General features: G+C 39.4%; 10 protein-coding genes, 2 long non-coding RNA genes and 1 other non-coding gene across 20 annotated transcripts; 7 read left to right on the top strand and 6 right to left on the bottom strand.

The window, feature by feature from the left end:
* The first annotated feature begins 51,850 nt into the window (after positions 1-51,850).
* On the top strand, positions 51,851-65,586 carry LOC124190360 (serine/threonine-protein kinase SMG1-like). 3 transcript variants are annotated; one of them, XM_046582984.1, is made up of 48 exons: positions 51,851-51,976; positions 52,086-52,176; positions 52,237-52,382; positions 52,442-52,757; positions 52,819-52,985; positions 53,044-53,125; positions 53,201-53,248; positions 53,310-53,435; positions 53,514-53,684; positions 53,753-53,838; positions 53,896-54,077; positions 54,145-54,478; positions 54,538-54,662; positions 54,731-54,855; positions 54,923-55,321; positions 55,385-55,616; positions 55,680-55,865; positions 55,932-56,101; positions 56,170-56,335; positions 56,398-56,572; positions 56,643-56,709; positions 56,771-57,552; positions 57,612-58,522; positions 58,581-58,930; positions 58,993-59,077; positions 59,143-59,316; positions 59,382-59,523; positions 59,585-59,835; positions 59,908-60,085; positions 60,147-60,300; positions 60,364-60,481; positions 60,545-60,911; positions 60,973-61,177; positions 61,247-61,417; positions 61,486-61,598; positions 61,660-61,912; positions 61,990-62,200; positions 62,261-62,439; positions 62,509-62,724; positions 62,778-63,449; positions 63,515-63,679; positions 63,747-63,900; positions 63,993-64,153; positions 64,217-64,376; positions 64,445-64,522; positions 64,593-64,687; positions 64,755-64,871; positions 64,930-65,586. In XM_046582984.1, the coding sequence occupies exons 2-47, from the start codon at positions 52,156-52,158 to the stop codon at positions 64,830-64,832; spliced, it is 9,747 nt and encodes a 3,248-aa protein (XP_046438940.1). In that variant the 5' UTR covers positions 51,851-51,976; positions 52,086-52,155; the 3' UTR covers positions 64,833-64,871; positions 64,930-65,586. The 3 variants fall into 3 exon arrangements, with proteins under 3 accessions (XP_046438940.1, XP_046438941.1, XP_046438939.1); XM_046582985.1 differs by having other exon boundaries at positions 51,853-51,952; positions 52,025-52,176; XM_046582983.1 differs by having other exon boundaries at positions 51,878-52,176.
* LOC124190362 (BTB/POZ domain-containing protein 6-B-like) lies at positions 65,512-70,213 on the bottom strand. Of its 4 annotated transcripts, none has more exons than XM_046582988.1 (8): positions 69,903-70,213; positions 67,955-68,109; positions 67,466-67,756; positions 67,233-67,380; positions 66,854-67,163; positions 66,553-66,794; positions 66,196-66,487; positions 65,574-66,129 (listed from the first exon to the last, which is right to left on the bottom strand). In XM_046582988.1, exons 2-8 carry the CDS (start codon positions 68,034-68,036, stop codon positions 65,884-65,886), a joined length of 1,611 nt encoding a protein of 536 aa, XP_046438944.1. In that variant the 5' UTR covers positions 68,037-68,109; positions 69,903-70,213; the 3' UTR covers positions 65,574-65,883. The 4 variants fall into 4 exon arrangements, with proteins under 4 accessions (XP_046438942.1, XP_046438944.1, XP_046438945.1 ...); XM_046582989.1 differs by having other exon boundaries at positions 67,955-68,106; positions 69,903-70,146; XM_046582986.1 differs by lacking the exon at positions 69,903-70,213 and having other exon boundaries at positions 65,512-66,129; positions 68,034-68,517.
* On the top strand, positions 68,435-69,402 carry LOC124190367. The gene is made up of 2 exons (XR_006872948.1): positions 68,435-68,919; positions 68,980-69,402. It is a non-coding gene; the product is annotated as an uncharacterized LOC124190367 (long non-coding RNA).
* A 139-nt stretch (positions 70,214-70,352) lies between the features above and the next one.
* On the bottom strand, positions 70,353-71,311 carry LOC124190366 (uncharacterized protein C1orf198 homolog). The gene is made up of 2 exons (XM_046582994.1): positions 70,636-71,311; positions 70,353-70,566 (listed from the first exon to the last, which is right to left on the bottom strand). Exons 1-2 carry the CDS (start codon positions 71,206-71,208, stop codon positions 70,522-70,524), a joined length of 618 nt encoding a protein of 205 aa, XP_046438950.1. The 5' UTR covers positions 71,209-71,311; the 3' UTR covers positions 70,353-70,521.
* A 185-nt stretch (positions 71,312-71,496) lies between these two features.
* Positions 71,497-74,187, bottom strand: LOC124190364 (60S ribosomal protein L3-like). The gene is made up of 8 exons (XM_046582993.1): positions 74,047-74,187; positions 73,583-73,775; positions 73,350-73,518; positions 72,947-73,082; positions 72,700-72,886; positions 72,329-72,531; positions 71,955-72,110; positions 71,497-71,776 (listed from the first exon to the last, which is right to left on the bottom strand). The coding sequence occupies exons 1-8, from the start codon at positions 74,047-74,049 to the stop codon at positions 71,570-71,572; spliced, it is 1,254 nt and encodes a 417-aa protein (XP_046438949.1). The 5' UTR covers positions 74,050-74,187; the 3' UTR covers positions 71,497-71,569.
* Positions 74,188-74,316: 129 nt separating this feature from the next.
* LOC124190363 (small conductance calcium-activated potassium channel protein-like) lies at positions 74,317-77,067 on the top strand. Of its 3 annotated transcripts, XM_046582992.1 has the most exons (9): positions 74,805-74,896; positions 74,949-75,222; positions 75,293-75,388; positions 75,455-75,741; positions 75,855-76,025; positions 76,088-76,223; positions 76,289-76,399; positions 76,468-76,680; positions 76,753-77,067. In XM_046582992.1, exons 2-9 carry the CDS (start codon positions 75,010-75,012, stop codon positions 76,945-76,947), a joined length of 1,422 nt encoding a protein of 473 aa, XP_046438948.1. In that variant the 5' UTR covers positions 74,805-74,896; positions 74,949-75,009; the 3' UTR covers positions 76,948-77,067. The 3 variants fall into 3 exon arrangements, with proteins under 3 accessions (XP_046438946.1, XP_046438947.1, XP_046438948.1); XM_046582990.1 differs by having other exon boundaries at positions 74,317-75,222; XM_046582991.1 differs by having other exon boundaries at positions 74,320-75,222; positions 75,455-75,669.
* A 234-nt stretch (positions 77,068-77,301) lies between these two features.
* Positions 77,302-77,374, bottom strand: Trnav-cac. The gene has a single exon. It is a non-coding gene; the product is annotated as a tRNA-Val (tRNA).
* A 151-nt stretch (positions 77,375-77,525) lies between these two features.
* On the top strand, positions 77,526-78,869 carry LOC124190358 (small conductance calcium-activated potassium channel protein-like). Its single transcript, XM_046582982.1, has 3 exons — positions 77,526-78,235; positions 78,352-78,446; positions 78,557-78,869. Exons 1-3 carry the CDS (start codon positions 77,840-77,842, stop codon positions 78,867-78,869), a joined length of 804 nt encoding a protein of 267 aa, XP_046438938.1. The 5' UTR covers positions 77,526-77,839.
* LOC124190359 lies at positions 78,692-79,296 on the bottom strand. Its single transcript, XR_006872946.1, has 3 exons — positions 79,191-79,296; positions 78,976-79,050; positions 78,692-78,880 (listed from the first exon to the last, which is right to left on the bottom strand). It is a non-coding gene; the product is annotated as an uncharacterized LOC124190359 (long non-coding RNA).
* A 6,061-nt stretch (positions 79,297-85,357) lies between these two features.
* LOC124190356 lies at positions 85,358-86,842 on the top strand. The gene is made up of 3 exons (XM_046582981.1): positions 85,358-85,454; positions 85,561-85,880; positions 85,977-86,842. The coding sequence occupies exons 2-3, from the start codon at positions 85,568-85,570 to the stop codon at positions 86,606-86,608; spliced, it is 945 nt and encodes a 314-aa protein (XP_046438937.1). The 5' UTR covers positions 85,358-85,454; positions 85,561-85,567; the 3' UTR covers positions 86,609-86,842.
* A 4,715-nt stretch (positions 86,843-91,557) lies between these two features.
* On the top strand, positions 91,558-98,511 carry LOC124190355 (caseinolytic peptidase B protein homolog). The gene is made up of 15 exons (XM_046582980.1): positions 91,558-91,925; positions 93,366-93,444; positions 94,053-94,128; positions 94,201-94,297; positions 94,364-94,470; positions 94,554-94,668; positions 94,740-94,840; positions 94,909-94,986; positions 96,316-96,402; positions 96,469-96,543; positions 96,614-96,773; positions 96,869-96,939; positions 97,016-97,083; positions 97,919-97,970; positions 98,031-98,511. The coding sequence occupies exons 1-15, from the start codon at positions 91,664-91,666 to the stop codon at positions 98,328-98,330; spliced, it is 1,728 nt and encodes a 575-aa protein (XP_046438936.1). The 5' UTR covers positions 91,558-91,663; the 3' UTR covers positions 98,331-98,511.
* An 18,162-nt stretch (positions 98,512-116,673) lies between these two features.
* Positions 116,674-117,252, top strand: LOC124190309 (uncharacterized mitochondrial protein AtMg00860-like). Its single transcript, XM_046582934.1, has one exon. The coding sequence runs from the start codon at positions 116,674-116,676 to the stop codon at positions 117,250-117,252; it is 579 nt and encodes a 192-aa protein (XP_046438890.1).
* A 13,706-nt stretch (positions 117,253-130,958) lies between these two features.
* LOC124190308 (DNA-directed RNA polymerase I subunit RPA1-like) lies at positions 130,959-131,707 on the bottom strand. Its single transcript, XM_046582933.1, has 3 exons — positions 131,670-131,707; positions 131,229-131,606; positions 130,959-131,160 (listed from the first exon to the last, which is right to left on the bottom strand). Exons 1-3 carry the CDS (start codon positions 131,705-131,707, stop codon positions 131,121-131,123), a joined length of 456 nt encoding a protein of 151 aa, XP_046438889.1. The 3' UTR covers positions 130,959-131,120.
* Between the last annotated feature and the right edge of the window lie 9,689 nt (positions 131,708-141,396).

The raw sequence follows: 141,396 nt of genomic DNA, 5'->3' as shown, positions 1-141,396 counted from the left end.
GGGCAATAAAATAAAAACCATTTTCAATTCACAATTGACTACATTTAATATGATGCAACTGAAAATGAAGACTTCTCTTGAGCTTGCAAAGCTCTTCATTTCAGAGTTTTCCGCGTCTTCCTAGCTCTACCCGTTCATTAGTTATTCCCCTTCAAAGAACCCTAATTTGCATGGAGCACTATAGCGTGTTCCCAAACTTTGGAATACATTTTAAACCTACCCTCCCCTTGATAAGAAAAATCTGAAAAAAATCAGCTTATTGCTACCTTTAATACTCACTCTTCAAACTTGTCTATCAATTGCTTGCAGATCTTCAAAAATTGCTAATCATAAGCCGTTTTTGGAAGCACGATTCAAGAAAACACGATTCATTAATGCAACGCTTGGTGGCAGAACCATACATCGTTGCAAAGGACTTTCAAAAAACTGAAAAACCGAGAATCTAGCCTTCTGGGAAATTTCTAGTACGTGAACATACCATCCCCTCTTCTACCATGGCACAACGGTCAACAACAGATTCCGATCGATTATTGTTTTAGCACAGATAAAGATCATCTAGCTGGTTTATTATCTCCATAAGAGAATTAACATGGGCAACTGTCGACAACATTCTTGATTCTTCTGATTTCTCCAATCTTAGACTACTTGTCCTGTCCTCTAGTGTACGGTTTCATCTCTACTTCTTAATTCTATTCAATTGCAATGATTCAATTGATTTCTCTGCTTTTGCAATTAGCAAACGTCAAAATTACATATAATATGACTTCTTAATAAAAATTGTTAAGGCAAAATTACCTAAGACTAATAAACACCAGCAAAGAATTTTACCAAGACAGAAGGAAAACAATCTTCGTCTGCAAATCCATTCGTAGCTTCGGTGCAGTACAATACTTTATCCGCTAGAGGCACTACAAGCACTCCAAGAACTCGGGGTTGGTAGGGATAGGGCTAAAAGGATAGCACATGCGAAACCACTCTTCTTTATCTATCGTTTTAGTTTCACCAGAGCCATTAATTATGGTTACCCGTCTCAACGTTAAAGGCTTCCATTACCTTCTGGTGTCATCTTGAATTCCTATCGACAATTGCCACCTGGTGGGTGTGTAACAACACTACGTGCCAGGCGCCACCTTACTACCATTTGAAATTTCTAAGTTCTAACAACACTGATACGTTTTGGGAAACTATTGCTTTACTACTTAGTCTTTATAGGTTTGGAAGGAATAGAGAGTTAATAGAGTTTGAAGGAGGCATGTCCGTAGAGGATTCATCAAGACGACGCCGTCTCCGAGAGAATATTCCGCCATAAGAGACGGGTGACCATAGTTAATGGCTCTGGTTTCACTACACTTTGCGTCGTGCTATTTCCGTAATTTGCTTTCTTTCGCTATTGCATGGTGGTTTATTTTGTCTCTTATTACTTTTTCACATATTCTATCATATTCTATCTCTAGAAGATGGATGAATTTTTGGAAAAAGGTATTAATATTGAAAGTTTCAAAGCGAGAAGTCTACAGAACATAGTTGTGATTTTAGATCCAACTCGAACGTTTGTATTTGAGTCGTTATAGGAATAATTTCCTGACCGTTTGTATTTTTGTTAAAACTCCGTGATGTGTAGAGGTGTCGAAAAATGATTTGAAAAATGGTATCGTTTACATAGAAGTTGTGGTGCAGTGGAAATAGTGTTCGGAAACTATCCGGTGGTTCTTTGGTTCAAATCTCGAAAATTCTTTCGTTACCCATTAACACCTCGGTTTCATCTAGTTACTGCCTATTAAACTTCTGCTTATCTGTTTTTATTTGTAGAGGTCATCTGTGGATGTGCACTAAAAGCACAAATAGTCGCAACGACGGCAGTTGTATGGTGTTGTAACTCATGATATACAGTACTTACCAGAAGTTTGGAAACGCGCGAGAGAAGCTTATGTAAAAAGCCGATTTTCGCCGCGTTTCCAAAAATTGGGTTTTTGACGGAGGATTTTGAATTTTTTTTTTAAGTAGCCATAATGGTTGGCTACTTCCTGAATTTTTTTCAGATTTTTATATCTAAGGGGAGGGCAGCTACAAATGGATGTAGAACTTTGGAAACACGCTGTAGAAGCGTATTAAAAAGTGGCTACTTTGCCGCTCTCTAAATTGGGGAAAAATAACCCAATAAAGACGCCAAAAAATGCAAAATAAAGAACTTCGTTAGCTCTATGACGTGTATCATTTTCAAATTTTTTGAGATTCATTTAATAGAATGAATTTCAAATTGAAAATGAGATTGGTCATTTTGGACCCTTTTCTCCCCTCTATCCCATCCCGCAGTGTTGTCGCGATTTCTCCTTTGTTTCATTTTCGTAGAAAGGGTAATATCGCCTACTAGAGCAAAGGCGAAAATTTACCACCTCCGAAAATGGGCATTTGCAGAGGGGGCTTTTATTTGAATAAATAAATGTTCAAAAAAATTTCTCAAGACAATTTTTTCACCATAGAATTTTCAATTTAAAGTGATTGATCAAGTCATGCGTTATAAAAGTTAGGATCGTATCAATGGCTTCACGCTTCACCATGCTCTTTTTTTATTTTCATGGTTATAAAAAGCAGCATCAATGGCGTTCAGTCTTACACTTATCTAATGTCACACATAGTTGGTCCAAATTATACTATTTTAAAATAGAGCCTATACACATCTATTTGATCGATAATATCAAAAATATTTAAAAAAATCAAATTGCGATAAAAAGTTTTTAAATTAATTTCAAAAATATTTTGATATTACTGATCAAAAAGATGTCAGCCTAATATTATGTCATAACTCATTAGTCCTCTAATTAAAATTCTCTTTAATAAAAAATTAATATTCCCAAAATAAATGAAGCTTGTGCTAAAAAAAATAGGAGGAAAAAAATTAAAACATTTCTAGTTCTAGAATGTCAATCAAAATTGAAGATAGCTAACACAATTGATCAAAAGGGTTCACTCTTTTTTTTCGTTCAATGGACTCATCAGCAGTGCCAGCACGATGATCAACCAAGTTATTTTTTTTTCTAATTAGTTGCATCAATATTTAATGTTAAATGTAATAAATTGTAAACACAATTTAAAAAGAGGCTTTACTTTCTTAACTTGTGGCATTGCAAAGGATTCTTAGATTAAGATATCTCAAGTAGAAAAATACGAATGTTCAACGAATTTTACTACAATAAATATGGGGGCGTCACTGAATCTCGGGGTTCTTGCTTAGCGAAATGGACGAGGGGTCACCATTTCCCCCGAGCATTATTGTACAAACATATTAAATGGTTTATTTAAAATTAAACTTCAGCACCACCTACATTTTTTCCCTATCTTAAAGTTGCAATTATTTTTCTACAAGAGTTCTTTTTCAGTTTTAAAGATGACATTTCCAAATTTTTTGGGGGGTTTTAACTACATTAAGATCTACATTTCCTTATTTTTTCATAATTTTCATTCATCCTATCCCTCTTTTTATACCCTGTCTAACATGGTAGGGGAGACCGGGGCTGTGTGGGACAAGAGGCTTTAATGTACAGGGCAGTTTGATATGTACAATTGGTTTAAAAATTATGAAATAAATACAGCGCATTTTAAATGATGTCTTATTTATCCTATAAACTATTTTTACTGAATTTCTGATTAATTTGGCGAGTTTTATGAGAAAAACCAAAAAAACGGAAATCGGAAAAATTTTTGGACGTTTAGTTTTCAATTTTTTTATAAGTTTAAATTTTTTTTTTTTAAATCCAGATAGCTATTTGATAGGGTTTTCTTTCTAGTTCAAGGTGGGTTTTTTATTTTATAACAAATGTGTTTCTAAGTATGTGATAACTTAGTTTCTTTGATGCTGTTGGGGTCCGGATTAAATGGTACAGCCATCTGTTGCCAGGTAAACGATAAAAAACGACCGAAAGAAAGACATCTTTACTTTTTTTTATTGTATCTCAACTTATACTCAATAAAATGAATAAAATTACAGTACTTCTGAAAGAGAAATGAATTTACTTTTCACTGAAGCGTCTTTTAATAAATGTAATCCCTCCGTTGCAGAGAAAAATTGTGTTCCATTTTGCCCCTGGCTCTGTTCCGTTTAACCATACATTTTTTCTTCATTTTTTCCTCTTTACATTTTATTTAAAAAAGATGAAAAAATAACCTAATGTAGAGAAATGCATGAGAATCAGTCCTATACTTTCATTTTTTCTTAATTCTTCTATTTAAAAAATTGGCAGCGTAAAATAAAAATGTGTCCCATATAGCCCCGGTCTCCCATACAGGCGTCTGTCCAGTTTTACCCCGCTCTGAACAAAAAAACACCAAAAATTGAAATCTCTATAACTTCTACAATTTTAAAGGTACATCATTGAAAAAAATCAAGTTTGTGTGGAAAAGGTTTCCGCAAGTTTTTGCAAAAAATTTCTTATTTTCGCGTAAGGGGATGGGAGATATGGGGGGAAATCCCTTTTTTGTCCCATGTGGGTCCGGTCTCCCCTACTGGAAATTGAGCGATCAAGACAACTTGAATTTGAACTTTTTTGGTGCGGAAGTTATTGTTATCAAAGAGTCGTTTTACAACGACATCTTCTGCATGGGATGTTCCTTGTTTTGTTTTTTTAAACACATCCATCCCTTCCTTGATTGTGCTTCACATAATACTTATCAAGTTGTACTTAAAAGAAGGGAATCAAACCAGACTGCACAGTAAGTTTCACCTTTATAATTGAAGTTCCAAATAATTGATCACAACAATTTTTGTTTTTGTTTTAGGGCTGGCAGGTCATGTCGCCTTGCAACCGATCGGGGATATTATCGCGATTAAACCACCAAAAGACGGAAGACCAAGCATGCTTATAGCTTCCGCAATATTTAGAGACTACCTTACTATCCATCCATGTAAGTACAAGCTAAGTCCATCCAACGAAAATTTTGAAATAATTTTTATGTTCCTAATTAAGTGAACTAGGTTGCGGGCTGACAATATTAATAGGCGTGAAATAAAAGTAACAGATACAATCTACTAAACAATCGACAAAAACAGTTATAATTTTCTTTGTTTTTTAGTTCAAGCTTTTCTGTTGTAAAAGTTATTGGCTTGTCTGTTGAAAAAGTTATTTGGATTTTGGCAACAGTTTTTAGGAGTAGGCTAATCATAAAAATAAGTTTTTCAAATAAGTGTTTATAGAAGAAGGAATTGAGCAGTTACACATCCTGCGTAGCCAGGTCTGGAAATCTCATTTGTGTCCAAACTGGCCAATCAGCCTACAGCCTCTTTAAAACGCTGTACGCTGATAGCATTTGATTGATTTGCAGCCAGCTGAAACTATTAGCAACTGGGAGAAATTTGGGCAGTCAAACAGAAAATAAGGGATGGATTCAAGTGAGTGGCCACAAGCGCAGGCGGAGGAGACAGAGAAACCAAGTGATGCTGATTGGAGTTGAGAGCGCAATGTCCGGACAGGAGCTGGAACGTCACTGCATTTGAGTGGTGGCGCAAGTGCAAAGCAGAAAAGGAAACTTCTGGGAAGAGCAGGCGAGTAGTAGCGCCATTGGGAGAGGAGATCCACTCAGTGTGCCAAATCTCAGCCAGAAAGGCAGAAATAACATTATTAGCGAGGCACTTTGATTGTATCGCCTCGACGTTGTGTTCAACCTTTGTGGGATGGCCTGCCCAAAGCCTAGCTAAGACGCAGCCAGGAAAAGACGAGTGGCATGCAAGGAGGAGCTGACAAGACTGACCGAGGGCCTGTATAGCGGAGAAAACTTGTGCTTTTGTCAGAGAGGACACAGGCTGAAATGACATAACGGAACGCAAAATGAAATTTACGAACGCTTGATTAGCAAGAGATCTAGAATTTTTTTTTAGATCCGAAGCCCGTGGTGAAAGAAGCGCCCGCCGCCAAGAGTACGCCCGCCAAAGAGTTGAAGCTGATCATCAATAGGTTCGACGACGAGAATCCCGGCGTTACGCTGGTGAAACTCCCGAAGGCCCGGCAAAAGTCAGCTATCAACCCTCCCTCAAAGAAGTTGGTAGAAGCGGCAGGAAAACAGGCGGCGAGACGCAATAGTCTCAGATCTGCCAAAGATCCTGAGCCAGGCAAAGGGATCACACCTGGAACTGAGCCTGTTAACTTGAAAAGCAAATCGAAGGGGCTGTTCGATACAGACAGCGCCGAAGAGGAGCTTCTCAAGGAGACACCAATCCCCACAAAGGCCCCGACTCAGGCCCCAACTCCAGTGGAGGAGAAAACCGCAGCAGCAACGACCTAGCTGCCCGGCCCGATCCATCGAAGATTCCGCCGGTTGGTGGACTCATCTTCCGAGTCGGAACCTGAACCCATAGTCACGGCGGAGGAGGAAGAAGAGGAAGCCCTAAAGAACGCTGCCCTGAATTCAATCAATCAGGACAGATTGGTCGATACGCTTGAAGAGGCGGCGAAGAAGCTCGACGGTGAAGGGTTGTCGAGGCTACTTACAAGGAATTAGATTACCCTGGAGAAATCTCATCGAAAATGCTTATGGCTTTCTTTCCGACTCCCGAGTTGATTGAAGATACGACTTCGTTTTACAAATCTCAAAGACTCGCCCACACTCGAAGTGGATCCATCTGTCATCCGATCAAGACACTCCGTCTTCCCCACCTGTTTCCTTTCTTAATTCCTGGACCATTTCTGAACGTCAGAGGATCGAAGAGCAGGAGTAAGTAGAAATAGGACTCGTCCAAATAGGACTTCTAACGCAGATAATCGCAAACTATTTATGTCACTTTGCCCACTTGTTTAGGGTCGACCGTGACTAATTGGATTCGTTTATCCTTCATTAGCACAACTGAAGAACATGTTCGAGAAGAAAAATCCAATCCAATAAAAAATGGCTAATTTTGATGGAAACGAAACAGTAATTGAAGAAGAAGAGTTAGACTTGCTCATGTCTCAAGTTAATGACGCGGATGTGAGCCGCCTCGTAGAAGAGAAGGAAGAAGAAAATAGGCGTAAAAGAAAAGCAGAGGAATAGGCGAAGAATCCAGAAAAAAAGCAGCAGAAAGCGATAAAGAGAAATCAGCAAGAGAAAGAATGGAAGAAGAAAAATAATGGAAGGCACATCAGAAAGAGCTGGAAAAAACTGGTAAAGAAGTGGCTGCAAAGTTGAAAGAAATCGAAGATTTCAAAAATGAAGAAATGTGGAAAAATAGGCAAGAGGCCGGCAAGAGGCGTTGAAACGAAGGGAAGAGGCGTCGATATACTCATCAACTTCCTTGCCATCAAGTACCGACACGGAGGAATGAACCTCTAATTCAAATCCAAGCGAGAACACGATTGATTTGCGCATTGCATCGCAGAATACAATTGACATCAGCAGCAATGTTGTTAGATTGTTGAGTCTACGATTCAAACTCCGATATAGCTAAACTTGTATTGAAAAACAAAAGCAACCACTCGGAGCTAAGATCAAAGGAGACTGCTCAAGCAGACAAGCAGTCAGTCAGTCTCAGTCCCTCTCTTTTCGGCCCACTGCTTCCAACCGCTTTGTGAGCCACGCGGCATCTAGTGGTCGCGGGAAGAAGGGCACAATAACACAACAAGTTTGTACTTTGTTTCTGTTTACCACCGCTTCAGCAGATAATGACAGTCGTAGCGATGGCAACCAAACGTCCAAACGCCAATCTATAAATTTGTTTACGAGTGAGTTCGTATATAGACCTTATTAGTATAAAAAAAAAATGAACACACCCGTTGGGGGACTTCTTGTCATAACCGCTGCAACTTTTGTTCAATATAGCGCATAGCCTCCCAGCGGGTGTGTTGATTACTAAAACTGAAATTGACGATTGGGGGGGGGGTCTATAAAAACATGAATAACTAACAGGAAAATCGGTCAAGCCTTCAAAAAATTAATATAAACTTAAAGTAGAAAAAACAACGAATTTAATGAGACTAAGATCGTATTTTTAGGTCGATAAGGTTACAAATGGGAGAGATTTAAAAACTTTTCGTTTCCCCATGAGCGCCATGTTAAAACGCACAAAGAAATGTTTGACGGCTCACCGATTTTTCAAAAGATTTAAATTTTTAAGAAATACTAAATAACATTGTAATAAAACAAAAATTGGAACTTAAGTTAATTTTGTAATTCTCTATTTAACCCTGTATTTTTAAAATAAAAAATGTTTAATAAAAAGACACCATTTAGCGAAAAGTTAATTTTTAAAGACGTTTTATTATATGATCCCTTTATTTTTTCGTGGGCGGGTTTTACACAGAGCAAGAGAACATTAATCTAAATAAAGCTCATTAAAAAAAACTTTTAACAATTTGTTTTCGGTAGACCCCCCCATTTGGCTCAATTTGACCATACTATGATGTCGCAAGAAGGGTTCGATCAAATCCGTTCCGACTGGCTGGCCTTCCTAAAACTGGATAATTGTCGACTGGATTTGAATAGCAAATTGACGTTGCGTGGCGCCCACTTAGTTTTTTTCACGAGCGGTTTCCAGTGACTAAGCGAAGTCAATCTAGTGCTGGATGTCTCCCATGCCACTGAACCCTTGAGAGACAAAGCTTCGCTGGCATTTTTCCAGTCTTTATCGCAGTCCTGCTCTCAGCTAAGAACTTTAGTGCTGAATAATTGGAGGTTCCAATTGAGCAAACCGGACAAGGTTCTCAAGGTAAAATCGTTAAAGCAAATCACTTGTGTTATCTTGTGTCTAATATGCACACTTTTCTCCTTCCAGGGTATTGCTAAAAGCTTGAAGAACATGTCATTGATCTGCATCAGTTTAGATGGATTGAATGTCCAATGAGATCAAACATCTTCAATTAACGAGATGTCATTCGCTCTCGTACTCATCTCGACTTTGAACAACCTGACTCAGTTGTCACTCAATGGCTGGCGATTGAGCAACGAAGATGCCTTTGATTTGGGCAAAACGATTCGCGAAAAGCTGTCGAGTAACGTCCTGGAACTATCGCTTAAGAACGTGCCTTCACAGACGAACCGATTGGTGGTCAAGGTGGCGGAAGAGTCCGGAAGAGTGACCGCCAGCCGCGGTAGCAGCGGCTGCCTGTACCGATTCAAGAAGACGGGTCGAGCCCCAAGTTTCCTCAACAAGATGATGCTAATCACATCCTCTTGGAAAGAATGATGAATTGCAATCCTGAGTCTTAGTGCGATTCTCAAACTGTGATCGTTTGTTTGTTCCCTAAAAACAAACCAGATAGTTCGATCTTTACTTTAAATTTTTTTGCATCCCACCCAAGTGGCGCGTTTGTTTCTTCCCACCACGAGATTTTCTTACTGTTTTCACACGTCCCGTGTTGCCATTAATCATATGACCTTATGTATCGTTGCCTTTTTGACACACTATCTCACTTGTTTGCCCTTCTCCCTTTCTGCCACTAGATCCTGTACTTTTTTTACAGACCACTTTTTGTTACAGACCTGCACTTTTCCCTAGCAATAGGTTTGAATAGTATCATACAATGTTTTCATTGGATGTTCAATATATTGACATATTGCAACCATATTTCCCGTTTATCATTTCATATTTATGCATATATTATCTTTTGAACTAGCACTTATCAGTATTTACTGGGTCATCGTGTTGCGTCATTAATATGTCGCAGTGACCCATTAAAGGGTATTGCCCCAATTTACTGGTCAAATCAGGCTTTGAAATTGTCTCACGATGAAGTTCATAGCGATGTGTGGTGAATTCATTAAAAGAATAGAAAATTGGACCCTGGTTATTGAGAGCTTTCAACGGATCGGAGAAACGGTTTAATTAATGGCAAGTTTCAATAAATATATAATTCCCGCGTGAATACAAACTTACCTATCAGATAAGCGGCCCAACATTGACGTTAAAAACCGTCGAATTTAGGGCTCTTGATATTTCATGCCAAACTGACATCATTTTTGGACATCTGAATCGTCTGATCATGTGTATGGAGAGATTGCAGAAGCTTATTATTTCCATTTATTTGGTTACGTGATCGTTAAAGTCTCTCAGAGGGCTTCAGATGTCTAATGTAATGTAACGTTAAAGTTTGAACCCACGAAAGGAATTATTTTTCTTAGAAATAAAATGTTTCGTTGTGCCCTTCATTTTTTAATAAAGAAAAACAACAATAAAAAGGAAATATCTGCATAAGTTAACTAGTAGTTTTCCTCATTTTTGTTTGTTTTGAAAAAGTTTTGAAAAAGGTGCTACAAAGCAACGCCATCTATATCTTCATGTCAGAGCCATAGGGCTTTTTCACGTCGCGAAAATCCGACTTCCAGATATCTGGCAACGCATGATATTTGTAGTTTTTTCCGTTTACATGGCAAAGGCCATAAGAAATCTAAGTGGCTTCAATGAAAAAAATCTAGTGTTTTGAATTCGGAATATTTCTTCAAAAGAATTACACAGTGCTCTAGGTAAGATATCGGTCGTTAATTTGATGTATAATTTACTATGACTTAAAAATTGTTTTGGGCTAAAAAATGATTTAAAACGCGTTGTTTACGTTTTTTTGAGGGAAGAACGGGGAGAAGAGGGAGAATGGGAAGAATGGGGGAGAAGAGGAAACGTGGGTCCCCTTTTTGTTTCGTACGCCCTCCTCCCTCCCATTCTTACCATTCTTACCAAACATCGTGGCAAAGGACTTTCAAAAAAACTGAAAAACCGAGGACCTAGCCTTATGGGAAATTTCTAGTACGTGAACATACCATCCCCTCTTCTACCATGGCACAACGGTCAACAACGGATACCGATCGACTATTGTTTTAGCACAGATAAAGACCACTGGTAGATTCTCTCCATAAGAAAATTAACATGGGCAACTGTCGCCAACATTCTTGATACCCTTCCTCCGATTTCTCCAATCTCGGACTACTTGTCCTGCCCTCTAGTGTACGTTTTCATCTCTTCACTCTGCTTAATTCTATTCAATAGGGTTGGTGCATGAATAAGGGATTCATTTGAAAAAAACAACATTAGAATCAGTTTTTCACGCTGATTCTCATGGTATTTTTTTTTATTTTTAAAATAATAATTCCCCCCGTAATCTCACTTCAAAGTTGAAATTAGCTCCTCCCATTTTAAAACGGACCCCACGCCATTTTTGGTGGGCGGTACTTGAAATGGAATGAAGTTTCCCCCTTTTCACCCTTTTCGTCTTTCGCCTTTGGGCCCTAAGGGCAAAAGAGGGGGTAGATAGGGAGCAAGAAAATTTGAAATTCATTATATTAAATGAAACTCAAAAAATTTGAAAATAAAATGTCATAGAGCTAACGAAGCTCTTTATTTTGCTTTTTTGGCCCTCTAACCAGATTTCAATGTAATTCAAAGCATGCCACCGATGGGAAATGATTTCCATGGCTTTGGTGAGTGCAGAGCATGTTGCGTGTCTATAAGAGGCTGAGGAAGGCAACCAGGAGTGGAAAACGTCTAAGACGTTTGTAGAATTAGAGGCAACAACACAGAAACTAGCGACAGTCCCCTTGCGAGATGTTTGGATAGTGAGTCTCAGTACCTTATGATCAGTAGGAAGAAGCGGGACGACAACACCTGGCATGGAATATATAAAGACTTTGATAGCCCATGGAGGATGCTCCGGCAAATTTAACAAGTATACAGGAGGAATTTTCCGGGTTGAGATAAGAAGCGGGACGCGCTCAGACAGGATCTTAAACGAGCAGGGAGAGAAACCGCCAATCGTGTTCATAGATAAGTATCTTAGACTGGCAAGTTTCAGGAGATGAAGATGATCAAGCGGAAGCAGATTGGCCAACACCAAAAGGGAATCAGGGAGAGCTGTTTTGAAGGACCGAGTGATAAGACGAGCGGCAAAGCGCTGGAAGGACCGCAGGGTTTTCTTTCCAGCCTGAGTTTTGAGTATGTATAGTCTAGTCAGCGTAAGAAAAAAGGGAAAGTTTTGAAATATTCATGAAACCTATATAGAAAAATAAGGAAATGAGTAGATGCTACGATAAAAAAGCTCCCGGTCAAAGCGGAGGGGAAAATAGATAAATTAAATTAATAAGTTTTTGGGCAGAATAATTGCATGTATAGGACAAAAAGCGTAAAAGCAGACGACGTTTCATTTAAAATATGTTTTTCTGCAAGAACCAGACGATTTTTGTTGGCGCTAAATTACGAATTCATGTTATTTATTCTTGTTTTTAGACACCACTATCAATTTTTAATTGACTATAGAGAAATTTTCTGTGTAAGAATAAGAGAATTATACATTTTTAAAAATGTTTTCTGTATTTTGCATTGATTCGTCATTTACATAACATTTATCTGAATTTGTACAGGTTAAACCTTTACAATTTTTACAAGCTAAGGTACATTCCAATCCATTTTTTCTACAAGAACACATTTTGGAACATGAGCCAGAACATGAAAATGTCAATAACTTCAAAACATTAGTAGGGGCAGGTGGTAGATCGGTAGTTAATGGATGTCATTTTCCATATATGAGATTCCAACCAAAATCACTTTTTGTTCTCTCTCCATTCTTGAACTTGAAAAAATGTTCGTAGACTGTGATACTTTGCAGCTGCAGCAGTGGCGGTAAACATTTTGGGTGTATAAAGGATTGAGCAGTACACAATTTCTTAAGATAACAGTTTTAGCGAAATTTATCTAAATTAACATCATTTGCGATTCCTCCATATAGTGCGACTATTGCCTGTCCACCAGCTTTAACTATTTCAGATGTCAGTGATTCACGATTAAAAAACACATCAGATGCAGTCAAGAACAGAGAATTTTTGGTGAGTAACTGTTGAAGTGCAAAACCTTTACCGATTACCTGTAGGCGAGAAGTAGTATCACATCCTGAAGTTGGGCAAACAGCAATCGCGTACAGACACTTTCCCCCAAACAATTTTTGATAGATATAATGTTCCAGCACTTGTTCGGTTTGTTGTTTAAAACTAAATACAATTTAAATTTGTGGGACTGTGCATGAAATAGTTGGGGAGAACGGGGCAGTTAGGGTAGTGTGTATGTTGGCACTATCGATATTGAGATATGTTTTAATGAAATCTAAGTGTCGGGAAAATTCATGCTTATGCAACCCGAGAATCTCCATCAAAAAAAAAAAATCTTAAAAAAAGTCTAAAGGGTTTAGTAATAAATGAAACAATAATTTTGGCGCCTTAAAATCGTGTCATCAGCTTTGACAGATTTTTTCAATTTACGGGTTTCAGAAATAGAATAACATTTTCAAAAAACAATATTCTTTAAGGAAATTCTTTCCTTTTTCAATCCCATATTTTAGTTCATTATTACTCCTTAGAGGAGTGACTAAAAAATTAATTCGATTAACGACATCGATTTTTGAGGCAAACTGGCCTGGCAACGGGGGGCAGATTGCCGGTACAAAATCTCTGTCGTCTAACATCAAATTGGTGAGTCTCCAAAATCTGTCAATTTTTGTTAAATGTAACATGGTTAGGCATTATATTAGAAAAACTGAACGTTGTATGTATCCAGATGGTTACATTTTGAAAGCTGTCAAGAAAGTTGTTGCTGAAAAAAAGCATGTGATGTTTCCAAAGAAACCTCCACCCCAAAAATATTTCTACTGAGATATGTTAAAAATATCTTGGCTGCTGGAATTCAAGCTGAGGCTGAAGCAACTACAATCATTATTGTAGTTTATTACCAAAAACCTCGTAAGGTAAATCCACTTATAAGTTTTACTGTATATGTGTTGCAATGTTAACTCTTTCTTGTTCGCTCTAGGTTTTCAACAGCAAACAAGAAAGCAACCTTAGCAATTACGTCAAAAGGGCTAGTGACATTTATCATGGAATCACTACCACAGAGTCACAGACATGTGAAGATCCAAAAGGAATTTACATACCAGATTAGATTGGCCGAGTTATTCCCAATTTAGTAAAGTGTAATTTTGACAAGTTTCCCACCAAGCTTAGTCGCCATTTTTTATCACTCTCCCTCACGTTCCTGGCGGATGCCTGAATTTTTCCGATTTTTAAGTCCCAAAGCGGAATGGGAAAAAGGGGGGGGGGTCCATGGATTTGGTGCGCTTGAGTGGCGGATTGCTTGTTAAAAGTATGGTGGCCAAAAAAACAAAAATCGCGTCAATTAGTACATTTCTCCCATAATAGAATTAACAAATCGGTGTCTTCACCAATAACAGAGGTATTGTGATGCGTAGAATAGTCTATGTCTGTTCGTGCAATCAGTAAATCAGCATCTCTTTTGGCTTTAAGGCAACGAAATTTCTGTTTTTCCAAAAATTCAGCCAAAACAGTAATAAACTTCTGTTTTTTTTGGTTAGACAAGAATTCTTCTTTTGTACTTGTTAAATGCATATTTTCTGTGACTTGTACTTCTTTAGTACTTCTTTTCCTACAATCCGTATTCTTCTAGTGTGTGTTGCGTCTTTTGTGGTTCTTCATATCCATCAAAAACTAAGGTTGCTTCTGGGTAGTTAATAGATAAATATGACGAGTACTTAATAAAAATCTGTTCAAATGTTTCTCCTTTCTTCCACAACACCCGATGAAAAAGAGCTCCACCATCAAGAACAAATTTAGTACGAATTCCTTTCCAAACTAAAAAAAAAGATACATTTAAGATATTTAAAAATAATAAAGAGATATATAATATGCCTACATTCATCTCTGATGTTACTATCCAATGCTACACAGCTAGAATCAATGACCACTTTTTTTCAATAAATTTAACGAGTTCAGGTTTATCGGCTTACAGCATCCTATCGTCATCATCAAAAGAGGATGCTGGATGTGAGCTTAATTCGTATTCGAACAATGTCTCATCTGAAATATCTTGAGTTTGCATATCCTTAAAAAAAAGCACAGGATCAACCTTACGAGTTTGACAGTTTTTTTTTCACTTTTGCACTTTGAAGTCATGAGGACTGCTTTATTCTTCTTTTTGAATGTATAGTTTTCAACGGAATGTCCATTCATTGTTTCAATTATAAGCATTCTCACGGAATTAGCTTCATCAGCGTTACAGTGATACAAAATTCCGCAAGACGCAGGGGTCTCCTTCAAACCGTGAACCTGATTTCATGTAATTTACGATGACCTTAGTGTCTTCTTGATCTCTTTTATATAGATTTTGACCTAGTACTTTGTGTTGTTCGCTCGTTTTACAATGGATTCCAGCGAATTCCTGAATGAGCTGGTTGATTACACCACAGGTGTGTATAGAATTAACCCACGTTATTTTCTGTATTTCTGTGATTCCTTGTCTAGATGTTAGTCCTCCTATATGGGAATTAATGTTCTGTTGCATATAACTGAATAGGTAATCATCATATCGTTATGCATAGGAAAACTAACTTCTACTTTTGATACTAGCCATTAAATTCTGTTCTATTGCGTGATCAGATGAAACAGCAGCGAAATCGTGATTAGATCTTTCTATAACATGTTTTCCTTTTTCAGACTGTTGGACAACATCAGGATGTTTTTCTTTTAGTTGAGACATTTCTTGAAGATATAGAGGTGTAGAGACTTAGTGTAATAATTGTGACCAGCAGCTGCTAGATAAGGCAAAATCTCATAAGCTGACTGCAAATGAAGATACCAATTTCCAGTTTGATCTGCACGCAAAAAACTACGGTTAACTGATACCATACTCATAAATTTTATCCACAGTCTTGCAGTCCTACAGAAATGTAATTAATATAAAAAACGGGTTATGTATGTGAACTAGTTTGATAACGAAATAGAAACCCATTATACCTTGAATCTTTCAACTTTGTTAATTCACTGAGAAGAGAGTTTTGTACCTCAATGAGAACACTTTTCTTTGCTACACAATCAATTGTTTTAGAGGAGTGATTGATTCGACGACGAGATACTTCGAGGACCGCGAAGGCGATGTCAGGACGAGTCATTCCCATCACGTAAAGAAGGCCTCCGACAAGCGCGCGATAGTGCGTCGAATCTAGATTGTCCTCAAGATGATCAGTTGATGGCACCCGTACAAGACGCGAATGAGGATCTGCGGGTATCTTGGATGGATGGCAGCCAGTCATTCTAAACCTTTCCAATAGAGCGTGAATGTAGCGGGACTGAGTTACGTATATCTTCTTGTTGGGGCGATCTCTCAAGATTTCTTAATCGATGAAGCTGTTGGCCGGTCCAGACATCATCTCGAAGTATGTCTCGAGAAATTGAATGATGGCTCGTGCTTTGGCTGTCGACTTACTTGCGATTAGGCCGTCATCGACCCAGATGCCCAGCATTATGAAATCATCAGGATCCTCACTTCGGCTGAAGTAGATGCATTGGTCAGCGGTTGAGCGAGATAGGCCAAACTGAATGATGAACGAGTCAAATTTCTCGTTCCATTTCCGTGGTGATTGTTTCAGGCCGTACAGTGGTTTGTGTAATCGAAAGACCAGATGCTCCTCCCCTGGCTGGATAAAGCCTTCGGGCTGCTGCACGTAAAGCTCTTCGTCCAGATCCCCATATAAAAAGGCTGTCTTGACGTCCAGGTGATGAAGTTCTAAGTTGAGCGAAGCGGCGATTGATATAAGAACTCGTGTTTGAGTGAATCGTGTTTCACGACCAGAGAATAGATTTCGCCCTCTACGTACTCTTGTCCGGGTATTTGCGAAAATCCTTTCGCTAAAAAGCGAGCCTTGCAGATGCCCTCCCGTTCACCATAACCCGGTTTGAATTTGTAGGTCCATCTGCTTCTGATGCTTTATTTTTAACTTAAAAAAAATTTAAAATAAAAATTTGCTAATAATTAAGTTAATAAATAGGATTTACTGTTAAGTTTGTTCGATTTTTTTCCTTCAAAACAGAACATATCAGATTGAAATTTTCGTCACTTCCATCAATTTTAAATCTTAGGAAAGAAGCAGCCTGTGCCTGTAGTAAAGATTCGCCTCGGTTATTTTAAAAAAGGATTTTTTTTTTTTTAAGTAATTACCAAATTAGTTTCCTTTAAGTTCCGTTCAGCTGAAAAGAAAAATGTTTTGAAATGAAGCGTATTGTCGTGTTCCTTTTTTCCAGTAACCAGAATCCAATTGCATGTGGAATCGATTTGGAAAATTGATAATTCATAAGATTCCATTTCAGTAGAGACATTGTAGTATTGGTTGCATGACGATTAATATCCCAAATAGAAATTTCCTGTGTTATTAAAAAAATAATTGTGTAAAGTGAACTGCTACTACAATGTCAAACTTATGACGATTTCGGCTGGTTATAGAGTTATATCTTAACACGACATTAATGTTACTGTAACTAAACAATGAGGATTGTATTAAATGGACCTTTTTGGATAACATTCCTAACTTTTGTTCAGGAACCCAGTTCCAGTACGTAATAGGCTCTTGTGATTTGAAAATCTGAATTATTGATGAAGTATCAATATCCATCACTATAATAGCTCATTCCCTCCTATTAAATAGAGAACATTTATATTGAAAAATATAAATGATCTAGAAACTAAAATGCATGTGTTTATGAAATTTAAAAAATATAACTTACTCTTCAATGCAAGAAATGATCACTGGTGACGAACCTCATCGATATCATCATCCAGAGCAACAACAATGTTTTCTTCCTCAATAATATTAGTAATAACAACTTGTCTTTGTTAAAATGGTTACGCAAGGGAAGATAATCAGTTTTGTATTCTTTGTATTAGATCAGATCTTAGTCACCGTCTCTTTTATTAAGAGGGTTTAGCTATTAGCATGAATCCATCTCTTTGTGTTATCAAGAGGGTTTGGACAAGTACATATATGAGATAACAATATTCACCTTGATTAAAGCAGGACGTTGTAAAAGATACACACAGATGAGGAAAGATATGCTTACACCTCAGAGAGAGAAAAACAAGATGAGCGACCAACTCAAGAAGAGAGGAGAACGTCGTAGCGTCGACGATATATTATGTTGTTGAGAGTTGCCCAAAGAGGGAGACGTATAGGAAGTTTGGGATTGTAAATCTAACACTCCCCCTCAATCCAAACATGATGTACTTGATTATTGATATAGAATACGGCGGGTAATTAAAAGATAAAGGTAGAAAGACAAATTGTTTAAGCTAGTGGCAATTGACAGATGCCAATGCGTGATCTGTTTAGTCGAAGGTCTTCCGATTTCAGAGGCTTCGTGAGGAAGTCTGCTAACTCGTCCTTGGATCGCACCGGCAGAAGAACGACACGCTTCAGTTTAAATTGCTGGCGGATGTAATGATATTTCAGTTCGATGTGTTTTGTTCGGGCTTGAAAAACCGGGTTGTGCACCAACATGATAGTGCTTTTGTTGTCACACATAAGAGGTGTAGGTTCCTTTTGCTCGAATCCGATTTCGTTCAGCAGATTTCGTTGCCATACGATTTTTTTGGAGGCGTGCCCTGCTGCGTAGTACTCGGATTCTGCTGTTGAGTTTGAAACTGGTCTTTGAAGGTGACAGGTCCAAGAGATCGCGCCTCCGTTTAGCATGAATATTAAACCGGAAGTTGATCTCCGTGTGTCTTTGCAACCAGCGAAGTCTGAGTCCGAGTAGCCGATTAGGTGGTTCGTGAGTTCGGTTCCTCCGTAGCGGATGCCGTCATTTGGGGTGCCGGCCAGGTAAGACAGAATACGCTTTACGGCTTCCCAATGAGGTGATCCTGGATCTTGACTGTAACGTGATACGGCATTGACGGCGAATAGAATATCTGGGCGCGTCATCTTTGCTATATACATAAGGCCTCCGACCGCTGAGCGGTAAGGTGTTGTAGTAAGTGGAGGTTTTCCACTGTTCTTTGGGCAGTCTTTGACACTGAGACGGGAGCATGGGTCGGCTGGCACGTTGCTGGGATGACAATCTGTCAATCGGAATTTCTCCAGGAGTGATTGAATATATGTACCTTGAGTGATGTAGAGTTTTCTCTCCTCCCGATTTCTTGTGATCTCGAGGCCAATGAAAATGTCTGCTGGTCGCGAGGTCATCTCGAGAAATTGCTCCAGGTGCTTGATGATTGACTTTGCCTTCTCTTTCGTCTTTGTTGCCAGTATTCCGTCGTCGACCCAAATTCCGAATAGGGTGATGTCATCGACGTTTTGGCCGTGATGGTAGTAAAGGCATGGATCGGAGTTGGATCGAATAAGGTCGTACTTGACAATGTAGCCGTCAAACGTCTCGTTGAAGTTGTATGCGGACTGGATTAATCCGTAAATGGGATGACCGAGGCGGCCGACCTTTCCTTCCTGTCCTGGCGTCACGAAACCTTCAGGTAACTTGATGTACAGCTCCTCGTTCAGGCTTCCGCAGAGAAAAGCAGTCTTCACGTCTTGTTGGAAGAGCTCGAGGTCGTGGACTGCGGCTACTGAGAGTAGAACTCGAAGGGAATCGACTTTCAGGGTTGGGGCGTACGTTTCGGATGACTTGTAGTCGACGTCAGGTTCCTGGCTATATCCCTTGGCAACAAAACGCGCTTTGTAGTTCTTTAGGCTGCCTCTAAATCCCGGCTTGACAACGAACGTCCATCTGGTTTTGATCACAGAGCAGTCCTTTGGTCGATCGACGACCGTGTAGGTTTTTGTTCTCATTAGAGATTCAAATTCTCGCTTTGTGGCTGCTATCCATTCTGGCGCTTCTCTGCAGGAGATAGCGTCTTGGTACTGTTCAGGCACTTCTTCCTCCGTCGACCGGGTTGAATGTGTTGCGGTTCTAGGTGTGAGATTGATGTTGGTAGCGTTCATGCTCTTGATCAGCTTCGGCGTCTTTGTTCGCTCGGAGCGGCGAGGATTAGGGATCGGAGACGCGTCTGCGAGTTTTTCTTCTTCCGTGGAGGTGCGCGTGCGCGCCAGTCTTCTGATTTTCGCTGGTGGCGCCGACGAGACGAGATCTTTCTGTCCGTTCGAAGGAAATACAAGCTTGAGAGTGTTTTCCGTGTTGTCTTGTTGATTTTCGAGTGACTCTTGATCATTTTGGAGATCATGGTCGCTTGATGGAGATGCAATTTGTGGAAATACTTCCATGTCGTTCTGCAGGTCAATAGAAGGGAGACGAGAGGTGTAGATGTGATGAGCTGGCGATGCGTCGCAGCTCGTGTTAACTTTTCCAGTAGATGGATCGTAGAATCTCTCTCCTTTTTGAGTGTCTGAATTGCCGACGAAATAGACCAGTTTGGCGACGCTCTCAAGCTTCCCTTCTCGAATTTGTTTGGGAATCAAAACGTAAAATTCTTTGCCGAAAGTCCTGAGCGTCGACAGATTCGGTTTACTTTTATACCAAACTTCGTACGGAGTCTTTCTAGGACACGTAGTGGAGGTATATCAATTCAACACGTAGATCTTGTGATTTGTTGCTTCTGCCCAGAGAGAGAGAGGAAGAGACTTATTAGAGTGCAGTAAGGTACGAGTTCCTTCGAAGAGTGTACGGTTGTCTCTCTCAGCTAAGCCGTTCTGTTGAGGAGAGTATCGAACAGAAGTTTCGTGTCTGATGCCCTTCCTTCTTAACCATCCTTCGAAGTCGCCCGACTCGTACTCGGTACCGCCGTCTGTCCTGATGCACGCTACCGGTTGTCCCGTTTGAGTGTGGACGAAGCGGATGAAGTCCTTGACTGATTCCGCGACCTGAGCCTTTGTCTTGAGATAGTATGCTGCGCGGAAGTCGCTGTGGTCATCTCTGAGTGTGCAGCAATAGATAGCTCCTCCTATGCTCTTTACTTGGGCTGGACCCCAAACGTCGGAGAAGATTAGTTGTCCTATTCGGGAAGATCTGACGGAAGTGCTGTTGGTGAAGGGAGTGCGCTTTGCCTTTGACGCTGCACAATCGTGACAATTTTCAATAGGAGGCTGAATCCTAGCTGGCAGGTTGAAGCCGTCTACTGCCCCGCTCTGAGACATCTTAATCATCATTGGATAGTTGAGATGCGCAAGGCGCTTGAGAGAGAGCCCGGAGGGACTGGGGAGACTGTAGATCATCTTTGGTCGTCTTTGGACGTGATTTGTCTAGGCGATAAAGAGTCGCGTCGGCACGTTCTGCTATGAATACGGTAACTCCGTGTAAGTTGATGTGGACCCTAGAGTCAAAGAAGTTAATCACCCCTCCTTTTGCGGTGATGGTGGCGACGGAAATGAGATTGGTTCCAAGTTCGGGGGCGAAAAGAGAATTCGAGAATGTAATGGGCTGGGACACACCATTTACCAACGCGTCGAACACGACGTCGCCGGTTCCGAGGATCTCCACGCGGCTGTTGCCGATTCCTTGGATCCACTTTGATCCTGGCGGAACAGGAACTAAATTCGAAAACATGGATTTTTGATGAAACATGTGCTGAGTTGCACCCGAGTCTAGATAAACTTCGAATGCTGGATTATTCGGGAAGGAAGAGTGAGTGGTGTCGGCGATGAAAGCGACGCTGGGTTTACTGGGATCTAGGTGGATAGTTTTGTCATTCGTTTCTTCGAACGATGCGGCATGTGCTTTGGTATTTTCATCGTTTATCTTGAAGCGGCATTCTTTCTCCCAGTGACCAGGATAATCGCAATACCAACACTTTCCTTCTCTTCTCTTATTTCCTTGATTCGAAGAGGAAAAACGCGTGTCTCGGCTGTTGTACCCTCGGTTGGCTCGAGGAAATCTTCTCCCTCCTCTTCCTCTTCGTTGTGGATAAGGGCTTGAGTTAAAGCGAGCTGATTCTCGATTGAATGGGGCGTAATCTACTCGAGAGTTGTTTGGATTGGAATGTTGTGATGAGGGTTGGCCAAAGAATGCTTTGTTGTCTGAGTCTTTGCTGGCAGCGGCGTTGCTGTGTCTTCTTTTGTTTCTCTGTTCTTCATTGCAAAGTCTTGTCGTGAGGTTTGCTAGGTTTCTTTCTGATGCGGCTGTGCTTTCCCACGAAGTGAAAAAACCGAGAAACGGATCGGGTAGAATAGTGAGAATGCGATTGATTGTGCTCAGTTCGTCGGTTGGGCATCCCGCGTCAGTCAGTTCCTTGGCTAAGAGCTTGATTTTCTCTATATGAGCTCTGACGCTGTGCTCAGTATCGTAAGTGACGTTGAGGAATTGCTGCTGGAGAGCCTGTCGCCTCTCGATAGAATTTTGTTGATACTGGTTTTCGATAGAAACCCAGATGGATCGTGCGGTCTCACAGGTGAGCAAAGAGGTTTGCTGTTCCTCTAGGCAGGTGTTAAATAAATAGTGCATGGCCAAATTGTCGTCCTTCATCCACTTGTCGATTAGGGCTTTATTGGTCACAATGCTACCATCTCTCACCTCTGCGGGTTTTGGTCTTGTGCCGTCGACGATAGGTATCAAATCATGTTCTCTCAAACGGATGAATAAACTGAATTTCCAGATAGCGAAATTCCTGCCATTAAATTTGACTGTCTTGATACTTCCTTCTCTTTGCGAGGGGTTTGATTCCATCTTGATATGAACAGACTTGAGTCTGGGCCCATAACCTGTTTAAATGGTTACGCAAGGGAAGATAATCAGTTTTGTATTCTTTGTATTAGATCAGATCTTAGTCACCGTCTCTTTTATTAAGAGGGTTTAGCTATTAGCATGAATCCATCTCTTTGTGTTATCAAGAGGGTTTGGACAAGTACATATATGAGATAACAATATTCACCTTGATTAAAGCAGGACGTTGTAAAAGATACACACAGATGAGGAAAGATATGCTTACACCTCAGAGAGAGAAAAACCAGATAAGCGACCAACTCAAGAAGAGAGGAGAACGTCGTAGCGTCGACGATATATTATGTTGTTGAGAGCTGCCCAAAGAGGGAGATGTATAGGAAGTTTGGGATTGTAAATCTATCAGTCTTGCTTCATCGACTACTTCAATTACAGAAAGGAAGGAATCTGAGTTCATACTCAATTAAACGCCCATAACTCTAATCTCCACCAAGTTTTAGTTGACGAAAGTTGTGTCTGTTGTGGTTTGCCATTTTTCATTTCAATTTCAGCCACTTTTGCAAAATCTTATATATTTTTTAAATATCTAACAGCTATAGACTCATGTTCTCTTCTCCTGGCTTTAGGGTAAAACTAGTCCAATTTTCAGAGAATTTAGGGCGGAGCCTGTTGTGAAAAGGAAACGTTAAAAAGAGCCATCTAGGCTCTCAAATGTAGCTGAGCGTAGTAGCTGACACACTCACTAGAGGCGCTTTTTAAAGTTTCCATCGAACTACTTTTACCCAAAAACGGTAAAACCGGCATAGGGAAGCCAACACAGCCGAGAAAAAACCAGGAGTCTATAGCTCTGCTCTGCATCTACATACATTTTTCACAAAGGGATCAGTTTTTATTATTTAAGGGGGGGCTTTAGTTAGGGGGGAAACAGTCGCATTTTTGGGGGGCGACAGTCGGGGGGCAATTGGAGCAAAGTCAGGGGGGCATTTGTCGAAGGGGGCGATCGTCCACATGCCGTTTAGCAGAATACTCCCTTCGTAATTCTCTTCTTCAGTAATGTCAAATAGCAGAAAACGTTAAGTAGACTGTGAAGTTCAATATCGGAAACCCTATTTTGGAAATTAAAACAAATGAATTTAGAATAGAATTACATTTAAAATAGTCGGTGAAAAAAAACTGTTTTAATAATTTTGATATTGAGAAAAAAACGCGCTCCCCGTGCGAAATTTCGGCATGTCGATGTTAGACCTCCCTACTCTATCCCCCAGCTCACCCCGGATAGTAGCCACCCCGAGATAATGTCCCCCCAGATATGAGTCCCCCCTTGATTGTATCCCCCCCTAAGATGTCCCCCCCATGAAATGTGGAGGGGGGGGTTACTATCGTGTGGAAGTCACGATAGTAGCCCCCCCCCCCATAGTTCGTTCACGCAAAGGGGGGGACAGAATCCGAGCCGTAAAGGACACTAGCCCCCCCCCCCAAAAAAAAAAAATCGTCTTGTGATTCGTGTTCCACGGCCTAGCCTGCTATAAATAATCATTCGGCGACTTCCCGTTTTTTAACTGTGCCTGCTGCCCCACCTCTACTCCATCACACGCTCTGGACTGTACAAGAAAAGTTAAAGTGATAATTAAACGGAAATGTTTCCCAAATCGCCTAGTTTTTCATCGATATTTCAGCTGTTTGTTTACAATTGTTCCATGTAAGGAAAAGTAAACATGTTAATGTAAATTGAGGTAGGGTTATACACGTCATGTAGCCGCGAATATGTCCCCATCGTAATCGATGTGGACGCAAATGGTGTTTACTTTTCCTTACATGGAACAATTGTAAACAAACAGCTGAAATATCGATGAAAAACTAGGCGATTTGGGAAACATTTCCGTTTAATTATCACTTTAACTTTTCTTGTACAGTCCAGAGCGTGTGATGGAGTAGAGGTGGGGCAGCAGGCACAGTTAAAAAACGGGAAGTCGCCGAATGATTATTTATAGCAGGCTAGGCCGTGGAACACGAATCACAAGACGATTTTTTTTTTTGGGGGGGGGGGGGGCTAGTGTCCTTTACGGCTCGGATTCTGTCCCCCCCTTTGCGTGAACGAACTATGGGGGGGGGGGGCTACTATCGTGACTTCCACACGATAGTAACCCCCCCCTCCACATTTCATGGGGGGGACATCTTAGGGGGGGATACAATCAAGGGGGGACTCATATCTGGGGGGACATTATCTCGGGGTGGCTACTATCCGGGGTGAGCTGGGGGATAGAGTAGGGAGGTCTAACATCGCATTACCCGAAATTTCCTAGCTGTTAAAGTTTCATGTACTACCAGGGTCCAACTTGGGTCCGAGTCATCTTCCAATGAAGTAGGTTCGATTGAACTACAAAGCGTACGATTACGTCCTCTACCATACGGATTCCACCTTGTCTGGGATGCTTTTTGAAATGTTATCAATTTAGATTAAATTATATCAAGTTAATTGCAAATATTTACCTCTAAAAACAGTTTTCATAATAGCGGAAATGTGACTTCCGATGAATTGCGAGTCCCAGGGATTACTGCGGTTTGAAAGGAAATTGAAGAGTTCTTTCCCACTAACCCTGTGGAAATTTGGGATCACTTAGGCAAGGTTCCTATTCATCGACACTCCGACAAAAATAAAAAACAGTTTTTCCAGGCAGATTCCCATGGCAATCCATTCTTCTAAAGAACTTAATCTGTGAAATGAATTTTGGGTTATATTTTTGTATTGGGGACTACACCACTATCTATGACACTACAAACAGCCTTAACTAGGAAAAAAAATTATTTTTGAATCACCAAATGTTTTGGAAAGCATGGTAGTGCATCTGGATGGTTCGCTGCAATAACAAAATTTGTTGAAGAGTTTCGAATAGTGGTACGCGCGAGTGCAGTCAAGGCTGCGTATGGTATGCGAGACCTTGAATTCTTGTCCTCTTTGGCGTCAGAAATCATGTTTTTTAAGGATGTTGCTGCTGTAGAAATTGCATTCAATCTCGAAGAAAAGATTATCGACGGCTCAAGAAAGGTGCTATAGCAAAATGAAAAGAGGTAGTTAAGTAAATAAAATATCTCAGAGATGTAATAGACGCAGTAACTAACCTGAGTTTATGAGCACACATTTCTTCGGTTTCCTTTAATGCGCTCTCTGTAATGTTGCCTTTACCACTAAGTCGCGCTAGAACAAACATATAAGTTCTTTCAAGGGTTGGCCATTTATACTCTGGCGGAATCGGTTTTATTGGAAGGAATTTCTCATGATCAGGGAGACACAGAGCTCGAATATTATTGCTATGAATGATATCTTTCGGACACCCGTTCCCACAGTAGAAATATTGTGGTCTTCCTTCTTCATCTAAAAAATATTAAAACCGATGCTAATTTTTACAATCATTAATCAATAAAGGATAAATATATCAAACACAGACAACGATACCCTACGCGTCGTCGAACATACAGAGTAAAATAAGGTAGTCGAGAGAAAAATGGTAGTGGGGGATACAGTAATACAGAGAGGACAAGCCATGGGATATACGCAAACCGGTCATTAAGGTGGCTAAAAAAAAGAAAAAATGCGAGAAATCCTCTGTTTGATAGTTGATCTAAATGTCAACTTACGAGTGCGCGTTTCAATTGTTGTGACATTTCGGGTTTCATGGAAAAGAAATTAAACTCCGATTCAACATGCGGTGCGAACTCTAGACTAATTTTTTAGGAGGCAGAATGTGTGTCGAGGGATTACAGAGGCTTCCGTAGTGCAGCTAAGCTAGGTAGTAAGGCAATTCTGAGTTAGGTAACTGTAAGGCAGTTCTTGAGTCTGTAAGACCGCTCATTCCTCAATTCTCAATCCTACCTGAACTCCTACAACGAGCGTCGATCTAGCACTAGCTAGAATAGTAACAAAACAAAATGGCGCTGCTTAAAAAAAAATAAAAACACACGAAAGCGGGGACTGGACATGTGGTCATCAGCACAGATCTTCAAACCATTGGAGTCACCGACCAGAGAGTGAATGTTAGACATCCCTCCCCCCCATTTTTCAGAAAAACGAAACACATTTTCAATAAGAAAAAGATGACGTCACATACCCAAGTCCTTGCTGGCCTTTTGCCCTGGCAAAATAATTCGACAAAATTTGCACTAGCGACGATTTTCAAATTTGTGCCAATCTTCGATTTCTTTTGTGGAAGGCACAGTATTTATGGGATGGTCATCATAGTATCCTGGCAAGGCTGATGTTTCAACTATCCCAAGTTGCCTTTCAAGTTCTTCTATTTCATCTCCTAATTCATCTATATATAATTAAAGGTAATATTTTTCTGTTAAAAATATGTATTGGAATAATTCGAGAACTAGTAATTAATCTATACAAATTGAAATATCGAACTGAAACTAAACTAAATTTACCCAAAACAGCATTTACACTGGCCATTTCACCTAAATATATCACTCAACGATAGTAAACTGTGAGAACTAGAAGTGAGAACAGCAAAAACTGTAAAAAAAAAATTTTTGAAAGCCTATTTTTTTGGAGGTGGTAGTGAGTCTAAGTCCTTAGCGCCATCTTGGATTCACCTTCATACTTAGTTTCGTTTTCAGTCACCATTTTTAGGTCTAGTCAACGTTTGTCTAAAGTTGTTGTGATTTTTTATTTTTCATAAGATAAATTTACATAAAGTAAATTTATTTGAATTGATATAAATATCTACTCCATAAGAAGTTGGCAACATAGCTAGCTGACTAAACCAGCAGGGGTTTATTTCCTCATTAAGTGAACGACTTTACTGAGAAGCACACGCCGGAAAACAACTTCGATACTAATGCAACCGTCGCCTCTCTTGAATTCCCTGATGGTCGAGCAGCAACAACAACTACACCTACACCAGCAGAGGCAACAACAGATTCAACACCAACAAGACCAGCAGCAGCAACTGCAGAACATGATGAATTATCCGATGCAGAACAATCGCCCGGCCGACATGAATCAACAGCCGCAAATGATGCCGACAGGTCTAGTACCTAACCACGTCCAACAGACTGACATCAACTACTCACCTCACATTATGCAACAACAGCAACAACTACCTCCTCAACAGCAGCAGCAACAACAATTACAATCTCAGCAGCAGCAACAACAACACTTGAACCAGGTGACGACCTTGGGCAAACCCATTCCGGTCACTAACGTTTATCCGCATTTCATCGTTAAACGAGTAAAACGCCGGATAAGAAATCCGACAGTAATGCAACCGATTGATATCACATTTTTCAAAAAACGCAAACGTAACCCATATTTTCTGTTTACTTCTTACAGCTGCATCGATTAAAAAAAAATAATTTGTATTTCTTTTAGGTATTAGAAATAGTTACTGGTGCAAAATGTGCAAGAAAATGTTTCGCTCGCCATATTCACACTTTCGACGTCATTCAAGTACGATTCTTACGTACGATTTTTGTAAATGCAACAATAACAATATTTTGTTAATAGTCATGGCAGAATTTATTTGTTGTGATTGTGGAAAAAAATTCAGAAATGTGACAAGTATGAGACAGCACAAAACTTACGTAGACATGAAGGTAAATTTGATTCGGTATATTACTTTTGGATATCATACAATATATATTTAACTTTAGTCTCTAACATTGCTGCCTGTGATGTAGGTGAAAAAACTTTCAAAAATGTGGCATGTCTGAGACATCACAAAAGTAACGTTCATGAAGGTAAATTTGATTCGGTATATTACTTTTGGATATCATACTATTTATATTTAACTTTAGTCTCTAATAATGCTGCCTGTGATGTATGTGAAAAAACTTTCAAAAATGTGACAAGTCTGAGACGTCACAAAACTTACGTACATGAAAGTAAATTTGATTCGGTATATTACTTTTGGATATTATACTATTTATATTTAACTTTAGTCTCTAATAATGCAGCCTGTGATGTTTGTGAAAAAACTTTCAAAAATGTGACAAGTCTGAGACGTCACAAAAAACGAACTCATCAAGGTAAATTTGATTCTTATTTTAAATAAATTTCTTCAAATCAAACGTTAATTAAATGTTCGATACAATGTAGGTAACAACGATAGTCAACTCGATAACTGATTAATATCAGCTGATGGAGAATTTCTTCAGTCACATGACCCAACGATATGAGTTTGTGACAATGCTCTACTAAATACGCTCTTAAAAAAAACGAATCATGGCAGATACTTGAATTCAATTTATTTGTTTGTTCGAAAATGGTCAGCTGGTAATACGCTACCATTTTCAAAACGTATGCGTCTTTTAATAAAACTAAATGAAATAATAAACATTAACTGAGATGATTCTTGTTATCATTAATCAAGAATTAAAAAACGTTATTGTTGACTGCGATAGATCCTTTGAACGCAAATAATTATTAAGCGATTAGCGAGATTGTCATAAGCAAGATGGTCGAAAGTCAGAAAAGATGGCAAAAGTCAAAACAATGTCTCAGACATTTTCTCATAATCTAAAGAAAACCAAACATTTTTTTTTCAAACGTTGATTAAATAGAGAAATTTCATTCATTAATTTGAAATTAACCCTTTGGGCATTTTGTTCGAGGTGTCGTGAAATCACTTTTTTACTTTATGGGGGTAGATTATTATATGATGCTAGAGTGACGCGGAGGCAACACCACTTTCGTCCATGTCCGGTTTTTCATGAGAGATTGGAACTCCCTTTCCATTGCCGCTTTCTACTCAGGTGCGTTGTCGCTGACCACAGCGTCATGGTACTGGGCCGGCTCGTGATGGACTTCGGCCGAGGCAGCTGTGGTGACACGGAGGCCACTTTCATTTCGAGCTTTGACTTTGGCGGACCGCCGTTGGCTGTTGACGACTGGTGGTATCAAGGCTGACGGTGGTTCGACGGTAATTTCATCAATGTCGAATTCTGTCGGTACGTTGTGTAAGAAAGAACTCTCCGGGATCGACGATGCGGGTGGTGTACTAGTTGGGAAAACGTGAAGGTCGCCCTGTAGAATCCTCTTTGGGTAGGCCACGTTCGTAGTGATGTCGGCTCTGTGTGATATCGCGACTGGTATTCACCTTGCCAGTGGATGGGTCCCAAAAACCAATCTCCCTTTTTGGTGTCCGAGTTGCCGACAAAATAACATAGTAGGCACTTGGGATCGAGCTTACGTCTCTTCTCGGTTGGTACTAGCGTGTAAAACTCGGAGCCAAAAGAACGAGTATTTAAAAGACCTGGTTTCTTGCCGTAGCACGCCTCGTATGGCGTCTTGATGAGACAGGTGCTGGAGAGCACACGGTTGAGGATGGACACTACGTAGCTTCTGCCCACAGGGTCAGTGGGAGGCATTTATTTGAATGCAGTGAAGTTCTCGCGCCTTCCATGATCGTACGGTTGTACCTTTCCGAAACGCCGTTCTGCTTAGGGGTGTGACGAACGTAGGTCTCGGGGCGAATTCCCCGTTTTCTCAGCAAGATCTGGAGCTCGTTGTTCTCATATTGGCCACCGTTTTCTGAGCGTAGCACGGCGACCAGCAGACCAGTCTGAGCGTGCAGGAGTTGAACGAAGTCCTTAAAGCATTCGGCCACCTCAGATTTGTGTTTGATGAAACGCACGACACGCAATCCGCTTGAATCGTCGTGAAATAAGACGTAGTATCATGCCCGGCCAATGCTTTGGACCTGCATTGGACCACAGAAGTCACTGTGGGTAAGGGCACCAATTCTGTCAGATCTGGTAGTGGAGCTGGTGGGAAAAACGAGACTTTTCGTCTTACCGATACCGCATTCATGACAGCGTTCGAGTGGAGGTTTGGTTCCTTGTTCTAAGTGGAGGCCGTCGACTGCTCCACTTTCTGCAATCTTGATGAAGGTCCGGTAACCGATGTGGGTCAGGCGTTTATGCCATTCTTGAAGAGAGTTCTCTGCAGATCGAGCGACTGAGGTTACGTCTGCTGCCTCGAAAGAGATATTTAAGAGATACAGTGACTTTCCGACGCGTTCGGCGGCCATTTCGATGACGTCTTTGCGAACGATAAGGGCCTGTGAGCCGACAAAGTGAACTTCTGCCCCTTTGTTGGTGATGGCGCCGACGGATATCAAGTTGATGTCGATGCTGGGAGCATACAGGACGTGTGGCTCTTAATGATTCCGTTGACTGATGCTAGTACATCCATTTCACCTGCTCCTAAGACGTCGACTTTCACTTGCCCGATTCCGCCGATCCATTTTGAACCCGGCTGAAAGACTGAAATTTTTCAGGATCCATTGTTGTGATGTGATGTGCTGCGTTGCTCCCAAGTCGGGGAAGAAATCCGTTTTTGACCTGAAATTGGATGACATTTGCCCTGCGATGTAGCCACTGTCAGCGTTCGATGACTGATCGGCAGGGTAACCCTTTTCCTGAGCCTTGAATTTGCTGTAGCATTCGTTCTCGGAGTGTCCGATGATTTTGCAAGATGTACAGCGAGTCACTGTTCTTGTTACGGCAGTCCTTCTCGTCGTGACCGACGATTTTGCAGTGGCTGCAGCGCGTGGAAGTGCGCGATCTGCCATTGGATGCAGCAAACCTTACATGACGACCATTGCCTCTGCCCCTTGTACTACCCCTATTTGGGTAGGGAGACTGCCTGTTTGCTGCTCGTTGAAATGGGTCGGGCTGGTTTGATCGTCTGGCTCCGGTCAAAAGTGGGCCTGTCTGAATACCAAAATAGGCCTGGTCATCGGCATTGCCATTGCTGTATGACTTCTTACGCTCTTCTCGATCAAGTCTGGTGACGAGGTTGGCCAGCGTTCTTTCCAAAATAGGGGAGCTCTCCCAGGCTGTGAGAAAGTTGTTGTAGCTTGTTGGTAGAGAGGTGATGATTTTATTGATGTCCCATCGTCGTCAGCGAGACCTCCAGCGTCTTTGAATTGATGAACTAGTAGTTTGATTGCCTCTATGTGGGACCTCCCAGTGTGCTCCGGTTTGAAGCGGTAGTTTAGAAAGTCTTGTTGTAAGGATTTTCTGCTTTCTACATTGTTCTGCTGACATCTGCTGGTGTGAGAATTTAAGATAGAATGGGCCGTGTCGCGGGTGAGTAGTGTGTTCTGCTGCTCTTCGTTACAGGTGTTAAATAGATAGCTCTGAGCCAAGTTGTCGTCTTTCGCCCATTGGTCAATCGCAGTTTGGTTGGTAACAACACTATTGGTTATCGCCTCGAATAGCCGCGTCCGAAATCCATCAAATATCGGCACCAAGTTATGGCTTCCGAGAGCGATATTAACGCTTAATTTCCAGCTTTCAAAATTCTTGCCATTGAATTGAACTGTTTTTGCTCGAAAGCCATCTCGTGAGGGTGAGTTGTCCATCTTTTCTTTCTTGAGCGGGTCGGGTTACTCTGGGCCCATAACCTATTTTATTTAGAAAAGGCTTTAACTACTTGGCCTTCTCGAACGAGGAATATCTTTGCATTTTGGGATCTTTGCCCATCTTATATTTACCTAGGTTATAAAGAGGAAGAGTCGTTTTAGACGTTCGCACTCTTAGATAGAAAAACACAAGAGAGAGAAAACAAAATAGGGAAACGTATATCAATATTGTGTAGGAGAGAAGCGATAGAGAAGCGATAGAGAAACGTATAGCAACGTTTTCTAGGAGAGAACCCAGGGGAAGCCGTGTTCTTGAGAAATTAACAGTGTCATTGATCGATAAACATAACAGGGTTACTGTTTCCGCAGCGTAAATCTGTTCATACACTTCCTTTAAACCGGATCCATCCATCAGTGAGCAGATTGCATGTATATAACTCATCTGAGTATGAAAACCACCATGTTTTAGAACTATATGAGATGAATCGCTGTTACACTTTTGGATAGCAAAAGCTTTAAGGTACAGTGGTTGATCAAACGTTAGAACTGGTGTAAAACCATACATCCTCCCTTGATTAACAATGAAATAGAGAGTTGAAGTAATTCACGTTGGATCACTAGCCGCTAGGTTGATAAATGGGAAGTAAAAAATTGCACATTTTCCTCTTACTTTTACTGCTCATTTCATTTCTTCTTTCCATCTAGGTCTATTACTTGAACCAAAAAACCAAGAGCAGTGCCACAACAAAACGAGTCGCGTTCCGTTATCATTCCTTTTTAAAGAAAGTAGGGTTTTATAGTAAATTCTTGAAAGTTACTACATTAATTAATAGAATTAAAAATTTGAATATAGTTTGTAAGATTCAATGAACCAAACATTTTCTAAAACTGATCATTCATACCTTGTTGTCTCCACGATAGGAAATGATTTGGATTTTTCCAGAATTTAATATGTCTTCATTTTAAATTTTACTGTTAAATAGCTTTCTTTCTCACCAATGGAGCTGGGCACATTGCGGCCATAATTCCCATTCCGCGGAATGTTCGTTTCCCATGAATGGTTGCTATATTATGATGTGCGTTATCTGCGATATGTTGGACGGAAAGTTGAGGAGAATATCCCTCTAAATCAGTGTTAATTTCAACTTCAGAATTGCGTTCAAAGTCAACTACATCACCATAAGAAGAGCATAAACCCAGTGGATGAAGTAAATCTATAAGTTTGTCGTGAACCAAATGAATAATGATGATTTATTGCTAATCCAAGTTGAAATGACGCAGCGATTGATTTTGGGCGAACTGCTTGAACAATTGCTTGACCAATTTCGCCAGTTTTTTTTCAATGTCTTTCCCGGTAAAAAGATTTTCCTAAAAGTTCGGAGGGACTGAGGAATGAAATTCAAAATGTCAATAGTTGATTCTAAATCATTATACGAATTGAATTCTTTTTTGTTGGGAGATATGGACATGATTTCGCTCTTGATCAATCTTGCTGCTTCTTTAATGATCTCCATTTTCTTATCAATTTCACTTTCTTTCAAAGTTATTGAGTAGAAATTGTGAATAATTCTGCTTGATTTTTCATGTAGTATTACAATATGGTCATTCATGTGTGACACTCTGGTTATTATGACTTCTTGTTCTTTAAAATTATGCAATAGCCGAAATTTCATCCATTTTTAGAAATACGGTTGAACACCTTCCTTAGCCGTTATTTCATTGAGTTGTTTGAAGGAAACGTATAATCTTCTTCGTGACTTGTAATGTGAGTTGATGCAACAAGGAAGGCTTTGTAACGTTCACTATCATCATCTTCTACTTTCCTTTTTACAGGAATTGGCCTAGATGAATGGAAGTTAGTGAAACAATTAGTATGATAAATTGGAGTTACATTTTCTAAATCAAAACTAGTTTCAATACGACAACTTACAGCAGCTGACCATTCATCAGCCCTCTTCCCACACTGGTTTTATATTGCTTTATGAACATTAGACATTAGATTTAACATTTACCACAGGATTTTTAGCTTTGTGTGAGGCTGAAATATCAGCAGAATTTCCACAAAGAAAGCAGTTTTTGTTGAAATCTAAACGTGATGGAAAATCTGAAACTACTTGTTCTTCGTTTTTGACTGAGAAGCTGTGACGTTGTTGAAGGGAATCACTATTTTAAATTGCCCGAAGAATTTTACGTCTGCTAGAATAGTTTTTTCTGCAATTTTTGTGAACGTATTGACCTTCTGATGTAATAGGAATGCTGTCTTCCTTGTCAATATTTTTTTTAAGTTTAAGAGTTTAATGAAATTGCTCCCTTTTCACTCAAAACACTCAACATTGAAAACTTATCAACACGATTACAAGTGACACAAACTTTTTTACAAATCGTAAAACAAAATTATAAATATCACATCAAGTAAATCTGAATTAATAAAGAACAAAATTAAAAAAAAACTACATTTTCGTTCTCTTTCACAACATGCTATGTCGTCTGCTTTTTAGCTTTTTGTCATACTTATGTTATTTTTCTCCCCAAAAAACGTATTAAATTAAATTACCTATTTCCCCACCACTTTCACCGGGAGCTTTTTTATCGTAGCATATACTCATTTTCTCTATATTTCTAAGTATGTTTCATGAATACTGCAAAACTTCCAATTTGTAACATTGCATTCGATTTGCCTGACTAAACTAATAGAAAGCCACACTGAGCACCCATAGGTGAGGATCGGCTCAACATTTGAGAGGTAAAGAGACCTGAGGCGCATACAATCAAAGCCAAAGGATTAGCGCAGACAGGAGTTAACCATGAGAAGAACCCTTTTGGCTGAAACGCATTTAGCGTTTAGATGTTCTTTCCATTTAGATTCGCGTCAACAATGATGCCAAGAAAGTGGACAGACAGAGAAGGAGAAATCATGATGTTGTTAATACAGATGTTTAGGTTGGGTAATGCGATACGTTTGCGAGAGAATAATAAAAATACAGTTTTGAGGGCATCCAGATATAGTTACTTTGATCGGAGCCAACTAACCACCGTGTAACACACAATCTGTAAATTAAGGGTTGCAATTTCTGGCTCTTTGTGAGATGTTACAATTGTCGTCTGCATAGGCAATGAATTTTACTGGAAAATCAAACGAAGTCATCGACGAGCATATTCCATTTTGATTCACCTATTTGTAAGACGTAAACAACTTATCATTTTTTTTTCAAATCTTTGTGTGTCATAATGTCAAAGTTAACTATATGGAAACATTCGGCAAAAAGTGAAACATTACAAGCAGCACGCACCAGTACCCCAACTGCAAATGCTTGCAGTTGGGGTTTTCATCAAGAAGAGTTGAGTGAAAGTAAAGTTATCCTAGAAGAAGTTCAAGAATCAAAACCTAAACATGACATTATTAATGAATTGATTCAAGAAAACAAGTTCCTAAAAAAATGTGAGGATTTAGAGAAAAAATGGAGTTAAAGGATAAGGCATTGAATGATGAAAAGTATAACCACTATGTTACTAATGAAAATTTGATTTCTAAACTGCTTGAGGTGGAATCACTTGAAAAAATTTTAACTTTGGTATGTTACACGATACTATTGAAATCAACCCAAAACTAATTTTTGTTCTTGTAGGCAAACAGTGAGGTTGATGTGCTGCAGAAAAAGCTGCAAAAGGCTATTTGCCTCTTGACACTTGAGGTACAAAAAAAGGTAAAGGAATTGGCCAAAAAAATAACCGTGCATTGAAGGCAAAACAAGTAACTTCTATTTCGCAATTATAGGAAAGCAGTTTGAGAACTTTGAATGACAAGGACCTGCAAAATGAAGCACTAGACGGATTTTTTCAGACTACAAATAATTGGAAAGGAACTATCGACTTTAAGAAAAAAGCATTTGCTATTGTTGAAAATGAGGTTTTACATGAAATGTTTGATGTCATTTTTTTGTTCTAATTTACTTTTCCCTACATACACAGAACTCTTCTGTTTCCACAATCAGCGAGTACTTTGCTGCTGATACAAACACCGTGACATGTGGTATTACTGAGCAGAAAAAGGTTTTTAGAATTTTTTTATTTTTCCATATATGAAAAAACTTCACGTCACAAGTGACATGACGTTCAATTCAATCCATTTAAATAATCCCATTTTAAATTTTTTTATTGTTATATTTTAGAGTGTCGATCACTCTTCCCCTCCATTACGACTTCCTTCTCCAAAGCCGTCTACTTCAAAAGGGATGCAAGTGCTACAGGTTAAAATAGATTAAAAATTTAAAAGTGAAAACTAGTGCTTATAACTTTTCCATTACTTTTTGTTAAAAAGACACCAACTGTACGTAAAGCGAAAGTAGTTCGAAAGGCGTCACATTCAACCACCGATGATGACTTTCTCGAACAGCCAACATCGCCAATTGTTAAAACTTCTGCAAAGAAACGATTATCTTTAACCAAAGCCAATGAAATTCGAACACCAACATCTACACTTCTTAAAACTTCTGCAAGGAAACGATTATCTTTAACCAAAGAAAACTAAATTCGAACACCAACATCAAATAAAGTCAACAAACTTTCTCGAAGCGCTAAAAAAGAACGTAAAAACTAAAAACCATGTTTACCAGTTGAAATCTTTTCTACTGGTAAATATTATCACAACAATTGTACCTATCTCTTTTTTATTTCTGTATTTCAACGTAATCTACTGGCAAGGTTCTGCTAGAAATATTTCTATTGTAACTTCTTTAATTTCCATTTGTAAACTAAAAGCAGTTTGTTATTCTAAAAATTTGTTTTTAATAATAAAAAGACCCTGTCAGGTTAAATTCTTAGTCTTCATTCAGTTATCATTTGATTATTTTTAGTCCTTATTTTTAGAATTTCATATCCTTTAGGAATGAATGATTTTAGTTAATTAAATTAGTTAAATAATTTTTAAAAAGGAATTTTGTTTTTGTTAGGCGATTTACTTCAATTTTTGTTGTTGGGCGATATGCTTCAATTGTCACTTATCGGCCGCATTTGTAAATGAGAATCATAGATGGCGATTAACCATATTTTAGTCTGCTAAATAAGATCAAAGTAAAATGTCAGCAAACCTTGAAAGTTCCTCTACCTCAAACAGTAACTTTAGTAGTTTGAGTCAAGCAGAACCATTTTGAATTATTCTACATCATTTCGCTAAAATAAAGAAATACAAAAAGTGTACGGTAAAATTGACGTTTTCAAACTAACACTGCGTATCATTAGATTATTAAACGTGAATAGGGTGTGCTTTAACGAGCTTTTCACTGTTAATATTTATTAGGAGATGACGAATTCCGTTACCTGAATAAAATAACATAATCTTATCTACCAGCCTCTCCGCTGTGTTTTGATTCACACACCTTATTATTACCACACACATTCATTACCTTATTCTTTCATTTGTTATTAACTTAAATAATAACTAAATTTAAAAACAAACAAACTTTCTTTTGAAATTGTCCAATTTGCATGCTTTTCTGTTACAGGCCAACAGGCATTTCATCTTATTTCGATTCCTCATAACAGACAATTTAGCTTGTCGTGATTGAATGCAACCTTAAATCATCCGACTCTATCCTACTCTCGCACACCTAAAAACTGCAAGTCAAAAATATTTTTCAATTCAGTAAGGCATTGATGCCCGTGTTTAAAAGTAATTTTTTTTTTATTAAATTATTTTTAACGTCAAATGGAACACACGTCTATCTACGATGCGATAAATGTCACGTGCTCTGCAAAATTGGATTGTGCTCAAGGACGAGGCCGCTTAGGTCGGTTCAGCTTAAGCAGCCTTATGCTCGTCAAAACACAAATTTTTCATTGATTGTACACAAATCTCTAGCACTTGACCTGACATTCAAGTAAATTGAATAGTCGTTTTTAATTCAATAACTATTGATGAGGAATTCACCTAATTTTTTGATAATTTGATTAATACAAGCAAATCGTCTACGACGAGTACTAATACCTTACCTAGACAATGATCTTCTTGAATACTCGATATGTTCATACTAAACTAGTTTTTGCACCACATTATCTTCAGTGGAACTCTTCTGTGTAATCCGAAATGGAGGAACATAATTTCTAATCTTCAACCGACGAAGGATTGAAGTAGTCTGGATAATAACGCTACGGAATACAACGAGAACTTTAAATATGGAGCTAAATGGTAGACTTATTAACAATCTTGGCGTTTAGTTTCCATCATAATAAGTGCCAAGTGTTGTTAGATTGTTGAGTCTACGATTCAAACTCCGATATAACTAAACTTGTATTGAAAGAAAAAAGCTACCGCTCGGAGCTAAGACCAAAGGAGACTGCTCAAGCAGACAAGCAGTCAGTCAGTCTGAGTCCCTCTCTTTTCGGCCCACTGCTTTCAACCGCTTTGTGAGCCAAGTGACATCTAGTGGTCGTGGGAAGAATGATGAATCAATTCCTACATTTCAGCGGCCATTTCAAGTCGTTTCCCAACCCCTTCAAATCCAAAACCGATCCGAGGGAAGGACTTCCCCCTAGTCTTTGTTCGAAGTCCCTTGCGGTGGTTTTCCTCGACGGGGGGAAACGGTTTATGAAAGGGTTGATCTTGGATTTGAAGGGGTGGGGAAACGAATTGAAATGGCCGCTGAAATTTAGGAATTGATTAAAAAGCGGGTTAAATTTGAATCAATTTATACAAAGAATGAAAAATAAAACCCTGGCGAAATTAATACAACTTATAGTTTGTAATGTTATTTATCGTATTGTGAAGAAAAAAAATTTTTTTTCCAACAGCAGTGTTGGAAAAAAAATTTCCAACACACCCACCAGATCATTCATATTAGTTTATTCTAATTAAAATTAAGATTTTTATATTTAAAAAAAATTAGCTTTATGTGTATTGATCTATAAAATAACAATATGTAAAAAAAAATACAGTACCTACCTAAAGTTTGGGAACGCGCGAGAGAACCTTATAGATAAAGGCGTTTTTCTCGGCGTTCCCAAAAATCCAATTTTCGTCGGATTCCGACGAATTTTTTTTTTGGCCGTAGCCATAGTGTGTAGCAATAAGCTGATTTTTTTCAGATTTTTGCAATCAAGGGCAGGTTAACTTTTAACTCGAGCCCTAAGTTTGGGAAGTACCCTAATTTTGCATATAGCTAACGGAGCGTTCCCAAACTTAGGGCGAAGATCTTCAACAATTCTTCTAATAACAGTGGATGTAGCGCATCATCGCTCAGTAGCAAATATCTCTTTCGGCCCTAGAAAAAGCTTTAGCAGACAGAAGATGGGTTTGTTTTATTTATAAAAGGGTTTAACTACTTGGCCTTCTCGAACGAGGAATATCTTTGTATTTTGGGATCTTTGCCCGTCTTTTATTTACATAGGTTATAAAGAGGAAGAGTCATTTTAGACTTCCGCACTCGTAGATAGAAAAACACAAGAGAGAGAAAACAATAGGGAAACGTATATCAACGTTGTGTAGGAGAGCAGCGATAGAAAAACGTACAGCAACGTTTTCTAGGAGAGAACCCAGGGGAAGCCGTGTTCAGAAATTAACAGTGTCATTGATCGAGAAACATTACAACCCCCCCCCCCCTGTCGATCAAAAAATATTCAAAAAAGATAACAATGAAAAAATTAAAGAGGGTAGGACTTGTTTGGATGATGGGTTATAGATTACTGCTAAACAAATTGTGAGAAAGTTTCGGGAGACAATTCAGGGTGTTTTTCTTAACGAAGGCTTGATGGTTTCTGGACTACCCCGATCCTGGTGCGGTTAAGTTCAAAGGTTGATGTTGGTAATGGCTTCGTTAGCATATCAGCAAGCTGATCAGAGGTGGGGACAGAGATTACTTTGACTTCTACTGCCTGAATTTGTTGGCGTATGTAATAATATTTCACTCCGATATGCTTGGTTCGATCGTGGAAGACCGGATTGTGCATCATCAGGATAGCGCTTTTGCTACCGCAATGGAATGGTGAAGACGTGGGCTGTTCGATTCCTAGCCGATTAAGATTTTCACGTAGCCAGACGATCTCTCGACACGCGTATACAGCTGCATAGTACTCTGCTTCTGCCGTCGATTGTGCCACGGGTTTCTGGAGGTGGCTTTTCCAAGCTATCGGGCCGCCGTTTAGGAGAAAACCAGACCAGTGGTAGATCGACGCGTGTCTGGGCAGCCCGCATAGTCCGCATCCGAGTAGCCCACACGATGATTGGTCGATTCGTTCACAGAAAAGCATAGACCATGGTTGGGAGTCCCAGCTAGATAGGTCAAAATCGTCTTGGCGGCCTTCCAGTGAGGCTTGCCGGGACTATGACAGTGACGAGATACTGCGATGACCGCAAAGGCGATGTCGGGACTAGTCATACCCATCACGTAAAAAAGGCCTCCGACCAGCGCGCGGTAGTGCGTCAAATCTGGATTGTCCTCAAGATGATCAGTTGATGGCACCCGTACAAGACGTGAATGAGGATCTGTGGGAAAGTAGATGCATTGGTCAGCGGTTGAGCGAGATGGGCCAAACTGAATGATGAACGAGTCAAATTTCTCGTTCCATTTCCACGGTGATTTTTTCAGGCCGTACAGTGGTTTGTGTAATCGGCAGACCAGATGCTCCTCCCCTGGCTGGATAAAGACTTCCTGCTGCTGCACGTAACGCTCTTCTTCCAGATCCCCGTAAAAAAAGGCTGTCTTGACGTCCAGCTGATGACCAATACCATGCAGTCATCCAGCCCATCTGAAGATGGGGGTCATCGGATGCGAGAAAGGAGCAGTTCTACGGTATCCACCTCTTCTTCGCGAGTGTTAATGGTGGGCTCGAATTTCGAGGTTGGGGTAAAGATTGGTGGCAGCAAATTGAGAATAGGTAATTATTATTACTTATTTGGTTAGTACTGGGTACAAAGACAAAAGTGCGTCGTGGAGAAGGAGGGTGCCGTTGTCAGACATAATTATCAAATAGATGTCAGATTGTTTTGATTCTGTCAAGAGAGGTTTTAAGTTATCTTTCTGTGAAGAAATTTGATTGTAGTCAAACTGTGTGAAAGCGTGTGGTTATAAGTTTATAATTTCTTGGAAAAACAAAACAATCTTTTGGCTGGATGCATCCTTTTGACTTCTAGTACTAAAATAGTTTCCCATCGAGCAAAGAAGCATTGGAGCTTTTGTTATCACGTAATTATTTTATGTAATAATAATTTTTATGTTACCTTCTTTCTTTTACGGCAAGAATTTTAACACCAATCAACCTGTTTTCATCAAGTTGGAGCACCTTGAACTGGAGGCAACCCTACTTAACAAGGAGCATAAACTTTACCGGATGATATGGCTCCACAAAAACACAAGTAAAACCAAAAATTGAAACAGTTCGGCTCTTTTAACTTAAAAATTTAAAATTTTTTTTTTAATTTATACTTTTCTTCCTTAGCTGTCCTACCTCAAGTGTACTATTTTGGGCCTTATGGCAAAAAGAACAACGCAATGGCCATGGAGCTAATGGGCCACAGCTTGGAAGACCTTTTTGACTTGTGTGGTCGGAAGTTTACCTTGAAAACAGTCTTATTGATTGCCTTACAGTTGAAAAAGAATCTAAATCTTTTGTAATTCAATGTCCCGAACTGAAAAAGTCATCTCTTTTTAAAATAACAAATCGATAGATTAAAGATGGTGCACAGTCACAATCTCATCCACTGTGATGTCAGATCAGGAAACTTTCTTGTCGACCGGAGTGAAAATAACAAGGAAAATATGATCCACATAATCGGTAAAAATCAACTGAATAAAGTTGATCTGACAAACCCACAACTTTATCAATTTCACATAGATTTTGGTCTCGCAAAGAAGTATTTTGATGATGTCACCAGAGACAAAATGCCTGAACAACAAAGTGAAATGGGCACAGCTTTGTCTGTTGCTTCTCCCCCCGTCGCTTTGTCTCCTCAAGTGGTTGTCCCTGATGAAAATCCACTGGCTGACGACGAAGTTGACTGGGTTTTGGCATCCATGGATTTGGAATTCATTACTCTTCCGTCTTCCCCACCTGTTTCCTTTCTAAATTCCTGGACCATTTCTGAACGTCAGAGGATCGAAGAGAGCAGACGATCCAATATGTTTAGATATGAAAAAATGAAGAGCAACAGACAATAGTAAGTGCTAGTAAGTTATTTACTGTTTATTTTTTCTATATTGGTTTTTCTTTCAGTGCTCAAGCAAGTTTGAAGAGATTTGTGTGGAATATGGTATTAGCCAAAAAGGAGCTGGCCTCAACTCTCCAAAAGGTGTTACGATGAGGAGGAATAATACAGAGACAATAAGCATGTAAAAAATGAGTACCACTTGTATTATTCTTTTTACTTTGTCTAGAATATGAAAGTTAGTCGTTCGTCCAAAGCTATAAAGGCAAACATCATCAAAAAGACAACGAAGCAGGAGGAGGAATTAAAAGAAGCAGTCTTTGCAGAATTGTTACAAATTGCATCTGACCAACTGAGAAGTTCATTGGAGATCGTAAAAAAGATTTTTAATATTAAGATAGCAGCAGGTCAACCACACAAGACTCCATTGGGAAAAGTGGCTATTCTCGAAAAAAGGATTGCAAGTGTTGGTGAAAACCCATAAAAATTGTTTAGAAATGCTGATGTATAGCAGTTAGATGAATTGGAAGAAAATCGCTGTGGATGTTTTCTCCGGCCGTGCTGGCTTTGATTGAGATTTTCTTCGTCGATGGTGGCAGTGCCGACTCGACCCCAATTTTTTGAGGGAAGCGCTGTCAGAAATAAAGAACAAAATTTGCTTAAAGCACTAACAAATGACTGCAATCCTGCCAACATAAATTTAAAAGCAATTGCAACGCAAATATCGAAAAAAATCAAGCTACGACAACGCCATCCTTTTCAATTGGAACAGTACTACCATAGGAAGACGGAGGACTTTTTGGTCAACAACAATATTTCTTCTGAACCTACCCACGACTTGAAAATGCTTCCAAAGCAGGAAAATAAATTGGAAGAAGCCGTTCTGAGAGAATTGGTATGGATCGCCACGGAAAAATTTACAATTTCAAGAGACGATGCCAAGAAGCTTTTGACTGAGAAAACAGCGTTGGGATTGCCCCACAAAACGTTATCAATAAAACAAATTAAAACACTTGAACGGAAAATAGACAACGTTTGTAGGGACCCAAGAAAGTTCTTCAAAAACGAGGACGTTTATAAATCTGATCTGATCGATTGGGAGAAGATCTCCGTAGAGGTATTCTCCAACAATGCTGGATTTGATGCGGGTTTTTCTGTGTCAATGGTGGCAGTGCCACCTGGGCCCCACCTACTTAAGGGGACTACTTATTTATTTACATTATAAATACGTACATTACTTCAAGCAACCGAAATCAAATTGCTTAAAGCATTGACAAAGGACCGCGATCCTGCTGCTATAGATTTTCAAGAAATTGAAACAAAAATATCTGAAAAATCTTAGCTTATGTATAATATAATATATAAAAGCTACGACAACGCCATCCTTTTCAATTGGAACAGTACTACCAGAGGAAGTTTAATCTTCAAAACCGAACGTTTTGATGGTCAGAGGTGAAATGACTAAAATTATAATTCAAAAATTGAAAAATTCATTCGTTCTGAACTTCCACTTGACAACATTTTCAACTCTGGTAAGTCTTCTTAATGTAATGCAATATTTCTGATATATTCATTGTTTTTTTGTACGTTAGATTTGTCTGTTATTAACCAAAGTAGAAACCGTGAGACGGTCCTGAAATCTGGTTAATACGGACCTAAAGTTACGAAACTAATCTCTTTCTTGTTATTGCAGTGTTGAAATTCACGAGCAAGAACGTCCCAAGCAGGCAATTCGTAGCCGACACGCCTAGGTCGCTGAACGAATCCATCGCCAACATCAAGGCATACGCCACAAAGCTCGTGGACGACGACCGTAACGGAGATATCGAGGACGGAAAGAGACAGGGCTGGAAGCTACTCGAGGTCCTGTTTCCAATTGAGTTCTACGAGCTCACAGGGGCCACTCCACCCTTGGCTTTGCAGAAGGCAAAGCCTAAATCCAAGTGGGAGATCGCAAAAGCGGAAAAGTTTGAGAGAGAGGCCTTGGCACTATTGACTCCCGAGCAGAGAGCTAAGTTTGACGAGGACGAGGCGCTCATTCGGAGGGACAAAGAGACACAGAACGCTCTACGACAAGAGGTTCGTGCGGCCAAGAAGAGAAAGCGCGACGCGGTGGAAGAGGCAAAGATACGCCTGGTAGATAAGGAAGCGAAAGATAAGCGAGAGACGTACGAGCGTTCTAAACGTCGTAGGGTTGACCCTCCAGCTGATCAGGGTAACTCGGTCGCCCCAGTAACGGTTCAGTTTGTTACACCGATCGGAGACCCAATCCTACTAGGAGACCTTTTCCACCAACTGCAGGCGGCATTCGCTGCAGGGAAGTTCGTGGTACCGGGCACGGCGAGTGACCCGGTTGTCTCTGATTTGCTGAAAGCGCTCGATCGAATTTCGACGCCAGTAAAAGTGCCTCCGCCATCAGCCTCGACGTACCAGGAATCTCTCTTTGTCTATGTAAATGCCTATTTTTGAGACATGTTTTTTTTTCTGCCAGGTGAACCTCTGCTTCCCAAGACGCCTCACGTCTACGACCAATCTTCCGCTTCTAGTAGAGTTTTTGGCTCAATGCAAGAGCTAGCGGATGTAGTAGAGTTTACAACTTTTCTAGAAGAGTACCAACGACGCTGCGTAGATGGTGATGTTAACGCTTGGAGGTTGCAGCTTGAAAACACCTTAAAACTTCAATCGCTTCTCGTTATACGAAGAATTTGTAGTGCTGTCAACAAAGTGGCTTACATTGGCAGTTTGTTAGATGTAGCTGTAGATTTATGGAAACCAACACCCATCCAAGACAATCAACAATTTATTTATTTGTGTTGGGTTATTGTTGAGGAGGTTATGGGCCAGCAAACATTTTCAGAAGTACTGATGGAAATTCTGACTGAAACATTCGTGAACATTGCGTCTTTTTTTTACAAGTCATGTTTTGATTTAGCAGATGGTGAACATTTCCCAGATGCATATCTAAACTTCTTCGCCATGTCAACCGAAGTTATGCGTTTTTTCCCCAAATTTTTCCCAGATGCAGAGAAAATGTGTGATTTTAAATTTCCATCACTTCAGAATGACCATGACAATTAGGAACTATGGGATGTAGAAAGGTGTTCAAATTTTGCAGAGCTTGTGATGTATGCCCAGACGCTCCGCAGCCATTGGCCTCGACGAGCCAAGCAAAGGTAGCAAAAACACCTAGAAGGCAACCGGCAGCTGGAAGGAAAAAGGCGGCAGCTTCGAAAGAGGCCCAAACCCAGATCCTACACCCTCCGGTCCCGCTAAGTCCAATTAGCTTCAAGCCAACGAAAGGCAAGGCTATAGCCCAGCCGAAGCCCGTGGTGAAAGACGCGCCCGCCGCCAAGAGTACGCCCGCCAAAGAGTTGAAACTGATCATCAAAAGGTTCGACGACGAGAATCCCGGCGTTACGCTGGTGAAACTCCCGAAGGCCCGGCAAAAGTCAGCTATCAACCCTCCCTCAAAGGAGTTGGTAGAAGCGGCAGGAAAACAGGCGGCGAGACGCAATAGTCTCAGATCTGCCAAAGATCCTGAGCCAGGCAAAGGGATCACACCTGGAACTGAGCCTGTTAACTTGAAAAGCAAATCGAAGGGGCTGTTCGATACAGACAGCGCCGAAGAGGAGCTTCTCAAGGAGACACCAATAACCACAAAGGCCCCGACTCAGGCCCCAACTCCAGTGGAGGAGAAAACCGCAGCAGCAACGACCGAGCTGCCCGGCCCGATCCATCGAAGATCCCGCCGATTGTTGGACTCATCTTCCGAGTCGGAACCTGAACCCATAGTCACGGCGAAGGAGGAAGAAGAGAAAGCCCTAAAGAACGCTGCCCTGAATTTGATCAATCAGGACAGATCGGTCGATACGCTTGAAGAGGTGGCGAAGAAGCTCGACTTAGCTTCAGAGCCAATGACCCATTGAGTCTTGTTCTGTATCAATCCCTGTGTTGTTATCGAGAATAAAGCACTTGTATAAAATTTGAACTGTGTCTGTCTTTTTCATTATACGATTAAATGATGCACTCTGACAAAAAACGATCAAAACGGAAGGGGAGTAAAGATGATACTCCTAACCGGAAAATCCAATAAGATTGCTCCGTTTATTTAAACGGCAATATCCATCGAAGATTCCGCCGGTTGGTGGACTCATCTTCCGAGTCGGAACCTGAACCCATAGTCACGGCGAAGGAGGAAGAAGAGAAAGCCCTAAAGAACGCTGCCCTGAATTTGATCAATCAGGACAGATCGGTCGATACGCTTGAAGAGGTGGCGAAGAAGCTCGACTTAGCTTCAGAGCCAATGACCCATTGAGTCTTGTTCTGTATCAATCCCTGTGTTGTTATCGAGAATAAAGCACTTGTATAAAATTTGAACTGTGTCTGTCTTTTTCATTATACGATTAAATGATGCACTCTGACAAAAAACGATTAATTGAAGAAGAAGAGTTTAGTTCTGTTCTTCCTTATTTTCTGTTCTTCAGAGCTTAGTTTAGTTCTGCGGTGCGTCTTGTCAATTTTCATTTCTTAAAAGATGCCTTTTCCGTTGTTGGATCAAATAACAAAAAATCCAATAAGATTGCTCCGTTTATTTAAACGGCAATATCCATCGAAGATTCCGCCGGTTGGTGGACTCATCTTCCGAGTCGGAACCTGAACCCATAGTCACGGCGAAGGAGGAAGAAGAGAAAGCCCTAAAGAACGCTGCCCTGAATTTGATCAATCAGGACAGATCGGTCGATACGCTTGAAGAGGTGGCGAAGAAGCTCGACTTAGCTTCAGAGCCAATGACCCATTGAGTCTTGTTCTGTATCAATCCCTGTGTTGTTATCGAGAATAAAGCACTTGTATAAAATTTGAACTGTGTCTGTCTTTTTCATTATACGATTAAATGATGCACTCTGACAAAAAACGATCAAAACGGAAGGGGAGTAAAGATGATACTCCTAACCGGCAAAAATCTGTTAGAACGGGTAATAACAGACAGCGAAGAAAGCATGAATCGGGTACTAGCGGAAAGGGAGCCGATACTGGAGCGAAATCCAGACGAGCACCAAGAAAGAATCCCGACGGTAAGCTCAACCTACCAAGGAGTAGGCCGTCGAGTAGGGCCTCAGACCGAAACCCGAGTGGCTCTCCACCGGTCATAAACTTAGAGGGGAACACGAACGAACCCTAGTCACCGAAAATTGGATTAACGATAGACGACATACAAAGACAGGCAGGAGCCCATTATTCACCTGAAATACTGGCTCCGAATTTAGAAGGGTTCGGGGTCACCCCAGAACGGAAAACTCTATCCGAATGGATCAGAGAAGAATTCACGAGGTTTAACGGTGAGATGACAGCGATCGCTGGGCGACTGAATATGACAGACGCACGAGTAACACAGACAGTCGCGAGATTAGAAAGTAAGTACCGATTGAGCGATCGATAGCTCTAGGTCTGGCCGAACAAACTGGGAGAAATCTCAGCGAGGTGTCGCCGAGCTCAGCGGCATTTTACAAGCAATTGCTTCTCTTCCCGTCGCTTTGTCTCCTCAATTGGTTGTCCCTGATTAAAATCCACTGGCTGACGACGAAGTTGACGTGGTTTTGGCATCCATGGATATGGAATTCATTACTCCTCCGTTTTCCCCATCTGTTTCCTTTCTAAATTCCTGGACCATTTCTGAACGTCAGAGGATCGAAGAGCAGGAGTAAGTAGAAATAGGACTCGTCAAAATAGGACTTCTAACGCAGATAATCGTAAACTATTTATGTCACTTTGCCCACCTGTTTAGGGTCGACCGTGACTAATTGGATTCGTTTATCCTTCATTAGCACAACTGAAGAACATGTTCGAGAAGAAAAATCCAATCCAATAAAAAATGGCTAATTTTGATGGAAACGAAACAGTAATTGAAGAAGAAGAGTTTAGTTCTGTTCTTCCTTATTTTCTGTTCTTCAGAGCTTAGTTTAGTTCTGCGGTGCGTCTTGTCAATTTTCATTTCTTAAAAGATGCCTTTTCCGTTGTTGGATCAAATAACAAAAAATCCAATAAGATTGCTCCGTTTATTTAAACGGCAATATCATAGGTCAACTCAACCTAAACGGTAAACTTCCTCGACGTAAATATATTAATTGTTATATTATTAATATATACTTGCTCATGTCTCAAGTTAATGACACGGATGTGAGCCGCCTCGTAGAAGAGGAGGAAGAAGAAAATAGGCGTAAAAGAAAAGCAGAGGAATAGGCGAAGAATCCAGAAAAAAAGAAGCAGAAAGCGATAAAGAGAAATCAGCAAGAGAAAGAATGGAAGAAGAAAAATAATGGAAGGCACATCAGAAAGAGCTGGAAAAAACTGGAAAAGAAGTGGCTGCAAAGTTGAAAGAAATCGAAGATTTCAAAAATGAAGAAATGTGGAAAAATAGGCAAGAGGCCGGCAAGAGGCGTTGAAACGGAGGGAAGAGGCGTCGATATACTCATCAACTTCCTTGCCATCAAGTACCGACACGGAGGAATGAACCTCTAATTCAAATCCAAGCGAGAACACGATTGATTTGCGCATTGCATCGCAGAATACAATTGACATCAGCAGCAATGTTGTTAGATTGTTGAGTCTACGATTCAAACTCCGATATAGCTAAACTTGTATTGAAAGACAAAAGCAACCGCTCGGAGCTAAGATCAAAGGAGACTGCTCAAGCAGACAAGCAGTCAGTCTCAGTCAGTCTCAGTCCCTCTTTTTTCGGCCCACTGCTTCCAACCGATTTGTGAGCCACGCGACATCTAGTGGTCGCGGGAAGAAGGGCACAATAACACAACAAGTTTGTACTTTGTTTCTGTTTACCACCGCTTCAGCAGATAATGACAGTCGTAGCGATGGCAACCAAACGCCCAAACGCCAATCTATAAATTTGTTTACGTTGTGAGTACCTTATTAGTATCAAAACAAAAAAAATGAACACACCCGCTGGGGGACTTCTTGTCATAACCGCTGCAACTTTTGTTCGACATAGCGCATAGCCTCCCAGCGGGTGTGTTGATTACTAAAACTGAAATTGACGATTGGGGGGGGGGGGTCTATAAACATGAATAACTTACAGGAAAATCGGTCAAGCCTTCAAAAAATTAATATAAACTTAAAGTAGAAAAAACAACGAATTTAATGAGACTAAGATCGTATTTTTAGGTCGATAAGGTTACAAATGGGAGACATTTAAAAACTTTTCGTTTCCCCATAAGCGCCATGTTAAAACGCGCAAAGAAATGTTCGACGGCTCACCGATTTTTCAAAAGATTTAAATTTTTAAAAAATACTAAATAACATTGTGATAAAACAAAAATTAGAACTTAAGTTAATTTTGTAATTCTCTATTTAACCCTGTATTTTTAAAATAAAAAATGTTTAATAAAAAGACACCATTTAGCGAAAAGTTAATTTTTAAAGACGTTTTATTATATGATCCCTTTATTTTTTCGTGTGCGGGTTTTACACAGAGCAAGAGAACATTAATATAAATAAAGCTCATTAAAAAAAACTTTTAACAATTTGTTTTGGGTAGACCCCCCCATTTGGCTCAATTTGACCATACTATGATGTCGCAAGAAGGGTTCGATCAAATCCGTTCCGACTGGCTGGCCTTCCTAAAACTGGATAATTGGCGACTGGAATTGAATAGCATATTGACGTTGCGTGGCGCCCACTTAGTTTTTTTCACGAGCGGTTTCCAGCGACTAAGCGAAGTCAATCTAGCGCTGGATGTCTCCCATGCCACTGAACCCTTGAGAGACAAAGCTTCGCTGGCATTTTTCTAGTCTTTATCGCAGTCCTGCTCTCAGCTAAGAACTTTAGTGCTGAATAATTGGAGGTTCCAATGGAGCAAACCGGACAAGGTTCTCAAGGTAAAATCGTTAAAGCAAATCACTTGTGTTATCTGGTCTAATATGCACACTTTTTTCCTTCCAGGGTATTGCCAAAAGCTTGAAGAACATGTCATTGAGCTGCATCAGTTTAGATGGATTGACTGTCCAATCAGATCAACCATCTTCAATTGCCGAGATGTCATTCGCTCTCGTACTCATTTCGACTTTGAACAACCTGACTCAGTTGTCACTCAATGGCTGGCGATTTAGCAACGAAGATGCCTTTGATTTGGGCAAAACGATTCGCGAAAAGCTGTCGAGTAACGTCCTGGAACTATCGCTTAAGAACGTGCCTTCACAGACGAACCGATTGGTGGTCAAGGTGGCGGAAGAGTCCGGAAGAGTGACCGCCAGCCGCGGTAGCAGCGGCTGCCTGTACCGATTCAAGAAGACGGGTCGAGCCCCAAGTTTCCTCAACAAGATGATGCTAATCACATCCTCATGGAAACAATGATGAATTGCAATCCTGAGTCTTAGTGTGATTCTCAAACTGTGATCGTTTGTTTGTTCCCTAAAAACAAACCAGATAGTTCGATCTTTACTTTAAATGTTTTTGCATCCCACCCAAGTGGCGCGTTTGTTTCTTCCCACCACGAGATTTTCTTACTGTTTTCACACGTCCCGTGTTGCCATTAATCATATGACCTTATGTATCGTTGCCTTATTGACACACTATCTCACTTGTTTGCCCTTCTCCCTTTCTGCCACTAGATCCTGTACTTTTTTTACAGACCACTTTTTGTTACAGACCTGCACTTTTCCCTAGCAATAGGTTTGAATAGTATGTAATGATAAAAAAGTAGCAATAAGTATTCAATGATGGGAGTCTTTTTTGACGATCGAATTATCCTTAATTAATAAAAAAAAAATAATTCACAGAAAGAGTTAGTCCGCGAAGTTGAAATGGGTCCCTTCAAGCACACGGTTGACGATGGTCTAGACCATGGTCAGGCCGCTTTCGAATGCATTTACACCCTTCTGGATTCGTGTCTTGATCGATTGGATGTTTTCGATTTTTCGAATTTTTGAATCACGTTGAACTAGGATTGAAAGGTTTGCTGTGTTTTCTTGCAAAAAGCACTCAAAACGTAACTCAATGTTCACGTTCTTTTGAAATTTATTTGCAGCTCATAACAATATTAAAATGTTGACGTATTTAATGGTCGCCCGTCTAGCCAATCTATGTCCTACGGCAAAAAAATAATATGTATTTCTCGATTATGAATATCTGAAATGACATGGGGGAAAAAGTTGAAATAACGCATCAGATTTTAATTTCTCAGGAAAGATACGCAACGTGCTGGAAAGGGCATCATAGTGGAACAAAACCTAAACAATGTTTCACGTTTCATGTTTCATGTTTTCACACAATGTTTTCATTGGATGTTCAATATATTGACATATTGCAACCATATTTCCCGTTTATCATTTCATATTTATGCATATATTATCTTTTGAACTAGCACTTATCAGTATTTACTGGGTCATCGTGTTGCGTCATTAATACATGTCGCAGTGACCCATTAAAGGGTATTGCCCCAATTTACTGGTCAAATCAGGTTTTGAAATTGTCTCACGATGAAGTTCATAGCGATGTGTGGTGAATTCATTAAAAGAATAGAAAATTGGACCCTGGTTAATGAGAGTTTTCAACGGATCGAAAATACGGTTTATTTAATGGCAAGTTTGAATAAATATGTCATTCCCGCGAGAATACAAACATAGAATACCTATCAGATAAGCGGCCCAACATTGCGTAAAAACGTCGAATTTAGGGCTCTTGATATTTCAGGCCAAACAGACATCACACCTCAATCGTCTGAGTGATAACGTGAACCTGGTGGTTTTTCGGACAACTAAGAATTTTTAAATTTCTTTTTAATCAAATTTTCGTGTAATGTTTAAAATATTTCTCATTAATGTTTTTCGTTAAAATTGAGCTGTCTAAAGCGTTTTCAAACAAATTTACATTCGATTAGAATATTTAATGTATGCAGATGTAGATGGCGTCTGCTAGTGAAGGTTATCAGCTAGATAAAATAAACCTAGTATGTAACAGGCCTTCGATTTCTCTTAAGCCATGTTATATTTTTGGGTAAATAAAAAAGTTCCTAGAGAGCAATTCGAAAACCACTGTTGAATCACGAGGAGCTGTAATCGTAATTTTTAAAATTTACATCGTGGTATAGTCCCATAGAATTCTAAAAAGAATCCTTGTTTTATTTGCTAAGAGTTATCTCCAAATCAAAGTATACTTTCCTTCTGACGACTTGCACGTGATTCTCTGTTTAGAACACTTGGTTGGACATGATGAAGCACTCCAGAATTTTTATATGACGAGCAACGTGAGCCATCCAAGTTGATGATGGATCGAGTTCTTGACGTAATGATTTTTAATTTACATCATTTTCTTACATTGGATGCTACAATTTTCTTTTTGCAGGAAGAAACTGAAAATGGAAACCCCCAAGAGGATGGGAAGAAAATGTATGAGCAAGAAGAATATAGTGGCACTGATTCTGATGAAGATGAAGTCCAGTATGGAGCAAGAAGAAGAAAACCTGATAAAGGACCATTTCGGGGAAACAAGTATTAACTTGTCAAATTTATATTTAAAATTCAATGTTACAAAGTTTTTTTTTCTTAAGGTTATATGGAGATAAAACTCAGGGAAGAGGAAAAGTCCTAATATTTTCTCCATCTCCAAATCATGAAAATGGCAGGGGAAGAGGCAGAGATTATGTTCGTAGCAGAGGACGTGGATCACGGGCATCTGCTTCTGAAGACCATGAAGATGGATCTAACTACTCCAGGAAGACAAACTTTCGAGGCAAAGCTTATGACAAAATGAATGACTCAAATGAGAATTTCTCATCTGAAGATGGGCGAATTGGTCGTCAGTTACGTTTACTTTCGAGGGAAACTGATGAAGAAGTCATTATTAAAATTTGCCAGCAATTACAGGTATGCTGATAAGTTGTATTATTTCTTGAATAGGCTATATATAAGTGAACCAACTTTTTAGGAAGCATTTCTGTTACAAGATAACCTCCGCTATATTCGCTACAACCTCATCCCTATCGGCAACAGCATAATTGAAACTTACAAGCTGATAAACAGTACTCAAGCTCGACAGACCGTATCATTGGCTATCTCTCGTTTGGGATTTGTTTCGGATCACGACTTTAATAGGTAAATGAACTGTTTGTTTTTTCCTGGAAATAAAGAAACTTATTTAATCATTTGTCAGTTTTGCCAAATGGATTTTGTCTGCATATCAGAAAGAGGCAAACGAGAAAGTTTGCTGTTCCATTATGGAAGCTTTAACTGAGGTACATCATCACATTATTATTGTATTGTATGGAAATTTAATCCATGAAATTTTTTGGCTCAACTCCCTTTACTAGATGCTGAAATTGAATGAAAAAAACCCTCGTTTGAAAAATGTTGACACGGTAACTGGGTTGAATATGAGAAATTTCTTCTGTAAGCTGATAATTTAATTGCGATTTTTAGCTGTTGCTTCCTGGACTTCAGTCGGCATTGGAGTCAGCAGATACTCCCGACTTGTTTGAGTCAACACTTAACCCGGTGCTGTTGATCGCTGTGAAGAATCCTACATCATTTCTTCCTTATTTCAGGGTTAGTATGAAAAACAATTGCATATGTGTATTGAATTTTTGTTTGGACAAAAAATAACAATGAATACTTTTCATATAGGACACAGTAGATATTTTAGTTGGTTGGTTTGTTGATCCTGCCCAACCAGTGAAGGTGATTCGGTCGGCCACCAGGGCACTTCAGATATTGCGTCCTTTTTGGAAAGAAGACCTAACTTTCTCGAAAACTCTCCTATCTCAATTTCTTGAAGATTTGGATGCTTATGCGGCGGTAACTTTTAAGATTGGCCTCATTCACGTAAATTAATCGTTAAAATGATGAAAAAATGTTTTTTAAAGGAAACCAATGCTCTGCTTGTAACCCCCGCTCCTCCCGGTGAAGATATTTTGGCTGTATCGTTGCGAAAAATCGCCTCTCTTTTAAGGTAAAAAGCCAAGTTTACGAAATTTTTCTTGTTTTAAACCTCCTGTGTTTTAAATAGTGTGTTTGTGGTTGTTGGAGCCCAAGTCTGCCTCCTGCCGGAAACTTCAATTTTTTCACCTGGCTTTCTTAACATTGCATTATCGAAAGTAAGCCTATGCGCAGGAGAGCTTCTACTGCGGGTTGGAGAAATGGATGAAACGGATGTTGAAGGCAGCGCCTTGGGGGATGTTATCCAGTTTGGTACGCTTTCTAGGCAATATTTTACTTATTTTATTCTTCGTTTCTTATGGGGTTTTTTGTTTCCCAGCAAATGGATGTCTCTCACTCTTGGTAAGATGGTTGGGCAACCGAGTCACTCCAGAAGCTATGAAGCCATGTTTCGATCTTCTGGAACGCCAAGTCAAGTCAGCAACTAAATACGAGTATCCTCTGTTAATCAGCATGCTGCAGTTGATGACTTGCTTGGCCGAGCAACAAATAGTAGCTTCACATCTGCCTCTCGAAACCATCCAGCACTGGATGGAGGTATCCAGTTGGGTGATCTGTTCTGCACGCAGCCGCGAAATTCTTACTCATGTAGCCAAACTCTTGCGTGCAATCGTGAAAGTGAAGAATGTCTCGTTGTTAATTGAAGTCTACAGGTTTAAAACAAAGTTTACTGATAAAGTGTTCTTTGTCACATTAACCTGGTTATTTTTAGGCGATTGGCATCGGATTTGGACAATTGTTTTACAATTTTGAGAGAAAAGGGCAACGGCAAAGTTCACGTTTGCAGTGAAACTGAAGAAAATGCATTACTACTTCTCTCTCCGTTAGCTGATCTCGGTAAATTACCAAATATTTCTTACCCTGTACCTAATATTTGATTTATTTTTCCGATTATTAATCGATAGGTCGAAGTAGTAGTCTTGTGGGAATGTGGGCACTAGAACCTAGCTTGTTAGAGCTATTGGTCGGTAAGCTTCAACCGGCCGATCGAATTCAATCTCTTTACCATAATCACCCGGCCTTATGTTTGGTAATATTATTTTATTTAATGTTATTAAATTATCCACATTACTCTTATATATATTGTATATTCATAGGGAATCCTGAGAGTGCTGCACTGCCATGCCAAGAGCCATAGTCATTTCGTAGCCAACAGTTGTTTATTGGTGAATGCCGCTTCTGGCAGCAAAAACCTGCACGGCTGCATATCTCCAACGAGCGGAAATCTTTCGCTCATTTTGAATTTATTGACGGATCTGTGTTTGGAGTTTAGTCGCATTTCTACTTGCGAAGCCAGCAAGATCCTCCTTCTGCAATGGTCTGGACAGTTGCTGGATACTTGCAAACCTTGTACATCTCAGCTAAATCAATCGGAACTGTTTCAACGTTTTCTTTCATCCGTTGTTGGATTTTGCGAATCAACATCCGCTCATCATCCATTTGCCGTGGAATTGTTGCTGTCCTCTTTATTGGATTTACCGGAGATCACTCTTAAGGTACATGCTTAATTTATTTTTAAATCAGATGGATTTTCTTTTAAATTTTCTTTTCCATTGTAGACGAAATTGGCTGCCCAAGTAGCCATGATATGCATACGTCAATTGCGCAACGATTCACAATCCAGCAATTTTCTCCACTTGCTTGGACGATTTCCACCACAAATCGTTCTAGATGCCACATGTCGAATCAAAAAGGATTTGTTGACTGGTATGTCAATTGCGACTTGGGTTCAAAACGAAACCACGATTACTAACCGCAGTAGCCAGCAATTTTTCGACTTTATCTTCAAAGGTTGTAATTATCTACCTCTAAATGAACAACACAAATAATAGTGCTTTACTAAATCATTTGCAGGTGTCCCAGTTGCTTCGTTCGAATCCATTTACAGCTTCTATATAGGTGGTTGCAAAAGTAATAGTGCTCAACCAGCAAATTGCGATCTTCCATTGTGGCTCGCTGTTCAGTCTGCATTACTTTGCGTCAACAGCAAATTACGAACTCCCCTTGGGAAGGCGCAAGACACATTTCTTGCCATTGAAGGTATGTAACAATTTTTTTTACTTATTATATGATTTGATAACTATATCAATGTTATGTCCTAATTAGATGCCATCAAGTCTGCAGCGGGGCGCCCTTCTGGCCAGGAAAGCGTAACAGAGCAGAATCTAGCCCAGTTAAACCGCGTTCGACTCCTCTTATCGTTTTATGAAATGCTGGAAAAGTTCATGTACAACGCATTTGATGGTTGCAGTATTGCTCTACCGCTAGCACCGAAGGTATTTGTTCGAAATAAATATCCTTAATGTGTGAAAATAATAACTAGTTTCATTCTTCCCCGTTTCAGGCTATTCGGGTCTTCTTCCGCACCAATCAAACTACCTGCCAAGAGTGGGTAAACCGTATGGGTTGCGCTGCTTTGACTGCATCCGTTCGTGTAGGTCGGCACGCCAGCGCCGCCAGATTTGGCCTTAATTTGCTTGCTCATTGGACTCATACTCGTCGAGCAGTTGGTAAGTTATTTTTGTAGTATCCGTGGAAATTTAAAATCCTTATGACTTAACTGTTCCTACAGACTCTGCTGATCTAGAAAACGTGCTTCAACAAGTTGTACAAAGTCTGATCAAGTTAGGGGCGTCACAACAAATCCGAGGACTAAAATCTTGGATGACTGCTCCTAAGCAAGCAGATTTTTTTCACCTGATAAACGTAGACTTCCTCGAAGCAGCTGCTCTTCAAGCTGACTCAAAGTACGTTTTGTCCTCTTTTAATTTCGTCGATGATAATTTTCATGAAATTATTTACAATTTAAATGAATAGGTATGAAAAGGCAATTGAATTTTATTCAACCACCGAAGGCCAGCCGACTTCATTTATTTGCAGCCAGGTATTAATTTTGAAATTTGGAAGATTGTCTTTATTTCTAAATCACTTTTTTTTTCTCTTAGGTTATCGATTCATACCTTGCGTTGTCAGATTGGGAGGGTTTTATTAATTGGAAGAGCCAAGCTGTTGAATGGATAAACAACGTACCCCAATCGAAAAAGCAAATTGCTGATTTAATGGAAGCGTTTGATCGTAATGCCCATTTACAATGGCCAGAAAAGTCCTCACCAGCACTAGAGGTCCAATGGTCGGTGGAAAATTTGATGAGTGAAGCCAAGAGCGGGCTGTCCATGGCAGCTGATCGAATTCGAGCTTCACGCTCCGTGTACCTAGCTCCTGCCTGTTCCTGGAAGATCCTGGAGACTTTGGTTGGCTCCAGTTTGGAGCTGTCTAATTTCGCTATCGAAGAGAGTGTGGCAAGTTTGTTACCACTAGCTCATGCTCTATCGCACAAGAATGATTCCGCATACCTATGGATGCAACACACTCACTCGGTCCTCAAAGGTGCTAGCTGTACCGGATTGAAGTACTGTTCCAGCAAGACCGGCGTTGAATGGTCACGTTGGCTTCATTGGTATTCCTCATTGGACAGACAGGCCGCCGATATCACTACTGCTTGTGCCGAGATGGACCTTTCCATCGTCCCGCAAGCTCGTCTTGAAGGAAACTTGCGTCTAGCCGAGCGTCAACTACTGCGGACCATGAACAGCTCCCAAGTTTTGGTTCAGTCTCATGATATGGCCACTCAACTAATGAACGAAGCTCTCAAAATGAATCTAACTTGTATTAGCAGCACAAGACTGGCTATACTAAGGCAATTCGAAGGAGCAAAACTACTTCATCAGTAAGTTGCATATTTAAGTCCAAAAATGTATCTATCTCAATAACTATTATTTATTTCAGGAAAGGCGAGACGGATGCCGCCATCAGCGTCCTTACGCAGTGTTCTCTAGCTTTGTCTCGTTCACTGCAGGGTTCTCAAAGTGCTGCAGATGCTATTTTGCCTCATATGGCAGAATCTTATACATTGCTGGCTAAATGGCTTCAACAGAGTTTGGAGGATGCATCACCATTGAAAAACATTGCAACTCTGAAAGAGTTGGCCAACGCCGGAGCAGTCGATCAAGACCACGCTGCATTAGTCAGTAAATTAATGGAGCGAGCTTCACAGTTCTGTCCTTCTTCATCTGAAGCTTGGCTAGCGTGGGGTCAATATCAGTATTCAGGAGCTCAACAACAGACGCACATCAAGTCACTGCTAACAGGCGTTTTATCGGCAGAAGATATTGCTCGTTTAAACGAAAGCTTTGATGAATTGTCGGGCGATGTCGAAAAAGTCTTGACGTCGGATTCGATTCTGAGCAAAAAACCAACTGTACTGAAGCGCCTTGTGTCTGAAGTGCAGAGTCGTCAAGTTTCTGCTGTCGAGAGCTACAGTGGCTCCTTAAAGGCATTCTTTCAATATCTGAATCTTCGAGGATCAAGCAGCGATCAAAGTCACCATAGAGATACTGTGGATGTGACTCTTCGAATTTTATGCATCTTAAGCCGACATCTCGACCGTAAACTAGACAGCACTATTGACGACGAATTCATTCAAACTCTTAGTGATGCAACCGAGCGTACACCTTCAGGAGCTTGGCGTTCAATCACTCCGCAATTGTTCTCTTTAATGCAACATGGTCGGCCTTGGTTGCGAACTTTGGTTTGTAATCTTCTCGGTCGTTTGGCGTCCGAGTGGCCACAATTACTCGTCTTCCCAGTTGCAGTTGGTGCCGCTGGATTGGCTTGGTCTTGGTCAACTGACCCGATAAGTAAATAATATAAATTTTTGCTAATATTCGTTAACTAATGATGCATCATTCTAATTAGATTTGAACGAGTCGGGCGACGAACCAGATGAAGCCAATGTCGAAGAAGCGAAAACTGAATTGTGTAGTGCTTCTGAATTGCAGACCGTGTATCAAGGAGTGATGGATGAGATGAAAATGCAAGTACCTGAAATGGTGCAGGACGTCCGGCTGTTATTGACCGAACTTCGTCGATTGGTGCTTCTATGGGATGAACTGTGGGTTGCGGTTTTGCAACAAATGCATCCGCAAGTGGAACAGTTGTTGCATAAATTGCAGTCACAAGCACAGAAATTAAATAAAAAGACTGGATTGAATGATGCGGATAAAAAGGAGCTGCTCCAAAAACATTTTATCGTGCTATTCAAACCTGTAAGTAATTGAGACAAATTTTTTTTCCGGAGCAGCTCATTCATCCTTTTTGTTTTTTATAGGTTTTGTTGGTGCTCGAAGCTGTAGCCAAAATCACCAACCTTTCCCCACAGACCCCTCACGAAAACTGGTTCACCCAACGATACAGTAAAAATAAAAAAGGCAATACCTTTTTTCTTTAGATAATTAAATTTGCTTTTGTTTCATAATAGGTAAAACTATCAATGACGGCATCGAAAGTTTTAAAGAAGGATGTAATTCAGAACGTACCGTCGCTGAGCTATGGCTTCCGTTTAAGAACATGCTTCAACAATTGCAACATATAAACTATCGCCGCTCTGTTCTTAAATTGGACGATGTCAGTCCAGCTTTAAAACTGATGAAAGGTGCGATTTGAGGAAATTTCTATCGATGAAACTTATGATGAAACTTAATAACATTTTTCTTTCAGATACAAAAATTCCGATGCCCGGGGTTAACGATAGCAAACAAGTACCTACTTTGTTTATTAAATATGTGGAGAATGTCATCATTGTCTTACCCACCAAAACTAAACCAAAGAAATTTGTTTTCGTTGGCACCAATGGCAAAAGGTAAATCTAACGCAAATGAATCTGCTGTGTGAAGTAACGATGTTATCGAATTTTTTAAAAGGTATGCGTACCTATTTAAGGGTATGGAAGACTTGCATTTGGATCAACGGATAATGCAGGTATTATCACTGACAAATGTGCTCCTCTCCGACTCGAAAAATCGTTACCGTGCTCGTCATTACGGCGTAATTCCTCTGGGACCTCGCTCGGGACTGATTCAATGGGTTGAGGGTGTTACACCACTCTTTGCCCTTTACAAACGCTGGTTGCAGCGACAAGCTGCCAACATCGTACAAGGAAAAGGAGAAAAGGGTAAAAGAATCATTTATGAAATTTACCCCATTATTTGTAGTAAAAAATGTTTTTTGTTTTTTTAATTTTCAGACAACACAGCCACATCCGTTCCTCGTCCGTCGGAACTATTTTTTAACAAACTGACACCTTTGCTGGAAGCAGAGGGTCTGAGTGCGGATCCCCGCCAGCGTAATCAATGGCCGATCGAAATTCTACGTCGAGTGCAGGCAGAATTGATGGAAGAAACTCCAAAAGATCTAGTTGCACGGTAAATTCCTGAAATAAGATACTCCTCGTGGTATCTCTGTGCTAATTTCTTAAATTTCCAGAGAGTTATGGGCTGGTAGTTTGAACGCTGAGCAGTGGTGGTCGTCAACTTTGCGCTTCGGACAATCTTGCGCCGTAACTTCTGTGATAGGTTACACTATTGGACTCGGGGATCGTCATTTGGATAACGTTTTGGTTGATTTGCGCTGCGGAGAGGTGAATAAAAAGAAAAGTCATCTCATATCGATATGTCTAACCACTTCTGTTAATTAAATTCAGGTTGTCCACATAGATTACAATGTTTGTTTCGAAAAAGGTCGACAACTTCGAGTTCCTGAAAATGTTCCGTTTAGAATGACGGCTAATATCCAACATGCGTTGGGAGTTGCCGGAACAGGTAAAGTTTTTTTTTTCGTACTTCCCTGAGAAGCTTATAATAATTTTTATGGTATCATCGCAGGATTGGAAGGAACATTCCGCTTATCGTGCATTGATGTAATGAAAATGATGCGGGAAAATCGAGAGCTGTTCAAGATTCTGCTGGAACATTTTGTATATGATCCACTCATTGATTGGCGAACCCCACTTCCATCCACTTCACATGAATCAACGCTTATTCCACTTTATGTGGTGAATCCGGCTCTAGCAGCACAGTGTTCAATCCAGAAACGCATTGCCGAGACAGACTCTACTTTCAAACTTTTTGAGTTACGGATGTCGGAACTAGGCCCTGATTGGTCATTAAACCATGATGAAATGGTATCAATCCTCTCTTCGTTGAAAGAATCTTCTTCTGCTTGGGGTGATATACATCAACAAATTGAAAGGTACGTCGCTTTAAGAAGATTGTTTTCTTCGTCTTGAAAGTGTCCTAATATTGTTAAACAGGTTACAGGAGGAAGTTCAAGACCTTCATCAGGATCGTCTTGTTCTGTTTGATGTTCGTTCAGACAAAAATCATGTTATGCGCCAACCGCAACAATTATCGACGATTCTTCTTCCTCTACGTACTGCTTGGGAAGGCGAGAAGAGCGTGCGAGCCGCTCTAAGAACACTGGTTGAAGACAATTCGAAGTGGACTCAACTCTACTTGGTATGAGGATTTACTTTTTTCATATCTCTTTGTATGTCATAACAATTTTTACTGACGTTTATTTGGTAGATGGCATTCTCTTCTTTGACATCGGGACAACTCAAACGATGGGCAGATGAAATAAATTGTCCTTCCCTATCAACCGACAATCACGAAACAGGATTTCCACTTGCAGTGGAGTTCTTGAATACGTCAGGACAAACTGCTTTGGCGCATCAAGGCCAATTATTAGATCAGCAGGTCGGTTTTTAAAAGCGTTTTTGTTTAAATTTGTCTTTTGTCTTGAACACTATTTTGTTCCCGATTAGGTGCGATTATTCAGAGAAAATCAACAAGCAGCAGCGTCGGTGGTCATAAATTTGTTAGGAACTTATTCCTCTCTTGCTGTTCAATACCCTGCTAACAAGCTAGAAATTCACAGGTTCATTGCTTTTGTTTATTATTTGCTTATTCTTAATTTTAATGCATGTTACAAATTTCAGGAACCAGCTGTTTTCTACCTGGGCCAATGATCTCGAAGAGAACCTGAGTACAGAAACTTGCCAACGTTTGGTCGCGTCCTTCCAAGACCACTTCAATATTGATTCACCCGTTCTTTCAGCTAAACAACAGCGTATCGTCGACTTCAACTTTTCTCTTCGTCGGTTGCTTAATGAAGCTTCTATGCGTCTGCATCAGGCTTCATTACAATTGAAAGAAGATAACGGATTAAGCAGCTCTAACGAGCTGATGATGGTATTATTACTTTTAACCTATGGAAATCTAACCAATTTACTAGTATCATTTTAACCTTATTTATAATCCTTCCGTAGAAATCACAAGAGTTAATGAACCAACATCGTATTCTACATGGCCAGCAGCCTGTCAACTCAGCTGTACTTGAAAGCTTATATCATGTCTATCAAGAAATTGAACCGGCCCAATCTGCAGGATCGTTCGATACTGTAATGGTTGCTTGCAGTCAAGCTCATTACGTATCCGAATTAATGACGACAAACGACCCTGTAGATGATCCTATTTCCAGTACGTACTTACGTGGTGATTCAAATGGATCCCATTTTTATTTAACGTTTTCTTGCACAGATGATGTCGCAGCTCTAAACCTGCTTAATCAGTTACATCAAGATATGCAAGAGTTCATATTTAACGGCTCAACAATAGTGCTCCCAGAATTGATCCGGTTGTTTGAATGCACTGACACCAGTGTTTTGCAGCTTCACGAAGAACTCGAAGCTCTTTGCATTGATATAAACCTCACTAAAGTACGTTTTATGACAAGGTCAATTTGTCTGTATGCATCTTTCTAAGTTAATATCATTATTTCCAATCAGATGGAAATGACGCGATTGCGCTTCCAGGACTTGCTTGGAGAAGGAGGATGTGTTGAAGAGGAAATTCGTTTGACTCAAGGACAAATGCTACTTTTGTGTCTGAATGGTCTCTTTGAGAAAGTAGAAAATGGATTGATCAAATTGGCAAATCATTTGCAAAATATGCCGCCAGTAAAAAACAACGTGGAACTTCTTGAAGATGCCCAACATAGAATGGTAAACGTGTCAAAAAAAAAGTATGAAAAGAAATTAATTGACTTTTGTTTTAGGAGTCGGAGTTATTCGATAACTTGGAAGACACTCTTATGGGCCAACGTCTCATGTTGATGATGTCGCTCTTTCAAAGCTGCTCAGATTGGTCAGAAGGATTTCAAACGGGCCAGATTTCTCGTGAACTGCAACAGGATTCGTTTGTTGATAAATTCCAAAGAATGGCGAGCACTTGGATGGTTCAATTTCTATCCGGTGCAACTTCTTTCTGCGTTGTTCGCCTTTGCATCCATTTGGCTGACGAGTCAACGAGTACCGAAAACGGTCCCTCAACTTCTATCGAAGATTTAATTGCAATTAAAAGAAGCTCAATGAAATCGCAAGACTTAAATGAAGAGCTGCTTGATGAGGCCTCCGAACTGGTACATTCAATCGGTGAGCAGTGGCGTAAATCCGAACTGGTCAAGTTAGCACACCAACGACAAGAGATTGATCAGTCTCTAGCCCAATTACTACAGCAGCAATTGTCTGCCCATTCATGGTTACATGACACAAATGCGGGCATCAATTCGACGTGTGGCCTATTTATTCACAATTTGAAACAATCACTTTCGGTTTTATTGTCGCAATCTCCTCAGTTGACAGAATTTCACCAACAAGTGACGCAATTGGCCACTCAAGTAGAGCAGCGTCTCAAATGGGCCGTGGGGGCGAATTCCAGTCTTCTCAAGGTATTTCGCAACGATTTCGTGTCCGTGACCGATTTCACTTGATGTTATTATTACATTGTTATCAGGTTCTCAATGAATTCACCGAACTCCATAACAAATGCCTCCAGCGGTTACAGTCACTCTCTTCACTGGCCACTGCCCTGGCAAGTGTCAGCAGTGCTATTTTGCATTACGAGTCTTTCCGCACGAGAACTCCCGAGGCACTTACCGTAGACTCTACTTTTGTTCAAGTAAATTATTCCTTCTAATTATTTCATCATGACCGATGTTTACAATTTGATTGATCTGTTCTTGTAGTTGCTGTCTCAATGTCAAGACGTTTGCTTGCTGAAGGATTGCGGTACCAATGGACGATTGACCGACGCTGAAGTACGATTGGCCCAACGTATCAATGTAGGAGAACAAGGTGCCACTGAAGACTGGATTAACCAGACAGAAAAATATATTACTGGTAATAATAATAGATAGATAGATAGATAGATAGAATTCCATAGTTTTCGAATATTATGTTTTTTGTTTTGGTTTTTGTTTTTATTTTTATAGATAAAATTCTCGCATCTAAAGATCGGATGAATGAACTGGTGTCGAAACAATCTACACGAGTTGAGGAGTTACATGAGTTGAACGCCATCATGCGAAATCAATTGGCCGTTCACCATCAACTTATATCGGATGTGCGCTCCGTATTGAAAATCATGGCTAAAGTACATAAGTTTCACATAATTTTTCTGGGACAAAAACTAAATGATATTTTTTTCTAAATGTAGTGTGAAACGGAGGATGGATCGGTTTCTCAATATTTGGAGAAGTATCGCCAGTTTTCGGAATGTTGTTCGTCAGTATCGCGTCATTTGGCCGCCAAAGATTATGATTCTAAGAAGATGGGTGAAATTCAATCTGAAATTGGCAGTTTACAGGACATGACAAGTAAGTTCAATAAAGTAATAAATTTTTTTAGAATATTATTTCATTTTATGCTCCTTTTTCTTTTGTAGGCGATATCTACAATGGGTTGCGGCAGTTGTGTGGAGTTCTAACTAAAACTGAACAACCAATCAGGAAATCTAATGAAGGTAAGGTTTTAGCTTAAAAAATAATTCTTTGGCATTTGTCTAAGTTTCATAACTCCTTTTTGTTGTTTAGTAAACGCTATCGCTGCTTCAATTTGGCATCGTGTGCGGCTGAAACTGGAAGGACGAGATCCTGATCCGAACAAGCAACTCACCGTTGAAGAACAAGTAATTTTTACTTTAAATTTTATCTTTATGTAGTAAAATCGTGTTGTACAAACTTATTTTCATCCAGGTTGACGCCATTATCGAAGAAGCTACAAATGTGGACAATCTGGCCCTGCTCTACGAGGGTTGGACACCTTGGGTGTGAATCAGCTGCGAGTAAACCGAGAAAATTGCAACTTGTCAAGTAAGGGTTTCTTAGATTAGATTTTGATCAAATGCAGTAACATTTCTTTCTTTCTCAGGTCTAGCCAAAAGACGTTTTGCTTAAACATGTCTCCTCACTTAGAATAAAGAAGGCAAATATCGTCTCTTCTAGATGTTGGGGGAATAAGCATGTATGCAAAACAGTTGTGGCGACTATGGAGAAAGATGTACTCTTGTTAGACACGTTTTTGTCCCACCATCTTTGCAAACAGACTGTACGTGTGTGACGGAGTAGAAGCCAAGTAATGTTTCCCTCCCAACTTCGTCAGCCTCCGTGTAGGGGGGGTGAGGTTATTTTTTTAAACACTTTTTGTCCAGTATTGGCTAAAAAAGAAAATTTAACTTCACCGGGGAAGAGGGAAATAGCTGGGCCGACCCCTTTCCTTCTGGGGAGGGGTCGCTATCTATCACAAGGTCTTATATTCTTCAAATTAATTTCCTCGTTTGCATGAACGAGTTATTTTGGCTTTTTCCTCTTTTTGTTTCCCATTTGTTCAATCCTCCTAGGAGGCAGCATTCATAGAAAACTTGTACCGCTATTGACACGACGCCCTTGTCGTCGAATATTTCACTTCTTCGCTTCGTTCCGTTTTCTTCATTTGGAATTTTCGATTGAATTCTTTTCTAATTTCCTCTTTTGTGTAATTCTTACATTAAATCAAATACAGGAGAAAAAAAATCCTTTTTGAAATGCATTTTAAATTGTTTCAAAGTAAAGAAATTTTGTTGGTTTACAAAAACAGGAGGATAGCGTTAGCAAAGATCGAAACAAACATTCGCATTTAACTTCAACTTTTCAATAATCAGACAAAAAAGTGCTGTTATTCGATTCAAGATCAATGTTAAAGAAAAGAAACAATAAAGGTGAATCTTATCAAGAGTCTTGGACACAAACAAGAAGCGACACAACGATTGATTGTAACATGCGAAACAATATTTACATTGAGTCGAATAGGACAAGAGGATCTGAACATAACATTTGCGTAGCTCACCTATTCGATTTTTGTAGAGCTTTCGACCGCTTGTGGTTGCTGCTGTGGCTGTGGAGAAGGACCATAAAAGATTAATTCTGGTATTTGGCCTCCTTGAACGCCCGTTCCATTCGTACTTTCTGAAGAGCACTGAAATTGGAAAGTGACGTTACTCACGTTGACTTCGCTCAAACCCTCCTGCCCGAAATAGCTAAGCTCTGAACCGTCGAGAATGGCCGAAGCTGTGTAAAACGTATCTGGCTCGACCTGCATAGCAACACAGCGAAACAACATTTAGTTTAAACCAAAATAGATTTGTTAAAGTCATTGTACCTGAATTGGTTGTTCAAAATGGACATGAAATGTATTGCTTGATCCGTCCGAGAAAAATTTGGCATGGTTTTCAGCCAGAACACGGCCGAGGCGTTTTAGTTCGATGCGTACACTGTAATCAGCCGATCCATTCGAAGAGCCATACAGACCGAAGCCAACAATGAAGATACGCTTGTCAACACAAAATTGGATACTGTCGCATCGGCCACGGTAACGCCATTGGTTGCTTCGATAAGCTGACGACTGGAATCGGTGACATACCTGCGGCTTTAGCCCAGCTCGAGGCTTGCAACTGCATTTCAGTTAAAGTTGTTGAGATTAAATGTTAGCTAAGCCCATTAAACCGTTTGTCAATACCTATAAAGCAGCGAGGGTTTGTTTCGAGCTGTGTAGTATAGAAAGACGTCAGTAGTTTCTTGGAGAGTCAGGATTCCTGACTGGGCGGCTTCGTTGGCAAAATCCTCGAGAGCCATTGTAGGTAGTCGAATTAGAAAGAGAGAGTCGCCCATCACTGTGCGACAATTAGCTGAATCAACTTCTAGACTACGGCGTTTACATTCGGCGGCTGCCCATTGCAAAGCAGCTTGAAAGATGACAGACTGCGGAAAATAATACGTGAAAATCAACAAGCGCGTTGAGTATTTTAATGAGATATTACCTCTTTGCAGTTTAGTGATTCTCGCTGGAGAATCTGTTTGAGTGTGTCCATATCAATTTCGGTAAACCCTTCTGAATTGAGGGCTAACTGAGCTTGAGCATCTATAACTTCCCAACAGCGGGCCATGAGCTCGGGTTCTTCAAACAATCGGGATTGACTGAGAAGGAGGCAAGCATTCCTGGCTGTCAAACTTGTTTCAAGAAATAGAACACAAGCTCGACACAAGTGCGGGACGATATACTTCTTGGCCACGTAAAGTGTCGAAAGAACTGTGTCAGCCTCCAGTGTGATTTCGTCACAGTACAAATACCTGCAATTCGTACAAAATTTTTTTTAGTTACATTTGTGATAGCACAATTTTGGAAGAATTAGCGATTACTTCAAAAGGGTTAGAAATGCTGCTGGTTCAACATCAGGCACTTCAATTTGTGCCTCGCTTTCGGCTAGGCCACCGAAAAACATGGCATGAAATACCGAGCTGCCCGTGGCGAGAACATATTTATGGGCAGGAATAGTTTGCGTCCCACCTATTTGCGTGATAGAAAGGGGAAAATGTGGGTAATTTAGATGGAAAGTGTTGACAGGTCAAGGTCAAGGATAGAAGATTTTTACCAGGCGGACCAACAACGAAGAATATATCGGCCATCAACTCGTTGTTGAACATGGCTGCATTTCGCTCCCTGATGCTGATCTTATTGGCTTGCCAGTTGGGGTCAATTGTTGAAGCCTTGGCATTATTGAAACTGATGGGCCGTTGCTGTTGCTGGTGGTGGCTAAGCAATGGATGAGTAGTCAACGGTGATGTTGGCACACTGCTATTTGAAGGTGGTTGTGTGATTTGGATGATGTCTCCTGATCCGTCCTGGTTATCCACATACAAGTTGGGAGTAGGGCTTTGGAGACCTGGGAATTCAATAGAAAAAGAAAGGGCTTTAGTAACATTTTCCTCCACTGAATGCAAACACCAGGCATTTTACAGTTAATGGACTGTTGATTTTGAAAGTTTACATCAAGAAAATTTAACTTCTACATTTGCTTAACTAACTGTAAAATGCTTGTTCTCAAAGTCAATTGAAAAGAAAATACTGAAAATAAACGCACGGCTGTGATGTGAATGGGGAAAATGTTCGTAGTACTCAACGAGGCATTGTAACTGGTCGTCGATGTTGGTCCAACTCACCATTTTCCTGTCTCAACGTGTTGGCCCAGACGTTTGGCTCAGAGTCGCTTTGTTGCTCTTCGGTTTGCTGTTGCTGCTGAGAAAGAGTAACCGAACGTTTTTGCAGAGCGTTAGCCGTTGACACTTTGCAGTACATATTATTGTTGTTAGACGACATAACGTTTCACCCGATCTGATAAAAGGTGTTCAAGCTATTTGCAGATTCTCAAAACTGCTCATGTTTGTTTGTTTTTCACTCGATAAAAAAACAAATTTAGGAATACAATTCAGAAACGAAGGTGGCACGAACTGAACAACAGAACAAGTGCAGAGTTCCTTTGTGTCTGAGACTCTGAGTGGTGTGTACGTTCTGGCATCTAGTCTATGCCTCTATGGCCATTGCTTTGACAGATTTCCTCCTCACTGGCTCCATCTACAGAGCCCATGTAACGAGGAAGTCGCTTCTGGCTAGTTGTTGGCTTCAATCCCAAGTCGCAGTTGGAAAGAGGCCTTGAAGAGTTGTTGTAGAATAGTACTCCTTTATTAGGGGTCCAACTCAAGGATACAAAAGTATATAGTATATAAACTCTTTCTATTTTTATTTCGTAAAATAAATTCTGAGGTAAGCGACCCTTTTTTATTCGGGTCATGTAGACGCATTTTGCCATACCTTCTAATTTATTTAGGATACATTCTAACCGTAGAAGTTTATTTTTATCAATATAGAAATGGCTCAATTCCCAAGGTAAAATGGGATATTTTATACAATGTCAAAATCGTTTACTAATGACACTATAAGCTTCTTATTGGCCTCGATAGTTCAATGACCTTACCTTTAGTCATTATAAACGAGAACACTTTTACGATTCTCTTATACCCAAGAATGTAGTTGTACAATGTACAATAGGTATGAAACTACCACTTTGACCTTTAAAAAATGTAAAAGCTTTTTTTTTTATTCGTATAGAACGAATTCCTGAAACCCTGAAACACTACTGGCTAGTGGCTACATAATATACCGTTGAGCAATTCTCGTACTTTCCCAGCGCTGCGACCTTGTAAAAGATCATTCAAGGAACAGGAAGTTTTAGTTCACAGCGTTTGGCCGTCTTAAAAAAATGAGGAAGCGCACTACAGGACCAAAAGGCTCTTTTTTTCTTCTAAGGATAAAGAAAATGTCGAGTCAGATTCCCCAGTGGCAAGGTCAAAGCCCCTTCTATTTCAGCTTCTCAACACGTCATAATGTGAAAACACGAAAAAGAAAAAAGTATAATTTTAATACAGTTGTTCATCAGATTAAATTTTCAGTCTGCAAAGGCTTTTATCACAACGCCATCAGCTGTGTAAAGCATGCGTACACATTGCGGAAATTAAATTTTTAAAGCGAGTAGTTCAGTATTGAGCATTGTTTAGAAGATTTCCGGGTAATACCCTGCAACTTCGACAAACTAGTTTTCTATTTTTTAATAAAGACTATATAAAAATACGGTCGTGCTTTGTTTGCACGAGTGGTTTGTTAGATTGTCAATAGATTAGTCTAAAAACTGGATGGCCTTGTGTTTTTATTTGTCCACCTTCCATAGCCGGGAGGTGGATTAAGGAATCAGTAGCCAGGCACGCACCTTGGTAGAATTCACGAAGGACGTTCGTAAATTTTAAAAGTAAACTAAAGTATTGGTATTGAAGTGTTGGAAGTACAACGCTGATCGTTCTTGCTCACCTTGGCTATATCAAGCTAGCAACAAAATTTGTTTCGAATAATCTCGGCACGTCTTAACTTTTTACGTGTTTGTTGATGTCGTCTTTTCGCACCTCTGTTTTAATCAGTCGGTATAACAATTTGGAGAAAAAAAATCCATTTAGTTGGAGAACGACTCGAAACTTACTTACCCGCTTTTGAAGGAAGAAATTCTGTTAGTTCTTTTCTAATGTTCACTTGACGTATACTCCAAAATTTGCAAGGGACACACTAAATCGCAACATGATCACTTGACGACGAACTAGCAACTGTAACTACACATGCTAGCGCTGTAAAACATCGGTAGTAATCCAGTGAAGCGTGGAGGGGTGGGGAACGTGCACCAACTTCATAATAAAACCTCCCCATCGTCCACCACGATGGTGCCACGGTCGTGAAAGACTGGTTTTTTGTCGTTTTACAACTCGCCAACCAGAGAATCACCAAACGAAACCTTGGACCATTTATGACAAAAGACGAAAACTTGATTGAAAATGAACCAATTTGCCTCCAGGCTTTTCTTTCTATGAGATTGCTTGATTGTTTACTTGAGCTACGAGTCCTACGACCGATAAAATAAAAATAGTGAAATGAACCCCATGTGATGATAATAAACGGCGGTTTAATTCAAAATAGGGCAAACGAAATTTCACTTCGATACACGATCAATTTGTTGTTTGCATATAATATATTTGTTTTCCAATAATTTCAGTGGCAACAGAAACAATATGGCAGATCCAAAATTCAGCAGTTTGTAGTGTTTGTACTTCATTACCAGTTATCCAGAAATTCACACCCAGTCTTTGGTAACACATTCTGCAAATATAAAACGACATTAGCATATATTATTTATTGCCTGGATAAAATTAACACTGGTAAACAAACCTGAGAACTCAATGATGAGTATTCATCCTCAGATAGAGTAGAATTATCTTGTTGTGATTGACTGCTGGAGTCATTCATCATTTCGTTGATGTGGTTGTTTTCTTCACAAACTTTGACATCAGGATTCTGAATTATTGCTGACTTGGGAGGTTTAGGTGGTGGCACAGGTGGTTTTTTCTTCTTAAGAATCTGCTTTTCTTCTTTAGCTAGGGTGGGGTCCCTCGGAGAGGATGCATCCAGCAATTGACTGGATGTCTTCCAGGAAAACGGTGCAGAATGCTCATCCCTCCATTGAGCTCCAGATTCATCTTGCAAGATCTTGTTGCCATATGATATCTTCAACATTGGGAAACTCTCAGTGAGTTTGTTGGGTTCATCCACCACTGAATACCTTAAAACGGCGTCGGGATAGATAAGGCTTTCGTTGATGACTTGATTTTGCTCCTCGGCACTGAGATAACCCCACGCAGATTCATAGTTTTCACGAGTTGAACTGATGTCGTCACAAATACGTTTAGCAATAGAGTTGAGTGAGCGAAAATATTCGTCCGAAACAATGCGCAGGTTCTCCATTTCTAACTTGGTTTAGTGAGAAAATACGTGAACAGAAAAGAACAATAACGTTTTCCTTCCTGCTTTCATGGCACAGATTTCGTGTTATTTTGGTCAATAGGGCAGGCGTTGCCAGTGTTCTTTAAACATAGGCTGAAAAACATAGATCTGGCAACCACATACCCGTTAACATATCCTCAGATTTCTAACTGCTGTTATTTTTAACGAAAATTCCCACGATTTTATCGTTAAATAAGTTTATCGCATATTATAGCGGCAAGCGGACTAAACAAATAAGATCAACACAAATTTTGCGCAACATCCAATATGTATTCAACAGTTTTAATTATTATATACACACTGAGAATGTACGTGACCAATTTTAAGCCTTGGTTTTGGCCGCTGGAGCTGCTGCTGCAGTCGTAGCAGCAGTAGCCGGAGCTGGGGTCTTCGACTTTTTGGTGGGTCCCATAAATTGGGCCTTATCCGCTGGAGTTTGGAATCTACCATGGCCGAACTTGGATGATGTGTCGATGAACTTCAGCTCAATCTTCTCCAAAGCAACACGCTTGGCGCTTGTAACCAACGCCTAGGTAATACAAAATACCATGGTTAAAATCTCTTCATTCACTTTTTCAACGTTAACAAATTAAAAGAAGGCTTCAGTCCTATCATTAAATTTCACGTCGTTCTCATACAGTAAATTGGCTCTTCGGTTTATCATCATCAGCCAAGACAATAATTAAAATGAACTGGAACACATTTACCTTGCGAAGAGTAATGACGCGTTTCTTTGGTCCCATACAGCACCCCTTAATCATGACGAAGTCATTATTAACCTCACCATAATGAACGAAACCTCCCATGGGAGTGATGGATTTGTCTGTCAAATCGTACTCGGTAGCGGCATTGTTCTTAATGACCTGAAATGCGAAGAAAAATAAAGATGAAAAACTGGTTCGAAATACAATAGCTTTGTCATGTATCAAACCGAGGTGATCTACCAAAGTAATTTAAGTACTAAGGTTGAGCATAAGTGGTCAGACCCTCTTTACTTTACGAGATCCTCTAGCACCGGAATATTAGGCATTCATTAAACCGGTGACTCTGAGGCTCGAAATAATACTAGAATACTACATACCTTTCCCTTGCGAGTGTGGATTCCTTTTCCAATCCTGTAGATCTTCTTGTTCATCTCAGTACGATGATGGTAACCCTTTTGACCGGCGCGAGCAACGGTGTACTGAACACGAGACGGATGCCAGGCTCCAATACAAGCGACCTTGCGGAGACCCTTGTGAGTCTTGCGAGGAAGTTTGCGTGTATGCCAACGCGATGTCACACCTGAAAGAATAGACCGACTTAGAAAACTAATCGAAAACAACTTGTCTGAAATATTAAATTTTCACGATCAAAAGGAAGGCAACATGATTTTCAACATGGTACTCTGACATGCTATTGTGTTTTTCATCATCTCGAAACAGAAATTATCGACAAGTGTTAAAAAATTACCCTTGAATCCTTTTCCCTTTGTAACACCGATGACGTCAATCATTTCGTCCTGAGCGAAAAGAGATGTGATCGGGATAGTCTTCTCCAAGTGCTGACGAGCCCAGTCCACCTTTTGACGAACAGTTCCTCCGTTAACCTGGATCTCCATCATGTGGGCTTTCTTTTGACGCTGACGGAGCAGTTTCATCTTCAAAAACGAAACGCAATTAATACACCGGAATCAGAAACACATCGAAGAAAAACCAACCTGAGTGTGAGCGATGACCCGGATAACTTTGCAGTATCGTTTCATGGCCCTCAATTCCTTTTCAATGACTTTCTTGCCCAAATCATCTTGCCATTTCTTCGAAGCCTTGGTAAAGGCCTTCTTTTTGGACTTGTACCTTTAAAAGAAGAAAATGTTTTAAGAACCACTAAGGGTACAGGTCTCATCAGTTCAAACTGAGCGGAGACTATGGACCCAATTGGATTCAGAGCTCATGGAAGTGCAACCAGAGGAGCTTAAGAATTAATGAGCATTTTATAAGAAAATGTTTCAAGACAGTCATCAGTTCGCCCTAGTTCAAGCAAGTCTGTCTTCAGGCATTTAGCTCAGGAACCATATTAAATCATCACTTGACTGTCTTTTTACACCAAAGAAATCTAAGTACCAGTTCTTGTAGAAACGCCTGCGGCAATCTTCACCGATGTGTTCAGCCCAGACAGTCTTCAATGCACGTAGACCTTTAGGAGTGGCAACATAGCCAACAATGCCAACGATGACCATAGGGGGTGTCTCCAAAATGGTAACAGCTTCAACAACCTCCTTCTTGTTAACCTCTGCAAGAGAAACAGATTTAGTAATCTTTCTACACTAGTAATGCTGTTCAGAGATGAAACTTACTTGAGCCTGGCTTGTCACATTCACGAACAATATGGGTCATGCCAGCTTTGTATGCCAAGAAAGCAGTCAAATGAATTGGCTTCTTGGGATCATCATGAGGGAATGACTTGACGCGACCACGGTGGGAGCGACAACGTTTCTTGGGGTAGAACCCCATAGAACCATGACGAGGCGCACTAAACTTCCTGTGAGACTATACATAAAAGTTCGTTGATTGAGATATCAGATAAACCATAGATTGTAGATGACTAATGCTACAGAAATATAGCATTTAAATGAGAGCAAAGCAAGGTCCATTCACAACGAACGGAACATCTCCATCTTTAGGAATACAATAGCTAATTTACGTACAGGCAATACACTTCAATCTAAAGCAAGTACTCTATTAAATAGATTACAATTTACGGATTCAATACACATAGATACACATATATACAACATATAGGAAAACTAAAATGGCTTACCATGCTGTTTCAACGCTGAAGACGTACAATGTAAAAGAAGGGAGATTCTCTTAGAAGAAAGCAACGTCGTTTTCCTTTTCCTCACTTCCGTGTCACTGTTGCCAAGTTTAAATATTCCCTAGTTTCGTTTTAGTGCGCGTGCGCTTCTCAACATGAAGAATATAGATGGCGTTGCTTTTCAGCACTTTTTTCAAAACTTTTTCGAAACAAAAAAAAGTGAGAGAAAAACTGCAGTCAACTTAAGCAGATATTTCTTTTTTACTGTTGTTTTTCTTTATTAAAAAATGAAGGGCACAACGAAACATTTTATTTGTAAGACAAATAATTCCTTCCGTGCGTAACCAACGTGTTTAAAGTCACATTACATTAGACATTTGAAGCCCCCTGAGCGACTGTAACGATCACGTAACCAAAAAAGCATTCTGCAGTCTTTCCGTCCTTGGCTCTGTGATAAGTGAGACGGCCATGAAATTACTACAGCCATTGAGCCATGTTCCTCGGGCTACGTGTTTGCAATAAATAGCCTAGCAAGTTCTTTTGGTAGAAACCAAATAAGGCGGAAAGAGGAATGAGCCAACGCCTTGATCTTGGGTTGTATAAATGAAAAACACCGGAAAATATCCTTGTAGTGTCAGTCTAGTGACTAACTCGACAACTTCTTCGACGACCGGGTATTTTTTTCACCAACACGCCATCAATTGTTTGCGTTACTGTCGAAATCTTTGTCCACGAAAACGGAATCAAACTTGACTGAAAGTGACAAATATGGTGTTGAACAATCCACTGCACAGTGTCCACACGGAATACCCGCGTTACAATGAAAATGAAGGCACCCAACAACAACCAGTTGGTAACGAAAGTGAAGAAATTGGTAAAAGCTGGAATCTAACCGCTACGGATAGGATCTCTTTGGACAACTTGTCGATTAAAGCACCCGGAAGGGCTGCATCCAGCGGCGAACAGATGTCGTCCGCATCGTTCCCAATGAGTAGAAAACGTCTTTCGGCTCTCACTGTTAGCAAAAGGTGGAAAAAAGTTAGTCATCAACTACATACGCGGAAATTACTTTTTGAAAAGCGCAAGCGAATTAGTGATTTCGCCCTAGCCGTCGGCATGCTTGGCATCATCATCATGATAATTGAGAACGAATTGGCTAGCGCCGGCGTCTACACTAAAGTATAATTTTCACTTTGAAAGAATCAACATCTTCTTCGTTTGACGTTTGATTTTCTGTTATTTTATTTAGTCATCATTATATTCTTTCTCCTTAAAAGCGGTGATATCATTCACAACCATGATTCTTCTGGTATCCGTAATGATTTACCATAGCTTCGAAGTCCAGGTGCGTAATACGTTTTCCATTTTAATTCATTCATTTAGGGGTTTTTTAAAATTATTATTCCCTTAGATATTTCTGATACAAAACTGCGTGAATGATTGGCGGATCGCCATGACGTGGCAACGGATAATTCAAATGAGTTTCGAGTTGCTCATCTGCGCCATTCATCCAATTCCTGGTGAACCATACTTTTTCTGGAAGACTAATCACACCATTGACGTCACTCTCGGTCTGCCCATGCTCTTCCGATTTTACTTAATCGGCCGAGCCATGCATCTACACAAGTACTCCACAATCCACATCTCCAGTATAGTATTCTCTCTAGTGTTATTCCTCATTGTCGGATGCGACGATAAGTTAATCATTTATTTTTATTCATTTCGATTGATTATCGGTTCATCGAATTACATATATGCTGACATCCTGATTTGCCTAAAGCTAGTTTAGCCTAATTTTGTCGTTTTATTAGTAAACTTTTTACAGACACAACCTCGAGATCGATCGGGGCCTTCAATAACATCGCATTTGACACTCGATTCATCTTCAAGACACTGATGGCCATTTATCCCGGCACTGTCCTTCTCGTTGTGGTAGGTTCGCTGTGGATCGTCGCCAGTTGGACTATGCGGCAGTGCGAACGGTATATAAAACACGACATTAACGAAATACTTAACCGATTCGTAAATGTTACACATATTTCAGCTATTACGATGAAGAGTACAACAATTTACTCAACACCATGTGGCTGATAATGATTACTTTTCTGACCATCGGCTACGGCGACATGTTTCCCAAGACATACTGCGGCAGAAGTATCAGTGTCGCCACTGGATTCATGGCATGCGCATTTTGAATGAAATTTTTGTATTTTGCTTGATGTTTAATTTCTTGATCGTTTTGAAGGGAGCCGGTTGTACGGCGTTACTGGTAGCTGTCATCTTGAAGAAAATGGAGTTGACCCAAGCCGAGAAACGCGTCCATGATCTAATGAGAGATACTCAGTTCACCAAAGAGGTAAAGCTCGACCCAAATCGCCTTGTTATTTCTTTTGGAAAGCATTGTCATGTGCCAATTTTGAATAGTTGAAAAATGCGGCTGCCAATGTTTTACGAGAGTCGTGGCTCATTTACAAGTACACGAAATTAGTTAAACGCGTCAACCCAGGTCGAGTACGGAATCACCAGCGCAAGTTCTTGCAAGCCATCCATTCAATGCAAAACGCTAAAATGAAGCATCGTAACTTGATGGACGACCTTCATGTCCGCAACAACCCATATAACAATATGGACGACCAGGTATACTCAAATTAAATTTTAGTAAAGTTTAATTAAAACATGGACAACTAACAAGCGAAAACTTGATCCCAGAATGCCGCCAATAAAATCACTTCTGAAATATATACACGCCAAAATATTTTGGAGGAACGACTGAGCTCACTGGAAAATAAGTTGGTAGTTCTCCAGGAAACTCTAGCAACTCTGCCGGAAGAAATTTCACGTCACTTGACTATGACCCAACTCAATAATTCTTCTCGCAACCCTGGACACACCCTATTTTCATAACGACCAAAACCGTGGTGATTTATTATGATTTTATTATGCTCTTCACTCGTGGAACATATGAACTTTATACATGCTGTATCAGTTAAAAAGGTTCTATTACATAAAATAACTTACATTAAATCGTCGGAAGAGTGAGTCGTTTCATCTGAATTCTCAACGCGAGTGTCAGACCCTGTCAATATCTAGCATCCGTAGCCTATACTAGCCATACATGTTTAAAATCACGTTGTTAACAAAAGGTTGTACGAGTTTCAGTAACTGTACAATATATTTCAATCTAAAGGGGAATATTTTCGCTAAAACATTTTTCGAAGTGAAAGTACTAAAATGAAAATTTTACGGTTAAAACAAATATGCATCTGCTCAGGGTCGAACTGAGGACCTATTGCGTGTGAGGCAATCGTGATAACCACTACACTACAGATGCGATATAGATGTTAGGACACCGTACAGGTATTATCCTACGAGATAGATGCTATAGGTCGATAGCCAAGTTCTGACCAGAGAAACCAGGGAATCACAGCGGGAACATTTCATGACTATTACTTTCAATAATGCTAAGAACAATTCCCTCGGGATGAATACATTAAAAAGTTGTTTGGTGACTTCCGACGAAAGTCGGAATTTCTTTATTCTAAATGTAGTGAAAGTCTAGAAAATGTAATGTTTGCACAAAAAAAGGAAGCCTTGATCTCGATTTGTTTTCTCAATCAAAAAGGAATCCTAGCGAACATCTCCAGTATTTGTCGAGTGATTGTTTCAACAACTTCTTTTGCCGGACCAGTGTGTTTTTTTTAGCAACAGCAATCACAGATTTGTCGAAAATATCTTCCAGTTAACATCAAGGATAATGGCGAAGGGGAGTCTACAATAATGATGTTAAATTAATAACATGCAGTGCGAGTTTTCTATGGCTGCCATTGAGGATGAGGACAGTGAAAGTGAAGAAAATGTAAGACCAAGTGCTGGAAGATGCAATGGAGGAAACCCTAATGCTCTTAGAGAAATCACAATCAGCGCTACTGCCTCAACTGCAAAAGTGAAAAGTGATTTAGCCAGCGGAGCTGAAATCAAGTCCATTACGTCATATTCTGGTAGTAGAACAGCTGTTAGGCCGCTTACAGCAATGGGCAAGAATAGATCAAATGCCGGCTACCAAATCGGTCGACGGAAGAAGCTCTTCGAGAAACGGAAGCTGATCAGCGATTTCGCCCTCGTTTTCGGCATATTCGGTATCATCGTCATGGTTATAGAGAGTGAACTGGCAAGCTACGGTTTCTACACCAAAGTATTTTTTATACAAATTAAGCTGTTTTGAGTTATGGCAATTGACTGTCCAATTTTGAACGATGGCAATTGACTGCTTCATTAAATGTGTTTCCATTTGTTTTTTTTTTTCTATAGTCATCGTTATATTCTTCCACCTTGAAAACGCTGATATCAGTCTCAACCGTGGTGCTTTTGGGTTTGATAGTGACTTACCATGTCTTTGCAGTCCAGGGATATGTAGCTACGTATTATCCTATATCCATTACTTTATTATTTTTTTTTATGATTCAAAATTTTTGGGTGACTTCCGGCTAACGATAAATATTATATTATTCCCTCGGATATTTCTCATACAAAATTGCGTGGATGATTGGCGGATCGCCATGACGTGGAAACGAATAATTATTCAAATAACTTTGGAATTGCTCGTCTGCGCCGTCCATCCAATTCCTGGCGAACTAAATTTTTTTTGGACGAGTCAGGACATCATCGGCTTGGGTGCAGCAAAGAAAATGACCCGGCTGAAGATTGTCGCAGTTGTTTATAAGTCCGTTGTGGTAAAAAAGCGTTTGCAGGGAGATGCCACATTTTTGGGCAGTAGACCAACAAGTATCACCACTGTTCACCCGATAGCCACGAGTGCAGTCTTTTGAATAAGCAAAATCTGCTCATTCCAAGAGAAATATAAGAAAAAAATCACTGTTAATTACAAATTATCTTAGATGAACATGCAATCGTCTCAACATATGTTCAATTTACCAGTGAAGTTTATAAGAACGAAGAGCGAAACGACCAGAATAAGGAAAACGGGAGACATTTTTGTGGCCATTGCTGCTATATACAATCAGAAAAAGAATTTAAAATTTAATAAAATGCATTTTTTTATTTAATCATTTTTAGCTTAATGCGAAATTTAAAAAAATTCTAAATTCACGTCACACGTCACACAACACGTCGTTTTTTTTAAATTTTACCTATTATTGGTTTGGCTGCTGCTGCCCTCGAAGACAAATAGTGGTGTGTTCGAATTGCTAAAGAACTTGTGATTATTTCAAACGAACTAGTCGACCTTTTTATACTCGCATCCGCGAAAGTGCTGCTCCGGGAACCTAAACCTTTCGTTCTATATTTCAATCAAGTTTTTGCGCTCCTATTCACACTCTGCGAATAGGAGGAGCGGATGTATAGATAAGCAAAATAGCCACTTGTTTCGTTTTTTCTTTCAGAAAGACCAAAGTTAATATACAAAAATCATCCACACACACAAGTTAGAGCACAAGGGAACAACAAACGCTGAATTCAAATAAAAATAAGATTGAAAATAAATTGTTTGTACGAGGAAACGAGATACAGCAATCTCCTAACACACCCAAATACGGATTATAGCAGCGGTATAGAGTACCTATTTATACCATTTTCAGTGCTTTCAGAGTACTTCTTACGCTTAACACGAAAAGCATGAATGTAATTATTTTAAACACTGAAAAGGAAATAATCATGCCCATATATAAAGTGGAACTTAAACCACATATATGATAATACATATCGTGTCGTCAGTGAGTCTAAAGTGAGTAAGTACGGCAGAAAACGATCATGGGTTTTCCCCGGTCTTCCTTGGAAATGGGACAAACAATTTCTTTTCAAAAGCGAAGAAAACCCAGGAAACAGGTTTTTGTGGATGTGCACGTTGATCAGTAGTTCCGTCGTTTTAGGAGTTTTGACTTTTTCTTTGAAAATAGGACGATTTTCTAAATGCTTGGGTACTTGCCTACTTGGGGCACGCGAAAAACACGATAAAAACCCGGAAGCGCTTATTGCCTTATTCAGAGCAAAAATTTAGTTGAGAGGTGTAGAGACCAACAATATGATTCGATTGGAGAAATGAAGATCATATTTATTAATTTACGTTGAATAAAACATTTGTATTTTTTTTTAATTAAATCTTATTGATAATAATATAGCCTACCAAATTGGAAAAGTAACATTTTTGTTCGAAGCTCAAACTGGGTAGATATAATTTAAAGTTTTTTAAAGTTTTACTTAGCTTTATTTTGTGTTATAGCCTACGCCGGATACGGACATGCAAATCATATTTGGCGTTTTAAGGACAAAAATCAGACAGCTTTTGTTTAACAGCGATATATCTTCATAGCGCATTAGATATGTACAAAACAACGGTATTAAAATAACGGGGTAATACGAATTATCATCAGTTGGATAAAACTGCGCAACTTTTTGCTGGGAACTTTAAAGTAGAAATATTTTTGAAACTATTATGAACTATTAGAAATCTATAAAAGTTGTCGTTCTTGTTTCAGTTGCGATTTTTTAGCGGTGCTGAAAACAAGAAGAAGAAAAACAAGAAGAAGAAAAACAAGAAAGGCGTGTTCTCCAATGGGGAAATCCACACTTTCACGGAGGAATATTTTAAACTCGAGCTACTATTATGGACTAACAGGAATCTATAACTGCTGTCGTTCTTGTTTCTGTTGTGATTCTTTTTGGGGGCACTGAAACAAAAAGAGCCAGCGATCGATGTTCTCCACTGGAGAAATCTCTTCAAATCTACTGGGTTTTCCACACTTACTTTTCGGGGGTTTTCGAGTCGTTTGCATTTCCCTTAATTCATCAACGCAATTTAGTCGTCATCGAACAATTTCTAAAATTAAATAATTTAAAAATAAATAAATAAATAACAAGATAACGCAAAAATCCAGTCTGTAACTATAATTTTGAAGCAAAAGAGGATGACAATTTTTTCCTTATTAGCGGCGCCCTTGGTCGCGTTGGTAATGCTAAACAGCCACTAGTCGTGATCGTAGTTTCAACTTTCAAGGTATGGTTATATGCATGAGGTTAAATTTGGCTGCATATGGTTCAAGACATGGTTCATCTTTCATTTGCTACTCTTATACCTTTTGTTTAGTAGAATACTTACAAATATTTATATAGAGATAGAGATGTGTAATGTATTAAGATATTTTTCAGTTAACTTGTGCTTACACAAAACCAAGATCTTTTCGGATTTTTTTAGTCTACAACTCTGCATAGGCTACTGAATTCATTGCTTCTTTGAAAAAGTGTAAATATGTTTTTAACAACCCCTTATTTTGTTTTCCTCTGTTTTTATTATTTTCTTTTGGTTTTCCTCTATTGATGTATAAGTAACTGAATATATAAGTGACATGATTTCATTTATAGGTATGCAGTGAAGAATAGGAAATGCTGTACTACACATGCCCAAGCAAATGGATGGATACCTTATAGAACATGCAATCATATTTTTACTTTCTCGACAGCGCCCATTTTACTGTGATCTTTAAGTTTCTCCATTGTGAGCTACCCATTCCTGTTTCAACATTGAACTGCAGAAGTCTAGCTGTAGGCTATCCCATCTGAAGGACCCACTGAATGGCAATTTCTAAATATTCGTGTTTATAGTGTTTGTTTGATCTGAAAGAGAGGCACCCACATCTTTTTAGATTACATTATTGGTGGTTTATCTTTGTCTTAGTCTAACTTATCTAATAATGTAATCTTCTTCTATCTTTATCCTAGGCACCGCGGGCAACGATGGCGGTAAAGGATCGCTGATTTCTACCAGATCCCTTGCTGCACTGACGTCACGCAATTGGGAGATGCGGATAAATGAGAACCACTCCCGTCTTTGGGTTTCAAGGTTGGTGTTCCAAGTTTATTCTTTTTCTTACGATAACAAGATTAAATGAACGTTGTCACTCCATTTTTTAAACAAATGGAATTTTTAAAAATTGGAATCCACTAAGAAAGAAAACTGTAATCCACCAACTTTGACCACTTTTTGTCCTCACATCTAACTCGTCGGTTATAATTTAAAATCTGAACCCGACTCTATTATTCAATCGATTCTTACGTGAATCCAAAAAATTTCCAAAATAGCTCTCGGCGGAAAAATGACAGTAGCTAATGCTTACTTTTGATTAAACTTACAAAAGCACGTGTACATAAGTAGATATTATTGTATATCAGACTGATATTATATAATAATTTCGACTTCTCAAGAATGTAAGAAAATGTTGTGAAGAAGATATATAAAGACAGCATTACCGGGGAAATTTTGTCAATACCCTATTATATCGCCCGTCCCTTGCTATATCTATTGAGAGAAAGTTTATTGATCTAAACTACGTTTTGTATGGGATAAGCGACATAATGTGTTTTAATAATTCAGTGATTCACAATCAACAGGCAAGATACGGCAAACCCTTTTGTGACTAATTACATAATTACGAAAACCATTATTTCGATTATAATGCAATTCTACTGTTGTGGTAGACAGATAACGCAAACAGGCTCATTTCCATGGTTACATCAGCCGGTATAATAACAAACACCTTCAAATGCAACCATCAACAGATAAATAGAATTGTCAACCTTCAGTCCCGGTCGTATAATTCCGTAGCAACCGTTTCTGATCATGTCTGTGTTCGAACAATTACATCCATTTGTTAGCCTATTTCAAGCCTGCGGCATGATTCCTTATACAATAGAACGAAATTTGGCAACCCAAAAATTTGCAAAATTCACTTTCTCTTTTAAGCATCGCACCACTTGGTGGTTCGTCTTGATTTCAATTTCGCAGGTCCTATGTATTGTGGCAATGGGTTGCTCTTCCAATAATGTGGGAGAGAGTTTATCAACAGATAAAACAATGCCAGTTACGGTTCTCATACTTTTTTCTGTAACACACATGTCTCGCATTGCTGAGCTTTTATTATCTCGCTGTATCGTGTTGCGATTCCGTCGACTGCGGAATGCGGTAGAAGCTGTGCAAGAAGTCGAGAGCCTTTTTGGAGAAAAATATCTTGCACAGCACAACAGGAACTCTATTACGGCACGATTTATTATCGGATTTATTCTAGTCAATATACCGGTGAGTTGTTTTTGTCAGATTTAAAAAGGCATTTTTGGGGAATTGTAATTCATGACATGCGTGACTTAAACATTCCTATTTTTATTATAGGCTATAGGTATGTTGTTTGTGTCGATCTCTGCACTTGAGTCGCTCTCCTCATTAGCAAATTCAAACATTTTGTTAATAACGAGCATGATGTTTATGCTCACGCTAATCTATATTATGATAGATTGCACATTCTTTTTATCATATTTATGCTTTTACATAATCGCCCATTACATACAACTCTTAGTCATCCACTCTGACATGACTGAGGATAATGAACTGCAAATGAATAATAAAAGGTAAAATATAATTATTCAATGACTTTTTTCTCAATAAATTATTCATCCATTTGATGTGGCAAAAAATTCAACGTGACCTGTGTGTAGGGACGGAAACATGAAAGCATTGAGACGAAGTGCCAAGATATTTGACAGCCTCTGTCGAGCTTCGTCAGAAATCAACGACATTTTCTCCGCTCCAGTTTTATTTCTATTGACAACGAAATTCATATCCGTTGTCACCCATGCTTTTATCTACATTTACAGTTTTATTCATGAAAATGCCGTCTTAGAGAGTGGCAATGTTGCGTTCCCTTTGGTTTTCATCACGGACTGGTCCCGAATATTAGTCATTCTCGCCTCCGCCGACCTGCCCGTTAATCAGGTCTCTTGTCTTTTCAAATTTTCCCTAGTCTATATTATTATTATTATTCATATAATCGGAAATTTTGTATTTTCTGAAAATGCTCTAATAGATCTATCAATCTGTTTCCGCTTTTAGGTTCGACTCCTTCGCGAGAGAATGTCCGCTGTAATGTCACGTTCACGATTCTCTCAAAAATTGACTGATAATGTTGAGGTCTGTTTCACATAACTAACGTTATGTGAACAGGATAGTTATAAACTAACCTAATCGGTTAATTCTTATAGGCGATGACATTATTGCTTCAAATTGATGAAGACCGTGTTCGTTTGACGGCAGCTGGACTGTTTAAGGTTGGGATGCATCTGATTCCAGCTGTAAGTAATATTTCCAAAATTCCGTTTCATCTGGTTGCGCGCGCTGTTCATTTGGATAAGTCTCTGTCTGTTTCCACTGTACTAAATAAAAACTGCTATTCTAGTTAACAGGCGCTGTAGTGACATATATGGTCATCCTGCTTCAAAATTAGTTACAAGATCATCAGTAAATCATCATTCATCACGTTTTACGAAAAAATGAACCAGACTTAATTCAGACGTCAAAGTTTTAAAAACCTTATGGTAAAAATATCATTTATAACGGCATATAAGAAGCAAGTTTGCGGCTCCCCACGTACCTCTGATTCACCCCATTTATTTGTTTTCGTCTTAGCATTTATTTTTTTTTTAGTTTTAGAATTTTAGAAAATGTTTTCCAGGTTGATGTGTGTTTATTTAGCCACAAAATCGATTTTTGGCGTCCGATGACGACTAACTATTGGTGATTAATTAAGGGAAACGCAGATATACAACAAGAAGAAAACCCCCGAGCCATAATTTGTGTGGAAAACCCATCAGTGGATTTTCCCCAGTGGAGAACATCGTTGGCTCTTCTTGTTTCGGTGCCCCAAAAAAGAATTGCAACAAAAACAAGAAAGACAACAATTGTAGATTGCTGTTAGTCCATTATAGTTTAAGATATTCCTCCGTTAAATTTCTAGGTTGCGTATACCAACTGATGATATCTGTAAATCCCGTTACGTTTGAATATGTTGCGTTGATTAATTTTACTAGATGTCCCTTCCCACCCATAACAAAATTAACACACACAAACAGTACACCATCGTCTAGTGCATTTAATAGAATCTTCTTCTTATTTACATATGAGAAAGTTTCGAAATGTTTTGTAATAAGTCTTGGTACACACTGCTGTGGACCAGGTTTTCTCACGTTCTTTGCGTCCCCAACCATTTAGAAAATCGTCCCATCTTCTAAGATACAGGTTAAAACTCCTATCAGCTCTCCTACCGTAGTTAGGTGGGGTAAACGACCGAACCTTAGATTGATTAAAGTGCACATCCCCCAAAACCTGTTTTTTTCTGGGTTTTCTTCAATTTTTTAAAAAGCATTGTTTGTCCTGATTGATTTCCTGGAAGAGCTCCGATGACCCCGTGACGAGTTCTCGCAGCTTTTAGGGCGGAACACCGAATTTCGCAAAAGTTTGACAGTGTATAAAAGGATTGTTCCCTCGAAATCAAAAGACAGTCACTAGCTTCTTAGTCACAGCTAGAAGTTGAAATTGATACACACAAAGTAAGCCTCTCATCAGAGCTTTTCAGGTACGTACTCCACATTTTTATGTATGCAGAGTAAAACCAAAACAAAAAAAAAAAGCAGTAATTTTCATTAAAGACATAATTATATTATTTTATTATTTGATTACAGGAGAACGATGATTTCAAAAATTCTCGTATGCATTCTGGTTCCTTTCGTTGTGCTGTCGATAATGTTTGATCCAGCGGACGCACAGGCGTGGAAAGACGGTGACGGGGGCAAAATTAAATGGCAATTTGATTGTGACTTTCCCGGCAATGATATCGGAAATCAAAGAGTTCCTGGCGACCAATGTGGCGGCCTTTGTATTAACACAAATGGGTGCAACCACTTTAGTCACTTTAATGGAATCTGCTATTTGAAAAAGGCATCAAGCATCCCTCCCCGTAAACAGACAAGCGGTGGCGGAGGCGTATGTGGATTCCTAACAGGTATGTACATTTTAAACCCGATTTAAAACCATTTTTAATATCTCTGGCCACAAAGTGTTACAAAAATAAATATACAAAAATCACAAATTTTTTTAGGAGGTGTAAATCCTGGAAATCGTAATGTCAAAGGCACTTTTTGGGCTGAGCAATCTGATGCTGGCGGATGTCAAATGCCGCAAGGTGATTACGCGGTAACCGACGCGATAGCTCTTGGACAATCGCAAGCACTCGGAAACCTCAAGTGGCGTCAAGGATTGTGCGGCCAAGTCTTGCGGATCGACTGCGGAAACGGACCGATTGATGCCGTTGTGGCCAGCACTTGCAACCTGAACAGCGATTCCTGCGGGGTGGACATGATCGGCAAGACCTGGCGACGAGCCACTTCGAACAAGCCGCCCGGTATCGTCGATTGCAGTGTTTCGTTGACCAACCGAAACCCTTTAAATGGAAATGATGCCATCTGCTACTACCGTCCCAATTCCGAAACTACTAATAATTACTCCGTAATCCTTGGAGTCGTTAACACCGGAGGTAGGATCAGTTCGTCAGCTGTTGCGGCTGGAGTGACAGGCCGCCGGAATAACGACGGTTGGTTCGAATTCAACGGATCTGGAAGCCCCCTATTTCAGAGCAATACCGAAGTTGTATTTCGTTATGAAGATGGCTCGTCTTCTTCATTCCGGATCGGCAACTGTCGAAATGGAGGACAAGTACAGATATTCCGATAAACGAATCCGGGGCGAGCTAATAACGATAATTTATCTTAACTTTATCCTCGGTTTTAGTATAAACATTTCCCTCACTGGATGTTTCCCTTAGCCTAGTTATTGTTACCCTCACTAATTCAAATCACACTAGCAGGCTATACAAATCCGATTCCTTACTAAGTGCACAAATTTCTCTATAAGCCTGCTTAAATGTCATCTCAGCAAAAAGGTTCTAAATACACAATTGGACGAGAATCTACTGTGAGTTGTCGATATTTTACTTGCTGATAGGTGTTCCTTCATCTTCATCATGTACCTAATATAGGTGCTCTCGAATTAGTCAAGGAAGAGTGGGTGAAGTGAACGATTGAATTGGTTGGATCATGGCTGCCTGATGAAGTTTACGGAAGTTTATTACAAAAACGGTTTTATTGTTTTCTACAAAACGACAAATGACCCGTTTTCTTGTACAGCGCTTGGCCAATGACATTTATTTTATTTTTCAATTCGTTTCAACCCATGATTCAATCCTTTCAGACAGCTAACTACTCTGAGATCAAATATCTAGCTAATGCAAAAATGTGTTGTAATGGATAAAAAACTCAATCGCGTAATCCGAATTTCTCTTTTTTACACCCATTTTCTTTTTCTTTTGCTTCCATTCATAACAGCGAAAAGAGCAATCCGGGATAGTTCCGTCTAAAACATTTTCATCGCCAGGTGGCTTGCTTTGTTTCTTTGGTCTGCTCTGTCTATATGGAAATCCGTTTTTACTATGGTCATAGCTAACTATTTATGTTAATTGTTTACTTGTAAAGAGTGGCACACATATGCCGGCCTGACAGGTTTGATTATTGGTATATGGATTTATCTTTGTCTTCGTCTATTAGTAAGTTACAATTAAAGGCGAAATCTTGTCCCTACCCTTCATACGTCTTTTGCTACATCCATTGAGCACAAGATTGAGCGAAAGTTTACTTTGATCAGACTTTGAATTACCATAAGACATCACGAGTAAGGTTATGCCAGTTCAGTTCCACTGTTTGCTTTTAAAAACATTTAGTACAATTAGGCTACTAAATGTCGCATGCAAAGCTGATGTAGCCTTTTTACCGGTGATTGATCTAAACTACAACTGTAACATGAGATATGCGTCACAATGTGTGAACATTTCTACTACCCTGTAATGCGTTTTAATAATTCAGTTGTCATCCATAGACAACAGGCAAGATACGACAAGTTATTACCCTTTTGTGACTAATTACTATATTATTACGAAAACCATCATATATTATAGTGCATTTCTGTTGTGGTAGACAGATAATTCAAACAGGCTCATTTCCATGGTTACATCAGCCCATAATAATAGATACCTTCAAATGCAGAAGCATATAAAAAGAATTGTCGTTAGAACTTATTCCATGCATCAGTGCCGGTCGTATATAAATCCGTAGCAAAACAGTTTCTGAACATGTCTGTGTTCGAACCATTACACCCTTTGTTAGCCTGTTTCAAACCTGTGGCATGATTCCTTATACAATAGAACAAGATTTGGCAACCCAAAAATTTGCAAAATTCACTTTCTCTTTTAAACATCGCACCACTTGGTGGTTCGTCTTGATTTAAATTTTTCAGATCGTAAGTGTTGTAACAATGGCATTCTTTTCCAATGATGTGGGAGAGAGTTTATCAACTGATAAAGTATAATGCCAGTTACTGTCCTTATACTTTTTTCTGTAACACAAAATTCTCGCTTTGCTGAGATTTTATTATCTCGCTGTTTAGGGAGAACGGGGCAATTAAGGTAGTGGGTAACTTGGCACCCAGCGTTTTTCGTCCTCTTGCGACCGAGGGATTGCATTTTTAAAATTACCAGTTATAGTTTTTAATAATGCGCATCTTTAAAAAACAAAATTACGGAAATAGTCCATGTAGTATGGAAACAACAACTAAAAAAAATTGTGGCCCTTAAATCGTGTCGTCCATTTCGTTTTCTTTTTTCTTTTGTGGACTTCCCTAGTTAACTTAAAACTTGTATAAAATAAGTTTCTGAAAGGAAATTCTTTCCTCTTTCAGAAACCAATTTTTATTTATTTTTATTAACAAAATTGTTGCTTGAAAACGCAATAATAACAAAGAAACCTTTTCTCGGGGCAACTTGTGTTGCTGGGTTAGAGATGGGAGGGAATATTTTTCGGAAAATTTAGTTGATGACACCATCGCCAGGTGTTCTTTTAGCCCGTAAGAATAACATGGGCCATCCTACCCCGCGTACATGAGCATGTTGCCCCCCGAATCGACCCACCCTCCTTCATTTTCAAAGCGCTTTTGGTTTCAAACAAAGCAAATTGTCAGAAACTAAAAATACGCTTTTTATAGCAAATTTTTTCCTCTTTTTTTAAAAGCCTAGCGGGGATAAAAAATATTGAAAAATAAAGAAGTGGGGCCGGGGTTCAAAAACAAAAAAAGCGACAACTAGTACACCTCTCCCTATCGCGTTGCGATTCCGTCGACTGTGGAATGCGGTAGAAGCTGTGCAAGAAGTCGAGCACCTTTTTGGAGATAAATATCTTGCACAGCACAGCAAAAGCTCCATTAAGGAACGATTTATTATCGGATTTATTATAGTCAACGTATCGGTGAGTTGTTTTTGTCAAATTTAAAAAGGAATTTCGGGGGAATTTAAAATCATACGTACATGCGTAACTTAAACATTCCTATTTTGATTATAGGCTATTGGTATGTTGTTTGTGTCAATTTCTGCACTTGAGTCGCTCTCGCTAGCAAAATCAAACATTTTGTTCATAAGAATCAAAACAAAGAAGTATGGCTCCACCTCCTTCTCATATGCTGGCCCAGCAATCTGGAACGCATTGCCCTTTTCTGTGAGATCTTCTACAACGTTGGCACAGTTCCGCTCCTCCTTGAAAACCCATCTCTGTCGTGTTGCTTTTGAAAACTGAAATTTATATGCTTCCTCTTCCCCAAGTCATTGCCGTGCCTTTGTCCATATTGTTTGTAAAAGTGCACGTTAAATATGTATTACATTATTATTATTATTATTATTATAATTAGTGTGTTGTTTATGCTCACACTAATCAATATTATGATAGATTGTACATTCTTTTTGTCTCATTTATGTTATCACATAATCGCCCATTACATACAACTCTTATTCATCCACTCTGACTTGTTTGATGATGACATGTTGATGACGAGTGAACACATCAATCTATCTAAAAGGTATAATGTAATAATAATTCAATGATAATAATTGATATGACATAAAATTCAAGTTATTTATGTGTAGGGACGGAAACTTTAAAACATTGAGACAAAGAGCCAAGATATTTGACAGCCTCTGTCGAGCTTCGTCAGAAATCAATGACATTTTATCCGCTCCAGTTTTATTTCTATTGACTACGAAATTCATATCGGTTGTCACCTACGCTTTTGTCTACATTTACAGTTTTATTCATGAAAATACTTTTTTTAGAGAGTGATGGCAATGTTGCATTTCCTTTTGTTTTCCTTCCATTCTTCTCTTCCTTTATCTAAGAAAGAAAAAGAGAAAAAGGCGTAAAATATTGGGGGTACGGTAGGCACCGTAGTATCCCTTCCTTCAAATTAAACTTAAAACATAGAGAGCCATTTGCCTGCTCAAGAAACTTTCACGGATGACTATAACCATGACTTACAACAGTATTTTTTTCATCAAAATTGGTGAGATACCGTGACAAATAAAATTTAAATACCCTGGAATGGCCCAACTTTTCCTCCGGCCACTAAGGGCGCTGGCATATGCGCGTTCCAGATTTAAAAAAAAATGCAAAGAACTCAATTTTGAGTTTTCAATAGCAAAACGACAGTTAATTAATGCACATTCAATTTTTTTATTTATTCCGAGTTACTAAATTAGTTAGATATCTATGTGGGCCAATATTTGTATGGCAAAATTACGGCTTTGCAACGATTTTTAATCACCCTAATATATTTTTTTAAAATTTTGGGTGTCTCACGTTCTCAACGTCTAATTATTCATAAGACTGTAATTGGTAAGTAGAATTCAACCAAGACATCTTAAATTTTCATTCACTTAGTCCCGCCATTAAAATCTTGGGGTTTTTGTTATCTAGAAAGCGCACTGGCCAGCGCCTCTAGTGGTTGGAGGAGAAGATACGATTTTTGCCCCTCATTTTTGGAGGAAGCAAATTTCAAGGGGTAGGAAAGGGTCTTAAATTTTTTCAATGAAATAAATTCACGATTCTATTAAGTAAATGAAGCCGAAACTTTTGGCACAAAGAAAAGTTTTTTTTTATTTGTGAAAAAGTCAGTTAACACTGCGCTTTTGGAGGGAAACGCGGTGTACTTAATCTATAAACGAGGTGTAGGGACGTGGGGGCAAGTCCTACAGAAATGTCATGTATCTATGTTTTATCGATCGTTCTTTCTTCTCATCGGGAAAAATTCTATCTATAGCCGTTAAAAAGTTATTCGAGTTTTTGCGGGGCACATAGCGTCATAAGAATACACGCAAAACGAGGGGGTGTTCTTAATTGCTTGGTGGGTACTGTACTGTAGAACAATAGGCTACATGAAAGAACTGGACTATTTTGGTTTAGACTGGTCTTTTGTCTCTGTTTCTGTACATTGTTGCCGTCCTCCCAAGAACGCAACTGGAGTTTATGCGCGGCCTATGCTTCGGTTGAGACTGTCTACCGCAAGAGAAGGTAATTAAAGACGGGGAAGAGGTCATAGATAGGGTGGAAAAGAATATGTTGAGCAGGGTGATACAGTAAACTTATAACAAAATTTAAGGTTACTTAGGCTGTGCACAAAGCTTCGCATTTCATAGATATGATTATCTACTAATCTGCTGCAGGCCGGCAATAGATATGATTATCTATTACTCTGCCTGTAATACAAATGATAATGATTACTCTGCCTATATAGTGTGTTATCAAGTCGAGATAACTCCTGTGCGGGATGTCGATCTTGCAACTTGCGTTGGAAGTTTTTTGAGAAGTTTCATCATAAAGTCGTTTCTAGAAAGAGTTAAAAGAACTTTTAACAAAAATGCAACATTTTCAAAACGTTTTAAGGGTATTTCGATATTTTTCCAAAAAACAGTCTTACCAGTTTTTTTATAAGGGGCGAGAGTCTTCTCTACTGCCATACAGTTTTTTATTGAACAACTACAGTGGCCGAAGATTTCGGCATTCCAGTTACACCTCTCTAAATGAAAATTTGTGTGTGATGTCGTTTATTCCTTTTGGCATCATGGTTGCACATTGTGCAAAAAAAGATGATAAAAACAACAAACCCAGTAGAGTTTATGGTATGTAGATGTTATGTTGATATATACAGTACCTTTTCAAAGTTTGGGAACGCGTGAGAGAACCTTGTGTAAAAATTTGATTTTCGCGGCGTTCCCAAAATTCAAATTTTTGACGGGGGGACAACGAAATGTTTTCTGTTTTGTCTTTTTTTCGGAGGTGGGAAAATTTCCCCTTTGTTCTAGTAGGGGATTTTTAGCCTTCCTACAAAAATAAAAGAGAAATCAAACAACGCGGGATGCAATAGAAGGGGGAAAATGGGCTAAAATAATAAAATCAATTTTTAATTCGAAATTCACTATATTAAATGATAGTAAAAGAATTTGAATTAGCACAGTTTACATAGCTATCGAAGTTCTTTATTTTTAACCTTTTCGCGTTGTTGTAAGCTAATTATTTCCCTACTAATAGACCGGCCAAGTAGCTGAATTGCAGTAAGGTTCCATAGCGCATTCCCAAACTTTGACTTCCATTTATAGCTACCATGCCCTTTACAATAAAAATCTGAGAAATTCAGCCAACCCCCGTGGTTACTACTAAAAAAATGTCGTTGTCCCCCGTCAAAAATTTGATTTTCGGGAACGCTGCGAAGATCGCCTTTTTACATAAGGTTCTCTCGCGCGTTCCCAAACTTTGGGGAGGTAGGCCTATTGTACAGTACCCACCAAGCTATTAAGAACACCCACTCGCTTTGCGTGCTTTCTTATGGCGCTACGTGTCTAATTGCAACTCAAACAACTGTTGAACGGCAAGAGATAGATTTTTTTTCCCCGAAGAGAAGAAAAGACGATCTACAAATCATACACACTTGACATTGTCGTAGGATGTACTTCCACGTCTCTACACCCTCGTTTACCAATTAAGAACACCCCCTTTTTCTCCATAAGCGCCGTGTTAAAACCGGCTTTTTCTAAAATCGAACAAAAATACTTAGCACCAGTACCCCTAGAGGCACAAGGAGAAGTTACGATTTTCGACCCTCATTTTTGGAGGGAGTAAACTACAAGAGATAGGAAAGGGCTTCAAAAAAATTCCTTTTAAATAAATTTATGATTCCATTAAATAAACGACGCCAAATCTTTTGGTGTAAAGAAAAGTATTTTAGCGCCATTCAAAGTATTTTTTTTCGATTTTAGAAAAAGCCGGTTTTAACACGGTGCTAATGGGGGAAAAAGGGGGTGTTCTTAATTGGTAAGCGAGGGTGTAGAGACGTGGGGGTACATCCTACGACAATGTCAAGTGTGTATGATTTGTAGATCGTCTTTTCTTCTCTTCGGGAAAAAAAGAAAAAAAAATTCTATCTCTTGCCGTTCAATAGTTATTTGAGTTGCAATGAGACACGTAGCCCATAAGAAAGCACGCAAAACGAGGGGAGTGTTCTTAATAGCTTGATGGGTACTGTATGTGTATGAAAAGATAATTTAGAATATTCGATGTGTTAGAATTGTTCGAAGCTACCAGAAATGGAGATGCAATTGCTGTTGAACTTCTCTGTAAGAATGGCGAAGATCCAAATCAAAGGTTGGTGTTATTAAATTTTGTTTATGAAACATTCTGGTAGTAGAAATTAAACAGAAAAAATCTCAGACCTATTGCACCTCCCGGCGGGGTTGCCAAATTCTTTTGACGTCATTTTATTTTTTCAAAATTATTTTTCGTCTGCTTCTGCTGAAGCCCTTTACTCACGCGAAATGAAGCCCCTTGTTACAGTTTTTGTTTTCGTGACATGTATTCATTGAATCAATATATTCTTGAATCTGAAAAGCCGGTATAAGCTAGGCACAATGCCTGCGGTTTTTCTAGCAGGCGAAAAACTATGTTTACAGCAGCGTTGCACGTTCGAAACAAATGTTTAAAAAATTGTTAAACCTAATCGGCTCATTGTTTATTGCCGTGCTAAAATCAGATACTCTTTTGTAATATACTAATTGTAACCAGGTTAGAATTTTTTTTTGTTCGTAAATTTCCTCGTGCCATGGGCCCATGGCTCACCACAGTCGAAAAATAATTTGGGCGTTAAGAAAGAATTCGGCATTGTTGCCAGAGGTGTAATAGCAAGTCTCGATATTTGGAGTATTCCACACGTAAGGTGCAAAATATTTTACTTAAACAAAAACTTTTTAAATTAGAAATAGTTTAGGATGGACTCCTCTGCATATTGCAGCAGTTCAAGGAAATGTCCATGTTATTAAAGTTTTGTTGAAGGTAGGATATCAGTTAAATACTTACACCTATTTATTAACTACCGTGTAAAATACTTTTTGGTTCTTTATACAGTGTGGAGCTAACCCAGATTTAGGACATGATCTTAATCATCGCTTCATTTTCAGTGGGTGCACGGCGTTGCATTATGCCTGCTTTATTGACGACGCCGGCAAGAAAAAAACAAAAGAATAATGTCTTGCTCTTTCATATAATAGTGTCTTAATTTTCTCTTTAGCTTGTGTAGCAGCTTTATTGGATGCAGGAGCCAATCCATCACTTGCAAATCTCAGTGGAAAGAAGCCATTTGATTTTGCTAGTAGTTATGCCACAAGAAAGCTTTTAGTGAGTTACATTATCAAAGTAACTGATTCCGTGGAAATGATTTTCATTAACATTTTTAAACAATTGACAATAACTTTAAACAGTATGAGAACATGGTAGAAGAAAGAGCAGTAGAAAAGAGACGTAAATATCCGTTTGACTTATGGTTAAAAGGAAAAATTATTGGTCAAAAGGCGGCAATTGATACGGTTTCATCCGGTAGGAACATTTTATTTTATTGATTTTTCGTGTATGTCTTTGTATTATGATTTTCTTTGGGTTCAAAATAGCTATACGAAGGAAAGAAAGTGGTTGGGCCAACGAGGAACGTCCTTTGGTTTTCCTTTTCCTTGGCTCATCGGGAATTGGAAAGACTGAACTCGCTAAACAAGTTACAAGCTAAACGAAATCTTAGAAAGTTGTTATTTTTTTTAAATTCATTTTTTAATATTTCCTAAGGTTACTAATTATTTGAACCCGAAAGATTCCGAAGCATTCATTCGTTTGGACATGTCCGAATACCAGCACAAAAACGAGGTATACCTAATAATCAAAGTACTATTTGGGTTTTGTAATAATTCCTTCCTGAGGGTAAAATTCATTCTTGGGAATATACCGAAGGTTTTGAGTTCGTGTTAGTGATATAGAAACTTAGTTAGGCTCAGAAGCCTTTATTCCCGATTAGGTTCTTCTGATTGGCCCATTTTTTTAGAAACTGGTTTCTTAATACTTAATTATAGTTTACTCTTGAAATAGTTGTTCCCGGTTAAAAAAATCTCTTTTTAAACCCCAGGGAGTCTTGAATTAAAATTCGAGAACTGAAACGGTTGAAAATATATTTTGATTATATTACGCATTCAATATTTCAATCTTGGGTTTAGTTTTTTAGAGTTGGCTAACGTCCGTAGTTGCGAGTTTTATTTAAGCGTCAACAAAATTTTGGACACAAACTCTTGCATGGCACTTATGGAGTTTCGCCGTTGTCATTCTTAGATTTATGATTTCCATTTCAGTCCTCTTTAGTTGCTATTCTTAATTATATAACTACATTCCTTAGTTATCAGGTAATCTTTTAAGATTTATTTCCCCTCGATGGTCATTGTAGTTTGTTTATTATTAATTTTTAAGTAAAAGGCATTTTTTTCAAAGACTATATCCTGCCCCGAGGAAAGAGAACCCCGCGCACCCCTTTGTCTCCTCTTAGTTTCTTCCTTCGTCTCTTCTCTCCATTCTTCCCTTGGGGCAGGAAATGGCGATATTTTTTTTGTAAACACGGTAGGGACGTTTACAAAAAAAAAATAATAAATAAACTACCATGAATATCGAGGGAAAATAAATCCAATTATGAATGGAAACTGAAGACGACTGAAATGGGAAACATTAAACTAAGAACGACACCGGCGAAACTCCATAAGCCGCCATGCAAGAGTTCGTGTCCAAAATTTTGTGTTTGCTTTAATCGACTTGGCAACTTCGGACGTTAGCCAACTCTATTTGTTCGTCCATCTTGTAAAGCCGCAAAACCCAAGAAGTGCTAAATGCGTTTAAATATCAAATGTTAAAGTTGATATGTTCTTTTTATAGCTTCTTTGTCTTTTATAGCAGTTAATAATTTCCCGATAAATTTTGTGAACAATTTCCACTTTATTAAATTATTTTTTTTTATTCGATAACTAATAATTACAACTTCATTGAGATTTTAACCCACGGTCTTCGTAGTGGCAGGCGAAACTGCAATCCATTACGCTAAACATTTCGATCATCTATGTTAACAATTATGTTTTTATTTTTTGCAAGCTTAGACCAGAAGATTTAGCCAGAAGGAATCTAGTTGTTTCAGATCATGTTGACATTTTTTATTTTTAGGTCTCCAAAATAATTGGATCTCCTCCTGGCTATGTTGGTTATAAAGAAAGTGGACAGCTGACAAAGAAACTTGAAAAATGTCCTTACGTAAACACATTTTTTATGCATTAATTATAAAAATAAAATATTTCACGGTTGTTTGTTATTTCTTAGGCTGTCGTGTTACTTGATGAGGTAGACAAGGCACATCCCGATGTATTGACGGTTCTTCTCCAGCTATTTGACGAAGTAAGGTTTGGACTAGCTGTTTAAAGTTTGTGCAACGAAAATGGATTAATTTATTCCTAATTTTCTAAAGGGAAGAATTACCAACGGAAGAGGCAAAACGATATTTTGCAAAGATGCCATTTTCATTATGACTTCAAATTTAGCCAATGATGAAATCGCCAATCATGCCCAACAACTTCGTCAAAAAGCTGAAGTAGCAGCTAAACAACGAACACAAAGTGATAAAGAAGGTAGAATATTCGGGTTTTTGACGTTCATTGTTAGATTTTTTATGTTGAAAATTAATTTTTTATTTTATATGTTTTGCTCTACTTACTTTTTGTAGCCGAAATTCCTTCCCTATCTCTTTGCATATCTCGGGAATTTGACGAGTTCACTATTCGTCCCATCCTCAAGGTATTCATAATTTTTCACAAGAGCTTAAAATTTTAATTACATTACAAATAATTTTTATGAAATCTTTTGATTTTAGCGGCACTTTGGTCGTGATGAATTTCTTGGAAGAATAAATGAAATCGTCTACTTTTTACCCTTTTCAAGGTATAGAGAAAGTGACTGACGCGTACCTTCCCCCTTGTTTATGAACGCACTCTTACGGAATCCACCATGTTGGCACACAGTTCGTGTTTCCCCTATGCATTTCTTCTGGGGAAAAAGATGTCTCGCAAAACTATTAGTTATGAGTTGCACTTTACAACAGGATACCGAGAATAATTTTAGTGGAAGGTCAGTAAAAAAGGCTATATTTTGGACTCATTTTTATTATGTATTTAAACGTTTTCTTTAATGTATACTGCTTTTGAGACCCAATCCATAGAGAATGGGCCCGAGAGAAGAAAAGGGAGAGGAGTAAAGTATGAAAACAGGGGTCCAATATTTTCCTCTTCTACCTTTTCTTCCCTTGAGCCGATTCTCTATTGATTGGATCTCTAAAACAATAAACATTAAGGGAAACCTTAAAATTTGATGTATTTTTCGTAATATACATAATAAAAATGTGTATTAAAATTAAGCTGTTTTACTTACCTTTCCACTAAACAAATTATTCTGGTATCCTGCTGTTAACTCATAATTGACAGTTTTGCGAGACAACTCCCCCCCATAAGAAATGAACAGGGGAACCAAGAACTTGGTTGATTCCGCAAGAGCGTGTTCACAAACAAGGGGGGAAATATGTGTCAGTCACTTCCTCTATTCACAAATTTAAGAGTACCCACCTCATGTTTCCGGACAGATAAGAACAGCTTACGGGAAAGGGAATTTTTTTAAAATCCCCCAAAATCCAATTTTTATCCTACGGAGATAATTTTGGATTAGCTTTTCTAAGGCTAAGTTTTAACACAAAATTTTCTAATCAAGTTGATTTTTCAAACAGTGATGAAATCCATCAGCTTGTAAAAAAAGAACTAGACTTTTTGGTCAAAAAGGTAAATTCCAAAATTTCTTTGAAGGTAAAAGCACTATTTAAAAACTAGTAAAATAATTAGGCTAAAGATCGATATGACGTGGACTTATCGTGGGACGGAGAAGTGCTGGATGTACTATGCCTTGGATACAAGGTGGCTTATGGGGCCCGGAGTGTCAAGTATGAAGTGGAACGGAAGGCGGCAAGCCTTCTCTCTAATTTTCAAGAACTTCACGGCTTTCCACGTGGAGCTTCACTACAACTATACGTTGACTATGGCGGGAATGGATCTTCAACTGATGCAGCGCGTAATCCACAAATCCGCTTGCGTATTAAAAATAAAGACAGTGTCGAATTTACAGCAGTTTCTTCTTCTCTGTGACATTTGCCTCCAACAGCCGTTTCACAGCGAACTGATTCTATTATAAATCAATACGTATTGATATATTGATGAAAAGTGTTGACGAACCTTATAATAACTTTGATTGTAATTGATTTCCCCATCAAATGTAATGTTGTATTCAAGGGAACTTTGAACGCAAATAAAATTAGATGACACATTATTTGTTTCGATTTGTTTATAAATTTTTAACATTGCCAAAACGCAGCGGGCATTCATTCACTTAAAAATACAACAAAACTGTGTAGCCTACCCATCGCTTCTTTCTCATCATTTTTTGGAGTTCTATTGTTCCCATTTTTCATCATTTTCATCGATCATTGTCAATCATTATCTTCTTGTCATCTTGCTATTCTTCATCTTCATCATTTGTCGGCAATCTTCCATTCACCCTCGTGCTTCGTCCTTACTCAGCTAGTAGTTTTCCTTATCTCTTGTGTATTTGTTTGCATATCATATGGGGGAAAGATGTTGTATTAGTAGGGGAGACCGGGGCTATGTGGGACATGGGGCTACATGGGACATCGCAGTTTTGAGCATGTTCCCGTAATTTTTTTTAAATAATTTTTTTACTATATTTGAGCATTTACCATGCCCCATGTTGGGTAAAAAAATTATTTAAAAAAAATTACGGGAACATGCTCAAAACTGCGATGTCCCATGTAGCCCCATGTCCCACATAGCCCCGGTCTCCCCTACTTCTACTAGATGGCACACGCCATCTAGTAATCTCATCTAGACCCAAAATTTCCATACAAGTAGAAAATTGCTCGAGATCGCACGATTGATGTCTACAGCCATTTGACACAAAAGCAAAATAAAAACGGGTTTCCTTCTTCGGACGTTTATGCCACTCGCTGCCTTCAGGCTTCCTATACCTAACTAATAAATAGCAATTCTGTTAGTAACGGAATCCTCTACATCTTGATGACTGAGTGACGGTCGATAGCCATTCCCACGACCCCTATGAATACAAAAGAACTTTTAAACAACTTTTGGGATGGTGAGTGGGTTCCTTAACTTAGTTAAGGTCTCTCTAATTCAATATAATTCCAAATACTCATCAATCGTTACGCGATCTTGAGAAATTTTCTAATTGTACTCAATTAGCTCTACCTTAACTATTCGAAGTCTAGTATTCACTCTACTCCCAGAATTGCATCCTGGAAATTTTCTATGACGATGCTCTTATTATAGTGTGTTGAGAACAAACTTTCCGTTGCCCAGCTATCTGTAAGAAGAATTGTTTAGATAGGTAAACCAGAATATTCCACCTTGAAGGCCGCCGTTCCACGGGTAGAGTGAGCGCTTTATATCGATATGTCGACCCCTGCGTTAGCTAAAAGCGATTTGATTCATCTAGCAATGAACAATGCTCCGATTGAAGTGTACGAAGACTTAATGCCAAATAACCGGCTTAAAATATTGGATACCATTCGACTTACGTTGATTCCCTACTAGCACACGTACGTCCATAGGACGTTTCAAAGTCGTCCGCACTGTTTGGGCTGGATGTTATTTTTATTGTTTTGGACGTCAAAATGTCCAATCCCATGAACGTCCAAACTGGTACTCCATTTGACGTCCGAAAATGAACGTCAAATGGATGTCGAAACAAAGAAATTAAAATGAGTGAAACAAATATATGCCCCTTGCATGGATCTAAACTCGGTCCTCTCGCATCCCAATCCCTCGATGTATCCACTTCAACATTTGACTTGTACGATTCATTATCAATTTTATGTAATATATTTTACGAACCAATACTAATCAAAATTAGTAGAAAATGCTCATCTGACTCGATAATGCGTGAAATTGTTATGTCTTTCTCTGGTTGCTAAGTGCAATCGTAATTGTTTTCCCAGGTAACACCGCTTCAGCGTTCACTTCCAGCCTCTACACAACTAAAACTGACTCCTCATGAACCCTGTTTCTTCTTGCGCGCGCTCCGCGCCGTAAAATCGGTAAGGGAAGTTTATTGCTCGTGGCCAGAGCAGTTGCTGCGTTGGAAGGAGTGGGGGTTCCGTTCGCACCCGTTCGGCTACAGCTCAACTCGCGATCTCCATCGCCGCTCGCCTCGCAGGTGGAAGTTGCTTTGCTGCCCTGAATCGCCGTCATGGGGCTGAGGAAAGGTCGATTACGCCATAGGACGCTACCGCTCGTGAATTTGATGCGGTACGGTCGGTAGCGGGCATGCTCGTCATAGCGGAATTTAATGGAAGCGCCAAGTTCTGCTTGGCGATATCTTGCTTCCACAACTGTCTGGTGTCTGCCAACGGGTCTTGAAGGAAGAACGATGTGCCGGAATGATAGATCGCAGTTGATGGCCGAACACCATCTTTGCCGGGGAGAGTCCATTATTTTCTCTGGGGGTATTCCGGAACTCCAGAACCCCTGGACGAAAGCTTCCGACGTCACGTCACTGGTTGGCGCAATTTTGGCTACGAGATCCTTCATGGCCGCCACCGCCGCCTTTGCATGTCCGTTCTTCTGGGAATAACACAGAGTAAAATTGACCCAAACAACTCCCCATTTGCGCAACACAGACTGGAAGGCGTGAGCCTCGAATTTTGGGCCGTTGTCGGATCGAAGCCTCGCCGGGACGCCGTGATTGGTAAATGACTCCACGATGGCCTGAGAAACCTCACGGGCGGACGGATCATGGCGCCATTGATGAACAACGGGCCAGCCCGAACCAGCCATTGATGCTGAACCCCCTGCCAGCCCAAAAAGTGGAGCCGGCCGAACTGGAAGAGGTCCGTATAGAGACGTCCTCGAACACCCGCGTGGGCAAGGGGTCGCGCAAGAGGGGCTCCCGGCTCCTGTTGCTGATGGGGCAGACGCTCCTGACATGGTTGACAATTCTCTACTAAGAAAGTGATCTCATCGGAAATTCCCGCCAGTAGACTTTCTGCCAGGCCCGCCGCTTTATACGTACCCTGGTGGGCCTCGTGGAGCTTTTCTAATAACTCGCGCCGGGCGGATTGCGGAACGATGATCCGGCGGCCGAATAGGGCGATCCCGTTGTCGACCGATAATGCTTCTCTAATGGACCAATACCGACGTACGGACATCTTTGTTTTGTCTCGAGGTGTGGGGAACTCGTTGAAAATGGGCGCAACAAGGTCTCTGTAATCCGCGTTGGCTGCAGCCGCCGCTCTCAGTTTTTCCAGCATGGGATCCGGCAGGTGGTCTGGTTCGGTGCTGTGATTGGGCTCCGTGGTGCCGTTGCCGTCGGTGTCGCGTTGCAAGACCTGGATCTGCCCTAAAACGACGAGTCGGGCAAAGGACGAAGTGTCTGTGTTGGTTGCTTCGTTGTCTGGGCCCGGGTCGTGAACGGGAGCTGGAGATAAAGCGTAAATGGCGTGATCGCGGCCTCTGCGCCACTTCGTTGTGAAGATGAAAGGAGTAAGGCACTCTTTCAGACGCTGCAGTTTGGATTCTCGACGGCGTTCAACGTATATTTGTCCAAGATGGTGACGAGAGCTTGATGGTCAACAACGAGACGGAAATGAGGAAGGCCCAGCAGATACAAACGGCATTTCCTCATCGCCCATTCTACAGCCACCAATTCTAACTCCGCTATGGCGTATCTAGACTCGGTGTTGGTGCACCAGCGGGAGTTGGGGTCCACAAGCTTCCATGTCGATCCGTGTCACTGGAGCAGAGCATAACCCATCCCATGCTTGCGGGAGGCATCCACTTGGAGGGACGTTTTCAGATCCGGATCGAAGTTAGCCAGGATAGGGCGCTGTCAGTGCGGCTTTGACTGCCGTGAACGCGATTTCATGGTCTTCGGTCCAGTTGAATGCGTTGCGGGTACTCAATAGAGGACGCAAAGGGTTCTTAGCTGCGACCACCTCCGTGGAAAATCCGGCAATTTGCTCAACGAGCCCCATGAACTAGTGGAGCTCGGTGATGTTCGTTGGACGCATGAAGTCCGAAATAGCCCACAATTTATCAGGATCTACAGCGACACCGCCCTGCTGGATTTGGAAACTCACCCATTGAACTTGTGGCTGGGCAAACTAAAATTTCTTGATGTTAAAGGTGATGCTTGCGTTTCGGGCCACCGATAGGACGGAACAGACGCCCATTACATGTGCTGGAAAGGAGGAGTTGAAGCGAAGGAGGTTGTCCACGACGCGAATACAAACATTCTGAAATTGGCATCAATGTCAAAAGTGCATACAGCGAAATTCGGAAAGTGTTTAATTGATGTTGCGTAATCGCCCTAATTTTCAAGTTCATCATGCAACTTTGGGCAATAGGCAACGGAAACATAAATATTTTTTATTTTTACCAAAATGTGCTTTTTACAGCAGCTCCCTGAAGTGACAGTGTTGTTACACACTCAACAGGTGACAGGAATTGTCGTCAGGCTGGAATTCAAGACGACGACAGAAGCTTATGAAAAAAACGAATAAATAATCACACATTGCTGAACATAGTCGCTTTTCAATTTTTTGGTTACTTCTTCGATCGCCCAGAACTTTGAAGATTTGCGGAGGATTGAAAACCTCAAATTCGGACGCTTACACGAAGAAATAATCCTAATGCAACTACAAATCGCAATTATAAGAAGTGAAGAATAGATAAAAGGGGAAAAATTAAAATTTCCAAAAATATGGCTGCAAAGAAAGCAACTTTAACAAATTTCCAGTGGAAAAAATGATGGCACAAGAGCAACACAAATTAAAGAAGAAACAATGGGAATGAAAAATTGAATTTACGAAGCAATTCGAAGATACTAAATTGAAAAAGACTGCCGCGAACGAGCAATTGAAATTAAAAATTCATTACCCTTTGCTATAACATATGTGCTGCTATGAAAGCAACGGTTGGACATTTACTGTGGACAAACTGCCGCCATATGAGCAATACAATTGGTAAATTTGCGGCACAAAATGACGAAAAGACAAGAATCAACATGTCGAGCTTCAATATAAGACAGAAAAATCTTACTCGCAAGGATTAAGCAAACTTTTGATTTTGAATCTAGATTGAGGTGTCGCCGTGGCAGTTAAAGCAACTGTGCTCACTGATGGAAACGACGATTTCAAAAGGCCCAACTTGAGGTAATCGGAACTATTTAAAATGAGAAAAAAATGAATTTGTACACATTCCACAACAAAACAAGTGGCATACCGAAATTCATGTCCCCACTGAGGAGCACAATGAGCTTCGTCAATCACAAAACGTGCCAGCAACTTCATTTTGAACAACAAAATCAGCATGGACTTTAAAATTTACTAAAAACTAATTTACTCCAAACATCAAAACATCCATTAGCACGAAACAATGTTTTCCAAGGTTCAGAAATATCGGTTTCTTCCACCGTTCCATTTCGGTTTTCAGTGGATATCTAATAAAAAATAACCAATTTGTTGAAAAAAGAGATATAACAATAAATTACAAAGGAAAGTTACCCAGAGTTCTTAAAATGAAACACTTGATCAACCATCAACGACACCACAACGGGCAAACAACCACCGTGACATCAGAGTCGATAATGACCGGTAATTGGAAACACAAGGATTTTCCTTCACCAGTTGGCACAACAACAAGACAATCCTTTTTCGCAAGCAGAGCATCTACGACCAAATGCTGTTTTCCCGTCAATTCACTTATTCCAAACCTTTTACGATATGAAACATAATGTCAATCGTTGGTGCTGGATCACTGTTACTAAACGTCCCATCAAAACTATCGGTGGCACATTCGCCAAAAATGGTCGAATCACAAAAGTCGGAGAAACACAAAGTGTGCTGCCTTTTAAAGTCAATCAACTCATTGAGTAACGTCACAGCGATATCGTTTTTTTGCAACGATTCACAAATGATTGGACCCAACATTTCGATGTGCCCTACAATCTTTGAATCTAGGCATTTTGCATTCACCAACTAGAATACAAAAACAATTAAACAATGACATAGATACGTGATTAGGAATTTTTACATACCTCAGGTCTTTCGTTCACCTGACTAAACCATTCGTAGGTGGCTACTACTTCTTCCAACAGGGTATTCAACGTTTCATTGTACAAGTAAAAGAGTAAAATTAAAGTGATTCAACAAAGCAATAAAAAAAACTTGCTTTCACCAAATTTTGTGAAGAATTTCCCGAAATGCTATTCAAGGAATTTTTATCTGCAACATTGGTTAGAGAGCAGTCTTCAACTTTTGAAACATTTGTAGACCTTGGAATACGATAGAATGGGTTTAAATCAATTACTTTGTTTCACTACTTTTAAAATTACCTCTTCTTCAGCTTCAGCTTATTGCCTAACGGTTTTTCTCCATCTTGGCAGTAAAATTTAACCATTTAGAATGGTACAAAGCAAAAAAATAGTATTTGCAATTCTGTACTAACCAATACCACTAATAAACTTTGAAAAATTGCTACAGAGAGAACAACTTTAAAATGTTAAAGTGGTAAACTTTCAACGAAATCAAAATCTCTTGGCAGCATTTTTTGGTCATTATTTTTGAATGCTGGAATAGTAAGAGTGTAGCTGCAAAGTTGCTCCCGTAGCAAAAGTTAATTTTTGGGCAGGTATTTCTTTAATTTGTATTTCTCGAAAAGAAGCAAATTTTCTTGTAAGGTAAAGAACCCTACAACAATTCTTCTCTAGACTGCAATGTATTTTAACTTAAAGAAATTAATCACAACAATGTGACTACAACAGTTGTGTTACAAAACCAACTTAAATCTTGCACGTTTGCATTGCTAAACGTTTTTTTGATTAGGAAGCAAATAGAATTACCACAAGAAAATAATGGCAAAATATGCAAACCTGAAATCGTACATCTGTTGGAAAATTTTGTGGAAGATGTTTTGGAAACAAACAAACCTAACTATCAAAAATTCGATAACAGTCAATCAACGGTGCAATCGACTATATACTCTTTATTATGTAAGGATGCAAACATTGATGAATAATTATAGTATAACAAATTTTGAGAATTCCATCGAACGGAACTTGATTGACACGTTAGGCATTCCTTTGTATCATGCTTGGTAACCAAGCAACCCAGAAACCGCATCGCTATAGTGCGGGATTCAAGTTATTTACAGTTACAAGATAATCTGTTTAACCTTAAATATTTTGGTGAAGATGAAGATATACAGAAAATGAAAGACCTAGAATCGATTTTAAACTGCAAAAGTAACCGAAAAGGGCTGTTAACAAATAGGGGAAACGATGAAACATGGAGAAGTTGGCGTCTTTCTCTCTGATCATCTATTCCGTACTATTTACAAAGTTAGTATTGATCGGTTGTATTTCTTTTTTTATAATCATGTAACGTTATTTATTTCTTTTCTTGTCAATCTAACTACAAGCACGGGGACAAAGTACTCAGGTTGGTGACTGAGACAAACTATAGGAATTTCAGGGACGTTGCTTGGGAGGCCATGGAAAACTTTGGTATAAGAAGCTATTTTGATGAATCATTTCGAGCAGTAGAAATTGATTTGGTAACAAACAAAAATCCATATCGTCTAATACAGGTAATTAGGAATTGTTTGTTAGTAATTTACATTCCAGGTGGAAGCAAAACTAACTGTGGAAGACATACCGGTAGATTTCACATCAACAACCATCATAATTCCAGATGACATTACAACAACTTATGTGAAAGATGAGGTTTTCCGAAAATTAGGGGAGGCATCACAGACAACGCTCGAATTTCACGGAAACTCATTGACGATAACGGGAACACATCACAACGTTAAACACACCAAAATAATGGTATATGTAATTAATCGCTTACAACCTCAACCCAGTCGTTCCAAATCAGACTTTGAAATTTGTTTGTTCAATATTTTAATCACTTATGATCGTAATTTCATCTATAGTTCATCAATGTTACTTTTCTTAGAAATGTAGTTGTTGCAAAAGTTTTTAATTCTCTTTGTATTGCTCGTATCATTGCTTTTTCCTTGGAATAACTATTCTATAATTTCTATTGCAGTAGCAGTATTTAATTCTTGCTTTTTCAATTAATTTCATAATACAATTAATTTCATTTAATTTCATTAATTAATTTCAGTGTTGCTCAAATTGCAGCAAGTTATAATATTTCAAACAAAGGTTATCACCGTCAAAGTTTTCTAATTATTTTTTAAAATATCATTTCTACTGTTCGTCTTGCAGCAGTTTTCCTCATTTAATTGTCAGCTCTCACATGGCAGCAGTTTTGTGTGTTATGTCCATTTAACGAATATCAAATTATTTATTGTAGATCCAGCCCAATATGGAAAATAAAACGGCGAAGAGATTGGTAAGCCAGTGGAAGCAATTATACATTTTAATTCACAAACTGCAAGATTTGGAGCGCTTAGAACCTTCCGCAATACGTGCTATGGCGATTTTTGTGTGAATTTACTGATTTCAAGATAAACAAAAAAATGACTAAACAAATAAAAGAGTTATGGATGGTAGTCTATTCTTGCTATCTAAGCCAAATCTAATGTAATTGATAGATGCGTTTTCTTTTTCGATCTAATGTGTTTTCTATGACATTTTTTATACAATCCATGGACGAAGACGAGCAGGTATGTCGGTACAGTGAGAAAATCAGAAGAAGGCAAATGAAATTGGAAAAACAATCTGTGGTTGCCTCGCTAATTTGCAATTTAAACCGAGAAATCACGGCTACTTTTTAAAATCTTTCAGAAGAAGAATGGGGAAAAGTTTTCCATTACAAAACTGTTGACAGGACCAAGAAGAGGGTACCAAGTATTTCCAATACCCAGCCTGCAACAAGAATTATAAAAAACTCAAGAAACTTATTCAGACATGAAAGAAATTGCAGCAACAATGAATTTCAAACAGTTTACCCTCGTGAAAGTTGCAACATCAGAACATTGACTGAAGATGGTTTCGAAATTCACAGGGCTAGATTTCACCCAGAAATCCATGTATCAGAAAAGTCAGATTTTGGTAAAATTTATTACAATTTTTGTGTAATTCACCTTCATAATTTTAGTTACTTTTTCACAGGAAAAAAATCTGAGAAAGAGAACCCTATATGAAATTACCAATTGAATTGAGTTAGAGTGTTGTCTTCCAAATTCGGAACGAAATTCGTGCACGTATCGCCTTAAGATGTGATTTTCCAAAGTTTATGGAATATGTAAACAAGGCAGCTAGCCAACAACACATTCCGTTTTCAAGACGTTACATTCATCAACGAATTCCCAATAACCGGATACATTCCTACGAAAACAAGAAATCTTTTCAAATTTGTTATGCATCACGTAGGTCCAAAAATTGGGCATACTTCCGTTGTGATACAGAGAAACTCTTTTCAAAATGAAGAATGTGTTGAAAGCAGCATAATCAATGAAACATCCATCCCCCTTCGAAAAACCTATGGGAACCTCAAATCTCATCAAGTGAAATTACATCGGTTTGTGTGAAATCCGGTAACAAATTTGAAGAGAATGAAGGGCCACCATGTAGCAAAACGCGGAAGACCACAGAGAACGTTAACGGAAAAGTTGTGTTTTGAAGAAGGGCTATGATGAAAAAGTGACCGTTTACTATATGCTCAAATTTGCCTCTAAATATGGACACATAAAAAATATTCTTTTGCAAAGCAACAACCACGGATTCAATGTCTTCGTTTATTGAATTTGAAACCCTGGATGCTGGAAAACTATTGGTTTCTTCTAATTCAAAGCGATCCAAGAAATCCAAGTACATCATAATCACAACAAAGGATCCAATTGTTCTGGTAATCATTTAAAAAAAGTTCCAATGGCAAGTATATGCTAATGTTCATTTTCTACAAAAATTAATTGCAGATTTTTATCATGAATAAAAGAAATACTGTTCGAGTATTACAAGTAGAAAGAGCAGTATTTGGCAAGAATTCTCCGAAAATTACCGATGTACCAAATTCCCGTCTCTTTTTTTATGAGTTCTTTTTTTAAACACAAACATTGAAAACTGTCATCCAAAAATTTTTTTTTATATTAATCGAAAATGGCAAATCTTTTACAATATATTTCAACGTGGTAATGTCTCACCCTCCTTTGTCCCCAACCTCACCATTTCTACTGCACACCACTTCCATGGTATCTCTTCTCCATATATCCTAAAATTGCTCTAGCTGCAGCAGTTTTCCTTTCCTTTTTAAAGTTGTTCTCAAAACAGCAACAGTTGATATTCTGTATCTCTTGTCGTATCTTCCCATCTCAATCCAAACAACAAATTCCATTAGAATGATGCCAGTTAATATACAAGATATTCTACAGTCTTGCAATGGAAAAATTTACGTCGAAGACATTGAAGCGAATCTAGTGCGATGTTTCCATGTATATCATTTTTTTTGTAATACTAATTTCCTTTGTATTTATTTTATGTAATTCAGATCACATTTGTTGGTACAATAGAAAAAAATGAACCAAAATTTAATTGTATATCCCACATGGTTAGAGAAGATACGGGCGAGATCGAGGTTTTACTTTGGATTAACGTTGGAACAGCAGTAAATTAAGATATTGATTTCCCGATTAATTTTGTAACTCTTTCATTTCGTTTTTACAAAGAATGACACAGAAAAATACCGAATAAAATTTCGAAAAGGTAACATAAGGTAAAATTTGGTAAAGTGCTGCAATTTTAATACGTTCTGTTAAATTTGTTTTCGATTGCTGAAAGAATTTTTTTCCGCTGTAGTCTTTCATTTTTTACTTATTACAATTACAATTATTTCATTTTCAATTCATTTTTTACAATTATTTTTAATAATTAGCATTTCTCTGTTTTTTATTTGTATTACATTATATGTTTTTTTTCCCAACCAGATGTTTTATACCAGCAATTAAAGATGTAAGTGAAAGTAATCCACATTTACGATTTCGTTCGCGGACGGCAATTTCCACACATCACTTTCTATGGGGAGGTGCAGGAGCAGCCGATGCAACTACAATCTGATTGTGCCAAATTTATTTTTCTGTGTTAATTGCCACTTACGACCGTAGCAACCATAGGCGTCAATGGAGTGACGACGAGGCAAAGTGTTTTTTTTACAGACGAATGTGAAAAACTGTGTCTGGAATTGTGTTATTACAGAGGGTAATGGTATAAAAAATATTGTACGTTTGCATGATCATAAAGATCAGTCGCTCGCCAGTCTAATGGTTGACAAAAAATTGGCTGTTGCTACGGAGTACTTGTTTCCAGAAAAATTTGAGGACGAGAAATCGTCCCATCGCTGGGGGAATACGACTCAAACCCATCTCAACATTCTTCCCGCTGGCTTCAATATTGGTGCCAGCCACGCTGAAAATCCAAGGTCCATGTTTCCATGTTCCTGTAATTTGTAACATTGCATAATTTCTATTATTATAATATTTGTTTATCAAAATATTTGTTAACCAAAATGTCGAGAAATAACGACTCTGTTTCTATCTTGTATTGCAGAGAGAATACAGTTTGAAAAAGTAGTAACAGGAGAAAATAATTAAGAGGGAGAGAGAAACTGAGAGAGAGAGCAGTGCAACCTGCCGTGATGCGGGCAAGCGACTTCTGACAAGAGAGGGCGAGAGAGCGGAAACCTGCGACCTACTCTCGGCGGAGCCAAGGGAAATTTTTTTCGCACAACGCCATCTAGCGGTCAAATATAGAACTACATGCAAAAATTCCCTTTTCTTGCTCCAAAACGCGGAAATTGTCTTCGCTTATTCGTCGGTAGGTGGTTTAATCGTAATTTTTAAAGGAGATGAAATTGGAAATCAATAGAAATAAATATCTTATGATTAGCTATAGAATTTTGGTTGTCAAAGCAGGGAAAGAACACATTTGTGATTCTTCGAGGCAGTTAAAAAAAAAGAAAAACCGACAAGCTATCTATTAGAGAAATTTACAGAATCGGATCCGGACACCGAGCGGTGAAAGGAGGCAACAAAATTCAAAACCAGAAATTTTGTAAATAAAATATAAAATGTGTTTACAAAATAGGGGAGGGCGCGGGGTTATGTTGTCCAGCATTGGACAAATGATGCTGTGACTAAACTATTTAGAAAAAACGAATGAAAAAATCATTTTAATGTGAAGAAAAAAAAGGTGGTTAGGATAGAAAAATTTTAATTTTCATTCGTGAGCTTTATTTATGTTCTTGAAACCTATAAGAACATTGATTTTCATCCAATTCTTTTACAAAATTATCACATTTTGAGAAAGGGATCGTCCATAAGTGCCGTGTACTACTAACTACCGGCTCACTACTAAACCTGTTAATTTAATTATTTAATATTTCATAATTTTGCAATAGAATTGAATGAAAATCAATTTTCTTATAGATTTCAAGACAACACATAAAGCTCACGAATGAAAATTAAAATATTTCTATCCTTCCCACCCTTTTTAGGTGCAGAGAAAAATTTACAAAAATTTAAATTGATCTTTATAATTTTCCCATTAATTTTTTTGAATAAAGTCTTACTGGGATATTCCTGAACCGTAAACTACATTTTAACATAAAATCTAAGCTCTATTTACCCTACCCCGTCTGTTTCCTACCTTTCTGTAGCTATTTTCGTTTTTTTCGTCGTCGTCGTCGTTGATGTCTTTCAGTAAAATCCCATTGTCTCCCGATTAAAAAATAACACCTCTCCAATTTTTTTATATGTTTTAGACGACATAGTTAACAATACTAGCTGCAATTTTCACTGCAATCAAAAATTATACTTTTGAGTTATGATTTTTTGGAAAACACCGATTTTCGTCAAAATCGGTATTTTTGGGAACTTTAGCAATCAACATCTTTCTTTCGATGCAGTTGATATCCTTTAAACTTTTTCGCTAAATAACTCATACATCTAACTACTGCCTCCAAAAAAATCGTTTATCTAGGTGCATTACAAGTACCCCAGAAATAATAATGAATTTCAAAAATATTTCATTAAAAAAACGATGCTCTGGGGGGGGGGCGGTACTTCCGATGAAGGTCCCTTTGGTCTTAAAATGAAGTTTTTTATACCCTTTCAAGATTCCTGTAATAAAAATTCTTCATTCATAAGATCATAATGGTTTTAAAAATAGAAGCGCAAAATACCCTTTTTCAACTTTTTTGAAAAAGTCTCAACTTTGGACACCTATAACAGCCGAACGGCTAAGATTTAAGCAAAATCCTTTGAAGTACCTTATTTTCTAAGTATTAAGAATCCACCCACCAAAAATGAAACCCCTTAGGGTGTTTCATTTCCGATGAAAGTCGGAATTTTTGCACAAAATTTTTTTTACCGACTTAAATAACGTTAAAATAACACTGATTTTTTATAAATGAAATCTACTATTGCCGCAAATGAAAAAAACCCCAAAACCCTGTTTTTTAATTTTTTTAGGGTCAAGTTCTTACATGATCAATTTCTTATTTTAACTGTAGATGGTACACTAATGAAGTAATTTTTGCTGAAAATTTGAACTTTGTCCTATTTTATTTGGTATTGTCACAAATGATTACAACATCAAAAATTGTGCCTTTTTGACTAATTTACGCAGAGATAAGGAGATGGGCCACTCTGTGTAAAGTCCAGCAGTCGAATTTTTCCCCCCTCCTCCTCCTTTTCGACTGCCCTGCTCCTTTCGGCGAGTTCCGGAAGCGTTTCCCAGTAGTTCTCCCCGTTCAAGACCGCCCCTACCGCCAAGTAAGGTAAAGCTTCCGGAGCTCGCCGAAAGAAGCAGGGCAGTCGAAAAGGAGGGGGGGAAAAGTCGACTGCTGGACTTTACACAGAGTGGCCCATCTCCTCATCTCTGAATTTACGGAAATAGTTGATTATTCAAATTTTCTTTGTAGAGGGATGGAACTAATCGTCGATGGTGTTCTATAACTTAAAAGTGCATTTGAAGTTGTTCCTCATCTTCAGTTGCAAATTTCGTCAAACCTTTAGAGGTGATGAATGATTGCGCTGAGCGTGGAGTCAAAATAATTAATGTCATGATTTCAAAGATGTAACTGAAGCATTGCTTTACTTGGCGGTATGGGCAGTATGGTTCAAAACGTGAATGGGGGAAAACTACTGGGAAATGCTTCCGGAGCTCGCCGAAAGGAGCAGTGCAGTCGAATTCATCTTCTAGGGAGGGGGAAGGGAAAAATGTCGACTGCTTGACTTAACAAAGAGTAAGCCATCTCCTTATCTCTCCCATACTTAATTTTATTCTAATACAGTAAATATTAATTTATTTGTTACATAAATTTATTTCGTTTTTAGATTTGAAATCAAGTTTATCCTCAGAAAAGTATATTTTAATGATCATCAGTCATTAGACAGATTTTCTTGTTCTTCACTAAAAGAATATTAAGTTCAGTGGTAGAATTTTCAGTTTCTTCCTCAGAAGTTTCAAATTCCAATTCTGTGTCATAGTTTGAATCAGTAACACGTGTGAAATTAGAAAAATCGTCGTTACAATTAAAATTAAATATTTCGAGACACAGTTGAATTTGTGAATTAATCCGTTCAATTTCTGAATGTGCCATGGCTTTTTTTCCTTTTCTTAATGCTTTTTCCTCTTCTTTGGAATGTGCTGGTTGTTTCAATGATAAACGTTTCTCAGTTAGAAATCGAACGTAGTTGATCATTTCGTTCTTGGTCAGTATAACTTCCTCGTTCGCTCTTTGCAAGAGCATCCAACAATCAACAACGTGATATTTATCGGCATAGGAAACTGTAAAAATAATTAATTTAATTATTGTACGAATAAATTATGCTTATGATACGTTTACGTGTTGGAAACTGAGTATCGTTTTCATTTATAGCTGCTTCCAAAGGAAAAACCCCTTTATTGAAATTCTTGTAATAGATTTCCAGGTCTTCATTCTTTGAATTTAGAAGTTCTATCGTTTCTAGAGCTTTTTTCTTAGTTTTAGTTAAAATCCGCCTCATCTTAGTCCGAGTCTTCGAGTTTTCTGAATATGTAAAAGTTTTGTTTAAAGACAAGAAATTCCGGCATACTTGAGAATAAATTACCTGCTTCTTTAGGCATTTTTATGGCAACTGTTTTCAGTTGAACATAATAACCTTCCAGCATCTTAATTTGTCAACAGGAGTATTCCTAGTTCTTCGTTGGTTAATAGTTTCTTTAGCTTTTCTCTCACGCTCATTATAAATCAATGGGAGAAAAGAATATTTTATGTTTTTTGATTGCAACAGTTCATCAAGTTTAACATTGCTTTCTCTTATTTCCTTTCTAGCCTATATACATAAATGTATCTGTAAATATTGATAATTACATTAAATACATTAATTACATTAAATATTTACTCACCCTCTCCAATTTTTTGCGTAAGAGGAATGGCATTGTCTGAATTTTATTCCAGTTCCAATAGAGAATGGCTAATGTTAAGAAATCGGATCTGTCTAAATACTGTACAGTTACACAAATAAGAAGTATCATTATATAATTTCGTTTAAGCTATCTTACTAATTTTTGACAGAAGCTTGAGAACATAGGCATAACGATACAACTTTGAGAATTTTTGTTCATGCTCCTCTCCCCCAGTTAATCCAAGTCCTTTTGTCCATCGGGGATTCCAAAGAACCTGTTATAATGTAAACTTCAGACAAAGTTAGTCACATATATATAAAAAAATAGTACCTGGCAAGGTAATTGGTGTGCCATTTGATCGGTAAAATTCCCTTCATTTCATGTGTTAGCATCATATATTCTGGGAATTGTGGACCAACTTTTTGAATCATCCATTGTGATTATATTGAATTGTGATTTTCCAGTTGTCAACATTGTTATTATCAACTTAACAAGTTAAAACTCTTTGCTTCCTTCAACACAGCTCTGTACATGTCTTTTTAAAGAATTGCAATTTTTAGTTCTAGCTACAGAATATCTCTTAGTGTTGCCGGGGACATATTCATGCAATGCTCTTTTCATAATTTGTCAACTGGGAATTCGTATAATTAATCGAGTGAAAAACCACAGGACATTTATAGTAGTCCTAGTATTATATTTTTTTGCTTTACGTGGGTTTATTTCCTAAACTAATGTTATTTTTTATGCAGGAGGGACAAGGCTGCTTTACATTTCACATTTCTCACGACAGCAAATATAGTGATCAAGCACGTCTCCGTTCTACAATAAATATTCATATTACATCATTTTCTATATTGTTATATAGATATTTCCATAGATTAGATTCCTCTGCGTCAACCAAAGAATTTTGAAAATATGTAGCCTACATCTAAATGTACACTCGAGTGATTTGATAATTCCTGTCCTTTTTCGTTACACACCACATCGTTCATCTTTTGATTGCTACAAGAGTTTTAATAGCTTTGGCCAATTCGCTTTTAATATTCACATTCGAGCGGTAATCAAGTTCATTATGAATAAATTTGAAACATTAATTCACTTCACTACCAGTGAAAACACCTTTGGGGGGACGGAACGAAATGAATTAACCAAAAAATACCACTAGAATGAGCTTCCTAACATGAAAACACAAGCAGCACGAGCATCCGCTAACGTTGTTGCAAGTGTGTTTTTCGTCTTCAGTTTGTCGTTTCGTACTTTTGTTCACTCTGGCGGCCTCTTTGAGGGCCCCTGAGCCGTTTTCGTTCTCTTCGGCTAATCTTGCCGTCGAGTGGAAGTTGTGGAGACGCCAGTTTGAGTATTATATTCTGGTCACTCGCAAGGATGAGAAGGACGAGAAAATTCTGGTGGGTGTTTTAATAACGCTTCTTGGGGCTGAGGCCCTGAAAATTTTTGACACGTTGGTGTTTGCCACGACAGGCGATGACAAGAAGATAAAGCCAGTGCTGGACAACTTTGGTGACCATTTCGAGCCCCTTAAAAGCGAGGTCTTCGAGAGATTCAAGTTCTTACGTCGTCATCAGCTGCCAGGCGAATCGTTTGACTCTTGGATAGTGTGCCTAAGAGGCATGGCAAAAGGCTGTAACTGTGGCACATCAGTTGAGTCAGTGCTACGTGATCAAGTGGTGTTGGGAGTAGCAGACTCGCAAATCGCGGGAAAAGTTTCTCTTTGAAAAAACGCTAGACCTTACCAAAGCGTGTGATATCGTCCGGTCATGTGAAGCTTCACCTGCCCAGCTTACACAGATGAGTTCTGATCTTACTGTTTTCTGACAGGAGGATTCGATGAATTGGCTAGTCGACAAGCATGGCCGAAAAAGTGGTGGTGGAGTTCCGCAGGGGGTCGGCAGTGGTGCTGCCAGAAGATGATTGATTGTTCGGGGGTTAGACGCCGTCACGCTAAAGGCCGGTGTTTGGCCAATCACATCACTTGTTTTCAGTGTGGAGTAACTGGTCACTATTCTTGGCGCTTCCCCAATACTCAGCCGGGTCGGCAGCAGAATTTTCCTCGAGGGTCAACAACAACGGAGTCATCTCGTGTTGGTCTGAGGCCTGCTCAAAAAGGTACAAAAATGCAGCTTTATTCGGTGGAAGGGGAGTCGGACGGTGAAGGAGGAGAGTGGTCAGTCGAAGAATATGTTTTTCACGAGCTCCGACATGAACAACACTCGTCGTTAGAGAAGAATGAGTGGAGTGAGACATTGAAGGTGGACGACGTCAGCGTCAAGTTTAAGCTGGGCTCGGTGGCTTCTCGCAACGTTCTGCCCAGCGAAGTGTTTCATCAGTTGCCAACACGGCGACAACGTTTCCGTCCTGGACCACGTATGCACCGGCATTGGGCAAAACATGGATATTTAACAGTTCTCGGCCTCCACACAGCGAAAGTGGTGATTCGTGGTGTGGTGCACTGGATTTTTTGCGGTGGTTGATTAGCCAGGTCAGTCTTCCATCCTGGGACTTCCGTCTTGCCAGAGACTCAACCTGATCCATGGAAGTTGATCCGCTTCCGTCGATGCCAGCCGTTGTTACGGAGTTTTTGGACGTGTTGACGGGACTGGGTTAACTGCCGGTTGAACATCACATACGGTTGGCCACGGGTGATAATGCTGTGGATCCCGTAGATTCGGCAGCTGGAAGACTTCCATTCAGCCTTAAGGAGCTAGTGTACACCAAACTGGTTCAAATGGTGACTGACGGTATTATTGTTCCAGTCACAGAGCCTACGGGCTGGGTGAGCCTTATGTTGGTGGTGAGCAAGCCGGATGGTGACGTCAGACTCGTTCTATATCCTGCCAATCTCAATAAAGCAATCCTCCGAAAACATTTTGTGGTCCCGACGGTCGAACAACTGTTTGCTAAAATTGGAAAGGCGAAGTTCTTTGGTTATCTTGACGCGGCGTCGGGATTTTATCAAATTCCGCTTTCATAGGAGTCTTCATAATTGTGCACTATTGCAACGCTCAAGGATGCTTTCGTTTTATTCGGATGCCGTTTGGGATAAAGTCGGCACCGGAAGTGTATCTACAAACTATTTCGGAGTGGTTTGGTGACCTTTCGGGTGTTTTGATTTACTTTGACGACTTTTTGGTCCCCTGCGAAACCACGGAAGAACTTCATTTCAATTTACGTCAAGTGCTTGTTTGTTGTCGCCAACACAACCACAAGCTCAAGCTCAAAAAGTGTAAATTTTTCTTAAAGGAGGTGCTGTGTCTTGGCCACATCATCGGCGAGGGCCTGGTCAAAGTTGACCCATCCAAGGTGGAGGCAATCGTCAATATGCCGGAGCCTAGTGGCAAAGCTGACTTGGTCCGTCTTCTGGGAATAGCCACGTATTTGGAAAAATTTTGCAACAACCTGGCCGGCGTTACTCGTACCCTGCGAGATTTACTGAAAGAGTCGTCTGCATGGGTCTGGGAGGAGCCGCAAAGGGCTGCGTTGGCTAAATTGAAAGAAATTATGTCTTCGTTGCCCACCCTGCGCAGGTTTGACTTTGAAGTTCCAGTGTTCACGCATCTTTTTGCCTCTGCATGTCCCAACAAGAAGATTTCTCAAATTATGACGTAATATAAATGCAGATAGGGAGGGCACGGGTTTGGGAGACGAACCCTTATGGTCGTCGCTACATTTATTTTCTAACACAATAAAGATACAATTGTGTAACGAAATTAATTTCGCTAGATCCTAAGGGTGATTTTAAAGCTTACGGCATATGTTTTAATTTTTATTCTTGTTTCTCGACAATCCGATCTGGAGCCCGATTATACAAGCGGTTGAATGTTGCTTCATGGGCTAGCTCGCGGCTCGAAGAATCACATCAATCGGTGCGCCTTCGACGACCGCTCTGGAAGCTGCTGTATTTCTCGTGGAGTGCGCACCAAAATTAGTCGTATTGACGCCCGCTTCTCTCAGCATGGATTTGATCCAACGACTCACAGTATATTAGACGATACTGGTTTATGTGTAACAAGAGCAATTAGCAATCTAGACCCCCCGACGCCGGCCTGTTCGCTCTATAAATTCCCTCAACGCGCTCACTGTGCATAATTTCTCCTCCGGCTTGCTCGTCATCTCGAAAGATTTCAGCGGTCCACACCCCTGGGTCTTCCTCAGCCGGTCCAAGGAAAACTTTACACCTTCCTGCGTAAATTTAATGGATTAAAAACTGATAGCCGTCACTTCCGCCACCCTCATCCAGGTGGTTAGTGCTATCAGAGTTACTAGTTTGCTCGTAAAAACTTCCAATGATAAATTTCAGTTTTCCCCTAACAACCCGATAAACGCCGACACCTTCACCGAGTCCCACATCTCGTTATATCTAGGCTTTGCCGGATTTTGATGATAGCATCCCCTCATCAATCTGACAACCAGGGGTGATCTCCTATCGCCACGCCATCCATTTGGCTTAAAGTTTTTTACAACATCGAGCGATGAACGTTCACTGTGCTGTAGGACTTGCCCGAAGCATGCAAGTCTGTGAGAAACTGAAGCAAGTTTTTTAGAGTTGTCGATAAGGGATCCGCACTCTTTCGCACACACAAATAATCCCAATTTCGGCACGTGGAGTTGTATGCGCCGAGAGTTTCCTTTCTGTTTCCGGCCACGATAAGGCTGATCACTGATGACGAAATTCACTTGTTACCTAGTTGTCGCCAGACAACCTCCAAGCGGCCAGGTGTAGGCCGTTGGACGTCAAAAGCGGATGCGTCTCTTCTAGCTGGCAACAAAAGGCTCGGCTCTTGAGTCTTGACGGAACATCATCGGTACGTCGAATGCTAGTTCTAGCAAGACTGGGAACAATGGTTGGCCTGTCCACGTAGGACAAACAAAAATGATTTCAGCTTTTTCTCGCCTAATTTTGTCTAAAAATTTAAAAATTAGCGCAAAAGAGGGTGAAGACGTAACCTGCTAGATCCTTCCAATTAATCGCAAATGCATTCACCATCATCGCCTACGTTTGTGGTCACCAGAAAATAAAATTCGTCACTTGAGCGTTCCATCGCGAAGAAAAACCATCCATTTCGGATGGCTATAATGCTTGGATGGATTCGAACACAGCTGGATTCAACCTCCAGTCCCCGGAATCCGGTCCCACGCGGGACTCTTCATCCGCCATTATGTTCAATCTGCCTTGAAGTTAAACTGCTTCAATGCCGACATTCCGGCCCTCGCACCACTCCTTTAAAGCAGCCAAATCCTCGTCAATTCCGCCGACTTAGTGCCGCCACCGTGGTTGATGTACGCAACTGCGGTCATATTATCTAAATAAATCCGCACCGCAATGTTTCCTGCTTCTACCGTAAACACTTGAATTGCATAGAGCGCCCCCTATCAACTCCAGCTCATTTATGTGCCTTCGCCTATTCTGCAAGGTCCACGAAACCCTTTTTTTAAGTGATTAAAGTAAGCCCCCATCCTGTCAATGAAGCGTCGGAAAAAATTCCAAACCTTGGGAACTTTGAAAAAAAAAACACTTTCGCTCTGATCAAGGCAAGATTACTGGACCACCACTCCAGATCCCACCTTGTATTCAACGAAAGAGGGCATTTGGTGTTAAGATTGAAACTTGTTCGTCTGGCTTTACTAATAAAAAAGGCCTGCATTCTTCTGAAATGAGCCTGTGCAAAGGGCATAGTTGGGATCGCCCATGTGAAATTCCCCATTATCGAAGCTATTTCTCTTAAGGAAATAACCCCCTTTACCAACGCCGCGTCGAATTTAGTCTTAACTTCTGTCGCTTTTCTGTCCGACAGCGCAAAGGGTGAATTATTAGAATTCTCAGAAGGCCCAAATATTCCATTATTTTGGTAGGCTTCACTATCGAATTTTCAAAATTGATTAGGAAACCTAGATTCTGTAACAACTCGATCGCCTTTTTAACATCCGCTTTCGCACCCTCTTTCGACGAGCTCATGATTAAAATATCATCGAGATAGATAATCAAGCGCATACCGTGTTTTCTTAGGTAGGCCACCACCACCCTCAAAATTGTATAGAACAACCTTGGCACAGGTTCAAACCGAATGCTGAAAATTAAATTAGTCCTCCCCTCCCTTAAATCCGCCCCCTCCACGCAAAACGCAGACATTTTTGATTGGATGGGTGTACAGGAATGGTCATATAAGCATCCTTAAAATCTAATTCTCCTTCTCTCAGAATATAACGCGCCGAATCAAGATTCTCCATCTTAAAGTGCTCGTACTTTATGAATTTGTTTAACGGTTTAAATTTACGATCGGCCGAAAACCACCCGCCTTTTTTGGAATGACGAAGAGAGCGCAAACGAATCCCTCAGAATTAGTGCCCGTTACATCTACAACGGCTCTCATCTTCAATAATTCCTTCACTTCGAGGTCACATACTTTTAACATGTCTGCCGACATGGGAACAGGCGACGGTTTTCGAAATTGTTTTGGGTGCTCCAAAAATTCAAATTTTCCCCCTCGTCACACAATCGACCCAAACATCGTCCGTAACTTTACTCCAATTACTTGCGAAATCCAAAATCTACTCTCCTACTCTAACATTTCCCTCTTTGCAATTAACGCTAGACTTAGGGGTATTGCAAGAAATGAACGACACGTTCCTTCCTCCGCCATTCAACCAAGTATTTGCCGGTGTCGTATGCTCCTTTCTTTTGTCCGACCTCCACCTCTCTTCCGGAAAATAACCCGGTGCCTCCGATCTTATCGGTCTTAAGACCCTGGTAGACGGGTCTGGACGGTTCGTCTTCCTTATGCCCGCTCTCACTTTCTCCTTTGCTGCCGCCGAGTTGGCCAAGGTGACGTCCTGTGTTGCATCTTTCAACATCGATGGCAAAAAGGCGTTCGTGAAAAGAAGGTCTTTGGCCTCTTTTCCAGGGACATAAGCACTGGGCAAGGACAGGAGATATTCAAACGCCGGATCCACTACCGACACCACCGAACGCCTTCTCCGCTGAGAAATGTGAGGAAAGGCTCTTTCCCATTGCCGCCGGATCGCCTGTGCCACACTTTTAGCTTCATTTTCCACTTTCCTTTCGCCGAGAGAACAAATCTTGGTGTATAACTTTAAATGAGAGGCGGCGCTATATCCATGATCTTTAGCTGCGTGGCTATAAGTGCCTCTTCAACCACGCCAATTCTTTTCGAGCGATTGCTGTCTTTAGCTCGGCGCGACATGAAGCTGTCGAGCTTCGGGGGTTTGATAGAGAAAGATTTGTCCTCAAACTCAAACTCAAATCTCTTGGAAATCACCTTAATCTTCTGCCCAAAGACCGTGTACAATCCAATTACTAATTTCTTACGTGATTTCTCGAGAAACGAAAGTTGGCTCATTGGAGCCACTCGTGGCATTAGACGGTTCGGCACAGCATGCATAAGGCGGCCCAGCCCAGCCTGTATTGGACGGTCCAGCTTCGCATGCTTGTTCAGGGACTACCTTGACTTTCCGCTTTTTATTCTGCGATGATTTCGGCAACCAAGAACGATCCGTTGACCTACGCTTAGGGGATTCAGCCTCCTCCTGCTCTGACTCCTCCTCATCACTTACGTCTTCTTCTACCTCAATAACCTCTACTTCCTCAATGCTTTTACGCTTCTTCTTTCTTTGATCCACTCGCTTCGTTCTTGGTTTCTCTACCATTTTTGATTTCTCCCCCCAACCTGCTCTTGGTTTCCCCAATCGATCTGTTCCAGGCTTCTCTACTTGATTCTCGTGAATTTCCTCATCGAAACCGCCTTGTCTATTCAAAAATTCCCTAAACTCTCCATCCTGATAATAACGATCCTCATACCTTTCGTCGTGCTGCTGAGCATCGAATCTCACACTTGGAAGACGTTCACGGCATTTGAAATGGTCGCGAGGTTGAACGTGAAAGGATGGGCCAGCACCGTGCTGGGCCCAAAATGGGGCACGATCTCTTTCCACAAACACGAATTCGTCGTATGGACCACGAGGTAGTCTATCCCATTCCTCAAACACAGGATCAAAATCACGATTTTCCTGATTTCTTACTCTATTTACGGCCCGTGGATCCCACGAATATCGCCCACCATAGTAATCACTTGGCCTTGACATCTTTACTGTTCAAGAGCTGAAAAAAGTTTGAAGATTCGGGGCGTGTACAGGTCTGAGGAAAAAGGTAGCGTATCGCACCTCTATTTTTTGTTTGGTCTTAAATAAATTTGCCAACACCTTAAAATTAAAGTTCAAAATGAATTAATGCCGGAATGAAACAATATTTAAGTACACAACCGGAATAATCATAAACCCTAAGTGACTTAATGACTCCAAGTCTCCAACGATTGACACATCAAAATACAATTACAAAATTAGGGAATATTTTGTTTGTTTCCCACATCCAAAATTTTTTTCTTATATTCTTCTACTAGTAGCATGTCACAACTTATTCGTTTTCATTAAAAACAGCATTAAAAACATCATTCATATATTAAATCAGCTTGTTTCCATTCTGCTCGAAAGTTTGCCACACTGTCTCTTTGAGTAATCCCAATAGTGCCAAACCAAACCAAATAAAAAGTCTAAACCTTTTACATAGGGCTAGTACTCACTTTAAACGGGTAAAGTGGCCTGTTTCGCCGCCCACCTGAGCGGCCTGTCTCGAGGCAATTTCCTCCATGCCAAAATAGCCCTGGATTTGATCGAGCAAAGCCATTTGATGATGAAATCCGCCTCGTTCAAAGTCCTGCCCGTCACCCTGTCCGAGATCTTTTTGCTCAACTTCAATCTGCGATTCGCCAGCCTTCGGGCCTACGAGTGAGTCCAGCCCATCCTGTGCGTCTGCCTAGCCTGCCTCAATCCCATGAGCCTCCTGGAAATTTTTTTCGTACTATAAACTAATTCCTGTCATTTCTGTTTTGTAGAAAGAAAGTGAGTGGATGAGTCTTATAATCAACGAAATCAGCAAGGACAGTAAAATCCTCAACTAAGGCAACGTCTTCAGTACTCTTCAGTCTCATTGGGGAGGTCAGTTGCAGCAAAAACCAAAGGAAATGCCTCGGAAAAACACTTATTGCTGGACAATATTTTCTTCCGAAACGGAACTGCTAAGGAAACTAACTAAGGACTGCAACCCTGAAAACTTCATCGTTTTTCAGGCTATAGCCAAAACAAATGGCCACGATATTGAAAGCTTTGAAACACCATGTTTTCCAATTGGGCCAATATTATGAAATGAAGTTGAACAGGAAAAATATTAGATGGGCAAAGGTGAAATGACAAAAATTCTTTACTGTATAGATTCCAAACTAATTCCTGTAATTTTTGTGTTTTAGGAAGAAAGTGAGCGGATGAGTCTTATGTACAATAAAATCAGCACGGTCAGTATGATCCTCAACAAAGGCAACGTCTACAGTACTCTTCAGTCTCACTTGCCGGGGAGGTCAGTTGCAGCAAACCAATGCCTAGGCAAACCATTATTGGTGGACAATCCTTTCTTCCGAAATTGAACTGCTAAGGAAACTAACTAAGGACTGCAACCCTGAAAACTTCATTGATTTTCAGGCTATAGCCAAAACAAATGGCCACGAAATTGAAAGCTTGGAAACGCAATGTTTTCCAATTGGGAAAATTTTATGAAATGAAGCTGAACCGGAAAAATATTGGATGGACAAAGGTGAAATGACAAAAATTCTTTACTGTATAACCACCGGATAAATTTCTTATCGTTGTAATCAAGGCAGTTAAGACCAAAGTAGAAGAAATATAGGGAGAAACAGAAGGAAAATAAGTTGGAGAAGAATTTAACGAAGGAAGAAGCAGAAGAATTTCTGTTTTTAGGTAGAGATCGATCGTTTAACACTTTAATACAACGAGATCAGCACGGATCCCAACATCAAGACAAGACAACAAATATGGAACAACATTCGTCCCCATTTTCCGGGTAGGAAAGTCTTCGCAATTGAGAATAAACTGAAGAGACTCTCTACACCACCGGATAAATTTTTTATCGCTATAATCAAGGCAGTTAAGACCGAAATAGAAGAAATATAGGGAGAAGCAGAGGGAAAAGAAGTTGGGGAAGAATTTGACGAAGGAAGAAGCAGAGGAATTTCTGTTTTTATGTAGAAATCGATCGTTTAACACTTTCATACAACGTGATCAGCACGGATACCAACATCAAGACAAGACAACAAATATAGAATAACATTCGTCCCCATTTTCCGGGTAGGAAAGTCTTCGCAATGGAGAATAAACTGGAGAGACTCTCTACACCACCAGATAAATTTCTCTTCGCTGTAATCAAGGCAGTTAAGACCGAAGTAGAAGAAATATAGGGAGAAGCAGAAGGAAAAGAAGTTGGAGAAAAATTTGACGAAGGAAGAAGCAGAAGAAAATGTTTTTATGAACTGCAACAGAATTGGTTTCAGTGTTACAAGGCCGTCTAAAATTAGTCTGCATATTATAAAGGTTGTCTATAATGGAAGAAATATTTTCAACCGTGGATGATGAGAAGAAGAAGAGACAACGCTCCATAAGTCCCTGAAGAAAAAAATGTCTATGAACTCGTAATCCCCCCTAGAAAAAGATGCGAGATTGAGGAAATTGTACTAGTTGATAAAGGTTGCCAGTTTTAACAACAACACTAACAAAACAAACTAACTAACAACAAAAACACTTCCTAGTTAAAGGGTTGGAAAATTCTGCTTCCATGACGACAATTATTGTGTCGGCTGCTCAACATACCTCGTTTTGTTTTGTGACACGCCTTTCGACAAAACAAGAAGAAGACATCCGTCAAATTAGGAGAACTGTCATGAGTTAATGACAACCAAATTCAAAATATAAGTCAGCTGACATAGCTTCCCAAATAGCACAAAGATGCCGTCAAGATATTCATTTTACCTTCATTTCATGTTCACTTACTGTTTTTCATGTTGCCTTATTTATATCAAATTGATGTTGCGTTACTGAATTGGCTGTTACCTCTTCCAATATTTATTTAAATAAGAAAGTGACATCAGACTTTAATATCAATTACATGTCATAATTCCATGTACCTCATACAGCAAAATTTTTGCGTTTTATTAGCAATTTAAAAAAATATCTTTAATGTCTTCATTAATAATGTTAATCATTAATATCATGAATATTTTTTAAATCGCACTTTTCATCATAATCTTAGCCTACAATGCCACTTTTAGCGTTTAAGTAACAACTATCAATAAAACATAACTGAAAACATCATTAATGTGTAAAAAATTAGTTATTTTGATATGCAGTTTACAGTTTGTCGATTGATTCAAATGTGAATCAAGAAACCTTAAAGATTTAGTAATCAATGAAGAACTGAACATTGGAATCAACGTAGGCCTACAAGGGAAAAAATTGTTGCTTACCATATTATTTTTTTTTTATTGCTGACACTGAACATTACTAGTTAAGTAACGGAGAAACATGACCATTCATGTCTTAACCTCGCAATCGCGGAACTCGCTTTTATCATCATTCCTTTCACTATCGCCTTTCTCATTGTAGTATAGGAGTTCAAATTTTATTGACTATAACTGCCATCGTCTTCATACCTGTGAATGGTTTATTTTTCTAGGCTTCCATCTTTTCCATTCAAACTTGTTTTATCAATATCCTGGGGCCATTAGCAGCATGTTAAGTTTAGAGATAACACATAAATGAGTATTTAGTTGTTGTTTTATCGAATCTGTTTTCATTTTATCTAATAAATTTTTGCGTTTTTTTCTTCGTTTTAATTGTTTTCTTTGTTTTGTAAATAAAATTATTTGGCGGATTTTCAGATTTCAATTCAATTCCAGAGGGGGTCAATTCCAATTCCAAATTCATTTCAAAATACAGAGACAAATTAATTGGAATTCGGTCCTAATTCCAATTCAGAATTTAAATTCCAATAAATTCAATTCAAACATATTTTGCGGTTGTATAACTTTATTATAAATCAACTAAGATCTTTAAAGAATTTTTGCATTTTTCTTGATAAATAGAAGTGATTCAAACGTTTCTGGTTTCGTACGACTGCGTCTCAAGGACAAAATATCGGCAGCAGTGCTGAACACTCGTTCAATGTTGGCTGATGATGCAAGGATACCGACATTTTTCTTAAGTGATAGGTTCCGTTAAAGCGGGACTCATTTTTACGCCAATATTCAAGGGGATGAAACATTACTGGTTTCCCTTTTTCTTGTATTGGGATGACTGGGGGTTCAGCTAGATAAGTAGTTAGTTCGTCTATCATTTTTGCAGTTTGAGACGAATTCTTATTTGAGACGGAAATTTTGTTTGGGTCAGCATTTTATGAAAATATTTACCCATAAAGAACCACGAGGCAGGATATGCGGCTCTAATAAGGTCGTTAAAGGCCCTATGGCTTGACTCCATAACGTTGTTTGTTCGATTCGTGTCCATAAACACACAGAATCGTTGGGGCCAATTCGCTCAAGCCAGAAGGATCGGATGTAATCGACAAATTGGCGGACACGCACCCTTGTTTCCGCGTCGATTCCATCTTCTATTTCCAGACTGTAGTTCCGCAGCGCCTATTTACAACAATCAAACATTAATAACATCGTTTTATTTTTGAATAAATTAAGAAAAATACCTCGTAGCCATCCCAGGCTCGTTCAGGGGGAAGTAGGGCAATTGCTATTGCCATTTTCACCAACCGTTTGATGTTCTCATCCACTGAGATGTGTGGCGTACCTGTATTTAGACTATAAACAGAATGAACATTTGAAATTTGAAAAATATTGTTTTTGTACTTTACTTACCATTCCGGAATGATAGTAGCACCCTCGGGCCCTTTCTGTAGGAAAAACGGAGGACATGGCCTGTAAAATGGCCAGCTCGTAGTCCGCTACGAGCAGCCTGGGCGCGGGAAGTTTTTCCGGTTTGTGCTTGGCAGACATCCATTACGCGGCGGAGTAACGCCTCGTATAAACCTTGCGTCTTTTTCGTTATTAAAAACGAAGCCGGCGTGCTCTTAAAAAAAAATGGTCGTTAACATCTCGCTATAATCATATAAAACAAAAAAATTTGCGCAAACTTTGTCGACAATTGTTGTAAATAATTCTTGACAACATCGAAGATCGGGAAAAGTAAATAGAAATATACACGGCCATCGTGACTCTCCCGGCCGACCATCATCAAACCATTAGTTGGCATTGTTAACTGTCACAACCAACCACTGCCCCCACCCCCGTCTCATTCACAAGAGTTTCCGGGTTCAAACGGCATTCAATGATGAGGTAATCAACACATTTCTTTTTTCTCGTCCCCCACAAACTGTATTTTTTTTTAAATTATTCGTCAGCGGGAGAAATAATTTAAAAAAAGTCACTTAAAAAGACGGGATCTGGTAAATGCAGACGTACTACAGGCTAGTGAACTTTTTTGAGGGATTACATATAGTTGTAGCGCCCAGTGCTTTTTTACTACCGTTATGTGTCTACACGAGCGATTGAGCCCGACATGACGAACAAAGTCGCATTGATTGCCGTTTCACGACGAACGCGAGTTTTTTTTCTCTTCTTTTTCTTCTTGTCCCCCCGATGGAGGATCGAGCAGAGGCAGTAAAAATAAAGCAATAAGAATAATACCTATTGTACAACGAAACGAAAAGCAAAAAGGTGGATCATAGATCTATGAAACTCACTGAATGGCACAACAAAAAGTCATGAAATTGCTCGAATAACAAACAGAGATTTTTCTTTTTTTATGGACGCCGATAGAGTCAACGGAGAGAGAGTCAACACAGGGGCCCCAAGTGGAAAACGGAATAAAGACTCGTAATACCAACGACACGAGATAGAGAGAAAAAGAAGAAGCGGTTAGGACAACACATCATTTCTCAGTCGATATTTCTGGGACGAATAAGAGCGCGCAAACTTTGAACACACCTTTTTTTTATTCCTCCAACTACTACCACTGGTAATGTCAAGGTATATCCAACATCTCCCTAGGTCTACTGCTGCTGCATCCTTCGTCGGGTTTGTTTTGGTTCTCTGTATCCCATATCTCATTTTCTGCCATATCGTTTGGCAGAAAGGAGAAACACATTTCTCATTTAACATTCATCAGATAAAAAAGGATCTATTTTACAAAGCTGACTGCGGTGAGCCATCTGCTTTCCACTACTGACTTGGATTATTCTTGCATAGAACCAGGCGCGCAGGAAGTTGTATCTATCACGCTAGAGATGAAATTGGGGGATGCCTTTACTTATTCGGCAGTTTCCTCCTAGCTTAGCCCTTTATTCACTGAAAAAAAATGCTTACCGTTCCAAAAGCAATTGCGTGCACTGAGGCTAGTTGGTAAAAGCCAGTTGGTTGCGCGTGAAATGTGGCGTCCATGTGGAGCTAGACGGCATCGAGTAAAGCAGGCAATGAACCCACGTTGACGAAACATAAGGCGTCTTCGTCCCTCGAAGTGACTCTACCGAAGAAGAACTGATTTTCGCCATTTAAATCCATTCTGAAAAAATGGAACATAAAAGTAAGTATGAAACGTATAAAAAAACATTTTTTTAACTTACCGGTATCTTTCATTACTGTTCAAGAGCACCTCGAAGTGTTGTGCATTCTGTGGAATTTCTGGAGTATTCTGTTGACGAGCCCGGTACATGGTACTCCAAATTGAGCAAAACTGAACTGGCGCACGGCCTGGAAATCTTAGAACGTCAAACTATAAAATTAAAGCAGAATGGTGAGCGGCCAAATTTTTTTTACCTCCTGAGAGCTGACATGTATATCCCATGTAGAGATGTGTTCGTATTGGCAGCTTGTAGGCGGCACCATTCTGTGAATTGGTACTTTGTCATCAGTGACAGATCGTTGTCGTGGTTGTGGTGACCGCTGGCCGTAAAAACGCCGTGTTCACTTTTCGTCAGACTCGCTCGGCATCTCCTTGCTGTGTAGCGGCAGCACCGATATCTAAAATTGTTGAAAATAATCGAAGATTAGAAATAACCTTAATAAAAATTTCTTTTTCTTGGTTTATACCTTGTTACCCCCCGTACTACTCCATTTTTGTGGAAAATATAGTCGTCCACTGAGTCAATGCAAACTTCATTGTTTCTTCGGGATCCAGGTATAAGTTGGTAGCGCTCCATTTGGACGTTCCTTTCAACGAAGAGTTTCTAACAAACTAACTAATTTCCCTTACGAAAAATTAAGCAGCTGGCGTAGGGATCTAGCTAGCACTTACTAGTAATGTCCCAGCAAGTAAAAAACGACTGTGCAAAATATCCGTAGATAGTTAGTTTTTCACTGACTTGGGGGTTCATATTCGTAACGCGCTATTAACTGACTAGCGCGTTACGAATATGAACGAGACGGGGTTTAATACTAGCTAGAGCTAGCTTTTTACTTGTTCGCACGGACCTGTATGTAAAATACAAGCATGCGGCTTGTTATTATCTGTAAGGTTAATACGTTTATTTATACAGAAGGGGTCCGATAAGCAAAAACGGACATGCTACTGACTTGTTTTAACAAGTTTTTTTCAACTAGTGCGTTATACGGCATTAAACCTATTTTCTGTCTCCCTCTCTCCTCATATGATACTTTCTTTTTCAATTAAAATAGCATATGCTGAAAATATAAATCCATATAAATAAGAAGATAAATCCCTATGTATACCATATAAAGGCTACTATTATTTTGTAATTAAATTAAGTTAGTACCTATTAATGCATTAGCTCATTCATAGGCGTATTTTAAAAAAATACACTCTGTACAAAGATTTCATCAGCTATTAATTTAGCAAACTAATTGGTTAAATTCCAATAGCGGCAAAATTTTTTTTGTTTTATTTAGATATATACAATACAGTAAATAATGTATCTTTTATTAAAGGTGCTTTATTTCATTTAATTGTTCCATCTTGTGGTGATGAAATTTCTGACTATATAACTCAAAATATGACAGACAAACTACAATTATTTTATGTCTTGAAATATTTAAGAAAGAAATAATTTAGAATGCCACATCAGCAGCAGCAGCATCCAACTACAACAGCAGAAGCAGCCAACGGAACAGCCAACAGTATTTGGATGGGTGACCCAATAATATATAAATTCAGAGCATCAAAATAACTAATGAGTGTGACACTAGCTAACATAAACAAGTGAAGCTTGCTAGTTACTAGCTAGGAGGGGTAAAGCAAGTGAGGCTTGCTAGGAAGGGTACGCGCGGTAATCTGTTTTATATATTCCTGACGGAAGTGAGTTCATGCCAGTTTAACACTAATAACCCCATAGCAGTAAGGGACTAGTATGTTTGAGACAAAACCCTTATTAGGAAAAAACTTTCATGCAACTAGCAAGCATGACAGTAGACAGCAAGAAAGTTACTGCTTGGTAACTTGCTATCATTTTCGTACGGGTTGGGTGGACATTTTGAGAAGAATTTCGTCAAAACACCCAACCACCCACCCACCAAGGGTGGTGAACGCAACCAGTATGCTGGATTTCCTTTATCGCGTTTAGGGATGGGGAAAGGCGCGAAATGTATGGGAGAGGAGACAGAATGTAACAAATGGGATTAACATCCAATTTGAAGAGGAATGGAAAGTGTGTAAAGTCAGAGCAAGGTCTTTTCCCACGGATACGGGAGGCTGTTCTGCTCTCATCATGTTGACAAAGGCGTTGAACGAAGCCTTGTGGTTGTAAAATACGAGCTCGTCCTCCCCGACGTTGACCAGTTCTTGCATGACCATGTTTTGGCCCTTGCGGATGAATTGGCCTTCCGCTTTCACGATCGCTTGCAGAAAGTGGAGATATTCGACGTGACGGCTGTGAGTCTCACGTCTTCCTTCCGGTCGTACGGAATTTAGAGAAGTTCCAACATCACCGTGTGAACGCCCATGTTCCTCAGAAGCCGTTGCTCGTGTTTGCGAGGCCTCAAACCTCTACCTGGACGGACGGTTGCGGCTCACCGACGGCCAAGTAAGAGAACTGGACCGATCGTTTGTCGACCATTGCCACCGTTCTAGGTTTCTCGCGCATGAACGGGACGTGGCCGTTCCTCTTCACCCCAACATGGTGTTTGCTTCAGTGTGTGCTTTGGCTGTGGCTTCACCCTCTTCACCAGGACCCTCTGCCCCATCCTCTTTTACATTAGCTTTACGAGATTGGACAGCTGATTTCCACTCAAAAAGGCTAAAAACGAAGAAGGGGTAAAGTTAAGAAACTATGTTGAATATTTTACAAAGTTACCTTTGCTTTTCCTGTTCTTCAGCTTCCTTCTTGATATTAGGCAGGAGAATTCTCAGAAGAAAGGTTTTTTCGAAGTAATGCAAAACCTGTTTTGGTTTAACGCATAAACGATCCTTGTAGGAGGCATGCGGGAGGAAATTAAATTTAAGTCCGTAAATCCTGGCCCTTTCTCCTTCGTTGATTGACAATGCCTCGGTTACATAAACCTTCTCTAGGACATCGGCAAGCGTAACCCTAGTCAGCTTGAGTTTTAGTTTTTCAGCTTTGCGTAGAGCTTTAGGTCCCTTACCCTGAATAAACATGTTCAAAAATCGTTAAATGGAATACAAATTGTAAAAAATAAAAAAATAAGTTCTACCAATATGGGAATTCCATCGACGGAGTTTGGAGATTTGCAGCAGCCACCATAAGGATTTCACGCAATTGAGGGATACCCAACGTCACGTTCATCTCACCACGGCCGGCAAAGTGGAAAGTGTTGAGGGTCATTTGGGTTGAGGGTTCACCGATCGACTGGGCAGCCAACATTCCCACCGGCTCCCCTGGTTTGAACGAGGCTGCAACTGCTTTATTGTAAACGAGTCGCGTCAGCTCTTTCTTTCCAATGGGCACGCCCGGACGATCAAGGTAGCGCGACATCATCGTGTCCAGCTGCTCGTCAAACACATCCACATTTCGTGTAAAGGAAAATTTAGCGTTTACAGGATCAGGTGGGCTTTCAGTCTTTTTGGAGTATCTGCAAAAAATCATTCATAGAGTAAAAAAATAAAAAAAAAAATAAAATTCTATAGTAACTTACTTCGCCCGTTCTTCGGCAGAAAACGCTAGCCACGTCATGACGTAACGTCAAATTTGACGTTGATTGCGACGTTTGACGTAGGACAAATTTTAGCGTGACTTTTGACGGTGACGTTTGACGTTGGTCATTTAGATTTGTCAACGTCGTCGACCTTGAAACAAGGATAATTTTTCCGTGCACGCAATTTGGTTAATTTCACTTCTTTAGAATGGCTAGTGTTAGGATAGTTAGCATTTTATGTTTAAACAGGGCTTTTAAATCGGTTTAAGAAAATCACTGAAGTATTTAAAAAAAATTACAATTCAAATGACGTTAAACGTCATATTTGACGTTGGAAAAATTTGACGTTACGTCGACGTTTTTTTTACGTTTGACGTACTGCTTTTCGATTGACGGTGACGTTTGCCTTAACGTCAAACATCACGAAATTCCATCGACGTTCCAAACACTGAAGAATTTAAGCTTCACTGATTTCTTTAATTCACTCGAATCGTTGTTGCTCTTTCGTATGCATCGCACAACTTTACAAACTTTTCTTAAAGACTGACTCGCTTCTGGCTATAAATAAAAATAATTTTAAATAAACTTTTTCACTTTTAAATTAACAAAAAATTACCAATATAGTAGCTTTTTTTATTTTCAGGCAATATTTTATAACACACTGCAATTCATGAGATGTGCAACCAGCTCTAAGAGCAGTCTTAAGAGGAATTGCAGAAACAGGTGATAACTCACAAGTTGCTGCGTTGTTTATTTCTTCCAGGGACTGAAAAGCTTAGTATCAATCTCTAGATTAAATCCATGAAAATTCTCCTCATCAAATTCGTAATCGCCATCAGTTTCTGCGCTTAGTTCATCATAGTTCGGATTGTACAAATTGGTCTGGAACTCCCATTCGTACTTTACATCTTCGTTAAAGTCTTGCTCAATCCTTGTAACATTTTTTTAAGGATAAATAGCGAAAGCTTTTCTCATATTCGAGACATTATCAGTTAAAATTGGGACTACGTAAGGTTAACGATCAAATATAAACAGCAAAACGTTAAAAAAATAAACAAATTACTTTGTTTGATAAGTTCCATGACTGAATGATTTCCTCGTAAAGACGTAAAATATTTACACTAGTATGCCTTCCTTTAATTTCACAAAAAGAAAAAAAAAGTTAAATGGAGTGAAATCTGATACTCCAGAAATTGAGACACCCATGTATCCATTCATTGACTTTTACGACCACAAATCAATAACCGTGGACACAATAGTTGAATTCTTGATAAATTTCCCCATTTTTTCTCAAATTTGACTCTTCGTTTGGGGAATCATAGTGTTCCTCATGCGCTCATGTGAGGGTATTTTGTACCACGGGAAAACCAGCTATAGAACAATAGGGGGGTGAACTATATATAAAGACATATTTAATTTGGCGTACCTTTACAAATTTTCGGAACCCTTCTCTTCGTCGAAGAATAGTCAACGGAAGGTTATCTGTGACAATCATGGCAACAGGAGCATCATCTATGCATTTTTGAGTAGTTTCGGCTGCGCGTCACTGAGAATTTCTTGATATGGCCGAGGAAATCGACTCAAGATATTTTTCCATCGGAATGGTTTTGCTCCGAATAACGTTGAATGGAGTTTTAGTACTAGGGTACACAACAAAATTTTTACTGCCACTAGCCCTACACAATTAAAAATCACCTAATAACTGATATTGCATATTTTTGGGCCGACGGGTGCTTTTAAAAATTTCAAAACATATTCACTCCATGCCTCTCTAATATAAGGATAACAATCTGGAGGAGCACTACCTTCCCTTGTTTGACCACTTAATCTTCCTCTTCACAGTCATATTGATCAGCTACTGGTAAATCATCAACAGCATTATCAACATCTCTCCTTAACAAATCGTGGTTTACTTCTTCAACAATTCACTGATTTTGCGATCAAATACCTATTTTTCGACTTATAATCCTACCACAAGCCCTTCCACGTCCTCGTCGACGTCCAAGAGAACGAGAAGGAGAATTTTCTATAAAATCCGACTCTGATTCAGACATATAGACAATTCCACTGAGCACTGACACACCTGACAGTTTGACTCTTGTCAGTTTTAAAAGAAAGAGAATAGCAGACTATGGTACGAATCAGATTGGGTTACGAAACCTGATTAATTGCGGATCAAATTGTCTACAAATTTTCGACATTTAACTGTGTTGACCTTCAATTATTCAGCGTTTAAAATCAGGGGGGGGGGGATCAAGCAACTGACGAGGTGAACCACCCTCTCGCCTTACTCCAGACCTTTTCGAGCTCTAGTTGTACAATGTCGTCGAGTAATAGCTCCTCCAGTAGTTCATCTTCTAGTTCAAGTTCGAATTCGAGTTCGAGTTCGGACAATAGTTCTTCATCTTCAGGCGCTGGTAGAGATCAGGACGTAAAGAAATTTACCATGTCGACAGCAAAATCTACACAAGTAGCGAAATGGGTTGTTTTCAAGTACATTTTCGCAAGAGGTTAAGGCAGCCAGAGAGGCCTTTAAACCAAAATCGAAGAAGAGACCAGATTTTCTAGAAAATCCGGTCTTAGACGAAACGTTGTATTTACGGCTGAAATCGGTGAAACGATCAAACGCCTCCAAAGAAAATATATATCAAGCAGAGAAGAGCAGTCCAAGACTATCCTTCAAGATTCTTGATTTAGCCAAACCGCTCCTGTTTTTGTTCAAGAGAGCCAGTGTAAGAAGAAAGTCTCGTGCCGTCACTAAAGTAATTCGTTCGGCCCTCAAATTGTGGGGTTTATTGTATGGAGACGTCCTCTACTCTCGCCGTTTCAACATCCTCAACCAGATTTATCCCAAATATGTAAATTTGCTGGACAACAAGAAATTCAGGGCAACAGAAGACATTTGTTTGGCGGCAAATTTATATGGAGCAACTAATAGCAGAGGCCAGAGCTCAGTCTTCCCTTAGCGATATTCGCCAGGTAGCCCCACCTTTTCGTCCATCATCACGTGTGAACGACGGCGCATCTACCAGTACTCATCCACCACCATCCTTTGTCAGACGGTATGAAAATTGCCCTCTTTCACTTCCTTTTTCTTTTGGTGGTCAGATTTCCCAATTTTTACAAATTTGGTCGCAAATAACGAAAGACCCTTGGATCTTGCAAACAGTGGCGGAAGGCCTCAGTCTTGAATTTGTGTTCCAGCCCTCCAGTCCCTCATCCTTAAGAACTCAGTGTCAAGTCCTTCTCAATGGGAAGCTTGCGACAAGGAGTTAACATTATTAAGGGGTAACACGATTCCAAAGAAAACGGGGGAATTCCGTCCAATTATAAATTTGAAGGGTTTGAATCAGTTTCTACTCTACCGAAATTTCAGGATGGAGGATATTCAAACGCTTCGTCACATCGTAAAAAAGAGGGATTGGTTAGCTAAGATCAATCTGAAGGACGTTTATTTAACCATATCTCTAATTCTCGGTTCAGAAAGTTTTGTGTTTCAAGTGGGAAGGGAGATTTTTTTCATTTTATCAGTATGCTCTTTGGTCTTGCTTCCGCCCTCCGTGCCTTTACGAAATTATTCCGACCTGTGGTAGCTTTTCTTAAACAAAAGGGGATTCGTTTGGTGATCTATTTGGATGACATCTATTTTGGCTTCTTCCAGAGAGGAGGCTAGTTTGGCGGTAAGGACAGTGATATCCCTTTTACAATCCCTGGGTTTTGTAATAAGTACAGAAAAATCGGTTGAAGAACCCTCCCAGTCAATGGGATTTTATCAATGGGTCAATTTATTGGGTTAGTCATTCACTCTGTTCCCATGTCCTTTTCTATAACAGAAAAGAAGACGGCTGCATTAAAAGAATATGCAAAGAATAAGAGGCCTTAAGGTCGAACAAGATCTCTATGTAAGAGGCAGCTAAGATTTTAGGAAACTTTAATTAGGCCATCCCAGCAGTCCAGTTCGCTCAAGCTCACTTTCGAGGATTTCAAAACCTTATACAACTAAAATTTAAAGTTATACAAAGGAGATTTTCAATGGAATTTTTCTCTTGATCCCAATTCTAAAGAAGATCTTTTTTGGTGGGTTTCACGGGCAAATCTTAATATGGGCAAATCTATTACACCAGCCTGGCAGCCTCCCCGTCCCTACCCATTTTTTCTAACGCTTCAAATTCGGGATGGAGAGCGGTATGTCAAGACTTTAAGACTGGTGGCCCTTGGACTATTTCCGAAAGTTTACTTCACATTAAATAATTGGGGATGCTGGCCGGTCTCAAGGCCTTGGAATGATTAACCGCTTCAATCTTTTAAATCTCTATCGAATTGCGAGTAGATAACACGTCTGCTGTTAGCTACATAAATCGCCGGCGTTATGCTCATTCGCCCTTAATAGTATTGCATCTTGGTGTGAATCTTAAGATCTCGAGTTACACGCTATTTTTCTCCCGGGTGTGCCAAATGTGTTGGCGGATGCAGAGTCACGGAGACCACTGTCATTCGGAGATTGGAAGCTATCAGTAGCTGCCTTCAAATAAATTCCCCCAATTGGAAAATGTCAGTCGAACTCTTTGCCGAATTTTTGCGAATGGAACTCTCAGTTACCCAAATTTGTGAGTTGGTTCCCTCAACCGAGAGCATGGAAGACGGACGCGTTCTAACTGAGCTGGAGAGACCTGCAGGGCTACGCATTTCCCCCGTTCAGGCTGATCCCAAATTGTTTGTCGAAAAAAATCAGCGACAAGGCGTCGTTAATAATGAACACACCCTATTGGCACAGTTAAGCATGGTTTCCGTCCTTGCTTCAGCTGGCCGTGGACATTCCCTGATTATTGATGCCCAGTCCCAACCTTCTTTAATCACCACTGGGGGAATGCCTACCGTTAACACTGGACGAATCGATGAAGCTAATCGTTTGGAAACTCTCCGGAATTGACTGGGAGCCCAAGGTCTTCCGCCAGAAGTTGTTGAACTTCTCTCGGCCACTACAAGGAGTAAGTAACACGCTGCATACCAATCGTCCTAGTCTGCAAGGCGTGATTGGTGCCATCGAAGGGATAATGATCTCTTGTCGGTTGGCGTAGTTGAGGTTCTGAAGTTCCTGTCGTATTCCTACAAGGAGGGTACGATTTATTTTTGCTTTAATTTGTTCAATGCTTTCGCCAACTCTCTCTTTGGCTCCATCCGGTCTGTCCGAGGTTGGAAAACATCCTTTAGTTGTAAAATTGCTAAACGGAATGTATAACTTACGCCATAAGTATTTCACCGTGACTGTGGAGCTATTGACGTAAACGGAGCACAAGCACGATCGTTGCTCTTTTTTAAGGCAATTTATAAACTAGAAAGTTGTCTTTTTTTGCATCAAACAGCGATTGTTTTTATCCCAATCCAATATTTTAACTTCAGCAGACACAAAACAGACATAAATTTCCCAGTTTCGTCTGAGTTGAGAGTCTCTGTGTCTTGTATAAAGTGAACGATGCTCAGGGGAGTTCACAAAATTATTCGATATTTTCTTAATGGAGATAAGGCAATACCTGAAGGTGTTGGAATCTAATTCTGTTTCATCAGACGATTTTTTTCTTTAAAAGTATTCACTTTATCGTCACTGTCTTGAAGATTGTCTGAAGTAATAGTATTTCTTCTAATTATCCAAGGGACGGATAGAAGGAGAAGTTGCGATGATGTCTTTCATGTGAACATAATACAAACTTTGTCCATCTTCTTTTTCACGAGTTGTAGACATTTTTTTTCGATCATTGGCGATTCATTCATGATTTCGAAACCGTGTCCCTACCAGTGCTTAACAGAAAACCTCCTGTATGAATTTTCATTTTCTCAATACGCCGGTAAATATCGTGATCAAAAGCTCCATTATTTTCCATTAAAAGGGGATTTTCATCTGCTTTTTTTATCCTGTAGGTAAACTCTCCCTCTGTTAAATAAGGCTTGTTAGGGCCAATAAGACAGTGCACTCACATGGCTCGCCAAAGTAATTCTAAGGTATTTTCAGACGAAGTTTCCTAATGACCAGAAGCAAGGTGTTGGCGTTGGTTTCTACTGACATCTAGGCGTTTGGCGAAAAAAGTTCGTTTACAAGGAAAACATTTTCTAACTTAAAAGCCAAAGCCACCACTACCGCAAGAAAAACACCACAGTTAATGGGGTTGCTCCGTTCTAGCGGAGATAGACTTGAAAAGAAAACTTTGTGTTTTGAGGCACATTATCTTGAGATAAAACGACCTCCCATTAGCATATTGGTTCAATACACAGTGTTAAGACTGGATAGAACCATCATCATTTTAATAAATCATAATAATAAAAATATTGCACAATGAAATTGTTTCTTTGTCTGTGAAGGCACTGGTAATAATTTGCAGTTGAAACATAACATGATAGAGGAGGGTCAATCCACACCGATCCGTCAGATCTTGGGTTGGTTAAGTCACCATTTTTTCAAGTTTGGACAGTAATTTCAGCGATTTTGGACCGGTAGTTCCCGAACTACAGGACAATCAAAAACGCCATTTTTTTTCATTTTGCCGAAGAGGATTTTTTTAGACAAAGACATTTAAATTTAAGATTCTTAACCAATTTTTCATGAGCTTTCGTTTGGTTTGTTTATTTGTTTAAAAAAATATTTCTAGGTATAGTAAATTAATTTTAAAGTGTGTAAAAGCTTCCGTATTCAAAAATCGGAATAAAAAATCTGCTACTTCGCAGAGTAGCCGTTTTTTTAATTATTAGTGAAACCTCGATGGACACTATGTTTTACTACTATCAGAGAGGTCAAATTTTTACTTTTCCGCAACAATTCGGCAAAATTGAATTTTTTGATTTTGACCTTCATTTCATGGTTTATTGGACCTGAGGTGGAGCTAACCCCAGCATTAGTAGCCCGTTGGGCATAAAATAGGTGAACCCCTGCTCTAGGTATCTACGAAAGTCACCGTGGTGACCATGTGGCCCGTAAAATCCCTCTAAAACTCCCCAAGTTACGCTTGGTGGTGCACAGGTAAAATAAGTCTGAAGTGAGTGGGTAGAATAGGTATGAAGAAAAGTACATAGAAGGAAGGTTTACCATTTTGGGGCCTTGGTTTCTTAATTTGAAAGCTGCTTTTTGGTGGAAGTGAAATAGTCTATGCCTTTAGGGCCTGAGCAAATAACATGCAACGCATAATTATATTTAATATCTTCTTGAATTTCTAATTTTTTATTGAATAGAAGAAGTTAGAAGGTTCCTGAAGATTTTTTGCGAGGAAAGACAACAAGGCGACTGTGTGTTTTTCAAACGATCAAAAGAGACGACGACATCTCTTTGGTAGAATTGAAGTGTTAAATCACGTACATGGAAGAACGAATGAGAGTTTGTTTCTAGAGGTGAGATGAAGTTGAGGAACATTGCGATGTCAAATCACTTTGCTCTTGGTTGAACATTCCATGGTATGATGGAACCGTAAAGGGAAAACTTGAGGAGACCCCATTGATAAGTAATTTGTATTTCTCTTGTAAATATTATTTGTCCCCTATTTTGGACGAAGAGAAGTCCCTTCGCTTTTTTCGAGAAAATTTTGCAACCTTGCTTAATCCTCGTAAATTTTGATTTGTGGATATTTTTTAAAACGGGAGATTGAAGCGCAATTCCATTACACGATTCCCAATTTGTTGAAGGGGTTTCGCGCTCTTGCGAATCAAATTTTTTAGTTAACCAATGTGGTTTTCAAAAGAAAGCAGCTAAACATATCAAGTGCTCCAAGTCTTTTGCATTCATTTCCAAGTGTATAAGATTATGAACGTTATTACTATTGATCTCTGTAATCGCTGACAGACTTCTGAATAAACAGAGTCAAGAGACTGTGTGCATAGTCAATGTTAGCTTAAACTTCCACGCTTCGTTTGCAAGACAGAATTCTGATCGCCACGTGAAGCAAAATGAAATGTTGGTTAACTTCATCGGGAAGGCGATTTTTAAGACTACTGGCAAAATATAAAGCAAAAGTAACCTGAATTCGGAAGCTTTAAACCGAGAGAGTTCATTTAGCGTTCGAGTCTTTCGAGAAAATTCCACACTGACCAATGATTCAATATCCCCAAGAATTTTTGAGATTAAATTCATTTGTTGCCAAGACAACCTTACTTCATGCTCTTTCTTCCATGCACCCAAATGTATATACGCATATAACTCTCAAGTAAACAATATGGATTGGATCTATGCAAAAGTCGTCAACCATATTGATCGACAAATTTTCCAAATTAGAAAATCCACTATGATGATCAATTTGATCTCGATCATGAAAACATTCGTCAGTTCTCAATATCGCATCAATTTTTGGATAGATTACCCTACCGCCTTTGCCAGATTTGTTCCGTACATATACACCTTCAACTTCGCATTTCATGCACCCATAAGACGCTTCACAAGGCTTGATATTTTTAATAAAACTACAAGCAAAAAGATTCTACTCTAATTTTAATGTGACATCCCTTGATGTGAAAACCCTCGTTCATTAATTTAGAAATTTCATCATAAAAATGTTTTAGATAAGAAATATCATGATAAATAATGATAAAAACCAATGTCAAAACATTGCGCTCCGTCCATGCAAATTTTACCAAGTTTAGGCCACAACTGACTATATTTGTACTCTATCCAAACGACGTCCCATCACAACCAACTAATATCTTGAGTTCATGACTGTTCAAAGTAAATGTAGCGTTAATTGAATTTAAAAAACATACAATCCCATCCAAAATATTAAACCCGTAATAAAATCCCGGGCTTACAGCAATCACATGAACTTTTTGAGGAGTGCCTGGCAAAATGACCAAACCCAATGACAAAGGCGTCTTCAAAAAAAAATTCTGGCGGTCGATTGCGTTTTAATTGTTGTCAAAGTCCGAATGTACATCCCAATCATCTACATCATCAACTAAGTCTTCATCAAAATCCGGAGCTTCACAAAATTCAAAGTCAAAGTCCAAAAAAGTTTCGGAATCCACATCGACTTCTTCAAGAAAGTTAACAACAGATTCTGACCTGCTATGGATGGATCAATGGATGGAATGATGATCATCATTCTCAATTTCATCGTCCATTGTTTCATGAAAATCATCATTACCTAACACATCGGAAAAAGCAAGTGGGACAACATTTTCTACTTCAGCAACTCTTATAGTTCTGCCATCAACTGCATCACTAGTTTCATCAACAAAGTCAAAGAAGTATGGCTCCACCTCCTTCTCATATGCTGGCCCAGCAATCTGGAACTCATTGCCCTTTTCCGTGAGATCTTCTAAAACGTTAGCACAGTTCCGCTCCTTCCTGAAAACTCATCTCTGTCGTGTTGCTTTTGAAAACTGAAATTTATATGCTTTCTCTTCCCCAAGTTATTGCCGTGCCTTTGTCCATATTAATTGTAATACGTTTGTAGCACGTTAAATATTTATTACATTATTATTATTATTATTAAGATAGAAAAGCAAGCTTATCAGCTCGCCGCGAAGGGATAGTCGTAAGCCAGTTGAAAACTGTCTTAAAGGACAAATTCAGGGCCTATTGTTAAGTCGGACTTATTCACAATTCACACTTTTCTTCACTTTTTGACTTTTTGGTCTTAAAACGGGATTTTTCTGTCACTGTTCAATATCCTTGCAAGTTATTTACGTTTAGTTTGCTCAACTCATAATTTAATATTTTTACAAATAAAGTTCAATAATTGAATTTAAAAATAAC

This window comes from Daphnia pulex, chromosome 3, assembly GCF_021134715.1.
Source record: "Daphnia pulex isolate KAP4 chromosome 3, ASM2113471v1".
NCBI classification, from domain to species: domain Eukaryota; kingdom Metazoa; phylum Arthropoda; class Branchiopoda; order Diplostraca; family Daphniidae; genus Daphnia; species Daphnia pulex.
Note: the sequence above shows the minus strand (reverse complement) of the source record. Positions and strands in the feature narration are given on the sequence as shown.

Excerpts from the sequence above, each read along its gene's own strand:
- LOC124190355 (XM_046582980.1), top strand. The coding sequence starts at position 91,664 with ATGCAACATTTTCAAAACGTTTTAAGGGTATTTCGATATTTTTCCAAA. Across the intron at positions 94,669-94,739 it reads AATTGATACGGTTTCATCCG|CTATACGAAGGAAAGAAAGT; the intron begins GTAGGAACATTT and ends GGTTCAAAATAG. Across the intron at positions 96,403-96,468 it reads AACTTGAAAAATGTCCTTAC|GCTGTCGTGTTACTTGATGA; the intron begins GTAAACACATTT and ends GTTATTTCTTAG.
- LOC124190309 (XM_046582934.1), top strand. The coding sequence starts at position 116,674 with ATGCCGTTTGGGATAAAGTCGGCACCGGAAGTGTATCTACAAACTATT.
- LOC124190362 (XM_046582986.1), bottom strand. The coding sequence starts at position 68,190 with ATGTCGTCTAACAACAATAATATGTACTGCAAAGTGTCAACGGCTAAC. Across the intron at positions 66,795-66,853 it reads AATCACTAAACTGCAAAGAG|TCTGTCATCTTTCAAGCTGC; the intron begins GTAATATCTCAT and ends TATTTTCCGCAG. Across the intron at positions 66,488-66,552 it reads AAACCCTCGCTGCTTTATAG|TTGCAAGCCTCGAGCTGGGC; the intron begins GTATTGACAAAC and ends ACTGAAATGCAG.
- LOC124190356 (XM_046582981.1), top strand. The coding sequence starts at position 85,568 with ATGATTTCAAAAATTCTCGTATGCATTCTGGTTCCTTTCGTTGTGCTG. Across the intron at positions 85,881-85,976 it reads CGTATGTGGATTCCTAACAG|GAGGTGTAAATCCTGGAAAT; the intron begins GTATGTACATTT and ends AAATTTTTTTAG.
- LOC124190360 (XM_046582984.1), top strand. The coding sequence starts at position 52,156 with ATGATGGATCGAGTTCTTGAC. Across the intron at positions 52,986-53,043 it reads TCGGATCACGACTTTAATAG|TTTTGCCAAATGGATTTTGT; the intron begins GTAAATGAACTG and ends ATCATTTGTCAG. Across the intron at positions 54,663-54,730 it reads CTCTCCGTTAGCTGATCTCG|GTCGAAGTAGTAGTCTTGTG; the intron begins GTAAATTACCAA and ends ATTAATCGATAG.
- LOC124190363 (XM_046582990.1), top strand. The coding sequence starts at position 74,812 with ATGGTGTTGAACAATCCACTGCACAGTGTCCACACGGAATACCCGCGT. Across the intron at positions 75,223-75,292 it reads GCGCCGGCGTCTACACTAAA|TCATCATTATATTCTTTCTC; the intron begins GTATAATTTTCA and ends TATTTTATTTAG. Across the intron at positions 76,681-76,752 it reads ATAACAATATGGACGACCAG|AATGCCGCCAATAAAATCAC; the intron begins GTATACTCAAAT and ends ACTTGATCCCAG.
- LOC124190364 (XM_046582993.1), bottom strand. Across the intron at positions 73,519-73,582 it reads ATGTGACAAGCCAGGCTCAA|AGGTTAACAAGAAGGAGGTT; the intron begins GTAAGTTTCATC and ends TTTCTCTTGCAG. Across the intron at positions 72,111-72,328 it reads TCCACACTCGCAAGGGAAAG|GTCATTAAGAACAATGCCGC; the intron begins GTATGTAGTATT and ends TTCGCATTTCAG.
- LOC124190308 (XM_046582933.1), bottom strand. The coding sequence starts at position 131,707 with ATGACGTGGCTAGCGTTTTCTGCCGAAGAACGGGCGAA. Across the intron at positions 131,607-131,669 it reads TCTGCCGAAGAACGGGCGAA|ATACTCCAAAAAGACTGAAA; the intron begins GTAAGTTACTAT and ends GATTTTTTGCAG. Across the intron at positions 131,161-131,228 it reads TCGATGGAATTCCCATATTG|GGTAAGGGACCTAAAGCTCT; the intron begins GTAGAACTTATT and ends ATGTTTATTCAG.
- LOC124190366 (XM_046582994.1), bottom strand. The coding sequence starts at position 71,208 with ATGGAGAACCTGCGCATTGTTTCGGACGAATATTTTCGCTCACTCAAC. Across the intron at positions 70,567-70,635 it reads ACTCATCATTGAGTTCTCAG|AATGTGTTACCAAAGACTGG; the intron begins GTTTGTTTACCA and ends TTATATTTGCAG.
- LOC124190358 (XM_046582982.1), top strand. The coding sequence starts at position 77,840 with ATGCAGTGCGAGTTTTCTATGGCTGCCATTGAGGATGAGGACAGTGAA. Across the intron at positions 78,236-78,351 it reads GCTACGGTTTCTACACCAAA|TCATCGTTATATTCTTCCAC; the intron begins GTATTTTTTATA and ends TTTTTTCTATAG. Across the intron at positions 78,447-78,556 it reads TACCATGTCTTTGCAGTCCA|GATATTTCTCATACAAAATT; the intron begins GGGATATGTAGC and ends ATTATTCCCTCG.